Source organism: Poecile atricapillus, chromosome 4, assembly GCF_030490865.1.
Source record: "Poecile atricapillus isolate bPoeAtr1 chromosome 4, bPoeAtr1.hap1, whole genome shotgun sequence".
Taxonomy (NCBI): domain Eukaryota; kingdom Metazoa; phylum Chordata; class Aves; order Passeriformes; family Paridae; genus Poecile; species Poecile atricapillus.
This window is the reverse complement of record NC_081252.1, coordinates 75,941,801-76,065,398: the sequence shown is the minus strand read 5'-3', so window position 1 is coordinate 76,065,398 and position 123,598 is coordinate 75,941,801. Positions and strand designations below refer to the sequence as shown.

The 123,598-nt window shown below is 54.0% G+C and overlaps 3 protein-coding genes across 3 annotated transcripts in view; all 3 read right to left on the bottom strand.

Annotated features, from left to right (window-relative positions):
* Nucleotides 1–2,641, bottom strand: part of ADAM33 (ADAM metallopeptidase domain 33) — a 29,180-nt gene extending 26,539 nt beyond the window's left edge. The window contains exons 1-2 of the mRNA XM_058838865.1: nucleotides 2,524–2,641; nucleotides 1,797–2,211 (exon numbers count right to left, since the gene is read on the bottom strand). Of these exons, the coding sequence (XP_058694848.1) occupies nucleotides 1,797–2,211; nucleotides 2,524–2,641 (533 nt within the window). The remainder of the gene's footprint in view (nucleotides 1–1,796; nucleotides 2,212–2,523) is intronic.
* An 8,997-nt stretch (nucleotides 2,642–11,638) lies between these two features.
* ALMS1 (ALMS1 centrosome and basal body associated protein) lies at nucleotides 11,639–44,452 on the bottom strand. The gene is made up of 14 exons (XM_058837903.1): nucleotides 43,419–44,452; nucleotides 42,874–42,986; nucleotides 42,217–42,347; nucleotides 35,283–37,674; nucleotides 34,346–34,471; nucleotides 33,266–33,427; nucleotides 29,446–30,746; nucleotides 25,084–25,198; nucleotides 23,321–24,169; nucleotides 21,050–21,273; nucleotides 20,246–20,594; nucleotides 19,948–20,011; nucleotides 16,978–17,077; nucleotides 11,639–12,071 (listed from the first exon to the last, which is right to left on the bottom strand). The coding sequence occupies exons 1-14, from the start codon at nucleotides 44,144–44,146 to the stop codon at nucleotides 12,027–12,029; spliced, it is 6,699 nt and encodes a 2,232-aa protein (XP_058693886.1). The 5' UTR covers nucleotides 44,147–44,452; the 3' UTR covers nucleotides 11,639–12,026.
* On the bottom strand, nucleotides 44,178–87,313 carry LOC131579230 (collagen alpha-1(I) chain-like). Its single transcript, XM_058838864.1, has 8 exons — nucleotides 87,133–87,313; nucleotides 66,117–66,249; nucleotides 51,092–51,194; nucleotides 48,212–50,171; nucleotides 47,303–47,773; nucleotides 45,642–45,801; nucleotides 44,557–44,901; nucleotides 44,178–44,260 (listed from the first exon to the last, which is right to left on the bottom strand). Exons 1-8 carry the CDS (start codon nucleotides 87,184–87,186, stop codon nucleotides 44,178–44,180), a joined length of 3,309 nt encoding a protein of 1,102 aa, XP_058694847.1. The 5' UTR covers nucleotides 87,187–87,313.
* Nucleotides 87,314–123,598: the final 36,285 nt, after the last annotated feature.

Below are 123,598 nucleotides of genomic sequence, written 5' to 3'. Positions count from 1 at the left end.
GGGCTGGGCTGGGCTGGAGCAGGGACAGGAGCAGGGACAGGAGCAGGGACAGGGACAGGAGCAGGGACAGGAGCAGGGACAGGAGCAGGAGCAGGGACAGGAGCAGGAGCAGGGACAGGGACAGGAGCAGGGACAGGAGCAGGAACAGGAGCAGGAGCAGGAGCAGGAGCAGGGACAGGAGCAGGAGCAGGAGCAGGAGCAGGAACAGGAGCAGGGACAGGAACAGGAGCAGGAGCAGGGACAGGAGCAGGGACAGGAGCAGGGACAGGAACAGGGACAGGGACAGGAGCAGGGGAGCTGGGAGGGCTGTGGCTCAGCAGGGTTTGTCTGAGCCACCCCAGCCCCCCCGGGCAGAGCAGCCCAGGCCATTCCTTGGCTCCAGCCGAGGCAGACAGACTTTCTAAGATTATTTTTTTCCTAAACAATGTGGCTGGATTTGACTGCAGCACAGGGAGCAGCCACTGATGACTTAAGCCTGGATGACAACAGAACAAAAAATTAAAATCTGAAGATGCTGCAGAGAGGGGACGAGGCTGAACGAAAATGTCAAGGGTTGGGCCGCTCTGCCAAGCCAAATGCTGTCAGGGAGAGCTTGGATGGAATTATCTTCCCCAGCAAAGTTATTTACTTGGGAGTGGAAAAACAGGGCTCAGGGCTTTAGAGTTTTATAGGCTTGTTTTGGTTCCTGGTGCAGCGATCCAGGGCTTTGGCTGGAGGGAAGATGCAGTTATTGAGAAGACAAAAGGAAAGCAAAGGCTGGGAATTGCTGCTGGAGTCTGATGGGATCAGCTCACCCCGCCCGGCCCCGGGCGCTATCGCCCGAGGTATTTAATCAGCTCCATTAAATATAGCACGGAATCAGATTCCAGGAATAACTGCAGATAAGGGGGGGCACCATCCCAGCCTCCTTCTCCTCACCTCCTGCCAGGGCAGGAGCCAGGCCCTCCACCCCAGCACACGAGCTCATTTCCATGGGGAAACTGAGGCACGGACTGAGCCGTGCCGGGGAGCGGCTCCGGTGGAGTTTGGTGCCCCCATTTCAGAGCAAAGGAACAAATCCCAGAGCTTTTAATTCCCAAGGGGAGGAGGGCAGGGAGCTGCTGCCTGCCCCATCCCAGCTCTCTCCCAGGGCTCTGCTGGGGCTGGGCTTCGGCCACGGCCCAAAATTCCCCGTCAGGAGATTCAGGAGATGAGATTTAAGTTCCGATATTTTAAATTTCCCACTGTTTTGTTTATAGTTTTTGCTGGGAATCTGACAGACTCAGAGCACAGGGCCTCAAAACCCTAACTCAAATAAACCCAAATGTAGCTCAGAAAGGCTTTCCCACACCCCCCTCTCTTGATTTCCTGGAAAACGCAGATTGCCAGCCCTTTTTGGGAATGCTGTGGGGAGCGGCGCTGCTCTGGGATGTTGGCACGGGGAGCCCTGGGGCTGGGGGAGCCCCGGAGGAGCCCTGCAGAGCTCGGGGTCCTGGCGGAGCCGGCAGCTTTCCCTTCTCCTCTTTATCCAAACACAGCTTTGGCTCCCACCGCCCTCCCTGCTCCTCTCCCGGAGCCGCTGGAAAACTTCTCTCAGCAGCAAGAGAGAACCCGGCAAAGCTCGGAGGAGAAAAAATAACAACAAAAAAATGTGCTTTGGGTAGAGGAACATCAGCGCTGACTTCTTGGGGAAGGAAATGGGGATGAGGAAGAGGCTGCGGGCGGCCGAGGGGAGAGCGGCACCCCCCTGTCCTCCTCTGGCTCCCGTTAAAAAGCGACGGGAGCCCCTGGGGAAAATCAATCCTGCATTTCCTCACCCTCCGAACCAGCCACGTTCCACCCAGAGCCCGCACGGCAGCGCAAACCCCGAGCCCTGGGAGGGGGCTCTGGGGGGCTCCGGGCCGGTCCCGGGGCTCCGGGGGTGAGAACCGGGCCGGTCCCGGGGCTCCGGGGGTGAGAACCGGGCCGGTCCCGGGGCTCCGGGGGTGAGAACCGGGCCGGTCCCGGGGCTCCGGGGGTGAGAACCGGGCCGGTCCCGGGGCTCCGGGGGTGAGAACCGGGCCGGTCCCGGGGCTCCGGGGGTGAGAACCGGGCCGGTCCCGGGGCTCCGGGGGTGAGAACCGGGCCGGTCCCGGGACTCCGGGGGTGAGAACCGGGCCGGCCCCGGGGCTCTGGGGGGCTCCGGGCCGGCCCCGGGGCTCTGGGGGTGAGAACCGGGCCGGTCCCGGGGCTCTGGGGGTGAGAACCGGGCCGGTCCCGGTGCCCGATCCCAGCGGGACCCGCGGAACCGGCAGCGGAGCGGAGCGGCCGGGAGCGGGGTCTGGGGATACCGGGGGGGTTTGGGGATCCCGAGTGGGGTCCGGGGGTCTCAGGGGGTTTGGGGGGTCGCGGAAGCATTTGGAGGATCCCGGGGGGGGTCTGGGGGGTCCCGGGGGCACAGCGCAGCCCGGAGCCCCCATCCCATCCCCATCCCATCCCCATTCTCATCCCATTCCCACCCCATTCCCACCCCACCCCACGCCCGCACCGCCCCCGGCCCCTCACCTGCCGGTCCCGCCCGGCCCCGCGGGGGGAGCCCCAGCAGGACCCCCAGGAGGGCGAGGCGGAGCCCCCAGGCCTTGGGCGAGCCCCGGCGGGGCCCGGGGGGGCCCGGCCCGGCCATGCCGCCGCTCCCGGGCTGTCACCGCCCCGACTCGGCGCCTCCGGCCCGATCTCCTCCTCTTTATGCCGTCGGGTCCCTCCCCCGCCGCGGAGCCCCGAGCGCGGCCGGCCCGGCCGGGGGGCGGCGGGGAGGGGGCGCCTTTGTTCGCCCTCGGTTATTGCTGCGTTCCTTGGCCCGGCCCGGCCGCTTTAATGAGAACCAGACCCGCGGCTCGGCGGCTCCCAGGTTTCCCCCGCCCACCGCGCCGGCATCCATCATCCATCCATCCATCCGTCCGTGTGTCCGTCCATCCATCATCCCTCCGTGTGTGCATCCATCCATCTGTCCGTGTGTCTGTCCATCATCCATCCGTGTGTCCATCCATCCCTCCATGTGTCCATCCCTCCATCCATCCGTCCGTGTGTCTGTCCATCATCCCTCCATGTGTCTGTCCATCATCCATCCCTCCATCCGTCCGTGTGTCCGTCCATCCATCATCCTTCCATGTGTGCATCCATCCCTCCATCCATCCATCCATCCATCTGTCCATGTGTCCGTGTGTCCATCCATCCATCATCCCTCCGTGTGTGCATCCATCCATCCGTCCGTGTGTCTGTCCATCCGTCCGTGTGTCCGTGTGTCTGTCCATCATCCCTCCGTGTGTCCATCCATCCCTCCATGTGTCCATCCCTCCATCCATCCGTCCGTGTGTCCGTGTGTCTGTCCATCATCCATCCATCCGTCCATGTGTCCGTCCATCCATCATCCCTCCGTGTGTCCATCCCTCCATCCATCCGTGTGTCCGTCCATCCATCATCCCTCCGTGTGTGCATCCATCCATCTGTCCGTGTGTCTGTCCATCATCCATCCGTGTGTCCATCCATCCCTCCATGTGTCCATCCCTCCATCCATCTGTCCGTGTGTCTGTCCATCATCCCTCCATGTGTCTGTCCATCATCCATCCCTCCATCCGTCCGTGTGTCCGTCCATCCATCATCCTTCCATGTGTGCATCCATCCCTCCATCCATCCATCCATCCATCTGTCCATGTGTCCGTGTGTCCATCCATCCATCATCCCTCCGTGTGTGCATCCATCCATCCGTCCGTGTGTCTGTCCATCCGTCCGTGTGTCCGTGTGTCTGTCCATCATCCCTCCGTGTGTCCATCCATCCCTCCATGTGTCCATCCCTCCATCCATCCGTCCGTGTGTCCGTGTGTCTGTCCATCATCCATCCATCCGTCCATGTGTCCGTCCATCCATCATCCCTCCGTGTGTCCATCCCTCCATCCATCCGTGTGTCCGTCCATCCATCATCCCTCCGTGTGTGCATCCATCCATCTGTCCGTGTGTCTGTCCATCATCCATCCGTGTGTCCATCCATCCCTCCATGTGTCCATCCCTCCATCCATCTGTCCGTGTGTCTGTCCATCATCCCTCCATGTGTCTGTCCATCATCCATCCCTCCATCCGTCCGTGTGTCCGTCCATCCATCATCCTTCCATGTGTGCATCCATCCCTCCATCCATCCGTCCGTGTGTCCGTGTGTCCGTCCATCCATTCCTCCATGTGTTCATCCATCCATCCATCCATCATCCATCCATCCATCATCCATCCATCATCCATCATCCATCCATCCATCATCCATCCATCATCCATCCATCCATCATCCATCATCCATCCATCATCCATCATCCATCATCCATCCATCATCCATCCATCCATCCATCCATCATCCATCCATCCATCCATCATCCATCATCCATCCATCATCCATCCATCATCCATCATCCATCCATCATCCGTCATCCATCATCCATCCATCATCCATCATCCATCCATCATCCCTCATCCATCCATCCATCATCCATCCATCATCCATCATCCATCCATCCATCCATCCATCCATCATCCATCCATCCATCATCCATCCATCCATCATCCATCCATCATCCGTCATCCATCATCCATCCATCATCCATCATCCATCCATCATCCCTCATCCATCCATCCATCATCCATCCATCATCCATCATCCATCCATCCATCCATCCATCATCCATCCATCCATCATCCATCCATCCATCATCCATCATCCATCATCCATCCATCCATCATCCATCATCCATCCATCCATCATCCATCATCCATCATCCATCCATCATCCATCCATCCATCATCCATCCATCCATCCATCATCCATCCATCATCCATCATCCATCATCCATCATCCATCCATCATCCATCATCCATCCATCCATCCATCCATCATCCATCCATCATCCATCATCCATCCATCCATCATCCATCCATCATCCATCCATCCATCATCCATCCATCCATCATCCATCCATCATCCATCCATCATCCATCCATCATCCATCCATCCATCATCCATCCATCCATCATCCATCCATCATCCATCATCCATCATCCATCCATCATCCATCCATCCATCCATCATCCATCATCCATCATCCATCCATCATCCATCATCCATCCATCCATCCATCATCCATCCATCATCCATCCATCCATCCATCCATCATCCATCCATCCATCCATCCATCATCCATCATCCATCCATCATCCATCCATCATCCATCATCCATCCATCATCCATCCATCATCCATCCATCATCCATCCATCATCCATCATCCATCCATCATCCATCATCCATCCATCATCCATCATCCATCATCCATCATCCATCATCCATCCATCATCCATCCATCATCCATCCATCCCCACTGCCATTCCCCCCCTCCCGTGCCCCAGGAAAGCCTGGGAGGTTCCCATGGGCTGCCTGCACAAGGAGAGGGGCAGAAGTGATTAAAGCAGTTCTTTAACTCCACATGTCCCACCAGAGACACCTCTGTGACCCTCAGTCTGCTCCACTGTTACTATTGTTATTATTATTATTAATGATATTGATTATTGACATCAGCATTTTTATATTAATTAATAGTAGCAATGCTTTTAATTGGAAGTGCAGACTGGTTTGAGTGGAAGGGACCCTAAAGCCCACCCAGGGCCACCCCTGCCATGAGCAGGGACAGTTCCCGCTGTCCCAGGCTGCTCTGAGCTGGCCTTGGACCCTTCCAGGGATGGATTTTATTGTCATCATCCCCCCAAAGCCATCAGAGCAGCTCTGTGGGGATGGGGAATGCTCACTTCCCTTCCTGCACACCCTGCCAGCCCCTTGGGTGCTTCCCGGGGTCACCCACCTCTCCCTGCCACCTTCAGGGCAAGGATTCATCAATAGTTATTAAAATCCCAACAGCAATATTGATTGGCAGTGGTAATTAAAGCTTTGCAAATGATTTTACCCTGGAAATGGGGGCAGCTTCCCCGACCCAGAGTGCTGCAGGGACCTCTGGCCCAAGGTGACATTCGGGGCCAGGAAGGCACAGGGACTTCTCTGGGGTCTCCTGGCACAAGAGATGGGTTGGAAGAGCAGAGCCATGGCAGCAGCAGCCAGAGCCCTGCTGGCACCAAACGCTCCTGCCCTCGGCTGCACCCTGCAGATGCAAACATCTGGATGAGGTGGGGCCTTCCCCAGCGCTCCCCGGCGGGGGCAGCGGCCTTCAGCTGCTCCTCCCGCCACCACCAGCTCTCCCCAGGCACCTTTAGGAGGTTTTTAGGGAGAAATTCCTCCCTGGGATGGTGCAAGGCCCTGGCACAGGTGCCCAGAGCAGCTGGGGCTGCCCCTGGATCCCTGGCAGTGCCCAAGGCCAGGCTGGACACTGGGGCTGGAGCTCCTGGGACAGGGGGAGCTGTCCCTGCCATGGCTGGGGTGGGAATGGGTGGATTCCATGGAATTCACAGCCACGGGTGTCCCTTCACTCACCCTGCAGGAACAATGAGAGGAGAAATGCTCCAAACGCGATCCCTGTGAGGATGCCTGAGGAAGCCGAGAGCACAGCCCAGGGGAGCAGCTGGGATCTGCAGCCTGGCATCAACAGGGACAGCTTGGGGACAGCACGGGCTCGCAGCCAGCAGGAAACCATCGGGGCCAGAGGGACAGCAGAGCCTGGCAAGGGCTTTCCAGGGAATGGCAGCGGGAGCCCGGGCAGGGGACAGGCCCCAGGCGGTGTCACAGAGCAGGGTCCTGCTGCTCCTCTCCTCACAGAATGGGACATTTCTGCTCCTTCCCCTCCTCCTCAGGCAGGCAGAGGTGCCTCTGCCTCCTGCCAGGAGCTGAGGGAGCAGCAGCTGGAGCCCACAGAGGCCCTTTGTGAGGGCAGGAACAGGCGCTGTCCCAGCAGCTGAGCACAGCCGGGATCAGGGGAGAGGGGCTGGAATCACCCTGGGATCACCGGGAGTGGGGCTGGAATCACCCTGGGATCCAGAGCAGGACAGGGCTGGAATCACCCCGGGATCCAGAGCAGGATGGGGCTGGAATCACCCCGGGATCCAGAGCAGGACAGGGCTGGAATTATCCTGGGATCCAGAGCAGGACAGGGCTGGAATCACCCCAGGATCAGGGGAGGGGGGCTGGAATCACCCTGGGATCCAGAGCAGGATGGGCCTGGAATCATCCTGGGATCCAGAACAGGACAGAGCTGGAATCACCCCAGGATCCAGAGCAGGACAGGGCTGGAATCACCCTGGGATCCAGAGCAGGACAGGGCTGGGGTCACCCCCTGTGCCCAGCACACAGACAGGGCAGGGCAGTGTGACCCTGGCAGCTGCAGCTCCATCAGCCCTAACCTGGCACAGGTCCTGGAAGGATCCTCAGCTGTGACCATCACAGAACTGGGATCCGTGTGCTTGGAGATCTCCAGGATCACTGAGTCCCAGCCGTGCCCCATCCCCACCCTGTCCCCAGCCCTGAGCCCCCAGTGCCACCTCCAGTCCTTTCCTGGGCACCCCAAACCTCCCTGGGCACCCCAAACCTCCCTGGGCACCCCAAACCTCCCTGGGCACCCCTTCTCAAGCACCTTTCCCATGGGATTTTCCCTCATGTCCAACCAAACCCCCCTGAGCTGCCCTGAGGCCTTTCCCTCTCCTCCTGTCCCTGTTCCCTGCGAGCAGATCCCAAATCCCCCCCGGCTGTCCCCTCCTGCCAGGGACTTGTGCAGAGCCAGAAATTCCCCCTGAGCCTCCTTTGCTCCAGCCTGAGCCCCTTCCCAGCTCCCTCAGGAATTCTCCAGCCCCTTCCCAGCTCCCTCAGGAATTCTCCAGCCCCTTCCCAGCTCCCTCAGGAATTCTCCAGCCCCTTCCCAGCTCCCTCAGGAATTCTCCAGCCCCTTCCCAGCTCCCTCAGGAATTCTCCAGCCCTTCCCAGCCCCATTCCCTTCCCCAGCCATTCTGTGCAGCTCTATGTTGTCTGTCCCATACCCTGACAGATGAAGCCCCCTCAGGGCGATGTCCCCAGAGCCAGCCCAGGGCCAGCTCTGTCACTCTCAGGTCACAGAACTCCTGTCCCCTCCTCCCGGTGCCACCTCTCAGCCCCAGGGGCTCTTCCCTGTCCCGAGGAAGGTGAGGGCTGGCTCCTCAGTGATGGCTCAGGGACACTGGCAGGAGCCTGGAGCCAGCCAGGACAACCCATGGGATGCTCCAAACCCATCCCAGGTGGGGAGAACAACTTGGAACCTCTGGAATTGGGGAGTTCAGAGGAGCCTCTGGTGAAGCAGCAGGGCTGCAGCACATGGGTACATGAGACAGATGGGATATAAAAATCCCCTTTTTCTCTAGGAAGACTCTCCCAAGTGTCCTCATCCCCTTGGAATCTGAGCTCCTTCCAGGGGCATTAATCAGCCTGGCTTCCATTTGTCACGCTGAGGTCGCTCACCCTCCCTCAGGGTCCCATTTGGCCGGGAGAATTCACTTTATCTGCTGATGTAGGGAGAAAAATATTACTAAAAGCTTGACTTTCAAACCTTGCTCGTGTGAAAGAGTCGGGTCTCTCCCGTTTCCAGCCGGATTCCTGCCCCAGGCTGAATTCCTGCCCCGGCCCAGCGCTGACTTCGGCTGCCCCAAGCGCAGCCAGCGGCTCATAAAGGCAGCACAAAGGAAACAATATTTTAAAATCTGCTTTACTGGATTCAAGTGGGATCTGCACTAATGAACAGCCAGTCAGGAAGTCGTGTCTTCCTCAGGGAATTGTTTCAGGAAAAGTGAATTATAATCCAGGGTGCACTCAGGGAAAAAAATGAGATGGACTTTGGGGAGGGCTGATAGGAAATCCATAATCCACCTCATTTTAGGTGCCAGTTGGGACTGCACGGGCTTTAAGGTCCCTTGCAATCCAAACCATCCTGGAATTCTGGAAATGGTTTCCTTGCCTGCTTTGGCACAGGATTTGGCACAAATCCTTCATCTTCTCCTCTCCCAAGTGTCCCTGTTGTGCTCTCCATGACAAAACCAAGGGTCCAGCAGAAACCCTGGGGTCAGTCCCCAGCAGCCTCCCACGCTGGCCAGGCCCAGGAGAGGGGCAGCAGCACAGGGACTGCAGACTGAGGGACACTCCAGCCGTGTTTTCACATCACCACCACCACAATCCACCTCCATGGAAATCCTTCCAGATCCCAGCCAGGAGAGAACCTGTCCCAGACACCCAGCCAGGCCCACCAGCCCCTGCTGGAGAGGGGCTCTCCTTGGGAGGGATCCCAAAAAACCATCCAAACCTGCTGGAGAGGGGCTCAAAACCATCCAAACCTGCTGGAGAGGGGCTCAAAACCATCCAAACCTGCTGGAGAGGGGCTCAAAACCATCCAAACCTGCTGGAGAGGGGCTCAAAACCATCCAAACCTGCTGGAGAGGGGCTCAAAACCATCCAAACCTGCTGGAGAGGGGCTCAAAACCATCCAAACCTGCTGGAGAGGGATCCCAAAAACCATCCAAACCTGCTGGAGAGGGGCTCTCCCTAGGAGGGATCCCAAATCCATCCAAACCTGCTGGGGAGGGGTTCTCCCTAGGAGAGATCCCAAAAAACCATCCAAACCTGCTGGAGAGGGGCTCCCCTCCCTAGGAGGGATCCCAAATCCATCCAAACCTGCTGGAGAGGGGCTCTCCTTGGGAGGGATCCCAAAAACACCCCCAGGGCTGCCCGTGACACAGAAGGATCAGGATTGATTCCCTCAGGATGGAATTCACAGCACAAAGGAAGAAGGAGTGGAAATGGTCATAAAGGAAGGAATGGAAGGCACTTCTGAAGGGAAAAAAAAGCCTCTCATTTTAAAATGAAGCAGATGTCAAAGCAAAAGGTGAATTTTTACACCTCTTTTCCATCTCATCCAGGAGGTTTCCAGCTGTGGTCAGACTGTGGACACACATCTGTCCTACACAGCAATGATCAAAGGACAAATGTGAATAACTGAAAACACAAACCTGCTCCCACAGGGTTGAATAAACGCCCAGTCCTGCCCTAATTCCACCCCCAGAGCTCTGCAGAACTTGCCCTAAAAGTCTCTGTGTACAGTAGATTTAGAGGGGATGACTCCACACTCTGGAATCAACACAAGACAAACACAATTTCCTGAGTTTTTGGGAAGAAGTTTGGTGTGTTGGAAGCAGTGACTGCAAATGTCAACAGGCTCCTTCCCCAGGACTGGAAACACGGGATGCTGCACCCACAGCAGCTTCAGCCAGCCTTGAACAGGGCAGGGGCACCTCAGGAGCATCCCCCACCGAGAAATCAGGGAAGGAGGGATGGCAACACCTCCTCCACCCATCCTGGGGGGAAATTTCATCACCCAAAGCTTTGTCCAGCCCTGGGGTCCCCATCCCTGGGGGGATTTCACAGCCCTGTGCATGTGGCACTTGGGGACACGGCTCAGGGGTGGCCCTGGCACTGCTGGGGGAACACTGGGCTCGGTCTCAGAGGGATTTGGGGGCAGCAAGGCCCTCAGGCTCCCTTTGTGTCTCCTGGAAAGCACAAACCAGCAGCTGAGTGGCCTTGACCGTGCTCCAAGCGAGGCAGGATCTCATCAGGGCTCCAACACCCCTGGTCTCCTTCCCAGGGAACAAAGCTGCCCCTGTGTCCCAGGGAATCCAGCAGCCCCACAACTCCCAGCCCCTTTTCCTTCAGGAGCACACAAAGCTCATTGCCAGCCCCAGAACAAAACCCCCAAGGCAAGGCAGCGATTCCATCCTGCCTGATCCCAAGGACAAGGCAGTGGAAGGAGCCAATTCCAGGTGAAGGCCGGGTTGGACAGGGCAGGGGGGGCACTTGAGGAGCTCCCAGGTCCTTGCTACAGATTCTCTGATCAACAGATAAAACTGGAGTTTGGGAAGTGGGAAGGTCTGAGGAGACCAGGCACAGTCTGAGCAGATTTATCCCAGCCATGGGATGGTGTTATTTGTAATCTGCACTGAGACCAGGCCAGATCAGGGAATCCTGGAATGGTTTGGGATGGAAAGGACCTTAAATCCCATCCCATCCCTGCCTTGGCAGGGACAGCTCCCACTGTCCCAGGTGGATCCAATCCCAATGTCCAACCCAGCCTTGGGCATTCCCAGGGATCCAGGGGCAGCCCCAGCAAATCTGGGAATTGCAGAATCCCAGGCAGGAATTCCTTGCCAAGATCCCAGCCCAATCTCCCCTTTCCCTTGGGAAGCCATTCCCTGGCTCCTGTCCCTGCAGCCCTTGGCCCCACTCCCTCTCCAGCTCTCCTGGAGCCCCTTTCAGGCTCTGGAGGGTCTCTCCAGAACTTTCCATCTGCAGTGGTGCCCAGCCCTCCCAGCACTGGGTGTTCCCTCCCAGCTGTCACAAACATGGGAGGCAGAGCTCATGGGAAGCCACAGCTCACACCCACCCTGCTCTCCTCAGATGTCTCTTCCTGTTTATCCATCCTGTGACTGCTCAGTGATCAAACTGGGACATTTCACAAACCTCATCCCCCCTGTACCTTCCCAGTGATGCTGCTCCAGGGCACAGCCCTGGCAGGACAATCCACCTGGAAAAGGGGATTATCCCAGGAAAGGCCTAAAAACCCCCCTGTCACCAGAGCTGTCCCTGCTCAGCCTCTCCTGGTCCCTACACAAACACAGCTGCACCAGTTAAAACAACTCACCTGTTTTATTGAGGGGTTCTGCAGTACAAAACATAACAAGGGAATTTTCTACATTGAGACAGGAATTAAAAAAATGTAAAAATCCTCATTAAAACCCATTGAACATAAATATAGAAAACTGCTATTCCAATCAGGGAGTTATAAATATATTATGAACCAAGTTTTTCCAGACTCTGTTTCCTCTGCAAGTGCCTAACACCACTATAAAAACACAGCTATTTATCTAAAACCCTGACACTGCCCCCAAATCACTGATTATTACACAGGGCAGAATTAATTAGCACAAAAGTGACCCAAGAGCACAAACTCGAGCTGCAGAAGCATTTACTGCTTTCTCCCTGTCCCAGCAGGTGCTGCTGCAGCCCAGGCTGGCAGGAGAGCTCCCCTCAGCTCCAGGACACCTTCTTCCCCAGGACACGGTTGGTGATTTTCTGAGAGAAAAACAAAAGGACACAGATGAGTTTTAGTGATTGGAAAATGAAAACTGCTGGGCACAGGTTCTCTGCAGAGATTGTTGTGCAGCCCCAGAGGGGTTTGGGTGGGAAGGGCCCTTCAAGCCCTCCAGGGCCACCCTAACCCTAACACCCAACTCCTAACCTTAACCCCAACCCCTAACCCTAACCCTAAACTCTAACCCTAAACCCAACCCCTAACCCCAACCCTTAACCCCTAACCCTAACACTTAACCCCAACCTCAAACCCCAACCCCTAACCTTAACCCCAACCCCTAACCCTAAACCTAAACCTAACCCTAACCCCTAACCCTAAACTCTAACCCTAACCCCAACCCCTAACCCTTAACCCCAACCCCTAACCCTAAACTCTAACCCTAACCCCAACCCCAACCCCTAACCCTAACCCTAACCCTAAACCCTAACCCTAACCCTAACCCTAACCCTAACCCTAACCCTAACCCTAACCCTAACCCTAACCCTAACCCTAACCCTTAACCCCAACCCCTAACCCTAAACTCTAACCCTAACCCCAACCCCTAACCCTAACCCTAAACCCAACCCCTAACCCCAACCCTTAAAGCCAACCCTTAACCCCTAACCCAAACCCCTAACCCTAACACTTAACTCCAACCTCAAACCCCAACCCTAACCCTTAACCCCAACCCCTAACCCTTAACCCCAATCTCTAACCCTAATCCTAATCCCAAACCCTAACCTCTAACTCCTAACCCTTAAGCCCTAACCCCAACCCCTAACACTAACCCTAAACTCTAACCCTAAACCCAGCCCCTAACCCTAACCCTAAACTCTAACCCTAACCCCTAACCCCAGCCCCTAACCCTTAACCCCTAACCCTAAACTCTACCCCTAACCCTTAACCCCAACCCCTAACCCCAACCCCTAACACTAACCCCAACCCAAACCCCTAACCCTAACCCCTGACCCTTAACCCCTAACCCCAGCCCCAACCCTTAACCCTAACTCCTAACCCTTAACCCCAACCCCTAACCCAACCCCCAACCCCTACCCCTGACCTCCCAGTGTCCCAGGGGCTGCAGCCCCATCCAGCCTGGCAGCGAGGACAATGAACAGCTGAGAATGGGAATTCAGCCCTTCCAGGACAATCCCAGCAGCTCAGAGGCTGCTCAGGGAGAGCAGCAGGATGGCCCTGGCACAGGACAGTCCCAGCAGCTCAGGGAGAACAGCAGGATGTCCCTGGCACAGGACAGTCCCAGCAGCTCAGGGAGAACAGCAGGATGTCCCTGGCACAGGACAGTCCCAGCAGCTCAGGGGCTGCTCAGGGAGAACAGCAGGATGTGCCTGGCACAGGACAATCCCAGCAGCTCATGGAGAACAGCAGGATGTCCCTGAGCTGCTCATGGAGAACAGCAGGATGTCCCTGGCACAGGACAGTCCCAGCAGCTCAGAGGCTGCTCAGGGAGAACAGCAGGATGTCCCTGGCAGGAACAGCCCAGGGATTATCCCTGGAGCTGGCTGAGGCTGCTCCCTGGGGCAGGATCCCGAGCACACCGGGAGCCACGTGTGCCCCAGGGATGTCCCAGGACAAGCAGCAGTTCCAGGGAAGGTCCTGGAAGGGTTTTCCACCACCAGCAGTGGGATAAAGCAGGACTCCAGAGGCAGGGATGGGCTGGCTGAGGGGAGCAGAGGGAAACCTGCACAACCCTGGGACCCAACACGGGAAGAGTCATTTGCAAACTCCCCCCAAAAGGAGCTGAAAACACCCGGTGCTAATGAACCAAAGCAAAGCAGACCCGACAAGAGCCCCTGGTCTGTGGGCAGGGCTTGGATCCTACAGGTCCCTGGAGCAGGGAGTGTTCCAGAAGCTTCCCCCAGGCCCAGAAGCTCCCTGTGCTGTTTCCCTGGTCCCTGGCCAGCAGCAGTGCTCCTCCTCTCTGCTGGGGCTGCTGGCACAGGGACAGTGCCACCACCTGCTGCTGCCTTCAGGGCCTTCCTCCCCATCCACAGGGCTCACACTCACCCCACTAATGGAAAATCCTCAGGAATGGAACCAATCCAGATCTGACAAACTCACAAAATCCATTCCCACTTCACTGGGGTTCAAAGTTGCGATTCTGCAGATCAGAATCTGTTCCCACTACAAAGTGTGCAGAATTCCAGGGCCCTCCCCATCCCCTGATCTGACTGGGATGATTTTATGCTCCATTTGAAATTGGAAGTACAAAAGCAAAGGGCTGCTGGGACAGAACATCAGCCCAGATCCACGTGCACCCTGTGATAAAAATAACTTTGCTATCTTAATGAAGGGAAGCATTAAACAATTTCACAGATTGAGAATGTCTGGGCACTCCAGCCCAGAGATTTTTATGGCTCCAGCTCTAGGTGGGCCCATGGTGGTTCCCCTCAGGATCATCCTCACTCAGTGCCAATAAAAATTATTATTATTATTGTCTTTTCACCTCAGTGAGCTGCCCCAAACTGTCACAGAAATGCCTTGGAACCAGACCTGGCAGCCCTTCCCTCCCAAAGCCCTGCAGGGATATTCGCACTCTGCTTTACAAAACTGAAGCAAATTTTGTTCAAATAAATTCACTAATTTGGGGTCTTATTTTGAGTCAAATGAACTCAGCTGCATCTCATCCCTCAGCCTGGACACTGAGATTGTTCCTCCCTGGCACTGCCCGAGGCCAGGCTGGACCTGTGGGGGGTGTCCCTGCCATGGGATGGGATGGGATGGGATGGGATTCATTCCTTCATCACTTCCTTTCCCAAAGTTTAATCACTCCCTGTGAGCCTGGAGAATCCCTGAGGGAGCTGGGAAGGGTCTGGAGAATCCCTGAGGGAGCTGGGAAGGGGCTGGAGAATTCCTGAGGGAGCTGGGAAGGGGCTGGAGAATTCCTGAGGGAGCTGGGAAGGGGCTGGAGAATCCCTGAGGGAGCTGGGAAGGGGCTGGACAATTCCTGAGGGAGCTGGGAAGGGGCTGGAGAATTCCTGAGGGAGCTGGGAAGGGGCTGGAGAATTCCTGAGGGAGCTGGGAAGGGGCTGGAGAATTCCTGAGGGAGCTGGGAAGGGGCTCAGGCTGGAGCAAAGGAGGCTCAGGGGGAATTTCTGGCTCTGCACAAGTCCCTGGCAGGAGGGGACAGCCGGGGGGGATTTGGGATCTGCTCGCAGGGAACAGGGACAGGAGGAGAGGGAACGGCCTGAGGGGAGCTCAGGGTGGATATTTGGAATATTCCTACATGGAAAGGAATCTGGAAGTGCCCAGGGAGGTTGGGAATTCCCATCCCTGGGGATCCCAAAGCCCCTGGATGTGGCCCTTGGGGACAGGGGCAGCGCTGGCCCTGGCAGGGCTGGGGATGGCTGGGCTGGATGGGATCAGAGGGATTTTCCAACCTGAACAATTCCGTGGTTCTCTGATTTCTGGGACAGGGCTCATCCCAGGCCCTGCCCTGGGGTCAGGGAACACAGGGGCTTTGCCCAGCCCCACCCAGAGCTGACTCTGCCTCCCTTTTCCCTGTTTTCCCTGGATAACTGCTAAAGGAGCTGCTCCCTGCTGGGGTCACTGGGGCTGCTCCACACCAGCCCCTCCCAGCACGGGAACAGATCCCTGGAGCATCCTGGGGGTTCCCTCAATCCCACAGCCCCATCACACACTCCATGGAGCTCCTGGAGCAGCTCCTTCCTCCCCCCTAAGCTGTGTCTCATGTTTGGAGTCATTCCACGAAATCCATGGTTCATTTCCCAGGCACAGTGAAGCTGGTGCTCTCACCCCATCCTCACCAAACCATTCCCTGATTTACAGCTCCCCTCAGCAGGGAGGACTGCACCAGCAGGGAAAACTAAAACTTTGGAATTATTTACTGCCATGAATCATCACCTCCATCCCAATCAAACCCATATTTATGTACCAAAGTTCTGATCCCATTCCCTCCCTGCTTCCAGCTGACTCTATCCATGACTGCCAGAATCCATTAATTCCTCAAACTTTACTGAACCAGCATCTGGAATTCTCAGACCAGGGAAAAAAAAATGTCCTGAAAATACCCTGCCCAATTATAGCAACAAATTAAAGTCTTTCTAGTGGCAAACTCCCCAAATTGGAGTAGGAAGATGTTTTGGAGAATACATTACGAGTGCTGACTTCCAAAATCCAATGACTGCTGTTCCCAACAAATACCCAAGGCTATTACTCCAGCTCTGGAATACTCCAGGAAAGTTCTTCCAGCCAGGAGTTCAACACTGAGCCTGAAGTGCAAGTTTAAGGTGCAGAGTTTAAAAACCAGCCAGTTTTGTTTGTCCATGCTCAGGGACACTGGCTTATCCCACAGCTCCCCAGCCAGGGGCCAGCAGGAACTGCTGAAATCCTCAGAGCTCACTTTCCACCAGGACTGGATAAATTAAGGATGACTCCAGGCTTTGTTAGGCACAGCTGGGAAGTTGGCTGGGAATTCCCTGAGCCAAATCCCTCCACAGCCAGGGCTCAGGAGAGCAAACCCAGCATCCTCATCCACACCTGTCCTTCCTGGAATGTGCTCCAAGATCCCTCTGCTCCTCCCAAAGCCCTGCACAAGCCCTTTTTTGTATCATTCCACCAGGACCGTGTTCATTGCCATTTTTCCATGGAGTGGGAGGATTTCAGGAAAGGAACTGGTGTTGCAAAGCTTGGCTGCCTTGCCCTGGTGAAATGGAACAGCCCTGGCAGCCCAGCACCTGAATTCCCCCTTCCCAGCACCTGAATTCCCACTGCCCAGACCCCCAATTCCCACTCCCCAGCCCCCCAGTTCCCAATTCCCACTGCCCAGACCCCCAGTTCCCACTCCCCACTCCTCAGCCCCCCAATTCCCACTCCCCAGCCCCCCAATTCCCCATTCCTGTGCCTGGCCCCCTGCAGAAGGACACTCACAGTTCTGTAGAGCTGAGCCTGCAGGCGGTGGGAGCTGTACTCCAGCTTCCTCTGCTCCTCCTCCCTCTTCCTCCTCACCTCGGGGAGCTGCTCATAGAGCCTGACCGGGGAGCAAAGTGCTGTGAGCCTGCCTGGCACTAAATCCACACCCTCAGCTTCATCCCCACTGTGCCAAGGGGTGTGAGCCTGCCTGGCACTAAATCCACACCCTCAGCTTCATCCCCACTGTGCCAAGGGGTGTGAGCCTGCCTGGCACTAAATCCACACCCTCTGCTTCATCCCCACCGTGCCAGGGGCTGCTGGACAAGCACACCCCTGACAAATGTGTTTGGAGCGTGCTGCTGTCCCACTGGGAAAATGTGGAATCCACAGCAGCCTGAGCCTGGGAATTCCTGTCCCTGGAACACCTCCCCACCCCCTGGAACACCTCTCCTGCCTCTGAACACCTCTCCTGCCCCTGGAACACCTCTCCTGCCCCTGAACACCTCTCCTGTCTCTGAACACCTCTCCTGTCCCTGGAACACCTCTCCTGTTACAGGAACACCTCTCCTGCCTCTGAACACCTCTCCTGTCCCTGGAACACCTCTCCTGCCCCTGGAACACCTCTCCTGCCCCTGGAACACCTCTCCTGCCCCTGGAACACCTCTCCTGCCCCTGGAACACCTCTCCTGCCCCTGGAACACCTCTCCTGTTACAGGAACACCTCTCCTGTCCCTGGAACACCTCTCCTGTCTCTGAACACCTCTCCTGTCCCTGGAACACCTCTCCTGCCCCTGGAACACCTCTCCTGTCCCTGGAACACCTCTCCTGTCCCTGGAACACCTCCTGTGCCCCTGGAACACCTCTCCTGTGCCTGGAACACCTCTCCTGCCCCTGGAACACCTCTCCTGTGCCCCTGGAACACCTCTCCTGTCTCTGGAACACCTCTCCTGCCCCTGGAACACCTCTCCTGTGCCCCTGGAACACCTCTCCTGTCTCTGAACACCCCTCCTGTCTCTGGAACACCTCTCCTGCCCCTGGAACACCTCTCCTGTGCCCCTGGAACACCTCTCCTGTCTCTGAACACCCCTCCTGCCCCTGGAACACCTCTCCTGTCCCTGGAACACCTCTCCTGTCCCTGGAACACCTCTCCTGTCCCTGGAACACCTCTCCTGTCCCTGGAACACCTCTCCTGTCCCTGGAACACCTCTCCTGTGCCCCTGGAACACCTCTCCTGTGCCCCTGGAACACCTCTCCTGTCTCTGAACACCTCTCCTGCCCCTGGAACACCTCTCCTGCCCCTGGAACACCTCCCCTGCCCCTGGAACACCTCCCCTGCCCCTGGAACACCTCCTGTGCCCCTGGAACACCTCCTGTGCCCCTGAACACCTCTCCTGTCCCAGGAACACCTCTCCTGTCTCTGAACACCTCTCCTGTCCCTGGAACACCTCTCCTGCCCCTGGAACACCTCTCCTGTCCCTGGAACACCTCTCCTGTCTCTGAACACCTCTCCTGTCCCTGGAACACCTCTCCTGTCTCTGAACACCTCTCCTGTCCCTGGAACACCTTTCCTGCCCCTGGAACACCTCTCCTGTCCCTGGAACACCTCTCCTGTCTCTGAACACCTCTCCTGTCCCTGGAACACCTCTCCTGTCTCTGAACACCTCTCCTGTCCCTGGAACACCTCTCCACCCCCTGGAACACCTCTCCTGCCCCTGAACACCTCTCCTGTCCCTGGAACACCTCTCCTGCCCCTGGAACACCTCTCCTGCCCAGCAGCTCCTCAGAGCAGCACTGCAGCTCTGCCCTGCTGGGGTGACCCAGCTGGAGCTCAGTGTCCCCAGTGTCCCCAGCCCAGGACACCCCCAGGCATCCCGGGCCATGTTCCCCCTGCCATGGCAGGAGTTCAGCACAGCAATCACCTCACTGAGGCTTTTTAGGCATTTCCAAACTTTCAGCAGTGCTGCCCTGCTTTGTGTTCTCCTGTGCTGATGCTTCCCCAATCAATTCTCCTTCACTTGTGGCATCCTGGAATGGTTTGGGGTGGAAGGACCTCAAAGCCCATCCAGTGCCACCCCTGCCATGGGCAGGGACACCTTCCCCAGACAGCCTAACAATACTTTTAAATGCTAAAAATCATCAAAATGTATCATAAAAAACATTAAAATCATTACAAGTCACCAAGGGGTTTATTTTATATATTTCAGCAGGTATTTTGTGGGATCACAGAGAAACTGAGGTTGGCAAAACACTCTGGAGGTCACCAAGCTCCTGCTCAAAGCAGGGCTAATTCCAGGGCTGGGTCAGGCTGCTCAGGCCTCATCCCACCAAGCTGTGATTATTTCCAAGGATATTGGATATTCCCAATGGCTCTGCCACCTCTGTGGGGTCCTGGCCCAGCACTTCACATCCCGTTTATAGCAAAATTCAGCTGCAATCAACTCCCACTTTTTGTTATCCCTCCCCAGGCTCCCTCTGCAGCACTGCTGCTCCAAAGGGTAAATCCACGTGAGTGGGCACTGCAGAGATCAATTCCTGCAGTCAGAAATAAGACCAGACCTATCCTAGGGTGGTTTATCCAAGGGTAAATTGGATAAATTCACCTGTGTTCTCTTGGGGTGATTATTGCTATACAAAGCCTCTTCCTTTGGGGGAAATGCTGCCTCACTCCTGCCCCAATTAGCACTTGGTTAATTTGTGAACTCAGATGCTCCAGGGTCCCCCAGCCCCACTCCCTCTCCACTTGGGACCCTGTTTGTGGGTGGCTGACACTGCAGCAGAACCCTCAGCTTTAGCTACAGAAATCACTTCTCCAAAATGATTTTCTTTCTTGCAATTTCTAAGTAGGACATTTCTTCTCCCTCTGATGAGACATCTGCATTTTTCACTGAAAAAGCTGAATTATTTGCACACCCGGTTCTTTGGCTGCAGACAGAGCTCTTCCCTACCCAGGGCACTGATCCACCTGAAATAAAACTCCCTGAACTTTACCTTTTAGATCTTTGAAACATTTCTCTCTTGGGAATTGCTCTTCTTTTTTCTTTCATCAGGAAACCTGAGTGGAAAATTTTGAGGTAAGTGAAGGAATGAACAAGTCTGTTACTGCAACAAGGTGAGTCCTTTATCAGCTTTAGAGAAGCTTTTACAAAAAACTCTTTGTAAGATCTTGCAGACAGCAGGGTTAAATACCTGTAATGCCTTTATGAGAAACAAACAATAAATAAATACACCCTGAAGCATCATGTGGAGCCCATGAAATCCAAGAATTCAAGGCAGACCCCTGAAGTACCTCGGTTGGACACCAGGTGATTTGCAGTCCTGCAGGGCTGTCTCTTCCCTGGAGGCTGCAACAGCTGCTGGGATGGCAGCAGCTGCTCCTTCTGGGACTGCAGCAGCTGCAGCTGCTCCCTCTGGGACTGCAGCAGCCTCTGGGACTGCAGCTGCTCCCTCTGGGACTGCAGCAGCCCCTGGGACTGCAGCTGCTCCCTCTGGGACTGCAGCAGCCCCTGGGACTGCAGCTGCTCCCTCTGGGACTGCAGCAGCCTCTGGAGCCTCCTCTCCTCGCGCAGCAGCCGCAGGTGCCGCAGGCGCTGTCCCGAGCGCGAGATGAAATCGGGGCGGTGCAGGGCCAGGGCCTCCTGGGGGGACACAGACAGACAAACTGGGGCTTGAGACACAAAACATCCACCACAAACCCCAAAGCATGGAAAAAAAACCCATCCTAATACTGGGTGTAATATGAAACTCCTGTTCTTGATGCTGGTCCTTGAAACTCCTGTCCTAGGTGCTCAGAGGTTTAATAATGTGGAAATAAACTGGCCAGAAAGGAAAAAAAACAAAATAATAATAAAGAGTAGTAAAAACTCATTTTGATCTCATACTATGCACACCTGAGAATTATTTCTGTGTGGAAACAAGTGTGGTGGGATGTTCTGCCAGCTACATCCCTCTGTGTCCTGAAGCCAAGGGATTTAATCCCTGTAACACCAGACCAAGTCAAAAGTGGGGGAAATGAACTGTGGAGCTACCCTGGGGAAATTCTGCTGCTGCCAGGAGCACCCCACGGTTCCCAGGCTGGCCCTGGTGCCCTCACCTGCAGGGTCAGCTTCCCCAGGGGCTGCCCCAGCCCCCTGGCAGCCCCTGCCCGGCCCAGGCTGGGCTGCTCCTCCCAGTTCTTCTCCCGCAGGGGCTCTCTCCAGGGCTTTGTGCTGCTCCAGGGCTCAAACCAGGCAGGCCCAGGGCCAGCAATGGCACTGGACTGGTTTTCTTTCCTCCATTCACATTTCAGATCCTCTGCTGGGACGAGCCACTGAGTCCCTGTTAAAAGAGCACGGAAGGGAAAGGTTTGAGACAATTGCTGCTGTCCATCCCAATCCATGGTCCTTTATTCCTGGAGGAATCCCAGAGGCTGAGGGGACAACAAAGAGCAGGGAGGGGACACAGCCAGGAGAGGTGACCCCAGCTGACCCCAGGGTACCCCAGATCATGGTCAGGAGACAGAGCTGAGCGAAGAGGAAGGGGAACACTGGGAATGGTGGTGCCTTGACCTCCCAAGTCCCCATCAGGCACAGTGGAGCTCTCCTGGGGATGGGAAAGTGGGCAGGGGCTGAAAGGTCCCTCCAGTGCCTACAGGGGGGTTCCAAGGAGCTGCAGAGGGACCTGGGACAGGGGGAAGCTGAAGGAGGGCAGGTTTACACCAGACATTGGGCAGGAATTGTTCCTGGCAGGGTGGGCAGTGCCTGGCACAGGTGCCCAGAGCAGCTGGGGCTGCCCCTGGATCCCTGGCAGTGCCCAAGGCCAGGCTGGACACTGGGGCTGGAGCTCCTGGGACAGGGGGAGCTGTCCCTGCCATGGCTGGGGTGACCCTGGGGGGGATTTGAGGTCACTCCAACCCAAACCATTCCAGGATTCTCCAAGTGGAGAATGAATTCCTTGTCTTGCTGTGCTCCTTTCCCTATTAACCTGTCTCCATCCCAATGGTTTCCTCCTCCTCCTCCTCCCCATCCTGCCCCACATCCCTTGGGAAGGGAAGGACCAGGGGGTTAAACCTCAGCAGTGCCCAGGTCTGCAGCTAAACCCAACCACTGCCAACCCCTCACACTCCAGAGGGAATTCCTGCAGGAAACACCTTGGGCAGCTTCAAGAGAATTCCCTCCTCAGGTGTCCCAAAACCAGCAAATCTTTATCAAACACCACTTTGGAAAAGCCCAGAATTGTTCATTTTCCAGGCTTCTCTCCATGGAAAGAACAGTTATTTACCAGCAATCACACATTTTTAAGGAGCCTCTGTGTTAGGCCTAAGCCCTGTGGCTCTTTATCCACATTTTGGAAGATCAAATGCTTTCCATCTCCCAAATGTTCAGTGTGTCTCCAGGAATTCAGTTACTCACAGTTTACACACACAATGATGTGAATACATCAGCTGGGATTCTGAACAGATATTCTGAATTTTCTAAATTAAACCCTTATGAGAGAGAATGATCAGTCCCCACAACAACAGTGATGAGTAAGGGAAATATTTTTAAACATTTAATTGTGACGTTGTGAAGAGTGGCAGGAATTTAAGAGAGACAAAAAAATGAAAACTTCCTGAGACTCCACCAGCAGCCTAAAAATGCAACTCTCAAAACCAAGTTGAGCTCTTCCCAATTTCCACTCAAGTACTCTGGAAAAATCTGGGAAGCCTCAGGGCATGAGACAGTAAGGACAAGCTGGTGACCAGCAGGGAGAATTTAACAGAATGTTCTCTATCTCAGAACTTGGTATAAAGTACCTGCAAGATTCCCCCCTCTCCACCTTGTTTATTCCCCCTCCCCAGCTTGTTTATTCCCCCTTCTCCAGCTTGTTTATTCCCCCTTCTCCACCCTGTTTATTCCCCCTTCTCCACCCTGTTTATTCCCCCTCCCCAGCTTGTTTATTCCCCCTTCTCCAGCTTGTTTATTCCCCCTTCTCCACCCTGTTTATTCCCCCTTCTCCACCCTGTTTATTCCCCCTCCCCAGCTTGTTTATTCCCCCTTCTCCAGCTTGTTTATTCCCCCCTCTCCAGCTTATTTATTCCCCCTTCTCCACCCTGTTTATTCCCCCTCTCCAACTTGTTTATTCCCCCCTCTCCACCCTGTTTATTCCCCCTCTCCACCCTGTTTATTCCCCCCTCCCCAGCTCATTTATTCCCCCCTCTCCAGCTTGTTTATTCCCCTTCTCCAGCTTGTTTATTCCCCCCTCTCCCCAGCACCTCCTGCAGCCGTGTCTGCCTGCAAACACCACCAGACTCCAGCTCTGCAGCCCCTGGGCAGGGTTTGAACCCTGTGAAATTCCAGTGGCTGTGGCAGGGCTGGCTGTCCCCAGCTCCCCCCGTGGTGCTGACCTTGCTGCAAGTGCAGCCTGCTGCTCCTTGTCCGTCTGTCCGTGGGGAGCCTGTCCGTGGGTGCCCGCTGCCAGGTGCCAGGGCCAGTGTGCCTGGGTCCTGTGAGCTCCTGGCTGTGTCCTGTGGGCTCCTGGCTGGGTCCCCTGAGCTCCTGCCTGTGTCCCCTGAGCTCCTGGCTGTGTCCCCTGAGCTCCTGGCTGTGTCTGTGTCCCCTGAGCTCCTGACTGTGTCCTGTGAGCTCCTGCCTGTGTCCCCTGAGCTCCTGGCTGTGCCCTGTGAGCTCCTGGCTGTGTCCCCTGAGCTCCTGGCTGTGTCCCCTGAGCTCCTGGCTGGGTCCCCTGGGCTCCTGGCTGGGTCCCCTGAGCTCCTGGCTGGGTCCCCTGAGCTCCTGGCTGGGTCCCCTGAGCTCCTGCCTGTGTCCTGTGGGCTCCTGACTGTGTCCTGTGAGCTTCTGGCTGGGTCCTGTGGGCTCCTGCCTGTGTCCCCTGAGCTCCTGGCTGTGTCCCCTGAGCTCCTGCCTGTGTCCCCTGAGCTCCTGGCTGTGTCCCCTGAGCTCCTGGTTGTGCCCTGTGAGCTCCTGGCTGTGTCCCCTGAGCTCCTGGCTGTGTCCCACGGGCTCCTGGCTGTGTCCCCTGAGCTCCTGCCTGTGTCCTGTGAGCTCCTGGCTGTGTCCCCTGAGCTCCTGGCTGTGTCCCCTGAGCTCCTGCCTGTGTCCCCTGAGCTCCTGGCTGTGTCCCACGGGCTCCTGGCTGTGTCCCACGGGCTCCTGGCTGTGCCTGGGTGTGGGGAAGGTCACCCCCACGTCCCTGGTGTTCCTCCTGGTGCCGCTGCTGACGATCTCCAGGTCTCCTGGAACAGAAACAGAGCGGGGACCCCTCACTCCCGTGTGCAGGGAACTGCCCCGTTCCAGCTCAGAGGGAAGAACCTGTAAAAAGCTGTTTACTTTTACTTTTAAAAGCCAAGAACCTGTGCTTCACCCACCTCCAGCAGTCAAAGCCCTCTCCATCCCCACCTCCCCAAACCAAGGAGAGTTTCCAGTGGCTCGGGATTGTGGCTGTGTGATAATCTGAGTGAAATTAAAACCAAACACCCCGAGCAAAACACACATTTGTCTGGGGGTGGGAATGAAACTGGAATTAACTCTGCCCTGTGAAAATGCTTCCCTGATTCAATCCGCTTGCACACAAGCAGGAATAAATAAATAATTGCTGTATCTGATGAATAAACCAAGGCCATTACTCAATGTGATGATGGGGAGTTGGCGTGGAAATGAAAGCAATGAAGAAACTGTTAATTGCCACCAGAAAAAAACCCAACTGCAGAACTGCACCAGGCCAGGAGCAGCTCAGGACTGAAATAGAACTGAACACCCAAAATATTCCCAGGAAGAACACGGAACACTGCAGTTGCCTTCTGAAATAGCATATGCCTACAAAAGCCATTCTGGGAGGAACAGATGTCTTGGGGAAAAAAAACAATAGATAAAAAAAGGCAGCTCACCTTTGCCACTGAAATGGAGCAGGAGCTGAGGTTAATCAGTTTACAGGTGAGAATATTGGTTATTAAAGCAGCCCAAGAATGGCAATTAAAACAGCTCATGTTCACTGAACACCTCTCTGCCCCTCTCTGACAGCACTGGAAGGGAATTTGGAGAGTGCTGCCCGTGCAGGCCCATCACCAGAAACTCCCAGGCTGTGGAGAAGGGGTTCCAAAGGCAGGAAAGGCAGGAGGAGCTCAGGGAAGTCTGGAATTCAGGGCCTCACCTGCCTGGATCCCTTTGTTCAGCATCCGTGTCCGTCGCTTGTTCCTGAGGGCACAGCTCGGTCCCCAGGAGCTGCTGCTGGCACAAGTGGAATCCGAGGAAAAGGGGATGGTGCTCTACAAAAACAGGCCAGAGAACAGAAATTCCTGAAATTCCAACCACAAGGAGCAGAAAACAGGATTTAAACAGAAAAATGGCACTGCTTTTCCCTTGAACCTTTTGTAAGGTGTTGTTAGTGATGCTGAGCCCAGGCTGCTCTGTCCCACTGCTCTCACAAAAGCAGCCCTGGCAGCACAGGCTGGTAGGAAAAACACCGGATTTCTGTGGGAAGAGAAGGGTTAGGACCAGCCCCAGTGCTGTCCTGCTGCAGGGACAGCCCAGAGGGAGCAGGGACAGCAGCCAGGGAATGGTTCCAGTGCCAGAGGACAGCAATGGATGGGATCCTGGGCAGGAATTGTCCCCTGGGAATGTGGGGAGGCAAAATCCTCTCAAAGCAGGGCAAGCTCCCTCAGCCTGTGATCCTCAGCAGACTCCTCCAGCTGGGAGAAATGAAACTCCAGAAATCCCAGAAGCCATGGAAGGAGCATGGCTGAGGGACAAGGGGAGTGTCACACCAGGCCAGCTGTGGACGCTGCAGGGCTGGGCACAGCTGGGAGATCACACCTGGATCTCAATCACTAAATCCACTGAAAAGCAGGAATCCTGTCCCAAGGCTTGGCTCTGTGAAACACCAGGGCTGGGGCTTCATCAGCACCAGGACCTGGCAGTGCCCTGCAGAGCTGCCCTCCCCTGCTCACAGCAATTAGCAACCCCGAGCTAATTAATGGAGAAACCAACAGCAGCCACCGGAAAATGCAGAGGCCTCTTTATTCCCTTTCACTGGAGCTCTGTCACCCCAAACAAAACAAAACTTCTGTAATAAAAGGAGGCAATTCTGACTCTCCTGAACCAACTTCAATAAAACAAAACTTCACTTCTACACTAAAAGGAGAAAATTTTGACTGTCCTAAACCAACTTCAATAAAACTTCACTTCTGTACTAAAAGGAGGCAATTCTGACTTTCCTAAACCAACTTCAAGAAAACAAAATTCACTTCTGTACTAAAGGGAGAAAATTTTTACTCTCCTAAACCAACTTCAAGAAAACAAAACAAAACTTCTACACTAAAAGGAGGCAATTTTGACTGTCCTAAACCAACTTCAATAAAACAAAACTTCACTTCTGTACTAAAAGGAGAAAATTTTGACTCTCCTAAAGCAACTTCAACAAAACAAAACTTCTATACGAAAAGGAGGGAATTTTGACTTCCCTAACCTAACTTCAACAAAACAAAACTTCACTTCTGTACTAAAAGAAGGCAATTTCTATACTAAAAAGAGCCAATTTTGATTCTCTTGAACCAACTTCAACAAAACAAAACTTCACTTCTATACTAAAAGGAGAAAAATTTGACTCTCCTAAACCAACTTCAATAAAAGAAAACTTCACTTCTATACTTAAAGGAGAAAATTTTGACTTTCCTAAACCAACTTCAACAAAACAAAACAAAACTTCTACACTAAAAGGAGGCAATTTCTATACTAAAAGGAGGCAATTTTGACTCTTCTAACCCAACTTCAATAAAACAAAACTTCACTTCTATACTAAAAGGAGAAAATTTTGACTCTCCTAAACCAACTTCAAGAAAACAAAATTCACTTCCATACTAAAAGGAGGCAATTTTGACTTTCCTAACCCAACTTCAATAAAACAAAACTTCATTCTACACTAAAAGGAGGCAATTTCTATACTAAAAGGAGGAAATTTTGTCTCTCCTACATCAACTTCAACAAAACAAAACTTCACTTCTGTCCTAAAAGGAGAAAATTTTGACTCTCCTAAAGCAACTTCAACAAAACAAAACAAAATTTCTATATTAAAAGGAGGTAGTTTTGACTCTCCTAACCCAACTTCAACAAAACTTCATTTCTATATTAAAGGAGGCAGTTTTGAGTCTCCTAAAGCTGTTTTTGATTTCCTGTAGCTATCCCAGCTCCAGGAGAGGCACTGCACAGATGCACAGATATGGATTTTCATTCAGATAATAGAATATGTGAACATCTCAACTGTGAACGTGTGAATTGGAATTATGTGCTTGGCAGGAAATGTGTAAAAGCAGGGAGGAAAACCCCAGAATATCCCCTTCCCCTGCAGGTGCAGCACGGAGCAGCAGCAGCCAGAACATTCTGGATGGGATGGGAACATTCCCTGCCCTCCAGCCCTGCACCTGCTGCCAACAGCAGCTCCAGGAGGGCTCTGGGAGATAGAAACACAAAAAGCTGGAAGAGTTTGCTGGAAGCAGAGCTGACAATGGGCTCCAAATGCAGCATTCCCACAAGGATTGGGGCAGGAATCTCTCTGGGAGCTGGGCTCCTGCTCGGAATGAAGATCTGCCTCGGAAGCACAGACATCTGCACTAAAAATACAAATAAATCTTGACTCTTCCTCAGCTAAACAGCCCAGAAGTGACCAAAATTGGAATTTTAAATTAAATGTATCATTTTTTAAAAAATATTTAATATTTTAACTATTTTCTCCCACTTCTTATTTGAGGGGGCTGTGTTCAGATGGATTTTTTAAAAAGAGTATTTCACCAGCAGATAAAAAATGTGAATTTCTAAAGCCATGGGGGTTCAAAAAGCCTTTAAAGGGTTTATTCCCCATAGCACTAATTCCATTTAAGTGACCAAAATTGGAATTTTAAATTAAATTTGCTGTTTTGACATCTATTTTCTCCCACTTCTTATTTGAGGGGGGTCATGTGTATCTTCAGATGGATTTTTTTAAAAGAATATTTCACCAGCAGATAAAAAATGTGAGTTTCTAAAGCCATGGGGGTTCAATGAGCCTTTAAAGGGTTTATTCCCCATAGCACTAATTCCATTTGTCATCTCACAGGTGATTTAACAGGTAAAAAAATCAGATTTGGGTTTAATAGACCCAAGTAACTCAAGGTTGAATAGAACCTGAAAAATTCATCAGTTTTATTTTACCTTTAAATAAATGTTACAAATAAAAATATTAAATAAAAGATTTTTCAACCGTTCTTCACATTTAAGAAAATTCTTTCTCCCCCAGATTTATTTAGTTATTTGCATTATTTTTCATTATTCCATAATTCACTGGCTTATTTGACCAACAGACTTGGAGTTGTTTCCATAAAATCAAATAGTTAATTTCAATTAAATCTGGCAGTAATGATGCCAGTTCCACTTTCATCTAGAAATACAAAAATGTGAAAGAAGTAATTCAATATTCCTCACTTGTTCTGTACTTTTCAGCATTCCTGTGTATTACAGAACCCCCAAACTCTGTAATTCTACTAAAATCACCAAATCCAGGCTGAGTCCCTCCTTAACAACATTTCCATTTCTCCTGCAAAGGGCAACAGCCAAACTCACCTGAAGGAATTATTCCCTCCCCTTCCAAAGAGCTGCAGTTCTTACCTGCAATCCTCAGCTCTTTAAAAAGTTCACAGCCACACAAAACAATCCCACAATTTACAAGACAAGCAGTAGGAAAACTCCAGTAATTGTATGGATCCTTGCCCAGGGATATTCAGGCAGGAATTTACACCAAAGTTACAACCTCGAGTTGGGCAGTGCCAGAGGCAGAGCCTGCAGGGATCTGGGAGGAGCAGGATTTGCTTCCCAAGGGAAACTGAGGCCAGGGAAGAAAGCCCAGGGGGTGTCCAGGGGGTGCCCAGGGGGTGCCCAGGGCTGTCCAGGGGGTGTCCAGGGGGTGTCCAGGGGGTGCCCAGGTGATGTCCAGGGGTGTCCAGGGGGTGTCCAGGTGGGGCCCAGGGGGTGTCCAGGGGGTGCCCAGGTGTGTCCAGAGGGTGCCCAGGGGTGTCCAGGTGGGGCCCAGGGGTGTCCAGGGGTGTCCAGGGGGTGTCCAGGGGGTGCCCAGGGGTGTCCAGGTGGGGCCCAGGGGTGTCCAGGGGTGTCCAGGGGGTGTCCAGGGGGTGCCCAGGGGTGTCCAGGGGTGTCCAGGTGGGGCCCAGGGGTGTCCAGGGGTGTCCAGGGGGTGCCCAGGGGGTGCCCAGGGGGTGCCCAGGGGGTGCCCAGGGCTGCCCAGGGGGTGCCCAGGGGGTGCCCAGGGGGTTCCCAGGTGATGCCCAGGGCTGTCCAGGGGGTGTCCAGGGGGTGCCCAGGTGCTGCCCTGCCCTCCTGAGCTGCTGCCCCGGCTCCTGCAGGGCCAGCCTTGGTCCCACGGAACATGGAACTCCCCTAGAAACCATTCAGTGATTCCCAGCTAAGGGAGCCCGTCCAGCAGTGGGGATTCCCTGGGGAGCACTCAGAGCCGGGCTCAGGGAGCTCTTACCTGGCTCTGCTGCCCCTTCCCGAGGTTCTCAGCCCCTGCTCCTTCGCTCTCCTCATCCCAGCGCTCCGAGCGGCTCTTCTGCTGCCTGATGGCACAGTACAGCTGGGCCAGCCTCGGGGGCAGCTCTGGGGCCGGCTGTGGGGCCAGCTGTGGGGCAGGCTGTGGGGCCAGCTGTGGGGCCGGCTGTGGGGCCGGCTGTGGGGCAGGCTGTGGGGCCAGCTGTGGGACAGGCTGTGGGGCCAGCTGTGGGACAGGCTCTGGGGCCAGCTGTGGGGCCAGCTGTGGGGCCAGCTGTGGGGCCAGCTGTGAGCCCAGCTGTGGGGCCAGCTGTGAGCCCAGCCCCAGCCTGTGCTGGCCAAAGGCCCGGAGCAGCCTGGCCGTGTCGATGGTGGCCAGGGACAGGGAGCTGCTGTCCCCAGAGGCCGGGGAGGTGTCCGGCCCTGCCGGGGTCCCCGTGTCCCACCCCGAGGTGCTGCAGCTGCTGCAGCCGCCGGGCTCTGCGCTCAGCCTGGCCTCCGAGGAGCTGTCACTCGCAATTCCCAGCTGCTGCTGCTGCTGCTGCTGCTGCTCCAGAATCCTCCTCAGGTGCTGGATCACCTTCTGCCCCGGCCTGTGTGCCCCGGGCTGTTCCTGGATCACCTGTGGCCTCCGTCCCGCTGTTCCCCGGGGCTCTGTGCCGCTCCCAGACCTGCCTCCTCCTGCCAGCCGGATTTTCAGCCGCTCCCTTCCCTGTGTGCACCCCTCAGGAAGCTTCTCCGCAGCTGCTGCCGGTGCCAGGGTGTGTCTGATGGGATTCTGCAGGAGCCTGGCCAGCCGCTCCAGGCGCTCCACGAGGGACAGCTCTCCGCTCTCCCTGAAATCCCGCTGCTGCTGCTGTCTGCTCTGGCGCTCCAGGAACGTCACCCACAGCTCCTCCAGGCTGCCCCTGGGGCGGCTCCTGTGCCGTGCTGCCTTCCCTGGGCTCCCAGCGGGGCGAGCTGCTGGGCCAGGCTGTGCAGGATCCCCTCCAGCAGCGTCCTGCTGCGGCTCCATCCCGTTCCCAAAGGCTGCCCCGGCTCCGGGCTCCTCGCTCCCGCTGTCATCGGCCTCTGCAGGGAGAGCTGAGAGCTGCCAGCCCGTCCCGGGGGGCACACGGGGACCCTGCCGCTGTGACCCGGCCAGGACAGCCCCAGAGGAGGGGACAGAGTGTCCTGCTCCAGCAGAGACCCCGCTGAAGTGCCGGGGAGCCGGGCAGCAGCTGCCGCTCGCGGGGTCAGGGGCACAACCGGAGGGTTTTACACGCCCGGAGCCATCTGGGAGCTCTGCAAGAGAACAAAACACTTGAATGTTTCATTTCTCAGCTTCAAGTGGAGGATTTTCATCCTAAAACTTCCAAAACACGTCAAAGGATTAAAAGCGGGATCACTGAGCTCATTCCCAAATGCAGTGAACTTGGAAATGCACTTTGAGCATTATTAAAATCACATAAACAGCATTTTCTACCATTTGCAACATGGAATTCAAGAGAATGTTATATCCAAGTGAATCTGGGGAGGAATTTGATTCCACCCCAGGGAACTGCCCTGACCAACACTGAACTGAGCCTTTCTTGAGAGTGATGGAAGAGACCCCAAAGCCCCTCCAGGTCCCCTGGCCCAGGCTGCTTCTGACAATAAAAGGTCTTAAAATCTTAGAAAATTTGGGGACTTAGGAAGAAAGTTGGGTTTGGAAAGCCCTGGGAAAAGCAGGCCCTGGGAAATGTTAGGCCTTGTGCTTGCTAAAGATCAAGTCAAACTGCACCTGTGTAGTCAGTATATGATAAATGATACAATTGTTAGATGTGATTAGATATAATTATTGTTTAGAGAACATGGGGAACAGTGTTAGGGGTTTGGGGGGAATAATGAGAAATCCAAGCTTGGGTAAAATCAATGCATACAATAGAACAATGTAAGTTTAATAATTAATATGCAAGTTGCATAATGATAGAGTATAAAGTATGTTCAACTCAAAACCAAATGGGGTCAGATTTGGGTCTGTGCACCCCTGACACCCAGAGCTCTTCAATAAAGCACCTTCATGTAATAATTTGTGATTATGTGTGTTCCTGAATGCTAACACTTCAATTCCCACCCAGGAATGGGGATGCTCTGGCCATCCCTGAAGCACACACAGCACGTGCCAGCACCACTCTCCAAAACAGCTTTAAAGGAGTTGTTAATATCATGTAAAACTGAGTTTTAAAGTGTGCTCTGTGCTGTTTTTTCATACAGGGCTGGGCCATTGGATCTCCTCCCTCCCCAGCACAGGGGCTCTGCTGGACACAGAGCTCCAGCCCCAGCCTCACCAACTCTGCAAGAGCAGGAATTTTTCTTCCCATACAAGGGCAATGTTTATAAACTTGTGTAAGAGGCTTCCTCCACATCCTCCTGACAAATGAGATCAGGCTTGGGAATGCCAGGCAGAACTTTGCTATTCCTGGCTTTTTAGAAAGTTACCAAGAAATGGAAGGAATGTAAACAGGCAAAAAATAAAAATAAGTTTGTACAGAGAAACTTTTTTTTTAAAAAATACATAACTTGCATAATTTTAAGCTCTAGACAAGCTCTGTGGGTAGAGGTAATCTTTTATTAGATCATCTAAAAATATGGCTGAAGAAGTCAGGGAAGATTTAAGACAAGTCTTTCTTCTGAAAGCATCTTTAAAGTTCCAGCTGCACTGGCTGCCTTCACAAAAGAATCTTTCTCCTTACAGTTCTTTTCTTACCTGGGCCTTTAGACCATCACAGCTATAAAAAACTGTTAGAAGATAATTTTATATTAACACTTTTGTTCCCCTCTCATTTTTATCCCTGTTACTGATGTTGCAGCCTTACATAATAACCATTGAAATTTTCCTCTGCAAATAAAAATTGTCTTCTGGCAACACCAAAATCTCTCCATTCTGAGAGGAAAAACTCCAAAGATAAAACCCTACCTGAAGAGAAAAATGAAAATAATCAGATGGAACCTCTGTCAACACACCAGGACAATTTCCTGACAGGAAACATCAGGAGAGCAGCTGCTGCAGGAGAGATGGCAGCCACCCAGGAATTGTCACTGTGTCCAGGGATGAAAACCCAGCAATCAGCCACTCACAGTCAGTATTTGTGCTGAGCAAACCTGTCCATGAGGATTCGTGTCAGCTGCTGTCACCAGAGCCAGAGTCAAACCCCAAAATCAGCTGGACTTTGGCAGCATCCTCAGCAAATGGAGCTCAGGGTGGCCCCTGGAGGAGCAAACCCTGACCCCCCTGCCAGGGCAGGCTCCTCCAGCAAGGCCAGCTTGGCAGGGACAGGGACAGGGACAGCAAAACCACAGCCAGAGGTTGGGGACAGCCAGGGGACAGAGGAACCTGATGTGACATCACAGGGCCGTGGGCAGGGACAGCCCCAGGGAATTCCTGACAATCCCACACAGCCCTGGAGACACAGGAGCGCCAGCAAATACTGATGGCCAAGTATTCCATGGAATCATGGAATAATTTGTGTTGGAGACACCTTAAATCCCATCCAGTGGCACCCCTGGCACTGCCCCAGGCTGCTCCCAGCCCTGTGCAGCCCGGCCTGGGACACTGCCAGGGCTGTAGAGTCCACAGCCTCCCAGGGAAAGCTGCATTTTATCTCTCAGGGAGAAGCAGAAAGACCAGGAAGAGAAAAATGAGTCAAATTTAGCATTTTCTGGCAGACTGTCAGCAATGTCACTGAACCACAGATCCTGAAATGTCAATCTTCTCCTCTGTCTTCTTTCACGTGTACGAACGCACACAAACAATTACAGAATTAAAGCCACATTCCAATTACCTGCAGACTGTTCCAGTGGCATCCTCTGCTCCTCAGCCCAGGCCAGCTTCACCCTGTGGCCATGGCTTGTCCCTCTGTGCTGGGCAGCTGTCCTGGCTGCAGGGGAATCGTCCCCCAGGGCCAGCACTCGGGCCAGGAGCACTGCAGCCGCATCCTCGGACCCTGCAAGAGAGCAGCACCAGTGCAGTGGGAAACAGGGAAAGCACAGAAATGCCACCCTCAGCCAGCAGCCAGGAGCCCTGGCAGTGTCCCAGGCCAGGCTGGGAGGTGTTCCTGGGCTGGGATGGGATTTAAGGTCCTTCCAAGCAAAGCATTCCATCACTCCATCATCCTGTCTCACCATCACAACTGTCCCCACCAATTTCTCACCCCTGCCAGCCCCACCTGGTTACATCCCATGGATTTCCTGCTCTCAGCTCCCCCAGCTGCTCCCCCTGAGCTCAGCCCCGAGTGCAGCAGGGACTGGGAAAAACAAAATGTATTTTTTCATCCTGCTGTACGCTTTCCTAGAACTTTGTGCTGCTTCATTTGCATAGTGAATTTTTATATATGGCATCATCATTTCTGCAAAACAACAGATTTGTATCACATTTGTTCCTCTCATTTTGGACATGTTTCCTCAGATAAACTTGAAAAAGGTCAAGAGCAGGGACATCTGAAGCATGCCCAGCACAGTTTGTGGCTGTAGGGACTGATCTGGACACTTCTGGCAGTGTTGGATCCCTTGGTCACCACTGCTGGAATTCAGAACTGGGCATCTCTAATGTGAGTTTTGTCTATAGATAACTTTGGATATTAAAAAGCTCCGAGTGAGATTAAAACCTGCAAATAAAACCTGCAATGCCCAGTGATCCATTCTTCCCAGGGCAAGTGGCAGAGATCTGAAAGGGTGAGCAGTAATTCCCAGAGGAAAGTAAGGGATTGTCAGGTTGTAGTGCTCCTTTCCAGTGCCAGAATGGAGCAGGAAGCCCCTTTCCAGCCCACAGATGGAGGACAGAGCTGCAGAGGAATTGTGTTTGTGGGGTGACAGCCGATTCAGAGCACCCTGTTCAGCCCTGGAGGAGGAGGAGGATGCAGTACCTGAGTGGGAGCTGTTTCCGCTGGCCTCGCTGATGTCTGGGGACACACTGGCTCCTGATCTCTGGCAGGGCACATAATACATGCCAGCACTTCCCAAGGGCTTGTAGGGCAGCAGCAAGGGCTGGGCTGGGGGTGGAAGGGAAACAGTGAGCAGGAACCGGGCTGGAAACATCCAGTGCAACAAGGCAGGGCCTGGGGGGACTGCTCAGGGTGTTCCTGCTGCTAAAGCCTGAGAAATTCCCCCTTCTTTAGCAAATTGCAACTACTATTTCATTAATTAGGTCACATAACTGAGTTTTTTAATACCCACCCGAAGGTAGAAGGTTTCCATCACTTACCTGGGAAAACAGCTTCACCTATTGAATATTAAAATTGTGATCAGGGTGGCAAACACTGACTTACAGAAACATCCCCTGGATCCACAGAGCTCCCAGTTTGAGGGAATCATTTTAAAGGAGTGGGGATATGTCCCTCAAGTCAATAAAAGCAGCAAGAGAGCCCCAGTTCAGAACACCACTGGGGTGGGAACCCCCCGTGAACATCCACAGCCCTCTGCTGACAGATACCCCAAACCCTGCTCAGTTTTCTGTTTAATTCTATTAAAAGCAGGAATGTGCAGATTTCCCTCTGATTTTTTTGGTGCTATCTTGATTAGAGAGTAATCAGTAATCAGATCCACCTCTCACTGAACTCCAAGTGAATCAAATCCAATCATCTACACACAAACACCAGAAAATATTCTCCAACCACGCTTGGACACAATGAATTCAGTTCTAGAGAAACCTGAAGTGAACCCAAACTGTATCCACACAAATCCCTCCCAACAAGGCTGAAAAACCCAAGTTTAAGGGTTGGGTTTGGGTTTTAACATTTATCAACATCTTAACCTTGTACAGACTCCAGTCCACAGACACAGGTAAGACAGGAATTTGCTCACCAGGCTGCCTGGGGAAGGGAGGAATCTCCCTGTGGGATGAAGCTGTAACGCCGGGAGCTTCAGGGGCTCTGGGGAGCGACGAGTGCTGGGCAGCATTTCCCCCCTGCCAGGCATCGAGGCAGATTTCTGCTGAGAAGCTGGTTTTTGTAGGGCTTTCTGTGGTGATCTGAGTGGCAGCATCAGAAGTCCTTCTCGCAGGTTTTGCAGGAGGGGCAGAGCTGGGGATCCCCTGTGCACCCTGAGCCCCTGAGCCCCGGAGCCCGGCTCTGGCCCTGCCCTGCAGCAGCAGCTCCTGCCTGGGGGAAAACGCCTGGCTGGGATCTGCCGCTGGCACAGCGGGGCTGGGATCCTCTGGAACACCCTCAGCAGGAGGGAATTTAGGAACACCTTCCACTGAAGCTTCTGGAGCTGCTTTTAAAGTCACTGCCTGAGCCTTCACTTGGGGTTTGTCCCACAGCTCCATCCCAGCTCCAGCAGCCCCGGCGCCGCGCAGCTCGGAGAGATCGGCTCTGGAGGAGAGGGTGATGTGCACACAACTCAGGAACCTCCTCACTGCTGGTGAGGGAGCCTCAGATGTGCTGGATGAAGCCTCCTCTGCAGGTAAAGGGTGAGAAGGAGCCATGTGCTCCCTCACAGCCTCTTCTGGAACGAGAGCTGCCTCACTGGGGCTTTTCCTGCCCTCTGCCAATGCCTCACTGGAGATCTGTGCAGCTGAACCTGCACCCTTCAGCAAACCCTCCTGTGCAGCTGAACCTGCACCCTTCAGCAAACCCTCCAGTGCAGCTGGACCTGAGCCCTTCCCCAAACCCCCCTGTGCAGCTGGATCTGCCCCCTTCAGCAAACCCTCCTGTGCAGCTGGACCTGCACCCTTCAGCAAACCCTCCTGTGCAGCTGAACCTGGGCCCTTCAGCAAACCCCCCAGTGCAGCTGGACCTGAGCCCTTCCCCAAACCCTCCTGTGCAGCTGGACCTGCCCCCTTCAGCAAACCCTCCTGTGCAGCTGAACCTGCACCCTTCAGCAAACCCTCCTGTGCAGCTGGATCTGCACCCTTCCCCAAACCCTCCTGTGCAGCTGGACCTGCACCCTTGGAGCTGTCACAGAGCTGGGTGTGCCCAGCTGGGCTCTCCTGCTGCTGGGGTGAGCTGGCAGAGCGGGGTTCAAGCAGTGCAGTTATTTCCTGTGCCGTGCTGCAGCGCAGCCCCGCAGCCCCGGTGCTCTGTCCGTGCCCCCCAGCCACACCTGCAGCCGGGATTTGGGGCTGCTGTGCAGCCAGGCTCTGTGTTTGCCCAGCCTGGATGCTCCCAGGCCCCCGGGCTGTTCCCTGAGGAGCTCCAGCTCCAGCACTGGCAGAGGGGACAGGAGGAAGCTCTGCAGCATCCCAGGACCTGGCCAGCGTGGGGCTGGGGGGACAGCTCTGGATCCTCTCCCAGGGCTCTGTGCCCGGCCTCTCCTCCCCAGGGCGAGCACAGGGAGGTTCCCCCAGCAGGATCCCATCCCTGGCCAGGCTGGGGCTGCGTGCCCGGGATCCCAGCGGGGCCGGTGCCCGCCTCCAGGAGCTGAGGGTGATGGAAGAGCTCGGCTTGCCCGGCTGCCCCAGGGCACGGGGGGCAGCTGCACCGCTCCCTGCACAGGGATCCCCTGCCAGAGGAGCACAGAGCTCTGCCATGGCACTGCTGTGCCCCACGGCTGCCTGCTGCTCACACACTCGCAGCTCAGTGCTGCTCTGGGGCTCCAGCTGCATGTCCTGCAGCTCAGTGCTGCTCCGGGGCTGCAGCTGCATGTCCTGCATGTCCTGCAGCCCAGCGGTGCTCTGGGGCTCCAGCTGCACGTCCTGCATGTCCTGCAGCTCAGTGCTGCTCCGGGGCTTCAGCTGCATGTCCTGCATGTCCTGCAGCCCAGCGGTGCTCTGGGGCTTCAGCTGCATGTCCTGCAGCCCAGCAGTGCTCTGGGGCTTCAGCTGCATGTCCTGCAGCCCAACAGTGCTCTGGGGCTTCAGCTGCATGTCCTGCAGCCCAACAGTGCTCTGGGGCTTCAGCTGCATGTCCTGCAGCCCATCTGTTCTCCGAGGCTCCAGCTGCATGTCCTGCAGCCCAGCAGTGCTCTGGGGCTTCAGCTGCATGTCCTGCAGCTCAGAAGAATTCCAGGGCTCCAGCTGCATGTCCTGCAGCCCAGCAGCACCCCACAGTTTGAGCTGCACGTCCTGCAGCAGGGAGCAATCCCAGGGATCAGCTCTAGGGACTGGCACTGCTGCTGGGGAGCTGGACTGGAAGAGCCGTCTGTCTGTCTGTCTGTGCCTGTCCCTGGGAAACCTGGGAGCCTGGAAACGCTCCTGGTCCTGTTCCTGCTTCCTCAGATACTCAGAACCTGCTCCCAAGCCACAGAGCCACGGATCCTGAAAAACAGAGCACAGTTCCCAGAGGTCATTCCTGGCCAAAAGCTGGATGAGAGCTGTCACTAACCAGGAGTTTATCATCAGGAAGGGAGGGAACTCAGCTCTTAATGACCTAATTAGAACTTTATCCTTTCTAAGTGCCAAGTGACCATTCCCAGCTGTGCTGACCCCAATCCACGGGAGGTGCTGCCCTGGAGGACACCAAGAGCTGAGATCTCACCTGAGCTTTATAGTAAAAGGTTCTAAAATCTTAGAAAATTCGGAGACTTAGAAAGAAAGTTGGGTTTGGAAAGCCCTGGGAAAAGCAGGCCCTGGGAAATGTTAGGCCTTGTGCTTGCTAAAGATCAGGTCAAACTGTACCTGTGTAGTCAGTATATGATAAATGATACAATTGTTAGATGTGGTTAGATATAATTATTGTTTAAAGAACATGAGGAACAGTGTTAGGGGGCTAAGGGGGGATCATGAGGAATCCATGCTTGGGTAAAAAGGTAAAAACAATGTATACAATAGAACAATGTAAGTTTAATAATTAATATGTAAGTTATATAAGGATAGAGTATAAAATATGTTCAACTCAAAACCAAATGGGGTCAGATTTGGGTCTGTGCACCCCTGACACCCAGAGCTCTTTAAATAAAGCACCTTCATATAATCATTTGTGGTTATGTGTGTTCCTGAATGCTAACAAGCTGAGATCTCACCTGGGTCTGCACTGATGGAACAGAATCATCCCAGAGCTGTTCCCACCCTGACAGAACCCCACAGCACCTGCACAGCCCGTGCCAGGGAGCAGCACCTCTGCCATCACTGCCATGGGACACTGGGAAGGGACAGGACAGGGACAATTCCATGGGGAGCCAGCCCTCCCAGCCCATGTCTGGGCTTCAGGCAGCACCCTCCAGGGCACAGAACCTCTGGAATGGCCTCGAGTTGAACCAGAGGACGGTTAGATGGGATCCTGGGAACAATTTCTCCCTGGAAAGGGTTACCAGGCATTGGAACAGGGAGCTGGTGATGTCACCATCCCTGGAATTGCTAAAAAAATGTGTGGATGAGGCATTTGAGGATACTTCAGTGCTGAACATGGTGGTGCTGGTTGGTGGCTGGACTTGATGATCTCAGAGGTCTTTTCCATCCTGAATGATTCTGTGATTCCAACCGTCAACATAAATTTATAAATTCAAGTGTAATCCAAAATTCCACCACTTCCACTGAAGACAGCAAATCTGAGATAAATGTGCTGCCATGGAGATGGGCCAGATAAGCTTAATCAGGGAAAAGAGACACAAAAATCTGGGTTATATTTACTTTTTCCTACTGATTGGGACAACTGTGGAAGCAGCAGAGTGTGTTCCAGTAATGAAGCAACACGGGTCCCTGGGTGATTACATCCCCATCAACCACTGGGAATTTGGTGAGAAACAGCAGTGGGAAACATTTTTGGTGTAAACCAAACACACAAACAAGTATTTCACAACAGCTTTCCCAGCCTTTCTCCATCCCAGATGTCATGACAGCAGCAAGTAGGGCCTGGATCATTATCCCACCTCTCTAAGGGGAAGTTTTATGCATTTAAGGCAACAAATCAGTTTCTTTGGCATTTCCTCCAGGCAGGAGGGACAGCGAGGGCCTGTGGAAGAGCACAGGGACACGGAGCAGAGCTGTGCCAGCACAGGGATGATCCCAAGACTTCTCCTCCCTGCACCACGTGCCAGTTCAACGGCCTGAGGTAATCCAGAGCAACTCCCACCAGCGAGAGCAGGCACAGAAGTTGTGATAAACTCATCTTCCCAAGCCTTTCACATGTTTTATTGTGCCTGTTATGTGTCATCCTTCCAAAAAAGCTCCCTGTGCCATATGATCCACAGGAGCCTGCAGAGCAAATTTAGAGCTACAACTCCGTGAACTTCCTGGAGAAGTGAGAAAGCTCAAGGAGTGGAAAAGTACAGCAGGGAGGGGAGGAAAACACTGCACCAGGGGGGAAGGAGCTCACAGGAAAGGGAAGAGGGAGCATCTGGCAGCCTAAAATACAGGTGGGGGGATCAGGTTTTCAATTTAGGAGGAGAATCCTGAGGCTGAAGATGCTGGAATTGTATTTACATCCAACAGCAGCTCCAAACGTACCATGGCAGGGACAGCTCCCACTGTCCCAGGTGGATCCAATCCCAGTGTCCAACCTGGCCTGGGACACTGCCAGGGATCCAGGGGCAGCCCCAGCAAATCTGGGAATTGCAGAATCCCAGGCAGGAATTCCTTGCCAAGATCCCAGCCCAATCTCCCCTTTCCCTTGGGAAGCCATTCCCTGGCTCCTGTCCCTGCAGCCCTTGGCCCCAGTCCCTCTCCAGCTCTCCTGCAAGGGGCTGAAGTTCTCCCCAGACCCTTCCCCTCTCTGGGTGAGCCCCCCCAGCTCTCCCAGCCTGTTCAGGTTGAATATTCCAGGGGTTCTGAGCCTCTCCAGAGCCCTGGAGGCCACGTCTGCAGCCCCTCCTGGACCCTCTGCCAGCCCAACGTGGGACACCCCCAGGATTTCTCCTGCTGTGACAAACAGCTCTCAGAGACCCTCAACTACCTCCAAAGATGGAAAATCTTCCCAAGAAAGACATCCCAGAGAATTTCCCCAAAGTGTCCTGCTCCTTTCTCTGCCCACAGACTTCACACACTTCCCGTGGCACACAGGAAAACGCCCCAGTGGCACCTGAACTCCTGGAGCTGTCACCTCTGGGAAGGAGAGGCAGAGACTGAGCATTCCCAGAGCACACCCACCCCAACAGCCCCACACAGAGATCCCACTGGAGCAATTGCTGGAGCTGTAGGAACAGTTTGTCCTTCTCAACCTGAAAAGCTTAGTAGAAGAAAAATATATTTTCCTAATCTTTGTTGTGTTCTTTTTAAATCCATGCATGGCACTTAGGCTCTAAACTTCCACACTTATTGTACACAATAAATTTACATTAAATTTACAGATTATTTTGCCTGGCTGTGTTTTTTTCAGTGCAGCAGTTTTGAACAATCTGTATTTTTCAGTGACAGTGTTTGGCTTGGAGGGAAAAATACATTTATCTTAAGTACAATTTAAAAAACCCAGTCACCTTCACTCTGCAAACTCAAACCATTTTTTATCTCAAATTAAAAACATTGCAGTGCAAAAATATTTTCGAGATCAAAGCAGGAGGTGCTGTGGTTGAACGAAAGCAATTTCTTGGCAGCTTGGTTTGCAAAATTAAGGTGAATTTCTTCTTACTCTAAATGTGGATAAAACAATCCCCAGCTGACACTGAGTCACAGAAAGGTAAAATCCTTGGCTCCACACTGCACACAGTTCATTTCAGGGACAAAGCTGTGACCAAGCAAGATCTAAAAGCTGGGGGAAAAAAGATTTGATGCCTCTGGTTTTGTATTTGTGTTTTGTTTCTCTCTTTTAAGAAATCTGAATTTTAAGAAATGTGAATTTCTAAAATATTCAATAATATTTAAATAATTCATTTAAAAATAATTATTAATAAAACAGTCCCTTTCTTTTTCCCCAGCTTCCCAGATTCCAGCAGTCCAGGAATACCTGGGAAGTGTGGCCTGATGGGTTTTGGGAGCTGCTCCCAGCACTGCTTCCAGAGAAGCTCTAAACACAGAGTACTCCTAAAGCACTGACTGTCACTCCTGCTAATTTTTAATTAAAACAAACAAACCAACCCCTGCTGCTTTTCCTGGGAGGCAGGCAGGCTGCATGAGCAACCAGGAAAAGAAAACAAAGGGAAAAATAAAAAGCTCTTCCTAAAGCTCAGGGCACTTCTCTGAAACACCAGTCCCTAAAAATCCTACCATAACCACCCTGGGCAGCAGAGCAGGGCCAAAAATGGACATTAAAATGAAAACAAAGGTACCACACTCCTGCTCAGACAAATTCCAGCATTTTATACATGAGCTGGACACACTCCAAAGAGATGCACAAACCATGGCAATTCCAGGGCAAGCTCTCCCAGACAATCAGAGCTGCAGAGCCCGAACCTCCTCAGCCCTGAGCCCTGATCCTGCCCCAGCACCGACACTTCCACACCCCCAGACCCTTCCCAGGCTCTTGTGGAGAATATCCTGTGCCCACCACTCTGATTTCCCCCGGCATCCTCACCTGCAGGAATCCTGGAGCAGCCCCTTCCCTCTGAGCCAGCACAGGGACAATTCCCTCCCTCCTGCCCCAGGAGCCTCTCAAGGCCAGCTCCACGTGGGCAGCACCCAGCACACACTCCCAGTGCCTGAGGATGTTCCAGGGACACCCAACTCCTGCCACAGGAACAATCTGCACCTCCACAAATACCCTGTGGAAAGAATTCCTCCAGACAATCCAGATCCAGGAGCTCTGGGCACTTTCTCACAGCAACTCTCCCCTCACATCTCTTCCTTCACACCTTCCTCTGGGACATCTGCAGCTGAGTGTCACCCACACAGCCAAATCACCCCAAAATTCCTGGGAAAACCACAAAAAGAGCCATAAACACCCCAAGAGCAGGTGCAGCAGCATTTCCCCCAGCCTGAGCTGGTTTGTACCTTGGCTTGTGCAGGTTGCCTGGTCTTTGGGAGCAGCTCTGCCTTCATTCCCTCCATCCTGTGCTGGGTCTCTTCATCCCTGTCTGGCCCAGACTCCTGGGACTGGCTGGCCAGTTTCAGCTTCACCCAGGCTGCCAAAAACACAAACCACGAGAGGTTTCCTTTCCCATTTAGTGTATGAGAACAGTTTTTAACTTAAATCAAAGCTGTGCATTTCCAGTTACCCCAGTTGAGAGAACAAGGACCACATCAAATTCCAGAGCTCCTGGAATGACCAGGAATAATACAGTGTAAAATGGCTCCTTGAATCCAAGACTCTTTCCTTGTCCTGTCATCTTCATAGTTACAGACACAAGTCAGAGCTCACTCACACAATCCTTTCCCACATTCCTGACTTAATAATTATGTGGACAAAGTAATTCTTTACAGTGATGTCAGGAACATAAGGTTTTCAAACTGGAGAAGCCCAGTACTACCACAGCACAGATTACAGGAGAGCGTCCCTCACCGGAGCCCTGTCCCATTAAGGCACAAATTAAATTAAAACACAAACAATCCCCTCGGAGGCAGGGAGCAGCCTCAGCTCTGCTCACAGCCACCTCCCATCACACCCTGATACAATCCCACAATTTGGATGTGCCAAACCCACGTTCTCACCTCGGATTTTCCTCTCCTGCTCCTCGGCGTCCCTGAGGATCTGGCGGGCGGCGGTGCCCGGGGCTGCCGGCCCCAGAAGGCTCCGGACGCGGGCGGCCAGGGAGTCACCGCTGTCCTGGAGAGCTCCATGGAACGTGCCCGGCTGTGCCCGGGAGCCGCCCAGGAGGCTCCTGACACGGGCACTGAGCGAATCCCCACTGCTGCTGTTCTCCAGACCCCCATGGAACATGCCTGGCTGTGCCCCAGTGCTGCCCAGGAGGCTCCTGACACGGGCACCGAGTGAATCCCCACTGCTGCTGTTCTCCAGACCCCCATGGAACGTGCCCAGCTGTCCCTGGGTGCTGCCTGGCTGTCCCTGGGTGCTGCCCAGGAGGCTCCTGACACGGGCACCGAGTGAATCCTCACTGCTGCTGTTCTCCAGAGCTCCATGGAACGTGCCCGGCTGTCCCTGGGTGCTGCCTGGCTGTCCCTGGGTGCTGCCCGGCTGTGCCCGGGAGCTGCCCAGGAGGTTTCGGACGCGGGCACCGAGCGAATCCCCACTGCTGCTGTCCTGGAGAGCCCCCCGGAACGTGCCTGGCTGTCCCTGGGTGCTGCCCAGGAGGTTCCAGACACGGGCACCGAGTGAATCCCCACTGCTGCTGTCCTCGCTGCTGCTGCCCCGTGTCCCCTCCGCCCCTCCGGCCCAGCCCACAGAGCCCCGGGAGCCGCCCGGGAGAGCGGGGCCAGTGCCCGGGAGAGCGGGGCCGGTGCCCGGGAGAGCGGGGCCGGTGCCCGGGAGAGCAGGGCCGGTGCCCGGGAGAGCGGGGCCGGTGCCCGGGGGCTGCAGGGGAGGAGGGCCCGGCTGTGGGGCCGAGCTCAGGCCGCTGCTGGCCCCGCTCTGTGCCAGCCCCACACGGACAGCCGGGCTCCCGGGCACAGCGCTGCACCCCTCCGGCTCTGCCCTGCCCGGCCTGGGCTGCGGGGCCGCTCCCCTCAGCCCTTCCCGGCGCTGCAGGCTGGAGGGATCTCCCCATCCCCGGTGGCAGCTGCCAGGACCCGCAGGATGGAACCCCAGCCCCTCTCCCCACACACCCCTCTGGGTCACGGGCTCAGGGATCCGCTCCTTCCCCACCCTGGGGTCCCTGGGATGGGGCTCCTTCCCAGGCAGGGCCGGGGGAGCCTCCCCGGTTTCCGTGAGGGAAGCTGAGGGGAAGGCAGGCCGGCCCCAGCCGGCAGCCAGACCCTCGGCCCGTGCCAGCAGCTCCCGCAGCTCCCGCAGGGCCCCGGAGCCCATCGGGGAATCTCCTTCCCAGCCCTGGCTGCTCTCACTTCCCCCGCTGCACCTCTGGGACCCTCTGTCCAATTCCACTCCATTCCCAGCTCCAGACAAAGCCCCGGCAGCCCATCCCTGCAGGCTCCCGGGCTCACGGTCAGCAAAGGGAACCCGAGCGCTTGTCCCCCCATCCCGGGCACCTGTCCCACCATCCCAGGCACCTGTCCCCCCATCCCGGGCACCTGTCCCCCCATCCCGGGTACCTGTCCCACCATCCCGGGTACCTGTCCCACCATCCCGGGTACCTGTCCCACCATCCCAAGCACTTGTCCCCCCATCCCAAGCACTTGTCCCACCATCCCAAGCACTTGTCCCCCCATCCCGGGCACCTGTCCCCCCATCCCAGGCACCTGTCCGCCCATCCCGGGTACCTGTCCCACCATCCCAAGCACTTGTCCCCCCATCCCAAGCACTTGTCCCCCCATCCTGGGCACTTGTCCCCCCATTCCGAGCACTGTCCCTGCCCGAGGAGCAGCTGGGCACGTCCTGCTCTTCTCCAGCAGATCCTGGAGAACCCTCCACACCCTGGGCTGGGGACATGGGGACAGCCAGCCCTGGCTGGGGACACAGCACACTGCCCTGGCTCTCTGGGTGCTCCCTGGACAGCTCCTGGGGGGACAGCACTGCCTGGGAGCCCCCGGGAAGGGACACGCTCCCCGGGGATGCCGCCCTGCCACAGCCGGCCTCGGACATCTCGAAGGCTGGCAGCAGAGTACCTGCAAAGGAACACAACACTCAGTCACCTGCAGGCTCCAGAAACATCCCTGCTGTGCTCCAGGGCACAGAAACGGAGGGAACAATTCAAATACTGGAAAATATTTAAGATAATAATATTTATCCTGTTCTTAGGATGAGACTTGGGCTAAGATTTCTGTGAGAATTGTCTCCTGAAAGAAATCTCAGGAGTATTTCACATAAATATCAAAGAAAATACTAAACTTATTGAGGAATTATGGAATATCCTGAGTGGGATGGGGTCATCCATCTGACCTCTGGCCCTGCAGAGTCCCACCCTGTGCAGCCCTGGGAGCAGTGGCCAGGCTCCTGAAGCTCTGGCACAGTCGGGTGTTACGAAGCCACACCAGCTTGGGTGAGGATGATGATGGGTGGATGGATTTAGGAACAGATCTGGTCAGTTATAAAAGTACACTGAACAAATCCCAGAATGCAAAAGGAACCAAGAATTATTCCTCTCCCAGGAAGGAGAAGTCCTGTCCCATTCCCTCAATCTCAAGACACCATTTCCATCTGAGCCGTTTCCTTCTGAAGGACTCTTGGGCAAAGAGAAACGCAGGGAACAAAGCCAGCGTGCCCTGCAGTGCCCTGCAGTGCCCCACAGCCCCGATCCCTCAGGTCTGAACACTCCCAATGCCCACATCTCCTGCTGAGGATGAGGAAGGTGGATCCCAGGACAGCCCCGAGGCACAGGAGGGTGAGCTCTGTGCCCTGCCCCTACCCTGTGCCTGCGGGGGGAGCCTGGCCAGGCAGCCCAGAGGATCCTGCAGGCTCCTGAGCTCCGAGGGGGAGAACTCCAGCTCCCACAGGGGCCTGCGGGGCACGAAGGGCGCCAGGATGCTGCCAGGGGACTGCTCGATGCCCAGGTTCCGCAGGTAGATCTGGAAAACACGGAATAACCGACGCTTAGGCAATGGATGGACCCTGGGCTGGCAGAGCTTTCACCCCGAGCCTGGGCACTGCAGGAGTGACAACTCTCTCAGCTTCAGCCTCACCTGCTGAAAATTCCATTTCCCAGCTGGAAGGAGAACACAAAGGTTTGGTTTAAAACCTCCCCAAACTGCCCAGAAAACACTGCCAGGCTCGGGAATTCAAGGCAGCAGCTGGGAATCTCCTCATTTTTTAGGACAGGTTTGTTCAAGACTGACAGGCAAACAGTCGGGAGGACTTTTGTCAGAGCTGGTTTACACACAGATATTATAGGCAGGAAAAAAAAGAGCCATAATTTTCCTTGACTTCATCACCTGTAGAGCAAATTAATTTCAACTCATCCACACTATGTCCTAAACTAGCCAGGAAAATTAAATAAATTACCTTACACATCCCAGCCAACTCCATCTCCCATGATTTTGTTATAAACCTCCACATTAACAGCCCAATAAGTGACCTGATCTCCTTCACCTTCCAGTGATTTATGGGAGCAGAATTCCTCAGAACTAGGCTGGAGAATGTGTAATTATAGCCAGGAACAGAAGTCATCTCTCTGTCTCATGAATTTCATTTCAAACACCCTCCCTCCAATATTTATATTTGTTTCACCACGGGTTTGCAAAGACAACAGAGTGAAAAGAGCTTCCAGAGCACATTCCCAAAGACCTGATGATTATGGAGTCATCCTGTGAGAGGAGCAGCCTCTTACTCAGAGGATAATTTGTTTGTCACACCATAAATCTGCATCTCATTTGCTATTAATGCACAGTGCTCTCCATGGCCTGCAGCCCTTTCCAGGCACCAGGAAATTGGGAATAGCCACACAGGATGGGAAGGGGGGAATGAAGAGGCTCTGAAGGTCCTTTATGAGGAACACATCAAGAATTCACAACTGAGGCCTCAGAAACTGGAACAGTGTGAAAGAGCAGAATGAGGAAATCACAGAAAAGGAGAAATTTCATTTCCAAGGAGCTGAGTTTGCAGAGCTGGGGGTGGAGTTCAGCTCTCTTCACTCGGCACCTGAGCCTCAGCCTCACCTTTGGATAATGATCTGAGAGAGCCCCCAACCCTCCCTTCCCTTTCCTGCTGCTCCCCTGACACCCCTGGGAAAAACAAGACACCTTTCCCACTCCCAGCCCTTTCTTGTCCATGTTAAATATTACCAGAAGTTATTTTTCCAGCTCTGTTTAAGATAAGCTGAACCAATACCATGAATGAAATTCACTGTAGCAGAACCCTGTGTAAAACCATTTGTTTTGCCTTGTAGTGATTAGATCCTCCCTTAAAAGGGCAGTGGGGGAAATGGAAAAGTGAAAATGGAAGAACTGGAATGGAAAAGTGAAAAACAATGGAAAACTCTGGAAAAAAAAAAGTATAGCTGAAAAAAAATAGGTTAACTCTGGGGAAAAGTGGATAACTCTGGAAGCAGAGTTAAATTAGAACAGAACTTACCGGAATCCTTTCTTCAATATTCAACTCTTCTTTCTCAGGAGTCTGCAGTGCTGCTCCAGGGGGGATGGAGCTGTTCTCTCCTGCACTGGGGCAGGGCCTGGGCACCACCAGGGAGCCCAAACCAGAGCCTGGGACCCCCTGAGGCTCCCCAGAACCGACAGCAAAATCCAAACTCTCCAAGGAAACGGCTCCAAAGTTTTCCACGATATCGTGTCCAGTGGGAATATTCAGGTTGAGGGACTGATTTTCCTTTTCCTCACAATCCTCGTGCTCATCATCCTTTGTAAGGAGCTGAGCAAGGCCGCACACAAACACATCTGGGGCTGAGCTTCTCCTGGTGCCACCGTGCCCAGCTCCAGCCCTCCGTGCCAGGGAGCCCATGGAGGAGCTCTGGGAGCGTCCCAGTGTGGGGCTGGGGTGTCCTGGGGGCTCCTCACTGCAGCCTGGGCTGGTTCTGAACGAGGCTGTGCTCTCACTGCAGCCTGGGCTGGTTCTGAACGAGGCTGTGCTCTCACTGCAGGCTAGGCTGGTTCTGACTGAGGTTCTGACCAAGGCTGTGCTCTCCCTGCAGGCTGGGCTGGTTCTGAACGAGGTTCTGACCAAGGCTGTGCTCTCACTGCAGGCTGGGCTGGTTCTGACCGAGGTTCTGACTGAGGTTCTGCTCTCACTGCAGCCTGGGCTGGTTCTGACCGAGGTTCTGCTCTCCCTGCAGGCTGGGCTGGTTCTGAACGAGGTTCTGCTCTCACTGCAGGCTGGGCTGGTTCTGACTGAGGTTCTGACCAAGGCTGTGCTCTCACTGCAGGCTGGGCTGGTTCTGACTGAGGTTCTGACCAAGGCTGTGCTCTCACTGCAGGCTGGGCTGGTTCTGACTGAGGTTCTGCTCTCACTGCAGGCTGGGCTGGCTCTGACTGAGGTTCTGCTCTCCCTGCAGGCTGGGCTGGCTCTGGCCAAGGCTCTGCTCCTGCTGCAGGAGCTCAGGGAGGCGTCAGAGCGGGATCTGCCCCGAGCTGGACCGAGCAGGAGGCTTTCGAGAGGGAAATGCGAGCTGTCCAGAGAACCTGCCCCACTGGAGGAGGGAGCAGCGCAGTCCTTGGGATCCCCAAGGCTCTTCTGTCCTGCTAAAATACAGCTTGCAGCCCTGGGAAGTGAGCTGGAGGCTTTCCTTGCAGGGGGAAGCGCTCCTGGGACACCTGAGCTGTCAGGAACCTGCTCCGGCTGGCTCACGTGCCAGGCTCCCACCTTCTCCAGGAAACCCAGCGAGGGGCAGGACTGGATCCTGCCACAGCCTGGGGATTCCAAATGTCCACAGCCTTCTTCCACTGCACCCTGGGGAGGATCTTCCCTCCCTGGTCCAGGAGCAGGGGACTCCCCCGAGGCTTCCTCATCGGAACGGGAAAGAGAGGCCCGAAGATCCGCAGGGATGGCCGGGACTCCACGTCCTTCTGCCCTCCCGCTTTTCTCCAGGAACACCCCAGGGGTGGACTGGAAGTTGGGACGAGCCAGGTGAAGGGAGAAGGAGCCCTCAGCTCCCAGGCTGAAGGAAGGGGAGATCTCTGTGACTTTGTGTCCCCTCTCTATGGAGAGCTCGGAGCCGGTCAGCTCATGGCTGCCTGCGGCGGGCTCTGCTCCCCCCGGCCAGTGCCCAGGGCACCCCGAGGTGCCCCCAGCCGTGTCCTGGGGCTGGCTGGGGGGCACAGCCGGCTCCTCTGTGCCCAGCCTCGCTGCTGGCTGCCTCAGCATTGCTGGGAGCAGCTCCTCGGGAGCAGCTGTGAGCCCCCAGCCCCTGGGGCCAGCGGGCAGCTGCAGCCCCCCCTCCTGCCCCGGCCCCTGGCCTGGCTCAGGGGCTGCTGCACAAGGAGCACCCTCAGCTCCCCACCTTCCAGAAGGGTCTTTCCTCGAGCCATCACAGAAATTATTCCACAAACCAAGCTCAGGCACCTTCTTTCCTTTTTCCTGCTTCTCCAGGACTCCACTCCCAAGCACTTTTACCTTTTCCTGCCACGCCCCCCTTTCACTTTTCTCTGAGAATTTGGTCAGTGCGGTTTTATAGGAGGAGTTTCCTGAGGATGAGGATTCCTCCTCCTGCCCTGGGGACTCCCTGTCCCTCTCTGACAGCTCAGAGGCAGCAGCTGGGCCATCACTGCCCTGGGAGGAGCGTCCAGAGGAGTGTCCAGAGTGTCCAGAGTGTCCAGAGGGGTGTCCAGAGTGTCCAGAGTGTCCAGAGGGGTGTCCAGAGGGGTGTCCAGAGGGGTGTCCAGAGGGGTGTCCAGAGTGTCCAGAGGGGTGTCCAGAGGGGTGTCCAGAGTGTCCAGAGGGGTGTCCAGAGTGTCCAGAGGGGTGTCCAGAGCAGTGTCCAGAGGGGTGTCCAGAGGGGTGTCCAGAGGGGTGTCCAGAGTGTCCAGAGGAGTGTCCAGAGGGGTGTCCAGAGTGTCCAGAGGGGTGTCCAGAGTGTCCAGAGTGTCCAGAGGGGTGTCCAGAGCAGTGTCCAGAGGGGTGTCCAGAGGGGTGTCCAGAGGGGTGTCCAGAGTGTCCAGAGCAGTGTCCAGAGGAGTGTCCATCATTCCCAGCCGTGCTCCAGGGCTGCTCCAGTCCCTTTCCCAGTCCCTTTCCCAGTCCCTCCTCTGGAGCTGCCTGTGCTGGCTGTCCCCTGCTCTGGGGCCCTGGTCCCTCCTGCTCGGTGTCACTGTCCCCCCTGCCCAGCGGCTCCCCAGACTGGGAGCTCTGGGAATCAGCTCCAGGATCTGCGTGTCCCACGGACTGGGAGTGCTGGGATGGACTGGGAAGGGCTGGGCCCCTCAGGGCTGCGCTGCCAGGGATGTGGGAAGGCTCTGAATGATCCAGGGATGCTCCAGAAACATCCGGGATTCCTCTGGAAAGGACAAGAAAAGTGAATTTCTGATCATTTCTTTTATTTCAACATCTCTGGCTTAAATCAGAGGCAAAAGAACTGCAGGTGACAGCTGGGGGTCAGCAATATTCACACAAATACCCATAAATGCATCCCCTAAAGGGGCAAAAGGAACACAAAGAAATATCAAAACTCTCCTATAAAATAAAAGCTGAAAAATGATGTCACAATAATATCAATCTCTACTTACTATAGCAATATTTTTCCATCTCTTTAGGACTGAAACATTTTTCACTGACACGCTGTTATTAGTTAAATAAATTAAATATGCAGTATGTACTTACACATATCTCAGCTTGTCTATGAGCTTTTCATATAAATCACCTGCTCATTATATCATTATATCATTATATATATCATTATCTCAATTATTCTTTTAAAGGGTATAAAAGCAGCCAGATCTCAGATAAGCAACAAATTCCTATAAAGCTCTAATACTCACATTGGGGATTGCTTAATTAATAGTTCCTTTATATTAAACATACCATAAATGTTATTTCATGCAAGCAGAGCACCTCGAAATGCAGCTGACAAAGCCTTTTAGTGGAACAGCTCTTTTTTTATGCATTTTAACCCCAAATTTGTATTGTAAATTCCACATATTGTTCCAGCATACAGAAACCACAACACTGTCCGTGTACATTTTACTCCTGCAAATACAGAAACCTGATTTGTGTCCCCAAAATTTCATTTTTGAAAGCTCCAGAGATGTTGAAGAGGGTGGAGCTCCTCATTTTCCTGGGGTACCTCAGCATGACAAGCTCAGAAGAGCCTGGTCCTGATTTTCCCTTGCTCAGACTCTTCCAAAGGCAAAATCCCGAGGTTTTGTCCCTCCACACACACCCAAATCCCAATTTCTGGGCCCAGAAGCCCCATCCCACCTCAAGGGAAGGAAATCCATCTGGGATCCCTGCAGGAAGGTCTCAGCCCGCGCTGGGCTCAGCAGCAGGGGCAGGCACGGGGAGAAGCGGCTCTCCTGGAGATCTGGGACAGGGAAAAACACCAGCAGGACAGTGAGAGCAGGCAGCACAGCCCTGCATTCCCAGTGATCCCAGTCCTGCATTCCCAGTGATCCCAGCCCTGCATCCCCAGTGATCCCAGCCCTGCATTCCCAGTGATCCCAGCTCTGCATTCCCAGGGATCCCAGCCCTGCATTCCCAGAGATTCCAGCTCTGCATTCCCAGTGATCCCATCCCCAGTGATCTCAGCCCTGCATTCCCACTGATCCCAGCTCTGCATTCCCAGTGATCCCAGCCCTGCATTCCCAGTGATCTCAGCCCTGCATTCCCAGAGATTCCAGCCCTGCATTCCCAAAGATTCCAGCTCTGCATTCCCAGAGATCCCAGCCCTGCATTCCCAGAGATTCCAGCCCTGCATTCCCAAAGATTCCAGCCCTGCATTCCCAAAGATTCCAGCCCTGCATTCCCAGTGATCCCAGCCCTGCATCCCCAGAGATTCCAGCCCTGCATTCCCAAAGATCCCATTCCCAATGATCCCAGACCTGCATTCCCAGTGATCCCAGCTCTGCATTCCCAAAGATTCCAGCCCTGCATTCCCAGTGATCCCAGCTCTGCATTCCCAGTGATCCCAGCCCTGCATTCCCAGAGATCCCAGCTCTGCATTCCCAGTGATCCCAGCCCCAAATTCCCAGAGATCCCAGCCCTGCATTCCCAGAGATTCCAGCCCTGCACTCCCAGTGATCCCAGCCCTGCATTCCCAGTGATCCCATTCCCAGTGATCCCAGCCCCACATTCCCAGTGATCCCATTCCCAGTGATCCCAGCCCCACATTCCCAGTGATCCCAGCCCCACATTCCCAGTGATCCCATCCCCAGAGATCCCAGCCCTGCATTCCCAAAGATCCCAGCCCTGCATTCCCAGAGATTCCAGCCCTGCATTCCCAGTGATCCCAGCTCTGCATTCCCAGAGATTCCAGCCCTGCATTCCCAGTGATCCCAGCCCTGCATTCCCAAAGATCCCAGCCCTGCATTCCCAGAGATTCCAGCCCTGCATTCCCAGTGATCCCAGCTCTGCATCCCCAGTGATTCCAGCTCTGCACTCCCAGAGATTCCAGCCCTGTATTCCCAGAGATTCCAGCCCTGCATTCCCAGTGATCCCAGCTCTGCATTCCCAAAGATTCCAGCTCTGCATTCCCAGTGATCCCATCCCTGCATTCCCAGTGATCCCATTCCCACATTCCCAGTGATCCCAGCCCTACATTCCCAGTGATCCAAGCCCCACATTCCCAAAGATCCCAGCCCCACATTCCCAGTGATCCCAGCCCTGCACTCCCAGTGATCCCAGCCCCACATTCCCAGTGATCCCAGCTCCACATTCCCAGTGATCCCATTCCCAGTGATCCCAGCCCCACATTCCCAGTGATCCCAGCTCCACATTCCCAGTGATCCCATTCCCAGTGATCCCAGCCCCACATTCCCAGTGATCCCAGCCCCACATTCCCAGTGATCCCATTCCCAGTGATCCCAGCTGCAGGGAAGGGAAGGGAAGGGAATCCCATCCTTTATCCCTGAGCCTCCTCCCTCTCGGGTTGAACTGAGCTTTCTCATCCTGTACCAAATCCAGGTCTCAGCCACTGGCACTGCCATCCCAAACAATCCTGAAATTCCTGCTGGGCCATGGCCACCCTGTCCCACCCCACCTGCACCTCCCTCCCATTCCCAGGTGGGATCACACAGGATTTTATCATGGGATCACACAGGATTCCCTATGGGATCCACAGGGATTTTATCATGGGATCACACAGGATTCCCTATGGGATCTACAGGGATTTTATCATGGGATCACACAGGATTCCCTATGGGATCTGCAGGGATTTTATCATGGGATCACACAGGATTCCCTGTGGGATCCACAGGGATTTTATCATGGGATCACACAGGATTCCCTGTGGGATCTACAGGGATTTTATCATGGGATCACACAGGATTCCCTGTGGGATCCACAGGGATTTTATCCCAAAACCTTGTACTTTACAAGGCCAGGATCCCTCTCACTTCCAGGTGGGATCACACAGGATTTTATCTCAAAACCTTGTACTTTACAAAGCCAGGATCCCTCTCATTTCCAGGTGGGATCACACAGGATTCCCTATGGGATCCACAGGGATTTTATCATGGGATCACACAGGATTCCTGGTGGGATCACACAGGATTTTATCATGGGATCACACAGGATTCCCTGTGGGATCCACAGGGATTTTATCATGGGATCACACAGGATTCCCTATGGGATCTACAGGGATTTTATCCCAAAACCTTGTACTTTACAAAGCCCCACCAGCACCTCCCTCCCATTTCCAGGTGGGATCACACAGGATTCCCTATGGGATCTACGGGGATTTTATCTCAAATCCTTGTACTTTACAAAGCCAGGATCCCTCTCACTTCCAGGTGGGATCACACAGGATTTTATCCCAAATCCTTGTACTTTACAGAGCCAGGATCCCTCTCATTTCCAGGTGGGATCACACAGGATTCCCTGTGGGATCTACAGGGATTTTATCCCAAAACCCTGTACTTTACAGAGCCAGGATCTCTCCCATTCCCAGGTGGGATCACACAGGATTCCCTGTGGGATCTACAGGGATTTTATCCCAAAACCCTGTACTTTACAGAGCCAGGATCTCTCCCATTCCCAGGTGGGATCACACAGGATTCCCTGTGGGATCCACAGGGATTTTATCCCAAAACCTTGTACTTTACAGAGCCAGGATCCCTCTCATTTCCCGGTGGGATCACACAGGATTCCCTGTGGGATCTACAGGGATTTTATCCCAAAACCTTGTACTTTACAGAGCCAGGATCCCACTGGTGCTTTCCCTACTCTGTTTTTCCAGCAGCTCTGATTCCAGCAAAGGCTGTTTGGAGTTTTTTCCTTCAGGGATCCAAGTTAAAGCAATAACCAAAGCCAGCAGCCAGGGATGAATTCCAGTTTCTATCCTGCATTTCTTTGCTCTTTGGGATATTTGGTGGATTTTTTCCAGTTCATTGCTTATAAAAGCAGATGGAAATGGTTCATGCCACGAGAATAAAAGCAGCTCTAATATAGATGTAATTATCTGTGGGGTTTAGACACAACTGTATCTTTGGGAGGGTTCTCCTTTCTTTAAGCTGGTTATCTGAGAAGTGTAAATAACTACAGACATATCTGAGGGCTGCAAAAAATACTCCCAATATTCTAAACAAGCTTTTATTTCAAAGGGAAAGAGCTATTTGTGGTCAAGGGAGTGACTTCCTAAGCCAGAAATGCCATTTATTGAATTTAGGCTCGTTAGTTTCCAATCCCTCAGACAAGGCACAGTCTGCACCACCGAGAGGAGAAGAAGCAAACCAGAAAAATGATCAGCACACACAAAGAAATGCAGTTTTCATCCCATCAGCTCCACCCCGAGCATCACCTGAGCAGGGGCAGCCAACCACAAGGAAACCTTGCTCATTAATTTTCAATTTCATCCTTCTAATTAACTTTTTTAAAATTACTTTAGAACTCTAGGTAGTGAGAGAATAATTACCCAGATAGAAATAACTGAATTTACAACACCAAATATGATTAAAATGCTTTTTTTGGAATCTTAGAGAGAGGAAATGAGATGTAGGTTAAATAAATAGGTGTAAATAGTTATTGCTGAGCAATGTGGCAGCAGCAGGAACTGCAGAGGGTGCAATCCTGACTGGAAAACAGAGCTGGAGGAGAAAATAAATTCTGATACACGTGGAAGTGGAAAAAAGGAGATGAGAGAAGGAAGGAAAGCAAGGGAAAGGGGAAGAAGGAAGGGAGGGAGGAAGGAAGGGAAAGGAGGGAAGGAGGGAAGGAGGGAAGGAGGGAGGGAGGGAAGGAAGGAAGGAAGGAAGGAAGGAAGGAAGGAAGGAAGGAAGGAAGGAAGGAAGGAAGGAAGGAAGGAAGGAAGGAAGGAAGGAAGGAAGGAAGGAAGGAAGGAAGGAAGGAAGGAAGGAAGGAAGGAAGGAAGGAAGGAAGGAAGGAAGGAAGGAAGGAAGGAAGGAAGGAAGGAAGGAAGGAAGGAAGGAAGGGGAGGAAGGGGAGGAAGGAAGGAAGGAAGGAAGGAAGGAAGGAAGGAAGGAAGGAAGGAAGGAAGGAAGGAAGGAAGGAAGGAAGGAAGGAAGGAAGGAAGGAAGGAAGGAAGGAAGGAAGGAAGGAAGGAAGGAAGGAAGGAAGGAAGGAAGGAAGGAAGGAAGGAAGGAAGGAAGGAAGGAAGGAAGGAAGGAAGGAAGGAAGGAAGGAAGGAAGGAAGGAAGGAAGGAAGGAAGGAAGGAAGGAAGGAAGGAAGGAAGGAAGGAAGGAAGGAAGGAAGGAAGGAAGGAAGGAAGGAAGGAAGGAAGGAAGGAAGGAAGGAAGGAAGATAAAGAGGATAAATCACTCAGGATATATTCAGGATAACTCACTGGGACACAGCAGCTCCTCAGAGCTCTTCCACCAAAGGGCACAACCAATCCTGGGATTGGGGCAGGGATGGGATTGGAGCAGGGATGGGATTGGGGGATTGGAGCAGGGATGAGACCGGGGCAGGGATGGGATTGGGGAATTGGGGCAGGGATGGGATTGGAGCAGGGATGGGATTGGAGCAGGGATGGGATTGGGGCAGGGATGGGCTTGGGACAGGGATGGGATTGGAGCAGGGATGGGATTGGGGCAGGGATGGGATTGGAGCAGGGATGGGATTGGGGAATTGGGGCAGGGATGGGATTGGAGCAGGGATGGGATTGGGGAATTGGGGCAGGGATGGGATTGGAGCAGGGATGGGATTGGGGAATTGGGGCAGGGATGAGACCAGGGCAGGGATGGGATTGGGGAATTGGGGCAGGGATGGGATTGGGGAATTGGGGCAGGGATGGGATTGGGGAATTGGGGCAGGGATGGGATTGGGGGATTGGGGCAGGGATGAGACCGGGGCAAGGATGGGATTTATTCAGACTCTGAATCCTGATTTTAAATCAGGAGGAGGCTGGGCTGATTCCCTGTGTCTCCCTCCCTTTTCTCAAACACTCAGAACAGAGAGGTTTGCTCAGGGCTGGGACTGACAGAGCCTGGACTCCACATTCCCAGTTCCTGCCCATTAACTGGGAGCACACAGGATTTCCAGTGCATTTGGTCTGCTCAGTGCACATTCACTCCGAATTTTTCACTGTTCCACTTGGCAATACTGAGCTGGTTAATTTGGATACAGAATTGCATTAAAGATGTGTTTTTTAAGAAACATTAAACCAGCTGGAATCTGAACTCTATCAGCTCTGTTAGATGGACATTCCCCCCTCCCAAATCTTGTTTTCTATTTAAAATGGCATTAGTGAACAAATAATATTAATTTCAGTTATCAAATCAGACTTGTCAGCTGCCATCAGGACACACTTCATGTGGCAGAACTGGCACCTTCCTTTTAGTCATGCAAGAGAAGAGGAAAACAAGCTTTTCTGATTTCAGATTAACTTCTCCACTTGGAGTGAAAATGTATTTTCAAGCTAAATTGAAAAGCAGGAGTGATTAAAGAAAAGGTTTTTCCACACCAAAAAAAAAAAAAAAAAAAACAAACCCTGGGTGTGCTTTGGAAATGAAGAAACAAAGAGGACTAAGGGAGGGAACAGAAAATAATTGGGAAAAAAAAGCTGTCAAAAACAGATGTTGCCAATCTTTTGTGTACACAGATGAATAAAGTAAATGTGCATATCCAGACACACACACCCCCCACAAATCACAACATTTGATGATAAATCAGCGCTTTCAGGCTCTATTATAGCAACAAAAACCTGAGTGCCACTACATTTGTATTAAGAAACTCAAAGAGATGAAAAAGTGACTGAACATTGTGCAAGCAGAGGCAGAACAGGGAAATCTGCACTGAACCATTCATTCCCTGCCCCACGTGGAACTCCAGAAATCCAGAAGTTTCCAGAAATCCCAAAGCTCCTCCACAGAAGCTCAAGGATGAGGCAGGAATTTCCCAAACAATCAAACCCTCAGAGCAGACCCTCAACAGAGGCCAGGGAAGGGAGGGAGGTGCCCCAGGCCAGGCTGGAGCAGCCCAGGACAGCGCGAGGTGGCCCTGCCATGGATGGGTGGGAATGGATGGGCTTGGAGCTCCTGCAGCCCAAACCTTTCCCAGTTCAACATTCCTGACCCAAACCATTCCCAGTTCAACATTCCTGACCCAAACCATTCCCAGTTCAACATTCCTGACCCAAACCATTCCCAGTTCAACATTCCTGACCCAAACCATTCCTGACCCAAACCATTCCCAGTTCAACATTCCTGACCCAAACCATTCCTGACCCAAACCATTCCTGACCCAAACCATTCCCAGCTCAACATCCCAAATCCAAACCTTTCCCAGTTCAACATTCCTGACCCAAACCATTCCCAGTTCAACATTCCTGACCCAAACCTTTCCCAGTTCAACATTCCTGACCCAAACCATTCCCAGTTCAACATTCCTGACCCAAACCATTCCCAGTTCAACATTCCTGACCCAAACCATTCCTGACCCAAACCATTCCTGACCCAAACCATTCCCAGTTCAACATTCCCAAACCATTCCCAGTTCAACATTCCTGACCCAAACCATTCCCAGTTCAACATTCCTGACCCAAACCATTCCCAGTTCAACATTCCCAAACCATTCCCAGTTCAACATTCCTGACCCAAACCATTCCCAGTTCAACATTCCTGACCCAAACCTTTCCCAGTTCAACATTCCTGACCCAAACCATTCCCAGTTCAACATTCCTGACCCAAACCATTCCCAGTTCAACATTCCCAACCCAAACCATTCCCAGCTCAACATTCCTGACCCAAACCATTCCTGACCCAAACCATTCCCAGCTCAACATTCCTGACCCAAACCATTCCCAGTTCAACATTCCTGACCCAAATCTTTCCCAGTTCAACATTCCCAAACCATTCCCAGTTCAACATTCCTGACCCAAACCATTCCCAGCTCAACATCCCAAATCCAAACCATTCCCAGTTCAACATCCCTGACCCAAACCATTCCCAGCTGAACATTCCCAATCCAAACTATTCCTGACCCAAACCATTCCTGACCCAAACCATTCCCAGTTCAACATTCCTGACCCAAACCATTCCCAGCTCAACATTCCCAATCCAAACCATTCCCAGTTCAACATCCCAAATCCAAACCATTCCCAGTTCAACATTCCCAATCCAAACCATTCCTGACCCAAACCATTCCTGACCCAAACCATTCCTGACCCAAACCATCCCTGACCCAAACCATTCCCAGTTCAACATTCCTGACCCAAACCATTCCCAGTTCAACATTCCTGACCCAAACCATTCCCAGCTCAACATTCCCAATCCAAACCATCCCTGACCCAAACCATTCCTGACCCAAACCATTCCTGACCCAAACCATTCCTGACCCAAACCATTCCTGACCCAAACCATCCCTGACCCAAACCATTCCCAGTTCAACATTCCTGACCCAAACCATTCCCAGTTCAACATTCCTGACCCAAACCATTCCCAGCTCAACATTCCCAATCCAAACCATTCCTGACCCAAACCATTCCCAGCTCAACATTCCCAATCCAAACCATCCCTGACCCAAACCATTCTCAGCTCAACATCCCAAATCCAAACCATTCCCAGTTCAACATTCCCAATCCAAACCATTCCTGACCCAAACCATTCCCAGTTCAACATTCCTGACCCAAACCTTTCCCAGTTCAACATTCCTGACCCAAACCATTCCCAGTTCAACATTCCTGACCCAAACCATTCCCAGTTCAACATTCCTGACCCAAACCATTCCCAGCTCAACATCCCAAATCCAAACCATTCCCAGTTCAACATTCCTGACCCAAACCATTCCCAGCTGAACATTCCCAATCCAAACTATTCCTGACCCAAACCATTCCTGACCCAAACCATTCCCAGTTCAACATTCCTGACCCAAACCATTCCCAGCTCAACATTCCCAATCCAAACCATTCCCAGTTCAACATCCCAAATCCAAACCATTCCCAGTTCAACATTCCCAATCCAAACCATTCCTGACCCAAACCATTCCTGACCCAAACCATTCCTGACCCAAACCATCCCTGACCCAAACCATTCCCAGTTCAACATTCCTGACCCAAACCATTCCCAGTTCAACATTCCTGACCCAAACCATTCCCAGCTCAACATTCCCAATCCAAACCATCCCTGACCCAAACCATTCCTGACCCAAACCATTCCTGACCCAAACCATTCCTGACCCAAACCATTCCTGACCCAAACCATCCCTGACCCAAACCATTCCCAGTTCAACATTCCTGACCCAAACCATTCCCAGTTCAACATTCCTGACCCAAACCATTCCCAGCTCAACATTCCCAATCCAAACCATTCCTGACCCAAACCATTCCCAGCTCAACATTCCCAATCCAAACCATCCCTGACCCAAACCATTCTCAGCTCAACATCCCAAATCCAAACCATTCCCAGTTCAACATTCCCAATCCAAACCATTCCTGACCCAAACCATTCCCAGTTCAACATTCCTGACCCAAACCTTTCCCAGTTCAACATTCCTGACCCAAACCATTCCCAGTTCAACATTCCTGACCCAAACCATTCCCAGTTCAACATTCCTGACCCAAACCATTCCCAGTTCAACATTCCTGACCCAAACCATTCCCAGTTCAACATTCCTGACCCAAACCATTCCCAGCTCAACATTCCCAATCCAAACCATCCCTGACCCAAACCATTCCTGACCCAAACCATTCCTGACCCAAACCATTCCTGACCCAAACCATTCCTGACCCAAACCATCCCTGACCCAAACCATTCCCAGTTCAACATTCCTGACCCAAACCATTCCCAGTTCAACATTCCTGACCCAAACCATTCCCAGCTCAACATTCCCAATCCAAACCATTCCTGACCCAAACCATTCCCAGCTCAACATTCCCAATCCAAACCATCCCTGACCCAAACCATTCTCAGCTCAACATCCCAAATCCAAACCATTCCCAGTTCAACATTCCCAATCCAAACCATTCCTGACCCAAACCATTCCCAGTTCAACATTCCTGACCCAAACCTTTCCCAGTTCAACATTCCTGACCCAAACCATTCCCAGTTCAACATTCCTGACCCAAACCATTCCCAGCTCCACATTCCTGACCCAAACCATTCCCAGCTCAACATTCCTGACCCAAAGCACCACCCCTGAGGTGGGATCCAAAGCATCCCACACTGGGATCCATTCCCTGATCCCACACTGGGATCCATCCCCTGTTCCCACACTGGGATCCATCCCCTGCCCCAGCTGGGATCCATCCCCTGATCCCACACTGGGATCCATCCCCTGTTCCCACACTGGGATCCATTCCCTGATCCCACACTGGGATCCATCCCCTGTTCCCACACTGGGATCCATCCCCTGTTCCCACACTGGGATCCATCCCCTGTTCCCACACTGGGATCCATCCCCTGATCCCTGGCTTCACCCAGGAGTGCTCCAGTTTTGGCAGGGATCTGCCTGGGCTCACAGCTCCCAAATTCCCCAGGGATTCCAGGGATCTGCCTGGGGCTCACAGCTCCCACATTCCCCAGGGATTCCAGGGATCTGCCTGGGCTGACAGCTCCCACATTCCCCAGGGATTCCAGGGATTCCAGGGATCTGCCTGGGCTCACAGCTCCCAAATTCCCCAGGGATTCCAGGGATCTGCCTGAGCTCACAGCTCCCAAATTCCCCAGGGATTCCAGGGATTCCAGGGATCTGCCTGGGCTCACAGCTCCCACATTCCCCAGGGATTCCAGGGATCTGCCTGGGCTGACAGCTCCCACATTCCCCAGGGATTCCAGGGATCTGCCTGGGGCTCACAGCTCCCACATTCCCCAGGGATTCCAGGGATCTGCCTGGGCTGACAGCTCCCACATTCCCCAGGGATTCCAGGGATCTGCCTGGGCTCACAGCTCCCACATTCCCCAGGGATTCCCGTCAGGACTGGGGGTGAGCAGTGCCTGGAAGCAGCAGATGAACAGGGCCAGGAGAGGAGAGTGAGGGGAAGAAGGGACAGGAGAAGGAAGGGAAGAGGCAGAAAAGCTGGGATTTGTTGCAGCCATGGAAATGCAGCCATGGAAATGCAGCATGGAAATGCACAGAAATGCATGGAAATGCATGGAAATGCAGCATGGAAATGCACGGAAATGCACAGAAATGCACGGAAATGCAGCATGGAAATGCAGCATGGAAATGCACAGAAATGCACAGAAATGCAGCATGGAAATGCAGCATGGAAATGCATGGAAATGCATGGAAATGCATCATGGAAATGCATGGAAATGCATGGAAATGCACGGAAATGCAGCATGGAAATGCAGCATGGAAATGCAGCATGGAAATGCATGGAAATGCATGGAAATGTACAGAAATGCACAGAAATGCATGGAAATGCTCACTCCCTGCAGTGGAGAGGCACCACAAGGAGCCCAATAAAGGACATTTTCCCAGGGCTGGAAACCTCATTCAGCAATTATATAAATATATAACAATTATTAGACATTATTAATAATAATTAGTTCTTGTATGAGCCCAAAGGCAGCCCCGTCCCAGGCTCTGCCTCCTGTGGCTTCACAACTTCCAAAAGCACACAAAGCTCTCCCTGCTCTCCCCTGGGGCAGAAATCAGGGAAATTTGGGAGGCTCAGGATGCATCTGGGGCACATTTGGGAGGTTCAGACAGGATCTGGGGCACATTTGGGATGTTCAGGATGGATCTGGGGCACATTTGGGATGTTCAGGATGGATCTGAGGCACATTTGGGAGGCTCAGAATGGATCTGGGGCACATTTGGGATGTTCAGGATGGATCCAGAGGCACATTTGGGAGGCTCAGGATGGATCTGGGGCACATTTGGGACACTCAGGATGGATCTGAGGCACATTTGGGAGGCTCAGGAAGGATCTGGGGCACATTTGGGATGCTCAGGAAGGATCTGCGGCACATTTGGGAGGCTCAGGATGGATCTGGGGCACATTTGGGATGTCCAGGATGGATCTGGGGCACACTGGGGAGGCTCAGGAAGGATTTGGGGCACATTTTGGAGGTTCAGGAAGGATCCAGAGGCACATTTGGGAGGTTCAGGATGGATCTGGGGCACATTTGGGATGTTCAGGATGGATCTGGGGCACACTGGGGAGGCTCAGGATGGATCTGGGGCACATTTTGGAGGTTCAGGAAGGATCCAGAGGCACATTTGTGACACTCAGGAGGGCTCAGGCCTGGAGCAGGTGTCTGGGCTGGAAGCTGCAGTGATTTCAGCACCGCTCTCTGCAGCTCCTCGTGTCAGAGCTGGGATTTTTCCTGCTGTCACTCTGAAGGTCAGAAGCCTCCTCAGTGCAGCTCTCTGAGCAGGCAGAGCTGGGCCTGTTCCTTTTTCTCCCAGCCTGCTGACAAGTCTGAATGCCACAGTCAAGCTGCCATTTGGGGGGGATAAAAAAGGAAAGCAAAACAAAAACAAAGCCTCGGCTCTGTCAAGCTGTTCCACAGAGCACTTCAGTACAACTGTCATTGTCATTCCTCCCCTCCTGACATGAAATCCAAGACACTTTTTGAGGAGGAGGAGAAGAAATAAATGAATATTGCAGCTATGGCTTCCTTCCCTCTCAGCTCTCCTGCTGTATCTGGGGATTCAGTGCACACACCAAGCTCATCTCCAGAGAGCAGCAGAGAAAACTGCACAGGAGAGGCCTCTCCCAGCTTTTATCTCATCACTCAGCCTTCTGCCTGCTCCTTAATTCCAGCTGCACTGCCAACATAAAGCTTGACAAATATCAAGAAGTTTTTCTTGATTTAACGGCTTCCAGTTCTGCAAATAACAGTGATGGGGAGAAGGGCTGGAAAATGCAGGGAACACAGGAATCCTGCCCAGAGGGTGTGGGACAAGGCATGGCCAACCTTCCACGTCCTGAGATCTGTCCTGAACCTCACCTCCCTACAAAAATGGGGATTTATTCCCTATCCACCAGCTCCCTGTGATGCACACACAGCTTTCTGAGACACCCAAGAATGGATTTCATTTCCTGCAGGGGAAGAGCTGCTCAAGACCATCTCAGAAGCAGTTCTGGAGCCAGCAGGCAGCAGCTCCTGGTGCTGTGATTGAGCCCAGGCTGTCAGTGCTGGGGCACTGAGCAGGAACTCCTCCAGCATCCGTCCTCTCTCCTCTCCTGAGTGCCACACCACAGGCAAGAGGTGCACAAAACACAAACCCTCTGAGCCACACAAATCTGCCCAAAGCCAATTGAATCCCTGCAGTGAATGGGACAGGAGACACCAGGGACAGCTGCAGCCATCGGGGTGACCCCCACCCTGCCAGGGACTGAGCCTCGGGGGCTTGGGATGAACCACAGCCCACCCAAGAGGCTCCTTCACCAAGGATGCAGCAAAGCATCATCAAAACCATCTCAAAAAATGATGAAAATGAGCAGGAGCTTCACATTTTAAAAAAGGATCAAATTCCTAAACCCCTCAGGAGCTGCTATGAGATGGATCTGGGGCAGTCCCAAGGCAATTCCCGAGGCAAGTTCAACTCCATGCCCTTAAGGGGTGTTTGAAATTCCAAACAAACCCCAAAAATCAGCTACACACAGGCAAGCTGACACAGGGAATGGCAAATTGCACAGCAGTTAACTCCAAGCACAGAGGGTTTATTTTAAAATATCACAGTTATGATATTGGCCTCTCCATTTTGTTTGTTTGAGAATAAACAGCACTGCTGGAGTGCCAGCAGCTTTAGAGGCACCTTCATCCACCAGCCTCATCCTCACCCTGGGAAACTGAGTCACAAAAGGAATGTCCTCATGGGCAGGGAACTCCTGGCTCTGCAGGGGCAGCGGGGCAAGAAGAAGCCCCTGGGCTGGGGAGCAGGGTGGAGCTTTACCAGGTGGGGCTTTACCAGGTGCAGCTTTACCAGGTGGGGCTTTACCAGGTGGAGCTTTACCAGGTGGGGCTTTACCAGGTGGGGCTTTACCAGGTGGGGCTTTACCAGGTGGAGCTTTACCAGGTGCAGCTTTACCAGGTGCAGCTTTACCAAGCTTTGGGTGCAGCTTTACCAAGCTTTGGGTGCAGCTTTACCAGGATACTCTGACTCCACGGGAAATGAATGGAAGCGAGGAAGCACCAAGGTGAAATATTAAAGCCTGGAATTTCTCACACCCATCTGTGAGTGCTGGATGTGAAAAGGAGCAGCAGAGGCACTGAGCTGGCTCAAGTCCAGTGTCAGAACTGGAAAGTCTCAGCCAAAGCCAAGGGCAGCAGTGAGGAATAAAAGCACTGGAATGGTTTGGGTGGGAGGGATTTTCAGGATAGTTCATCCCATCCCATCCCATCCCATCCCATGGATCCCATCCCATCCCATCTCATCCCATCCCATCCCATCCCATCCCATCCCATCCCATCCCCATCCCACCCCAGGGACTCCTTTCCCTGCCCCAGGGTGCTCCAGCCTGGCCTTGGGCACTGCCAGGGGTGCAAGCTGCACTCAGGGCTGTCCTTCACTGCACAGGAAAACAAGAACAAAGCTTTCCCTGGGACAAAGGGAACCCCTTCACTCTCAGGAGATCCAGGGAACCACACAAACCCCTCAGCTCATCTCCAGGGGGGCTCTGACAACAAAATCACACCAAATCCACTCTGTAAACCTCATTTCTCACCCAAGCAAGGTCCAGCCCAGGTCAGGGGAACAGTAAAATATCCATTGTGTAGCAATGGCTTTGTGCTGTCATTTCTGATGTCCCTCCACCCCTGTCAGCCCTGCAGCAGCCAGGGACACAGGGGAGACAGATTAAACTGCCAAAGAAAACCCTAAAAACGAGCTGCTCTTTCCCTTGCTGAGATGGCAGCCACAGCTTTACTCCTTGGGATCCTTCGGGGTGAGGTGGCAGGAGGGAAGGAGGAAGAGGATGGATAAACACTCCTTTTTGAGGAGAGGGGAAAAGGGTGGGGGGAATTCACACAACCAACAAGGGGAACTGGGGAGAACAAGATAAGGAAAGAAACTCCCAGTTCTATGTTGGAGTCTGAGATACAGACTGTGTGCCCTTGTTTTTAATATTTAGTTCCAAGATTCAAGGAAACACTGAATTTCATATAATATGAAATTCATGAGCATGTTTTCATGGTGATACATGAAAATAAATGTTAAAGTTAAATAGAAAAAGCTAAAAGTGTAAGTGTGTAAATTAGAAAGTTTTTTTAAATCACTGGGTGAAAAAGTTAGTTTAGAGAACAGGAGACAAGTTGGAGGATTTAAGGTGTTGTCCCTTGTCCCTTTTTCTTTCTTCTTCATGTTCTTCTCCTGGAGGTTTTTGGGTAATAGTGAGTGATTGGGTAAAAAATGCAGCAGTGCATCACAGAGGTGATGGGTCATTGGGTCATTAAGAAAAATAATATACGTGTCTATTGTTAATTGGGTAAAAATAGGTATAAAGATAAAAGAACTGTGTATTTCGAGGCCATTTTGTGCATCAGACACGAAGTGAGCCACAAAGCCTTGTTTGTACCATCAGAAGAAAGAAATGAACCAGATTGCAAAGATTAACCTTGTGTAGCCAGCCTGGAGAGAGCTGTTCAGTTTTGTGATCACCTGTTAATAAAAAAATTCTAACCTGTTAAGGAACAAAATTCTAATGAGCTCGGGAGTTTTCTTCTAATCAGAAGAACTGAGATAAGTGGGACTCCCCACAAGGGAGGATCCCAGAGGAATTCAGCCCAAAGGAGGCTGAGAGACTATGGAAAAGTTATATCCACAGAGTATTGAGCCCAAAAGAAGCAAGGAGAGAGAAATTACAGTTCTACATTTTTGGGGTACATTTTTTGGGTCACACCATTTTTCCTAACTGCATTCCAACATCTTTGGACTCACCCAGTGGCGAGGCAGGGGCTGGAGCTCCAGGAGAAGCCTGAGCTGGGGACAGCAGCCCTTCCTCCAGCGTGGGGAACTCAGCCAGGTCCGTGCAGCCGCTCTCCACCTGGGCTGCCAGGCACAACCACGAGCCCTGCAGGAATAAAAGCAGCCCTGAGAGATGGAACAAAGCAATTCTGCCTCCCAACACACACCCTGGAACGGGAAAGGATCACAGACTGATAACAAACACAGAAAAATCCCACTGAACTGACCCTGCCAGGGCTCTCCTGCCCCTGGAGACGCTCCCAAGGTGCTGAAGTTCCCTCCCTTCCTCAGCAGAGCTTTGCTGCATGAGCCAGGAGTTTTGCACCACTCAAATCCAGTGTTTTTTTAATTTAGACCAGGCTGATAACGCTCAGCCTTTGACACCTGCCAGCTGAGGGAATTCTCAGAGCAATTCAATATTTGGCAGCACATCCAGCAGATCCCTGCACCACGGTGCAAGCTCTGGATTGCACATAAAACACCTCCTTTTAATTGCAGTCACTAATTAACCCTCACCCCAAGCCACACCAGCTCAGTGTACACACTGCAGGATATCCCAGGAATATCCCAGGAGTACCCCAGGAATATCCCACTGCTCCCAGGGACATCCCAGGGAAATCCCACTGCTCCCAGGGATATCCCAGGAATATCCCACTGCTCCCAGGGACATCCCAGGAATATCCCACTGCTCCCAGGGACATCCCAGGAATATCCCACTGCTCCCAGAGACATCCCAGGGATATCCCAGGAATATCCCACTGCTCCCAGGGACATCCCAGGGATATCCCAGGAATATCCCAGGAATATCCCACTGCTCCCAGAGACATCCCAGGGATATCCCAGGAATATCCCTCTGCTCCCAGGAACATCCCAGGAATATCCCAGGAATATCCCACTGCTCCCAGGAATATCCCACTGCTCCCAGAGACATCCCAGGGACATCCCAGGAATATCCCACTGCTCCCAGAGACATCCCAGGGATATCCAGGGACATCCCACTGCTCCCAGGGAAATCCCACTGCTCCCAGGAACATCCCAGGGACATCCCACTGCTCCCAGAGACATCCCAGGAATATCCCAGGAATATCCCACTGCTCCCAGGAACATCCCACTGCTCCCAGGGACATCCCAGGGATATCCCAGGAATATCCCACTGCTCCCAGAGACATCCCAGGGACATCCCAGGAATATCCAGAGACATCCCACTGCTCCCAGGGAAATCCCACTGCTCCCAGGAACATCCCAGGGACATCCCACTGCTCCCAGGGACATTCCAGGAATATCCCAGGAATATCCCACTGCTCCCAGGAACATCCCAGAGACATCCCACTGCTCCCAGGGATATCCCAGGGATATCCCAGGGACATCCCACTGCTCCCAGAGACATCCCAGGGATATCCCAGGGAAATCCCACTGCTCCCAGGGACATCCCAGGGATATCCCAGGGAAATCCCACTGCTCCCAGGGATATCCCAGGGATATCCCAGGGAAATCCCAGGGATATCCCAGGGACATCCCAGGGACATCCCACTGCTCCCAGGAATATCCAGGGACATCCCACTGCTCCTGGACTCCTGGGTTGTGCTGCTGCAGCTCAGGAAGTGCTGGCACTGGGCTACAAGGGATCATTTGCTGGTTAAAAACACAGATTATTGCTCTGTATTTCAGAGTGTTCATTTGCTTCATGGACAGAGAAATCCATGGAATACTCAGGCCATTCCCAACAGGAGAAGCTGGGACCTAAACCCCACCCAGAGCCCCAAACTGCACTGCAAGGGGCAGGCTCCTTTCCCACCTCAGCTCCCAAAATCTGGGAGCATCACCCTGTGCACAGCATCCCATCCCTCCTGAGGGACAGAGCTGCCCATTCCCAAATCCATGAAAATCAGTTCTGGAATAAACTCTAAATTCAGCACCTCAATCACAATCTGCATTCACCCTGCCTGCTTTACAACCAGCACCTCTTGGGGTTTCCATCTTTTACATTTATTTCTCATGTTTATCTATTATTTCATTAAAACAGGATTTTACTTCTATTAATGATTTAAAATGTATTATTTGAAAGGCATCTTATGCAAATATCTTCAAAGAAGCCCAGGTTGATTTGTCTGTTATAATGGAGCAGTATCTGCCATGCTTGAGGGCAGGAATTGAAGTGGGATTGAATTCCTGCCTGGAATTGAAGTGGGATTGAATTCCTGCCTGGAATTGAAGTGGGAATTCCTGCCTGGAATTGAAGAGGGAATTCCTGCCTGGAATTGAAGTGGGAATTCCTGCCTGGAATTGAGGGAATTCCTGCCTGGAATTGAAGAGGGAATTCCTGCCTGGTATTGAATTCCTGACTGGAATTGAATTGAATTCCTGCCTGGAGATGAAGTGGGAATTCCTGCCTGGAATTGAAGAGGGAATTCCTGCCTGGAATTGAAGAGGGAATTCCTGCCTGGAATTGAATTCCTGCCTGGAACTGAAGAGGGAATTCCTGCCTGGAATTGAATTCCTGCCTGGAATTGAGGGAATTCCTGCCTGGAATTGAAATGGGAATTCCTGCCTGGAATTGAAGAGGGAATTCCTGCCTGGTATTGAATTCCTGCCTGGAGTTGAAGAGGGAATTCCTGCCTGGAGCTGAAGAGGGAATTCCTGCCTGGAATTGAATTCCTGCCTGGAATTGAAGTGGGAATTCCTGCCTGGAATTGAATTCCTGCCTGGAACTGAAGTGGGAATTCCTGCCTGGAACTGAAGTGGGAATTCCTGCCTGGAGTTGAAGAGGGAATTCCTGCCTGGAACTGAAGAGGGAATTCCTGCCTGGAATTGAATTCCTGCCTGGAATTGAAGAGGGAATTCCTGCCTGGAACTGAAGAGGGAATTCCTGCCTGGTATTGAATTCCTGCCTGGAATTGAAGTGGGAATTCCTGCCTGGAATTGAAATGGGAATTCCTGCCTGGTATTGAATTCCTGCCTGGAACTGAAGTGGGAATTCCTGCCTGGAACTGAAGAGGGAATTCCTGCCTGGAAAAGCAGCTGGATCACCTTCTCCTGGAGCAGGGGAGCTGCTGCTGAGCTCAGGGAATTGCTCCCCTCCATCAGCCCAAGCCTGAGGACACAGAGCAGCTCTTCCCACCCAGGGCTCATCCTGGGGACACAAACCCAGCAGGAATGGAGCTGTCAGCCCAAAAAAACCTGGAGACAGGCACTGGGGAATATCAGGGAGGATGAAGTGGGAAGAGACGTGGGAACAGCACAAGCAAAGGGTCACAGACTGAAGAGGATTTCCCAGAATGATTGAGAGAAGTGCAGAACACAGAGCTGCTCCAATGGCAATGGAATTTAAATTCAGCATTTCAGGCTGCTCTCCTGCAAGGTGAATATTCCCTCCCACAGGAGCTAACCTCTTCATCCTGACACCCCACAAAGCCAGGCCATGCAAATAAAAGCTGAAGATGCTTCAAAATCCATTTTAAAACTGCTCCTCCACACTGGAACTTCAGCATGGTCGGCTCACTCTTGACCATTTACTCGTGCAATTTTCTTTTTAATACATAACATCTAAAAAAAGCACCTACAGCCATCACAAATGAATCTCCACCCATCTCCCTTGCTCCTTTTTCTGTGTGTTTCAATGCACCTGGTGCTGAAAAATGTCACAAACCCCAGGTTTATCTGAACAGGTTTCTTCTGCCCATAGAATCCTATTTCAACCTTTTTACCAAAGCATTTCATTATAGAATGAAAAAATAACAGTGATAATTCATTATCGACTGCAAGAATATTCCTGGGAGAGGGAATTTCATCTGAGCCAGTCTTGGGCAAATGGGGATGGAATTACAGAAGATGAAGAGCTGAGCTTCTACTTTAAGGAAATTTCTTCCCTAGAAATTCTCCCTCCTCCCAAACTCTCCCTCCTCCTGAACATCCCCTCCTCCTAAACATCCCCTCCTCCTAAACATCCCCTCCTAAACATCCCCCCCTCCTAAACATCCCCTCCTAAACATCCCCTCCTAAACATCCCCTCCTCCTAAACATCCCCTCCTCCTAAACATCCCCTCCTCCTAAACATCCCCTCCTGAACATCCCCTGCTCCTAAACATCCCCTCCTCCTAAACATCCCCTCCTCCTAAACATCCCCTCCTCCTAAACATCCCCTCCTAAACATCCCCTCCTCCTAAACATCCCCTCCTCCTAAACATCCCCTCCTCCTGAACATCCCCTCCTCCTAAACATCCCCTCCTAAACATCCCCTCCTCCTAAACATCCCCTCCTCCTAAACATCCCCTCCTCCTAAACATCCCCTCCTCCTAAACATCCCCTGCTCCTAAACATCCCCTCCTAAACATCCCCTCCTCCTAAACATCCCCTCCTCCTAAACATCCCCTCCTAAACATCCCCTCCTAAACATCCCCTCCTAAACATCCCCCCCTCCTAAACATCCCCCCCTCCTAAACATCCCCCCCTCCTAAACATCCCCTCCTCCTGAACATCCCCTCCTAAACATCCCCTCCTAAACATCCCCTGCTCCTAAACATCCCCTCCTCCTAAACATCCCCTCCTAAACATCCCCTCCTCCTAAACATCCCCTCCTCCTAAACATCCCCTCCTAAACATCCCCCCCTCCTAAACATCCCCTCCTAAACATCCCCTCCTAAACATCCCCTCCTCCTAAACATCCCCACCTAAACATCCCCTCCTAAACATTCCCTCCTAAACATCCCCTCCTCCTAAACATCCCCTCCTAAACATCCCCTGCTCCTAAACATCCCCTCCTCCTAAACATCCCCTGCTCCTAAACATCCCCTCCTCCTAAACATCCCCTCCTCCTAAACATCCCCTCCTAAACATCCCCTCCTCCTAAACATCTCCTCCTCCTAAACATCCCCTCCTCCTAAACATCCCCTCCTCCTAAACATCCCCTCCTAAACATCCCCTCCTCCTAAACATCCCCTCCTAAACATCCCCTCCTCCTAAACATCCCCCCCTCCTAAACATCCCCTCCTAAACATCCCCTGCTCCTAAACATCCCCTCCTCCTAAACATCCCCTCCTCCTAAACATCCCCTGCTCCTAAACATCCCCTCCTCCTAAACATCCCCTCCTCCTAAACATCCCCTCCTCCTAAACATCCCCTCCTAAACATCCCCTCCTCCTAAACATCTCCTCCTCCTAAACATCCCCTCCTCCTGAACATCCCCCCCTCCTAAACATCCCCTCCTAAACATCCCCTGCTCCTAAACATCCCCTCCTCCTAAACATCCCCTCCTCCTAAACATCCCCTCCTAAACATCCCCTCCTAAACATCCCCTGCTCCTAAACATCCCCTCCTAAACATCCCCTCCTCCTAAACATCCCCTCCTCCTAAACATCCCCTCCTAAACATCCCCTCCTCCTAAACATCCCCTCCTAAACATCCCCTGCTCCTAAACATCCCCTCCTAAACATCCCCTCCTAAACATCCCCTCCTAAACATCCCCTCCTAAACATCCCCTCCTCCTAAACATCCCCTGCTCCTAAACATCCCCTCCTCCTAAACATCCCCTCCTCCTAAACATCCCCCCCTCCTAAACATCCCCTCCTAAACATCCCCTGCTCCTAAACATCCCCTCCTAAACATCCCCTCCTAAACATCCCCTCCTAAACATCCCCTCCTCCTAAACATCCCCTCCTAAACATCCCCTCCTCCTAAACATCCCCTCCTAAACATCCCCTCCTCCTAAACATCCCCTCCTCCTAAACATCCCCTCCTCCTAAACATCCCCTCCTCCTAAACATCCCCTCCTCCTAAACATCCCCACCTAAACATCCCCTCCTCCTAAACATCCCCTCCTCCTAAACATCCCCTCCTCCTCCCAAACACTCCCTGGGCATTTCCAGCTTCCCAAACCCGTTCAGTTCCCAGAGAATCCAGAGCAGGTTGGACCAGCCTTGTTTTGGGAAGGCAGAGCCAACCCTGTGCAGGTTTCTCGAGAAGGAAGAGGTGAGGAAACGCTAATTAATGAGTTATTATTAATGAGTTATCATTAATGAGTTATTATTAATGAGTTATCATTAATGAGTTATCATTAATGAGTTATTATTAATGAGTTATTATTAATGAGTTATTATTAATGAGTTATTATTAATGAGTTATTATTAATGAGTTATTATTAATGAGTTATTATTAATGAGTCATGATGCCACCTCTCCACCCAGCAAGCTCCCAGCAGCTCCAGAGCCCAGCTCCATCCCAAAGAGCTCCCCAGGGCTGGAGCATCCCAGCAGCAGCAGGAGGGGATGCAGGCAGCAGCAGTGCAGCAGCAGTGCAGCAGGGATGCAGCAGCAGTGCAGCAGGGATGCAGCAGCAGTGCAGCAGGGATGCAGCACAGGGCTGAGCGGCTGCTCAGAGGCACAGAGAGCAGCAGAGCTGTCCCCAAACCCACCAGGACACACATTTCTCATGTCCCCAAATGTCCCCAAGCCCACCAGGACACACATTTCTCATGTCCCCAAATGTCTGTCCCCAGTCCCACCAGGACACACATTTCTCATGTCCCTGATCCCACCAGGACACACATTTCTCATGTCAAACCCACCAGGACACACATTTCTCATGTCCCCAAATGTCCCCAGTCCCACCAGGACACACATTTCTCATGTCCCCAGGCCCACCAGGACACACATTTCTCATGTCCCCAAACCCAGCAGGACACACATTTCTCATGTCCCCAAATGTCCCCAATCCCACCAGGACACACATTTCTCATGTCAAACCCACCAGGACACACATTTCTCATGTCCCCAAACCCACCAGGACACACATTTCTCATGTCCCCAAACCCACCAGGACACACATTTCTCATGTCCCCAATCCCACCAGGACACACATTTCTCATGTCAAACCCACCAGGACACACATTTCTCATGTCCCCAAACCCACCAGGACACACATTTCTCATGTCCCCAATCCCACCAGGACACACATTTCTCATGTCCCCAATCCCACCAGGACACACATTTCTCATGTCAAACCCACCAGGACACACATTTCTCATGTCCCCAAACCCACCAGGACACACATTTCTCATGTCCCCAAACCCACCAGGATGTCCCCAATCCCACCAGGACACACATCTCTCATGTCCCCAGTCCCACCAGGACACACATCTCTCATGTCCCCAATCCCACCAGGACACACATTTCTCATGTCCCCAATCCCACCAGGACACACATTTCTCATGTCCCCAATCCCACCAGGACACACATTCATTTCATGTCCCCAATCCCACCAGGACACACATTTCTCACACATTTCTCACACATTTCTCACACATTTCTCACACATTTCTCACACATTTCCCATGGAACACCCCACACTCCCATTTCTCTCTGCTCACACACCATGAGAGGTGGAACAGCCACGAGCCAGGGGCTCCCCAGTTTGGAGGAGCAGCTGAAATGAGGTGTGGAGCAGAGGTTTGTACCCCAGCAGGGAACTCTGCCTGCTGCAGGAGCTGATCTGAGCTGATCTGTCACTGCCACCGCCGGGCTGGAGCCCCAGGAACCTGCAGGGCTCTGCACACACCAGGGATTCATGGAGTTCATTCCTGCTCACACAGAATTCAGAGGGGCCTGCAGCATGCAGCTCACAGATCTGAGCAGGAAAATCCCTTCTGATTGTTTAAGGAAGGAGAAAACACACAGGATAACTGAGAACACTCCAACTCCATCCAGGTTTGTTCATTCCCATTCCCACCTCAGTCTGTCACCATTTCTTATCCAAACAGCCCTAAACTCCAGAGCTGTTCCTGGGGCAGAGGAACAGGGTTTGCTTTGGGGCTGGGTGCTGGAAGGGAGATGAAAAGAAATAGAGAGAGAAAGGAATATATTTATAATTAGTCAGGAATTCTCCACTGCACCACAGAAAACTCCTGTGGAGTTACAGCCAGAAACTGCACGTGAAAGAAAATGCCATCAATGACTGATTCTCCCAGGAAGGCACCAATCCTGAAAAACCAGCCAGGGAAAGGGGAGATTGGGCTGGGATCTTGGCAAGGAATTCCTGCCTGGGATTCTGCAATTCCCAGATTTCCTGTGTCTGCCCCTGGATCCCTGGGAATGCCCAAGGTCAGGCTGGGATGGATTTGGATCCACCTGGGATGGTGGGAGGTGTCCCTGCCCATGGATGGGGTTGGAATTGGTGGGGTTTAAGGTCCTTTCCAACAAAAAAAGGTCTGGGATTTGGGAGCCCCTCTGCTCTGGGAGAGCTGGGAATGTTCCCCTGGAAAAGGGAAAAATCCAGGGAATGCTCAGAGTCCCTAAAGGAGCTCCAGGAGAGCTGGAATTTGGGAAAGGGCTGCAGGGACAGGAGCCAGGGAATGGCTTCCCAAGGGAAAGGGGAGATTGGGCTGGGATCTTGGCAAGGAATTCCTGCCTGGGATTCTGCAATTCCCAGATTTCCTGTGGATCCCTGGATCCCTGGCACTGCCCAAGGCCAGGCTGGGACATTGGGATTGGATCTGGGGCAGTGGGAGCTGTCCCTGCCATGGCAAGGGGGGCACTGGAGGGGCTCTGAGGTCCCTTCCACCCAAACCATGCTGGGATTCACCAGATTCACCAATATATTCCATAAAGTTATCCCAGGAAAAAGCCAAGACTCCTTTGGAGTTTACTCTTGCAAAGTTTCCTCCAAGGGAAGCGAAATGTGGAGTTTTACACAAAGGAATTCATCCAAATGATCCAAAAGGGATGCTCTGAAGAGGATCAGGAGCCAGCCACGCTTGAGACACTGCAGTAGGAGAATTGTGGAATCCTGGAATCCCTGAGGCTGGAAAATCCCTCCCAGCCCATGGAGTCCCAGCCCAGAGCCCTGAGTGCCACATCCAGGCGTTCTCTGGATGGGGATTCCAGCACAACCCTCAGAAATGTCATCCCCTTTCTCCTGCCATGCCCAGCCTGAGCTGTGCCCTCCCTCAGCAGCAGCCCAGGCTCACAGGGGCAGCTCCCAAGGGATAAAACACACAGGATCAATCCCTCCTTCCCAGGGATGCTGCTGCCTTCCTCCAGCTCTGATCCTCCTTCCACAGGAGAGGGAAAGGAACTGCCCCAGGACAGCACTGGCTGTACCAGGGCACAGAAGGAGGCAGAAGGAAAGATTTACTAAATGAGTGTAATCATCTCTGAGGGCTCCCTCATCATTTAAATCAAATGAAGAAAACTTAACAATGTTTTTCTTCCTGAAATCCAATACATGGGTTCTGCTGCTAAATACATAAAGGGGTAAAGACAAAAATAAAGCTGAACAACTCCAGCCACCCCCACACCACACAGTGCCATGAATTAAAGAGCTGGAAAAGCAGCTCTGAACTCATGCTGCAGTTCATGGATAGAAATATGAATGTTACTGGGTTTTGAAGTACTTTCAACATCCAGGTGAGCTCTCCTCGTGATATTGTGCCCCACAGAGCACTGGAAATCTCCCACAATAGAACAAAGGAGAAATCCAGGGAGACAAGAGACCCAGATAACCAGTGCCAGCTAGCTGATCTTCCCAGGACACCAGAAACCCACTCTGACTTCTCCCCACACCTCGAGCCCAAGCACAGGGCAGCAGTGGCAGAGCCAGCCCTGGAGCACAGACCCAGCCAGGCTGTGAACACTGCCAGGGCTGAGCTGTGTGCACTCCCCATCCCATCCTATGGATCCCATCCCATCCCATCCCATGGATCCCATCCCATCCCATGGATCCCATCCCATGGATCCCATCCCATCCCATGGATCCCATCCCAGCCCATCCCATCCCATCCCATGGATCCCATCCCATCCCAGCCCATCCCATCCCATCCCAGGCTGTGAACACTGCCAGGGCTGAGCTGTGTGCACTCCCCATCCCATCCCATGGATCCCATCCCATCCTATGGATCCCATCCCATCCCATCCCATCCCAGGCTGTGAACACTGCCAGGGCTGAGCTGTGTGCACTCCCCATCCCATCCCATGGATCCCATCCCATCCTATGGATCCCATCCCATCCCATCCCATCCCAGGCTGTGAACACTGCCAGGGCTGAGCTGCAGCATTCCCTGGACAGATCATCCCATCCCATCCCATGGATCCCATCCCATGGATCCCATCCCATCCCATGGATCCCATCCCATGGATCCCATCCCATGGATCCCATCCCATGGATCCCATCCCATCCCATCCCATCCCATCCCATGGATCCCATCCCATCCCATGGATCCCATCCCATCCCATCCCATCCCAGGCTGTGAACACTGCCAGGGCTGAGCTGTGTGCACTCCCCATCCCATCCCATGGATCCCATCCCATCCCATGGATCCCATCCCATGGATCCCATCCCATGGATCCCATCCTATGGATCCCATCCCATCCCATGGATCCCATCCCATGGATCCCATCCTATGGATCCCATCCCATCCTATGGATCCCATCCCATCCCATCCCAAGTTTTTGGCACAATCTCTGCTGTCAGCCAGGCTGAGCTGCCCTGGCCCAGGGAGCTGCTCCCTGCTGTGTGTGGTGTGGGACACTCTGGCAGAGTTCAGAGCTGGACATGACTCAGTGGCCAGAGGGAACGTGGCAGGAATTCCAGCTCTGGAAGCTGCTGGCACAAGGAAGAGCTCAGGGAAGATCTCCAGCCTGTCCTGGCACAAGGAAGAGCTCAGGGAAGATCTCCAGCCTGTCCTGGCACAAGGAAGAGCTCAGGGAAGATCTCCAGCCTGTCCTGCCTTTCTCCCTGGCCCGGGCTGCAGTGAGAGCCCGGTGCCACTGGGAGTCAGCAGCTGCTGCTGCTGCTGGGCAGGGACAAACGGGAATGCACCTGGAATGGCAGGGATCCAGCTGGAATGCACCTGGAATGGCAGGGATCCAGCTGGAATATCAGGAATGCACCTGGAATGGCAGGGATCCAGCTGGAATATCAGGAATGCACCTGGAATGGCAGGGACAAACGGGAATGCACCTGGAATGGCAGGGATCCAGCTGGAATGGCAGGGATCCACCTGGAATGGCAAGGATTCCCCTGGAATGGCAGGGATCCACCTGGAGCAGGCAGGGATTCACCTGGAGCCACAGGGATCCACCTGGATCCACCTGGAATAGCAGAGATTCACCTGGAGCAGCAGGGATCCCCTTGGATCCCCCTGGAATAGCAGGGATCCACCTGGATCCCCCTGGAATAGCAGGGATCCACCTGGATCCCCCTGGATCCCCCTGGAATGGCAGGGATTCACCTGGATCCACCTGGAATAGCAGGGATCCACCTGGATCCCCCTGGAATAGCAGGGATTCCCCTGGATCCCCCTGGAATAGCAGGGATCCACCTGGATCCCCCTGGAATAGCAGGGATTCCCCTGGATCCCCCTGGAATAGCAGGGATTCACCTGGATCCACCTGGAATGGCAGGGATTCACCTGGATCCACCTGGAATGGCAGGGATTCACCTGGAGAAGCAGGGATCCCCCTGGATCCCCCTGGAATGGCAGGGATCCACCTGGATCCCCCTGGAGCAGCAGGGATCCACCTGGATCCCCCTGGAGCAGCAGGGATCTGCTGCTCTGCCCCCAGGGACTGCAGGAATCCCTCTGGCAGCCCCAGGGCTGTGTCCTGATCCCTCCTGGAGCAGCTTCCAGCTGGGAATGTGCAGGGAGGAAGAGCAGGGAGGAAGAGCAGGGAGGAAGAGCAGGGAGGAAGAGCAGGGAGGAAGAGCAGGGAGGGAGAGCAGGGAGGAAGAGCAGGGAGGAAGAGCAGGGAGGAAGAGCAGGGAGGAAGCCCTTCAGGGGTCACACACAGACACAATTCCCCTCATGCCAAGAGATGTGACTGGAACCCAACCATCTCCCATCAGAGACCTCCCTGTCAGCCCTGACACATCTGCAAAAAGCTGTTCAGAAAGACATCAAAGTCTCATTAAACTGCACAATCCAGTTTTACATCTTTTTTTTTTATTATTTTTTTTTTTTGGCCAGAAGCCTGGTGGCACAAATTAGATAAAAATCATCAGCATTTCAGACCAGCTAGTGAAATGAATGCAAAGTCCCACTGTCTGCACACAGCTCAGCACTAGAGCTGGGAACATCCCTCATCTGTGAACGTGCCAACAAGTACCACACATTTCAAAGAGTCACAGAAATGGAACAAGGATTTGGAGCTGGCAGGTGTGAGAAACACAGAGCTGGACCTTGTTTCTCCAGCCAGGACTGGTGTGAGAGCAGAGCTCTGCAAACCCAAACCATTCCTGCCATGAGGGCACCAGCAGAGCTCTGCAAACCCAAACCACTCCTGCCCCAAAGGCACCAGCAGAGCTCTGCAAACCCAAACCATTCCTGCCCCAAAGGCACCAGCAGAGCTTTCCAAACCCAAACCATTCCTGCCCCAAAGGCACCAGCAGAGCTCTGCAAACCCAAACCATTCCTGCCCCAAAGGCACCAGCAGAGCTCTGCAAACCCAAACCATTCCTGCCCCAAAGGCACCAGCAGAGCTCTGCACACCCAAACCATTCCTGCCCCAAAGGCACCAGCAGAGCTCTGCAAACCCAAACCATTCCTGCCATGAAGGCACCAGCAGAGCTCTGCAAACCCAAACCATTCCTGCCCCAAAGGCACCAGCAGAGCTCTGCAAACCCAAACCATTCCTGCCATGAGGGCACCAGCAGAGCTCTGCAAACCCAAACCATTCCTGCCATGAGGGCACCAGCAGAGCTCTCCACACCCAAACCATTCCTGCCCCAAAGGCACCAGCAGAGCTCTGCAAACCCAAACCATTCCTGCCACAAAGGCACCAGCAGAGCTCTGCAAACCCAAACCATTCCTGCCACAAAGGCACCAGCAGAGCTTTCCACACCCAAACCATTCCTGCCATGAGGGCACCAGCAGAGCTCTGCAAACCCAAACCATTCCCTCCTGCTACCAAGGCACCAGCAGAGCTGCTAAACCCTGAACTGATTCAATTTGTGCAACGATCCTGGGGCTGCCCAAGGCCCACAGGAGATGAGACCCAGCAGAGCAACCACTGGTCCTGACACAACAAACAAACAACCAGGGATGGGCTGCAGAAACGGGGAGCTGGGTGCTCACAGGGCTGGGTGCTCACGGGGCTGGGTGCTCACAGACACATCTCCTGTCCTGCAGGACCCACAGACACATCTCCTGTCCTGCAGGACCCACAGACACATCTCCTGTCCTGCAGGACCCACAGACACATCTCCTGTCCTGCAGGGCTCACAGACACATCTCCTGTCCTGCAGGACCCACAGACACATCTCCTGTCCTGCAGGACCCACAGACACATCTCCTGTCCTCCTGCAGGGCTCACAGACACATCTCCTGTCCTCCTGCAGGACCCACAGACACATCTCCTGTCCTGCAGGACCCACAGACACATCTCCTGTCCTCCTGCAGGACCCACAGACACATCTCCTGTCCTGCAGGACCCACAGACACATCTCCTGTCCTGCAGGACCCACAGACACATCTCCTGTCCTCCTGCAGGACCCACAGACACATCTCCTGTCCTCCTGCAGGACCCACAGACACATCTCCTGTCCTGCAGGACCCACAGACACATCTCCTGTCCTGCAGGACCCACAGACACATCTCCTGTCCTCCTGCAGGACCCACAGACACATCTCCTGTCCTCCTGCAGGACCCACAGACACATCTCCTGTCCTGCAGGACCCACAGACACATCTCCTGTCCTGCAGGACCCACAGACACATCTCCTGTCCTCCTGCAGGACCCACAGACACATCTCCTGTCCTCCTGCAGGACCCACAGACACATCTCCTGTCCTGCAGGACCCACAGACACATCTCCTGTCCTGCAGGACCCACAGACACATCTCCTGTCCTGCAGGACCCACAGACACATCTCCTGTCCTGCAGGACCCACAGACACATCTCCTGTCCTCCTGCAGGACCCACAGACACATCTCCTGTCCTGCAGGACCCACAGACACATCTCCTGTCCTCCTGCAGGACCCACAGACACATCTCCTGTCCTGCAGGGCTCACAGACACATCTCCTGTCCTGCAGGACCCACAGACACATCTCCTGTCCTGCAGGGCTCACAGACACATCTCCTGTCCTGCAGGACCCACAGACACATCTCCTGTCCTCCTGCAGGACCCACAGACACATCTCCTGTCCTCCTGCAGGACCCACAGACACATCTCCTGTCCTGCAGGACCCACAGACACATCTCCTGTCCTGCAGGACCCACAGACACATCTCCTGTCCTCCTGCAGGGCTCACAGACACATCTCCTGTCCTCCTGCAGGACCCACAGACACATCTCCTGTCCTGCAGGACCCACAGACACATCTCCTGTCCTGCAGGACCCACAGACACATCTCCTGTCCTCCTGCAGGACCCACAGACACATCTCCTGTCCTGCAGGACCCACAGACACATCTCCTGTCCTGCAGGGCTCACAGACACATCTCCTGTCCTGCAGGACCCACAGACACATCTCCTGTCCTGCAGGACCCACAGACACATCTCCTGTCCTGCAGGACCCACAGACACATCTCCTGTCCTGCAGGACCCACAGACACATCTCCTGTCCTCCTGCAGGGCTCACAGACACATCTCCTGTCCTCCTGCAGGACCCACAGACACATCTCCTGTCCTGCAGGACCCACAGACACATCTCCTGTCCTGCAGGACCCACAGACACATCTCCTGTCCTCCTGCAGGACCCACAGACACATCTCCTGTCCTGCAGGACCCACAGACACATCTCCTGTCCTGCAGGACCCACAGACACATCTCCTGTCCTCCTGCAGGACCCACAGACACATCTCCTGTCCTGCAGGACCCACAGACACATCTCCTGTCCTGCAGGACGCACAGACACATCTCCTGTCCTGCAGGACCCACAGACACATCTCCTGTCCTGCAGGACGCACAGACACATCTCCTGTCCTGCAGGACCCACAGACACATCTCCTGTCCTGCAGGACCCACAGACACATCTCCTGTCCTGCAGGACCCACAGACACATCTCCTGTCCTCCTGCAGGACCCACAGACACATCTCCTGTCCTGCAGGACCCACAGACACATCTCCTGTCCTGCAGGACCCACAGACACATCTCCTGCTCATCTCCACCTTCCAAAGAGCTTTGAGGTTCCTTTTGTGGGACCATCCCAGCCCCCCCAGACTGCCCAGCTCTGCACTGGGCTCTGCCCAGTTTATCCCAGTAGCTCCTGTCCTGAGCCTCCATCCTCACCCCAAACTCCTCCCCAGGCACACAGGAACATCTCAGAGCACCTGGGGTTACCCCACTGCTGTCCACAATTCCTCTTTCTGTTCATCCTGAACTGATTCCTTTGTGTTTCCTGGAGCAGCTCTCTCAGAAAGGACCATGAGAGATCAGCTGGTGAGAGCTTTTGTGGGAAATAAATCCCAATTTCCAAATGAAAGCACTCCGAGTTCACAGCCCTGCAGCAGCCCTGGCTGAACACCAAACCCAGCACCTTCCCTCCAGCATCAGCCTCCTCCTGAGCACTGCAAATCAAATTTAGAGTCACCCAGGGCAGCTCTGCCATCAGATCTTCATTCCTGTGCAAAGCCCCCTCACCTGCCTGCTGCCCAAATCCCAGCTCCAACACCAACATTTAACAGCATTTCTGAGTTATTGTCTGCAACCAGGAGCTACCACTCCTTCACACTCAGCCTTGCACCACTGAAAAAGCACTGAGTGTCCCCTGCTTTTTCATTTATTCTTTGTTTAAATCACACAACAGCTGCACTTTGCATCCCACTGCCCCCAGGTCTTAAGAAAATGCTCATTCCTGAATCTTTTCCACCACTGAAATAAAAGGTACCTCTGTCAGCAGGTACCTTAGCTTGCTATTCCTACTTAACTTTAACCAAAAAAAAGCAGAATTTCAAGGAATTATGGACACTCTGGAACATAACCATCAATCTGCAGCATTTAAGAATGAAAACCATAAACCTGATCCTTCTGGGACTCAACTATCACACCAGTTAAATGTAAAATCAAAAACCTGGTAGGGCAGGGCTTAAATCATCCTCAGCATCAAAAATCAGTTGAAAGAGGAAATGGACAAAGCTGATAAAGCTGATATTAAAAGTGGAATAAACAGTAAGAAGCTCTGTGGGCTGTGGAATTCCTCCCCACTGTCACACTCTGATACCCAGAACACCTTTAAATTACCAGAGCTCAGCTGGGACATCATTCCCAGCCTCTCCTCACTCAGCAAAACCTCGAGGGAAGAGTTGAGCAGATTTTGAAGGTTTTGAAGCCCATTTGAAGGCCAATCCAGCAGAAATGTGTGCTGGTTTCTGTGCCAGGGTGTGAGACAGAGACAGGACAGGTGAGCAGGGCACAGCAGCTCAGGGGGCTCCTGTTCCCTGCTGGCCTCCAGCCCTGGATCCCATGGGATGCTCCAGCCCCTCAGAATTCCAGAGGGGATTCTGTGGAATGAGCTGGAATCAGCTCAGAATGGAACAGGACAGGGCAGAGGTGCCAGGGCAGGGCTCCTGGGGCAGCAGAAACTGCTCCTGCCTGCTGGGGCTGCACCTGCAGCTCCAGGGAGCAGAGCTCAGCTCCAGGGAGCAGCTCCAGGGAGCAGAGCTCAGCTCCAGGGATATTCCCAGAGCCATTCCAGAGCCATTCCCAGTGCTCAGCTCCAGGGATATTCCCAGAGCCATTCCCAGAGCCATTCCCAGAACTCAGCTCCAGGGATATTCCCAGAGCCATTCCAGAGCCATTCCAGAGCCATTCCCAGAGCCATTCCCAGAGCCCCAGAGCCATTCCAGAGCCATTCCCAGAGCCATTCCCAGAGCCATTCCCAGGTCCATTCCCAGAGCTCCAGGGCCATTCCCAGAGCCATTCCCAGAGCCATTCCCAGGGATATTCCCAGAGCCATTCCAGAGCCATTCCAGAGCCATTCCCAGAGCCATTCCCAGAGCCATTCCCAGAGCCATTCCCAGGTCCATTCCCAGAGCCATTCCCAGGTCCATTCCCAGAGCCATTCCCAGAGCTCAGCTCCAGGGATATTCCCAGGGATATTCCCAGGTCCATTCCCAGAGCTCAGCTCCAGGGATATTCCCAGGGATATTCCCAGAGCCATTCCCAGGGATATCCCCAGGTCCATTCCCAGAGCCATTCCCAGGGATATTCCCAGAGCCATTCCCAGGGATATTCCCAGGTCCATTCCCAGAGCTCAGCTCCAGGGATATTCCCAGTGATATTCCCAGGTCCATTCCCAGAGCCATTCCCAGGTCCATTCCAGGTCCATTCCCAGGTCCATTCCCAGGGATATTCCCAGGTCCATTCCCAGAGCTCAGCTCGGTTGTCAGAGCAGCGCTCACACCCTGGGGCAAAACAAACACAGAGGGAAGCAACGGCCACCAGGAACCAGCAGAGGACACAAAAAGGAGCCAAATAAACTGAGCTGGGCTGGGCAGAATGAAGGGGACACAAGAAACCGGAGGAAAATTCACTGCTTTACATCACAGCTTGGGATCAGCGTGCCTGGGGAACTCACCTGGAAATCAGCACTCGAAGGAAAATCCTTTCTGTTTAAATATGTCTGGGAAATAAATCCCAATTTCCAAATAAAAAGCACTCAGAGTTCACAGCACTGCAGCAGCCATGGCTGAACACCAAACCCAGCAATTTCCCTCCAATAAGGGAGGGATAAGACAAGCAGCAGTGCAGGATCCAGCCCTGCTGTCCTGTGCAAGTTCTCCTTCCTGAAAACACACAGGGCAGGTCTATGGAAACTGCATTAGGATTACACTGAGCTCCCACAGCCACCAGTCAGAAACGCCTTTAAGGTGTCCTGGTTATTCCCAAGGCTGTTTCCACCCTTTGTTGTTGGGAAGGTAGAATTAGAAAGGAATTATAAATATGACTCTGTATCCAGAAAGGCTAAGGAGGAAATACAAATGAAAGCAGGGTTTGAATAATTCAAAGAAAGCGGGCTGGTGTGCCAGAACACATTCTGTCCCCCAGTAAAACTGAGACCCCTCCCCAGCCTCATGAGGAAAGCTCTGAAGGAGCCTGAGATAACTAAAAATATGAAAATCAGAGATTTCTATAGGTCACACACAAATGTTACTGTATTAGTGTACTGATGAAGATTGGTTAGTGAAGGAATAGAATATTCAATGTATAGGGTATATAAGGAATTGTAAAAGAGAGTTCTCTCTCTTGGTTCTCTTGTCTCTCTTGGTCTCTCTTGGCCCTCTTGCCTCACACTCTCTACATACTCTTTTTTCCCCAGCTCTCTCACTTCTGTTCTGTTCCTCTCTTTTTCAGCAATCTTAAGTCTTGAGCTCCTGTATTCGTATTTTACCCCCTTTTGTATTGTTCTCTCTGAGCCTGCTTTGAGCTCTATCTGCTGGCTCATAGCAGAGCTCTCTCTATCCCACACCCTGGAATAAACTCCTAACACCCAACTCGATTATAGAGGTCTCTGCCGTGTCTCTGACCGTCCCCAGAAAGGGTCTCCTGCACTTTGTGCCAGTTTTTATCATTTGTCCTGGTAGGACTGAGCCTCTCCCAGCCTGTCCTTCCTCCCAGGGAATGTTTCTAGAAGTTGGTGAGGTTTCTACCCCTGCTTTCCAGGTGGCTGCTGCAGCTCTGGGCTCCTTCCTGGCTCTGGAGCTGCCACCCTGGAGCTTTTCACTCTGAGAGCAGAGGGACAGTGACCCCCAGAACTGCCCCAGCACAGGCAGGATGTCCCCAACGCTGTCACAGGAGCCCAGCCCAGCAGGACAGTGATTCCTGCACCTCCAGGATCTCATCCCTGTTCCCAGCACAGGCAGGATGTCCCCAGTGCTGTCACAGGAGCCCAGCCCAGCAGGACACGGATTCCTGCATGTCCAGGATCTCATCCCTGTTCCCAGCACAGGCAGGATGTCCCCAATGCTGTCACAGGAGCCCAGCCCAGCAGGACACGGATTCCTGCACCTCCAGGATCTCATCCCTGTCTCCAGCACAGGCAGGATGTCCCCAGTGCTGTCACAGGAGCCCAGCCCAGCAGGACAGTGATTCCTGCATGTCCAGGATCTCATCCCTGTCTCCAGCACAGGCAGGATGTCCCCAACACTGTCACAGGAGCCCAGCCCAGCAGGACAGTGATTCCTGCACCTCCAGGATCTCATCCCTGTTCCCAGCACAGGCAGGATGTCCCCAATGCTGTCACAGGAGCCCAGCCCAGCAGGACAGTGATTCCTGCACCTCCAGGATCTCATCCCTGTTCCCAGCACAGGCAGGATGTCCCCAGCTCTGTCACAGGGGCCCAGCCCAGCAGGACAGTGATTCCTGCACCTCCAGGATCTCATCCCTGTTCCCAGCACAGGCAGGATGTGCCCAATGCTGTCACAGGGGCCCAGCCCAGCAGGACAGTGATTCCTGCACCTCCAGGATCTCATCCCTGTTCCCAGCATGTCCAGGATGTCCCCAGTGCTGTCACAGGAGCCCAGCCCAGCAGGACAGTGATTCCTGCACCTCCAGGATCTCATCCCTGTCTCCAGCACAGACAGGAGTGCACAGAGCTGGGTGTGATCCCTCCCCAGAGCCACTGCAGAAAGAAGAGCTCAGGGACACCTCCAGCACCTCCCAGAACTTAAAGGTGACTTTAAAAAAGAAGAACAACTTTTTACACTGCCAGATACCGAAAGGACAAGGGGGAACTGCTTTAAATGAAAAGCTGGAAGATTTAGGTTAGAAATTGTGAATAAATTGTTCCCTGGCAGGGTGGGCAGGCCCTGGCACAGCTGCCCCTGGATCCTGGCAGTGCCCAAGGCCAGCCTGGACAGGAGGAGCTGTCCCTGCCATGGCTGGGTGGCACTGGGTGACTCTGAATGTCCCTTCCAAGCAGAGCATGCTGTGACTCCATGACTGCAGCCCCTCTGTCCCTGACCTCCCTGCAGGGTCAGTGCCAGCTGCACTCACCTGTCTGCAGGGCAACAGGGAACTGATTAATCCATAATTATTAAACTAGAATTAGCACAATAACAGAACTCGTGGCCTTTTCCCAGGAGAGGAGGAGGAATCCAGAGCCACTGGCTCCTTTCTCCCGGGGGGAGAGGGGCATGGAGGGACCTGGCCAGCCTGGGGCCTGCTGGGGAGCACAGGGGACAGGAGGGGACAGGAGGGGACACCACTGAGAGACTGCAGGGGACAGGTGACAGCACTGAGAGACTGCAGGGACACGAGGGGACACCACTGAGAGCCTCTGCAGGGGACAGGAGGGGACAGCACTGAGAGACTGCAGGGACAGGAGGGGACACCACTGAGAGACTGCAGGGGACAGGAGGGGACAGGAGGTGACACCACTGAGAGACTACAGGGACAGGAGGGGACAGCACTGAGAGCCTCTGCAGGGGACAGGAGGGGACACCACTGAGAGACTGCAGGGGACAGGAGGGGACACCACTGGGGACACCACTGAGAGACTGCAGGGGACAGGAGGGGACAGCACTGAGAGACTGCAGGGGACAGGAGGGGACAGCACTGGGGACACCACTGAGAGACTCTGTAGGGACAGGAGGTGACACCGGGCCTGCTGTGCCAGTCCCAGCACGATAAGGAGCAGCGGAGTGATGGCGTGGGACACACGGACACAGGGACATAGGGACACACGGACAGGGATATACACACACACAGGGACACACACAGGGACACAGACAGGGATACACACACACACAGGGACACACACACACAGGGACATACACAGGGACACACAGACACACACAGGGACACACAGACACACACAGGGAGCAACAGACAGGGATATACACACACACAGGGACACACGGACACAGGGACACACAGACACACACAGGGACACACAGACACACACAGGGACACACACAGGGACACACAGACACAGACACACACAGGGACACACAGACACACACGGACAGGGACACACACACACACAGGGACACACACAACCGCTCCGGACGGTGAGCGGCTGCTCCCACCCGCCCCACCCCGAGCTCCCCCCACCCCGTGCTCACCTCAGTCCGCTCCTCTGCCTCCTCCTCCTCCTCCTGCTGCCGGCTGTGCTCCATGGCGGCGGGACGGGGCCGCAGTGTCCGTGTGTCCCGGTGTGTGTCCCGGTGTCCCCGTGTGTGTCCCGGTGTCCCCGTGTGTGTCCCGGTGTCCCCGTTCCGGTCCCGCTCTCCGCCGGGGCCGCGCCGTCGCCAGGGACTCGCACTCGGACTCGCGCTCGCCCCGCGCGCGCATGCGCGGGGACCGCCCCCTCCCCGTTCCGTGATTGGTCAGCGAGGGGGCGTGACCGCTGCGCGAGCTCCTCCTTCCGTGCGGTGATTGGCGGGCTGGGAGCTGAGGGGCGGGGCTCCGGGAGCGCGCGCGGGGGTTTTGGCGGGCAAGGGAAGTACCCGGATGGAGGAGGGGGCGGGGCCGAGCCGGGGGCGGGGCCGAGCCAGGGGCGGGGCTGAGCCAGGGGCGGGGCCGCGAGGCGTGCGGTGAGACCGAGCCGAGGGGAGCCGAGCCGAGCCGAGGGGAGCCGAACGGAGCCGAGCGGAGCCGAGCGGAGCCGAGCCGAGGGGAGCCGAGCGGAGCCGAACCGAGGGGAGCCGAGCGGAGCCTAGCCGAGCGGAGCCGGGCCGAGCCGAGCCGAGCGGAGCCGAGCGGAGCCGAGCGGAGCCGGGCCGAGCCGAGCCGAGCGGAGCCGGGCTGTGCCGAGAGGAGCCGAGCGGAGCCGAACCGAGCCGAACGGAGCCGAGCCGAGCGGAGCCGGGCCGAGCCGAGCCGAGCCGGGCTGTGCCGAGAGGAGCCGAGCCGAGCCGAGCGGAGCCGGGCCGTGCCGTGCCGAGAGGAGTCGAGCGGAGCCGAACCGAGCGGAGCCGAGCCGAGCGGAGCCGAGCGGAGCCGAGCCGAGCCGAGCGGAGCCCGGCCCGGCCCAGCCCAGCCCAGCCCAGCCCAGCCCAGCCCAGCCCAGTTCAACCCAGCCCAGCCCAGCCCAGCTCAGCCCAGCCCAGCCCAGCCCAGCCCAGCCCAGCCCAGCTCAGCCCAACCCAGCCCAGCCTGGCCCGGGACACTGCCCGGATCCAGGGACAGCCACAGCCGGTAACCTGTGCCACGAAAAGTTTCCCCTTAATATCCGATCCAGCAGGATCGAGGAATCACTGGTGCTGGAAAAGCCCTCCCAGCCCATGGAGTCCCAGCTGTGCCCAATTCCCACCCTGTCCCCAGCCCAGAGCCCTGAGTGCCACCTCCAGCCCTTCCTCTGGGATGGGCACTGCAATATCCCGTCACCCCTGCTGTGAACAGAACCTCCCTGATGTTTGTCCCCTTGTCCTAACCCTGCCCCTGGCAGTGGGAAACCATTTCCCCTTGTCCTGTGACCCCATCCCTTGTCCCAAGCCCCTCTCCGGCTCTCCTGGAGCCCCTTGGTGATGATGGACACTGAGATCCCACATCAGGCATTTGAGATTGATGATGGACACTGAGATCCCACATCAGGCATTTGAGATTGGTGATGGACACTGAGATCCCACGATGGACACTGAGATCCCACATCAGGCATTTGAGATTGGTGATGGACACTGAGATCCCACATCAGGCATTTGAGATTGGATGGACACTGAGATCCCACATCAGGCATTTTGAGTTGATGATGGACACTGAGATCCCACATCAGGCATTTTGAGATTGATGATGGACACTGAGATCCCACATCAGGCATTTTGAGATTGATGATGGACACTGAGATCCCACATCAGGCATTTGAGATTGGTGATGGACACTGAGATCCCACGATGGACACTGAGATCCCACATCAGGCATTTTGAGTTGATGATGGACACTGAGATCCCACATCAGGCATTTTGAGTTGATGATGGACACTGAGATCCCACATCAGGCATTTTGAGTTGATGATGGACACTGAGATCCCACATCAGGCATTTTGAGGTAGTCCTGGTGTCAGCAGGAAATGGGATGGGATTTTCCTGCTGGGAATTGCCTTCAGCTCACTCCCAGGTTTTCCAGTGGGTGCAGGGTCTCTGCTGCTCTGCCAGGATCCATCCTCCCAGCTGGCTTGGGAGGACACACTCAGGGTTTGGGGAGATGCTCCACAGTCTGGGCAGGTGGAGAAGATGAGGTGAAGCTCTCCATGGACACCTTTAGATCTGGGTGTGGGTCCTGCATCGCTTCCTGATCCATGAACTGCTGCAGCCTTGCTGATCCCTGCAATCCCTGCAGTGCCACGAGGGAAGGGGCAGCTCTGCTCTCCCTGACACAGCCATGCCCTGTGTCCCTGTCCCTGAAAAGGGATCTGGATGGTTTTGAAGGTCCCTCCCAACCCAAGCCATTCCATCATTCCATGATAACGCTCTCCCTGAGGCATTCGGTCCAAGCACGGATCAACATTCCCTATTTCAGCTGCTGGCAGCAAGGGCAAAGGAGGAATTTCCCGTTAAAACCAGGATTTGCCTTATTTTCCTACGGCATCTGGCTCCCCTGAAGCTGCAGAGCAGGCGGCAGCTGAGGCAGCAGCTCTGTGACCCGACACTGCCAGTGATGCCCAAACAGGGACAGGGACATGGGCTGTGACACTGCCATGGGCTGTGACACTGCCAGTGCTGTGACACTGCCAGACAGGGGACATGGGCTGTGACACTGCCAGTGCTGTGACACTGCCATGGGCTGTGACACTGCCAGTGCTGTGACACTGCCAGACAGGGGACATGGGCTGTGACACTGCCAGTCATGCCCAAACAGGGACAGGGACATGGGCTGTGACACTGCCAGTGCTGTGACACTGTCCCCCAGACAGGGACAGGGGACATGGGCTGTGACACTGCCAGTGCTGTGACACTGCCAGTGATACCCAAACAGGGACAGGGACATGGGCTGTGACACTGCCAGACAGGGGACATGGGCTGTGACACTGCCATGGGCTGTGACACTGCCAGTGCTGTGACACTGCCATGAGCTGTGACACTGCCAGTGCTGTGACACTGCCATGGGCTGTGACACTGCCAGTGATGCCCAAACAGGGACAGGGACATGAGCTGTGACACTGCCAGTGCTGTGACACTGCCATGGGCTGTGACACTGCCAGACAGAGGACATGGGCTGTGACACTGCCAGTGCTGTGACACTGTCCCCCAAACAGGGACAGGGACATGAGCTGTGACACTGCCAGTGCTGTGACACTGCCATGGGCTGTGACACTGCCAGTGCTGTGACACTGCCATGGGCTGTGACACTGCCAGTGCTGTGACACTGCCAGACAGGGGACATGGGCTGTGACACTGCCAGTCATGCCCAAACAGGGACAGGGACATGGGCTGTGACACTGCCAGTGCTGTGACACTGTCCCCCAGACAGGGACAGGGGACATGGGCTGTGACACTGCCAGTGCTGTGACACTGCCAGTGATACCCAAACAGGGACAGGGACATGGGCTGTGACACTGCCAGACAGGGGACATGGGCTGTGACACTGCCATGGGCTGTGACACTGCCAGTGCTGTGACACTGCCATGAGCTGTGACACTGCCAGTGCTGTGACACTGCCATGGGCTGTGACACTGCCAGTGATGCCCAAACAGGGACAGGGACATGAGCTGTGACACTGCCAGTGCTGTGACACTGCCATGGGCTGTGACACTGCCAGACAGAGGACATGGGCTGTGACACTGCCAGTGCTGTGACACTGTCCCCCAAACAGGGACAGGGACATGAGCTGTGACACTGCCAGTGCTGTGACACTGCCATGGGCTGTGACACTGCCAGTGATGCCCAAACAGGGACAGGGACATGGGCTGTGACACTGCCATGGGCTGTGACACTGCCAGACAGGGGACATGGGCTGTGACACTGCCATGGGCTGTGACACTGCCATGGGCTGTGACACTGTCCCCCAGACAGGGACAGGGGACATGGGCTGTGACACTGCCAGTGTCTGTGACACTGCCAGTGCTGCCAGACAGGGACAGGGACAGGGACATGGGCTGTGACACTGCCAGTGCTGTCCCTGCCATGGGCTGTGACACTGTCCCCCAAACAGGGACAGCAGTCCCAGAGCCATGGGCTGTGACACTGCCAGTGCTGTGACACTGTCCCCCAGGCAGGGACAGGGGACATGGGCTGTGACACTGCCAGTGTCTGTGACACTGTCCCCCAGGCAGGGACAGGGGACATGGGCTGTGACACTGTCAGTGCTGTCCCTGCCATGGGCTGTGACACTGTCCCCCAAACAGGGACAGCAGTCCCAGAGCCATGGGCTGTGACACTGCCAGTGCTGTGACACTGTCCCCCAGGCAGGGACAGGGGACATGGGCTGTGACACTGCCAGTGTCTGTGACACTGTCCCCCAGGCAGGGACAGGGGACATGGGCTGTGACACTGCCAGTGTCTGTGACACTGTCCCCCAGGCAGGGACAGGGACATGGGCTGTGACACTGCCAGTGTCTGTGACACTGTCCCCCAGGCAGGGACAGGGACATGGGCTGTGACACTGCCAGTGCTGTGACACTGCCATGAGCTGTGACACTGTCCCCCAGGCAGGGACAGGGGACATGAGCTGTGACACTGTCCCCCAGGCAGGGACAGCAGCCCCAGAGCCGTGGGCTCCCTGAGCCAGGTTCCAGTGGCAGAACCCCAGTTCATCTGTCCCGGTCCCTGAGCTCCATCTCAGCAGCAATTAAACTTTCCTGGTGAGGCATTAGAGAAGTGTCCAGCTGTCCACATGGATTAGCTCCAGACTGCCCCGCTCTCTGCAGCCCAGACAATAAATAACTGCAGCAATCTCCATCCTCTGCGAGCAGGGAAGCTGAAGTAACTGGAAAATAAAGGTATTTCCACAACATTTCCTGTCTCCTGGGTTATTTACTGTGCTTGGAGCAGTTATCTGCTGTGTATCCAGTAGAACCTCTCCCAACAGGCAGAGTCTGCCCTGGCTCTGCAGAGATTTGGGTGGGATTTTTCAGCACTAGAGAAATGTGAACGCTCAAGTACAGCAAGGCAAACATTCCTTAAAATAATTAAAATGCTGACAAGAAAATGCAGCTCGATATTGGAACCCATCTCCTGTTACAAATCCAATTAAATGTGTCCAGCTCAGCCTGTCCCGGTGCTTATCCACATCCTGAAAACTCATCACCTCATCATTTAGAGGAGACAGCTCCCATGGGGTGCAGGGTGTGGGGACAGGTTGAGGGACACGAGAGGCAGCAGCCAAAAAGCAAATCCCTCTGGAAGAAGCAGCAATCCCATGTTTTGTTTCCCTGCAAGTCCGAGGAAGAACCTGATGATTTCCATGAGGTTTCCCCCTGGTTGCAGCGGCTGCAGTGCTGAGAACAGCTCCAAATGTCAGCTGTGAGGAAGCTGCCAGCTGCTGCTCCCCTCTGCAAGTCACTGCAGGGCTCCTCTCCTCACCCAAGCCCCAAATTCTGTCATCCCCTTTATTTTTAGCAGCGCAATTCACAGGCAGGGAGGGGAGGAGGAAGGGTTTGCTGAATGTTTATCGCTCACACATCACTCAGGAAGCTGTTCACATTTTTATTAATTGACTAACAATATCCAGAGACTTACTCAGGCTGAGATGGAATATGCTCAGATCCTTTCCAGTAAAATGTCACTCGAAATGAAAATGGCAGAGGAATTTTTGGAAAGGCCATCGCTGGGGGAGATTCTTGGAGAGAGAAGAATCTGCCTTCCCCTCAAAACTCTGGCAGCCTCAGGGGCTTTTAAAGGTGACATGTAATATATTAAAATCCAGGGGCTGATTAATGTGCTAATTGCAGGGGAAGAATATAAAATACAATCGTGACTACAAATACCTGGAAAAAGGAATGTTTGAAGATCAGGCCGTGGCTGGTGCCAGTGACATGTTAATTGCCAAGTTTTCCACGTGAGGATTTCTGTGCTCCAGGGTAGCTGGAGACTCATCATTATTGGGATCTGATCACCAGGATTCCTCAGCTGCTCTGGAAAATAAACCTCAGCTGCTTTGGTGTCTGTGTGTTCCAGCATCAGGTAACTTAAGAACACTGACAGCTGCCTTTGTTCCCTGGTTTGTGATTGAAGAGAGGATTGTGGTTCCATGGGAGAGAGCTGGGCAGTCTCCACAGCCAGCTGCAGTCAGGAGATGAAGAGGAAGCAGCGAGTGAGGATAAAGTGTGTCAGAAGGGTGGGCAGCCAGGAGACGGCAGCAGCTGACACACCAGCACAGGGATGAGGCAGGTGATTCCATCAGGGAAGGGCAGTGGGAGTTCTCAGCTAAAAGAGGAGCTGGAATGTGTATTATTAGTGCCAGGGAAGGAGTTCAGTCTGAGGCTGCAGGACATGAAACCAGGAATTAGGAGAAGGATGATGATGACGAGGCAGAGCTCCTGAGCAGAGCGCAGGCTCCAGGAGGATGAAGGCACAGCATGAATGGGGAGGGAGCAGCCTGGGCTGGGACAGGACTCCCAGCAGGGCTGGGGACAGATCTGTGCCCTGGCTGCCTGCAGAGCAGCAGCAAAGTGCCTGCTGAAATCCCAGGGGAAAGGCTCCAGGCTTTATTGGCTGGTTCTGGCTAAATCAGATTGAGGGATAAACAGAATCTGGGCTTAGCTGTGGTTTCTGAGCCAAAAAGAGCAGCTCAGGATTAGAGCAGGAAAACAGTTTAATGGGATAGAATGATCTGAGGGGCTCAGCATCCCTCACCAAAGCTCACACTGGGATGTTTGAGTGGTGATGGTGGCTGCCTCACAGTCCATAGCAAGAGATGGGATCATGGAATGGTTTGGGGTGGAAAAGACCTTAAAAACCACCCAGTGCCATGGCAGGGACACCTCCACTGTCCCAGGAGCTCCCAGCCCTGTCCAGCCTGGCCTGGGGCAGTGCCAGGGGACAGGGGCAGCCCCAGCTGTGTCCCTGTGCCGTGGGGAAGGTGACTTTGGAAGGTGCAGCCTGAGGGGACACAGCTCCTCCAGTGAGCCCAGAGAGCACCCAGGGGAATCACACTCCTGCTTTAGGAACCCAAAACTGGGGTGAACACACCCAGGAGCTGGGAACCTGCACCTAGAGAGAGCTTGGGGTCCTTCCTGTGAGTGCTGTGGGATTGTTAAATATTTCATTCCATGTGCAGCCATGAAAGGGCTGCACTGGAAGGGTCTGGAGCTGGGGTAAAACAGCCCCCAGGAGGGGACTGGGGATAACCAGGGAGCCCCAGACAGGGAGCAAGAGGAGATGACCCCAGATGGAGCTGTGCCCTGAGGGACAGCAAGCTCTGGGTGCAGCTGGGGGTGTAAAAGGCTCAGGATGGGAGAAGGAGCTCCAGCTCCAGCCTGGGGAATGCTGAGCCCCGGGCTCAGACAAAAGGGGAACACTGGAGCTCCTGCAGTGACCCTGCAGAGGACTGGGAGCTGCTCCAGTGGGCTGGGAGCTGCTCCAGTGACCCTGCAGAGGGCTGGGAGCTGCTCCAGTGACCCTGCAGAGGGCTGGAAATTCCTCCAGTGACCCTGCAGTGGGCTGGAAATTCCTGCAGTGACCCTGCAGAGGGCTGGAAATTCCTCCAGTGACCCTGCAGAGGGCTGGAAATTCCTCCAGTGACCCTGCAGAGGGCTGGGAGCTCCTGCAGTGACCCTGCAGAGGACTGGGAGCTGCTCCAGTGACCCTGCAGAGGGCTGGAAATTCCTGCAGTGACCCTGCAGAGGGCTGGGAGCTGCTCCAGTGGGCTGTGAGCTCCTGCAGTGACCCTGCAGAGGGCTAGAAATTCCTCCAGTGACCCTGCAGTGGATTGGGAGCTGCTCCAGTGACCCTGCAGAGGGCTGGGAGCTCCTGCAGTAACCCTGCAGAGGGCTGGAAATTCCTGCAGTGACCCTGCAGAGGGCTGGGAGCTCCTCCAGTGACCCTGCAGTGGATTGGGAGCTCCTGCAGTGACCCTGCAGAGGGCTGGGAGCTCCTCCAGTGACCCTGCAGAGGGCTGGAAATTCCTCCAGTGACCCTGCAGTGGACTGGGAGCTCCTCCAGTGACCCTGCAGAGGGCTGGGAGCTCCTCCAGTGACCCTGCAGAGGGCTGGGAGCTCCTCCAGTGACCCTGCAGTGGATTGGGAGCTCCTGCAGTGACCCTGCAGAGGGATAGAAATTCCTGCAGTGACCCTGCAGAGGGCTGGGAGCTGCTCTGAGATGTTCCCTGGCCTGACACCCTGCACAGCTCCTGCCACCAGCACAGCTTCGGGACCCGTGGCTTGACTCACGTCTTATGCAACCCCTCTCCTCCCCAGGAAGTGAGAAGGAACCGATTAAATCTGCCCACACAGCGTCTCTAATGCCTCAGCTGAAAGTGGTGGGGAATTATGATGGATATATGAAGCCCTTCCTCAGGTTCTCAGGCAAATCAGGGGAAAGTTCCTTCAAAAAATGTAGAGCTAATTATGGATTTTCCAGCTGCGATAATGTTTGAAGGTCTAAGTCTTTAATTAAATCAGAGGTTTACAAGTGAACATTTCTGGTAGGAGTCTGTAGGGAGTAGCCTTTGAATTGGTAAATCAGCTCCTGAATAAACCACTTGTCAAGCTGAAACGCTGCGTTCCCTGAGTTCTGTGCTAAGTTTAAACAAGAAAATAACTGAATTTCATGGAGATGAAAAATGGCAGCGCTGGGAACTGGAGATTTTCTCTCACCCTCAGGTGCAGTGCAGCTCCTGCAGAACATTTTCTGTCTGTGCCACGCCATCAGCTGCTGCTCCATCACACACTCAGCCCTGCCCTCTGTGCTGCCCCAGCTGCCCCAGGCACACCCACGGCCCCCAGTGCCCTGGGAGGGTGGGCAGGGCTGGCACAGGAGCCCAGAGCAGCCCCTGGATCCCTGGCAGTGCCCCAGGCCAGGCTGGACACTGGGGCTGGAGCTCCTGGGACAGGGGGAGCTGTCCCTGCCATGGCTGGGGTGGGATGGGATGATCCCTAAGGCCCCTTCCAACCCAAACCATTCCATGGTTCTTTATCTGTACTGGTTCCATGGTTCTTTATTTGTACTGGTTCCATGGTTCTTTATTGGTACTGGTTCCATGGTTCTTTCTTTATCTGTACTGGTTCCATGGTTATTTATCTGTACTGGTTCCATGGTTATTTATCTGTACTGGTTCCATGGTTATTTATCTGTACTGGTTCCATGGTTCTTTCTTTATTGGTACTGGTTCCATGGTTCTTTATCTGTGCTGGTTCCATGGTTCTTTATCTGTACTGGTTCCATGGTTCTTTATCTGTACTGGTTCCATGGTTCTTTCTTTATCTGTACTGGTTCCATGGTTCTTTATCTGTACTGGTTCCATGGCTCTTTATCTGTACTGGTTCCATGGTTTTTTATTTATACTGGTGCATTTTAGGTGCCTCAGAGCCAGATGTGCCAGGACTGCCCACATCTGCTCTCCCTGACCCAACCTGCTCTGGGGCTGGGGAGGCCACAGAATCTGCTTTATATCTGCTTTACATCTGCTTTATATCTGCTTTATATCTGCTTTATATCTGCTTTATATCTGCTTTACATCTGCTTTATACCTCCTTTATATCTCTTTTCTATCTCTTTTCTATCTGCTTTAGATCTGTTTTACATCTCTTCTGTCTGTTTAACACCCAGAACATTGAGAAGTGTCACATTTCCAAGGTCTCCTTCCCTCCATCCCCCCTGTGTCCTGGTGGCACTCTGGGATCAGGGCTCCAGGCCACACTTTGTGCCCTTTTCCCCTGAACTCTGGGCCAGCTGCTCCCTTTGCTCGGTGGCCAGCAGCCCACAGTGTCACAGTGTCACAGTGTCACAGTGTCACAGTGTCACAGTGTCACAATATCACAGTGTCACAATGTCACAATGTCACAATGTCACAATGTCACAGTGTCACAGTGTCACAGTGTCACAGTGTCACAATGTCACAATGTCACAGTGTCACAATGTCACAGTGTCACAATGTCACAATGTCACAATGTCACAGTGTCACAGTGTCACAATGTCACAGTGTCACAGTGTCACAGTGTCACAATGTCACAATGTCACAATGTCACAGTGTCACAGTGTCACAGTGTCACAATGTCACAATGTCACAGTGTCACAATGTCACAATGTCACAGTGTCACAGTGTCACAGTGTCACAGTGTCACAGTGTCACAGTGTCACAATGTCACAATATCACAGTGTCACAGTGTCACAGTGTCACAATGTCACAGTGTCACAATGTCACAATGTCACAATGTCACAGTGTCACAGTGTCACAATGTCACAGTGTCACAGTGTCACAATGTCACAGTGTCACAGTGTCACAGTGTCACAGTGTCACAATGTCACAGTGTCACAGTGTCACAGTGTCACAATGTCACAGTGTCACAATGCCACAGTGCCACAATGTCACAATGTCACAATGTCACAGTGTCACAGTGTCACAGTGTCACAATATCACAATGTCACAGTGTCACAGTGTCACAGTGTCACAATGTCACAATGTCACAGTGTCACAATGTCACAGTGTCACAGTGTCACAATGTCACAATGTCACAATGTCACAATGTCACAATGTCACAGTGTCACAGTGTCACAATGTCACAGTGTCACAGTGTCACAGTGTCACAATGTCACAGTGTCACAGTGTTACAGTGTCACAATGTCACAATGTCACAGTGTCACAATGTCACAGTGTCACAGTGTCACAGTGTCACAATGTCACAATGTCACAGTGTCACAATGTCACAGTGTCACAGTGCCACAGTGTCACAATGTCACAATGTCACAGTGTAACAATGTCACAATGTCACAATGTCACAGTGTCACAATGTCACAGTGTCACAGTGTCACAGTGTAACAATGTCACAATGTCACAATGTCACAGTGTCACAATGCCACAATGTCACAGTGTCACAGTGTCACAGTGTCACAGTGTCACAATGTCACAGTGTCACAGTGTCACAATGTCACAGTGTCACAGTGTCACAATGTCACAATGTCACAATGTCACAGTGTCACAGTGTCACAATGTCACAGTGTCACAGTGTCACAGTGTCACAGTGTCACAATGTCACAATGTCACAATGTCACAGTGTCACAGTGTCACAGTGTCACAGTGTCACAATGTCACAGTGTCACAATGTCACAATGTCACAGTGTCACAGTGTCACAATGTCACAGTGTCACAGTGTCACAATGTCACAATGTCACAATGTCACAGTGTCACAGTGTCACAGTGTCACAGTGTCACAATGTCACAGTGTCACAATGTCACAGTGTCACAGTGTCACAATGTCACAGTGTCACAGTGTCACAGTGTCACAGTGTCACAATGTCACAATGTCACAATGTCACAATGTCACAATGTCACAGTGTCACAGTGTCACAGTGTCACAGTGTCACAGTGTCACAATGTCACAGTGTCACAGTGTCACAGTGTCACAATGTCACAATGTCACAATGTCACAGTGTCACAGTGTCACAATATCACAGTGTCACAGTGTCACAATGTCACAGTGTCACAGTGTCACAATGTCACAGTGTCACAATGTCACAGTGTCACAGTGTCACAATGTCACAATGTCACAATGTCACATTGTCACAGTGTCACAGTGTCACAATGTCACAGTGTCACAGTGTCACAGTGTCACAATGTCACAGTGTCACAGTGTCACAGTGTCACAGTGTCACAATGTCACAATGTCACAGTGTCACAGTGTCACAGTGTCACAATGTCACAGTGTCACAGTGTCACAATGTCACAATGTCACAATGTCACAGTGTCACAGTGTAACAATGTCACAATGTCACAATGTCACAGTGTCACAGTGTCACAGTGTCACAGTGTCACAGTGTCACAATGTCACAATGTCACAATGTCACAATGTCACAATGTCACAGTGTCACAATGTCACAATGTCACAGTGTCACAGTGTCACAATGTCACAGTGTCACAGTGTCACAGTGTCACAATGTCACAGTGTCACAATGTCACAATGTCACAGTGTCACAGTGTCACAATGTCACAGTGTCACAATGTCACAGTGTCACAGTGTCACAGTGTCACAATGTCACAGTGTCACAATGTCACAATGTCACAGTGTCACAGTGTCACAATGTCACAATGTCACAGCAGCAGGGCTTCTGTGCTCAGCCATCCCCTCTGCCCAGTGTCCTCCCTTTGGTGTCTCCTCCTTCTGACTGCCCTGTCCTTCAGCAGTGTCCCAGTGCCACCCCTGTCCTTCAGCAGTGTCCCAGTGCCAGCTGAGTGTCCCAGTGCCACCCCTGTCCCTCAGCAGTGTCCCAGTGCCACCTCAGCAGTGTCCCAGTGCCAGCCCAGCCCAGTGTCCCAGTGCCAGCCCAGCCCAGTGTCCCAGTGCCATCCCAGCTGAGTGTCCCAGTGCCAGCCCTGTCCTTCAGCAGTGTCCCAGTGTCACCCCAGCCCAGTGTCCCAGTGTCACCCCAGCCCAGTGTCCCAGTGCCAGCCCAGCCCAGTGTCCCAGTGCCATCTCTGTCACCCCAGCTGAGTGTCCCAGTGCCAGCCCAGCCCAGTGTCCCAGTGTCACCCCAGCCCAGTGTCCCAGTGCCAGCCCAGCGCAGTGTCCCAATGCCATCTCTGTCACCTCAGCGGTGTTCCAGTGCCACCCTAGCCCAGTGTCCCAGTGCCACCCCAGCCCAGTGTCCCAGTGCCATCTCTGTCACCCCAGCCCAGTGTCCCAGTGCCACCCCAGCCCAGTGTCTGTGTCACCCCAGCCCAGTGTCCCAGTGCCACCCCAGCTGAGTGTCCCAGTGCCACCCCAGCCCAGTGTCCCAGTGCCATCTCTGTCACCTCAGCCCAGTGTCCCAGTGTCACCCCAGCCCAGTGTCCCAGTGCCAGCCCAGCCCAGTGTCCCAGTGCCACCCCAGCAGTGTCCCCGTGCCACCCCAGCCCAGTGTCCCAGTGCCAGCCCAGTGTCCCAGTGCCACCTCAGCAGTGTTCCAGTGCCATCCCAGCCCAGTGTCCCAGTGTCACCCCAGCCCAGTGTCCCAGTGTCACCCCAGCCCAGTGTCCCAGTGCCATCTCTGTCATCCCAGCCCAGTGTCCCTGTGTCACCCCAGCCCAGTGTCCCCGTGTCACCCCAGCAGTGTCCCCGTGTCCCCCCAGCCCCAGCTCCAGCCCCTCTCCACAGCCCTGCCCAGAGCTCGGGCAGCACTGGCTGCAGGAGTTATGGAAAGTTCAATTCCCTCAGCACAGATTAATCCAAAGCCAGGTGTGTGAGCTCTCTCTGTAATCTGTGGGGGAAATCAGAGTCTTTAGGGCATGAGTCAGCTAATCTGTTCCAGTCTCTATTTTAGGAGGAGATGAAGCATGTCCTCAAACTTGCTGTTCTTCTCTGTTGACTTCAAAGGGAACCCAGCGTGACTTGCTGGGATGGAGGTGTCTGTGCAAGGAAAGTCTATCTTTGGGCAGATGAATCTCAACAATGAAGGGGAAGGGTGACTTCATCCATTATCTGTTCATTCTTTTGAGGGATCCACTCCATTCCAAGCTCTGCTGCCTGGCCCATGCACTGCTGGCTCCTCCAGGTTCCTTTCCTTGCTCTGCCTCTTGCTGAGGATGGGATCCTGCCTGCAGCTCCCAGGAACTGATGGACAGCGTGTGTGGTGGCCCCTCCCTGTCCTCCTCCTCACTCTCCTGCTGATGTGAGAGTTTCCTGCTGTTCCCCACTCTCTCCTCACGTTCCTCACACTCTCCTTCGCTCTCCCTTTCATCCCCTCCCTGCTCTGCCCCACACCCCGTCCATGACTGAGATTTCTCCTCACAGTCACACCTGAGGTTCTCTCATGGCCAAACCCCTCCACTGTGACCCCCCCTGACACCTCCATCCCCTCCCCAGCCTCCCCTGTCTCCCCTCCAAGGTTCCTGCCCACACTGAGGACTTCCAGGACCTGGCAAATCCACCTGGATCAGATTGCTCAGGGCTTTGTCCAGGGAGGTTCTGAATACCTCCAAGGATGGACGTACCAAACCTGTCCAGGATTCTTCCAGTGCCCATCCCTTCCAAGACCTAGGAAATGCTCATTGCAGAGTCCCTGGTGAAAGTTAAATGAATAAAATGTTAAAAAGTTAAACTCAGAACCAGTGCTTCATCCTCACCTTCCCTGACCTGTGAGTCAATTCCAGAGGTGACACCGACCTCCAAGTCCTGTCCTTCTCTGGAGTTTTCCTGTTTCTCAGGTGGCTCCTGCAGGGCAGACCCCTCCAGTGTGGACTTCAGAGGATTTTCTGTCCCCTTTCTGAGCTGGAAGAGAGCTGGAGCTGCCCTGGCCACGTGTGCTGGGACCCAGAACCCCCAGACCTGGGCTGATCCCAAAGGAAAGGTGGGAATTGTGTCCCGGAGCCCCTCAGGTCAGGCCCCACCTGCAGAGCTGCCCCAGGCTGGGCTGATCCCAAAGGAAAGGTGGGAATTGTGTCCCGGAGCCCCTCAGGTCAGGCCCCACCTGCAGAGCTGCCCCAGCCCCGGGGCCAAGAGCAGGAGGACGTGGAGCTGCTGGAGAGAGTCCAGAGGAGGCCCCGGAGCTGCTCCAGGGCTGGAGCCCCTCTGCTCTGGAGCCAGGCTGGGAGAGCTGGGAATGTTCCCCTGGAGAAGGGCAAAATGCAGGGAATGCTGAGAGTCCCTGCAGGGGCTCCAGGAGAGCTGGAGAGGGACTGGGGCCAAGGGCTGCAGGGACAGGAGCCAGGGAATGGCTTCCCAAGGGAAAGGGGAGATTGGGCTGGGATCTTGGCAAGGAATTCCTGCCTGGGATTCTGCAATTCCCAGATTTCCTGTGGATCCCTGGATCCCTGGCAGTGTCCCAGGGATCACTCTGGGAGCAGCTGGCACGCTGGAGGGTTGGCAGAGGTTGGCAGAACCTGCTCCTTGAGCTCCTCTCCAGCTCCTGCATTCCCCAGCAGCTCCAGCTCCCTCCATTCCCTCCAGTGCTGCTCCCAGCCCCTTCCTGCCCTTCCCTTCCCGAGTTTTGCTGCCATTCCCGCAGGGATCCCGGCGAGAGGAGCTGCTCCCCTCGCTGTCCCCTCCCTGCTCCATCTGTCCTGTCCCATCTGCTCCGAGACACCAACTGCGCTTTTCTGCTCTGCGCAGCCTGGCCAGGCTGGGAGCGGGGCTGCAGGGCCCTCCCTTCAGCACCATCACCACAAAAACCATCCTTTGTATCATTTCTACATCAATAACTTCAATAAATCCCTCTCGTGGCACTGGCACCGCTGGGGGATTGAACAAGAGCTCCCCAAATCCTGCCCAGGCTAACGAGTGCCTGCCTCTGTTCCAGCCCTCTGATCATCCTGAAATTGCTGAAGTTATAATTAAAAACCTCCAAAGTAAGAGCAATAACGTGCAACTGGAGCTCATTTTCAGACTTGGCTGAGAAAAGGCTGGAAGCAGACGGAGAAATTTTAATTTAGGTAAATTAAGGGTTTAAATTTAGCCTGGTAACTAAAATCCCACAAATCACAAACCATCGCCCCGTGTTAATTGCACGAGCATCCTCTTATTATTTCTTGGTGTCTGACCAGTCAGAGAATCCTCATGCCAGTATTAGTCATGCCCTGGGTGTCTGGGAACTTGTAATATTTTACATTGTGTTTCTTTCTCACTTCATGGAAAGGTTTTTTTATTGCTTTACTATTAAAGTACAGTACAGGGCTATTTTGGGACAGGAACCTTTAAAATTAACTGAGTTTTTATACCTTGTAAAAATGAAACCTACCCTTTCTTTCAATGCTCATTCTTCAATTTAGCCCTGAGTACCTGAAGCAGTAAAAGATTTCGCTCTTAATCATATTAATGAACTTGATTATTTTAGGAAGCCAGGCTGCCAAGCAGGTTATCTATTTCAGTCTGTAGCTGCATCATGAATTAACAGAGCAATTAAAAGCAAAGGTGGAGCCAATAATGAAGGTAGGAAGGGATTCACAGGGGTCTGGAAGGAAAGCAGCAGAAACCAGGGACGGGTTTTAGAGGAACCTCTTGTCCCAGCTGGACATTCCCAGTGCAGGGGAGAAGGAAATGGGATTTCCTTGCACAGAAGTTGGAACTGTGTTATCCCTGGATGTTTTCTACATGGATTGTTTATTTTATTCTCTCTCTCTCTAGAACTGTGTTATCCCTGGATGTTTTCTACATGGATTGTTTATTTGATTCTCTCTCTCTCTCTAGAACTGTGTTATCCCTGGATGTTTTTTACATGGATTATTTATTTGATTCCCTCTTGAAGGGATAATGACTTTAAACTGAAAGAGGGAAGGTTTGGACAGGATATTGGGAAGGAATTCCAGCTGGGGCTGCCCCTGGATCCCTGCAGTGCCCAAGGCCAGGCTGGACAGGGGGAGCTGGGATTTGAGGTCCCTTCCATCCCAAACCATTCCATTATTCTGTATTTATAGGATACATATCCCAGAAATGTTTCCCATTTTGGATACAGATTAACTCCAGAGAAATCCAAGAATAAAAAGCAATATTTGTGTCTTGTGGCTGTGAAGGTCCCAGGCAGGAGCAGAGTGCTGAGCTCAGTCCGAGGGGAGGAGGAGGAGGAGGGGTTTGTTCTTCAGAGTTATCCACCAAAGACTGGGAGCAGCTCCAGCCTGGGATGGGGACAGGCTCCTCTCCAGGGGCTCTGGCTCCTGGAAAGTCCTGGGAGGTTTTGCATCACCACCAAACCAACTTTTTGGGAGCAGCTTCCTCTGCAATTCCCACGGTGAGAGAATCCACGGCTCCACTGGGAGCTCTTCCTAATTATTGCAGCAGGGAATGGGCTGGCTTGGGAGGGACCCCAAATCCCCCCAGTGCCACCCCAGTGTCACCCCAGTGTCACCCCAGTGTCACCCCAGGGTCACCCCAGCCATGGCAGGGCCAGCTCCCCCTGTCCCAGGAGCTCCAGCCCCAGTGTCCAGCCTGGCCTTGGGCACTGCCAGGGATCCAGGGGCAGCCCCAGCTGCTCTGGGCACCTGTGCCAGCCCCTGCCCACCCTGCCAGGGACAATTCCTGCCCAAATCCCATCCAGCCCTGCCCTCTGGCCGTTCACCCTCCCAAATTCCAGCCCCAGCTCCTCTCTGCAGTCCCTGGGCATTGCAGGGTTGGGTTCTCCTGGAGCCCAGAGCCAGGACTGGGAGCCTGAGCTGGGCTTTTCCTGCCCATCCCTCAGGTAACATTTCCAGGGTGGCTCCATTAACTCTCTGGTGTCTCCAGAAGATAAGAGAGGAAATCATCCTTCTCCAGCACAGCAGCTCCCAGTGCTCCTGAAGGGAATTCCCTCTGGGAACGGGGGATGTTTCCCATGGCAGCTTTCCTCCTCACATCCCCAGCTCCCCGTGTTGCTCTGAGCCCAGAGCCAGCAGAGGATCTGCAGTGATTTCCAGAGGTCCTGCAGTGATCTCCAGGGCTCTGCAGTGATCTCCAGGGGTTCTGCAGTGATCTCCAGATCATCCTGCAGTGATCTCCAGGGGTTCTGCAGTGATCTCCAGAGGCTCTGCAGTGATCTCCAGAGGTTCTGCAGTGATCTCCAGGGGCTCTGCAGTGATCTCCAGAGGTTCTGAGTGATCTCCAGAGGTTCTGCAGTGATCTCCAGGGGTTCTGCGGTGATCTCCAGGGGTTCTGCAGTGATCTCCAGATCATCCTGCAGTGATCTCCAGATCATCCTGCAGTGATCTCCAGAGGTTCTGCAGTGATCTCCAGATCATCCTGCAGTGATCTCCAGAGGTTCTGCAGTGATCTCCAGGGGCTCTGCAGTGATCTCCAGGGGTTCTGCAGTGATCTCCAGGGGTTCTGCAGTGATCTCCAGAGGTTCTGCAGTGATCTCCAGGGGTTCTGCAGTGATCTCCAGGGGTTCTGCGGTGATCTCCAGGGGTTCTGCAGTGATCTCCAGATCATCCTGCAGTGATCTCCAGGGGTTCTGCAGTGATCTCCAGATCATCCTGCAGTGATCTCCAGATCATCCTGCAGTGATCTCCAGATCATCCTGCAGTGATCTCCAGAGGTTCTGAGTGATCTCCAGAGGTTCTGCAGTGATCTCCAGATCATCCTGCAGTGATCTCCAGATCATCCTGCAGTGATCTCCAGGGGTTCTGCAGTGATCTCCAGAGGTTCTGCAGTGATCTCCAGAGGTTCTGCAGTGATCTCCAGGGGTTCTGCAGTGATCTCCAGAGGTTCTGCAGTGATCTCCAGAGGTTCTGCAGTGATCTCCAGAGGTTCTGCAGTGATCTCCAGAGGTTCTGCAGTGATCTCCAGGGGTTCTGCAGTGATCTCCAGAGGTTCTGCAGTGATCTCCAGAGGTTCTGCGGTGATCTCCAGGGGTTCTGCAGTGATCTCCAGATCATCCTGCAGTGATCTCCAGAGGTTCTGCAGTGATCTCCAGAGGTTCTGCAGTGATCTCCAGGGGTTCTGCAGTGATCTCCAGAGGTTCTGCAGTGATCTCCAGAGGTTCTGCAGTGATCTCCAGGGGCTCTGCAGTGATCTCCAGAGGTTCTGCAGTGATCTCCAGGGGTTCTGCAGTGATCTCCAGATCATCCTGCAGTGATCTCCAGAGGTTCTGCAGTGATCTCCAGAGGTTCTGCAGTGATCTCCAGGGGTTCTGCAGTGATCTCCAGGGGTTCTGCGGTGATCTCCAGGGGTTCTGCAGTGATCTCCAGATCATCCTGCAGTGATCTCCAGGGGTTCTGCAGTGATCTCCAGATCATCCTGCAGTGATCTCCAGATCATCCTGCAGTGATCTCCAGATCATCCTGCAGTGATCTCCAGAGGTTCTGAGTGATCTCCAGAGGTTCTGCAGTGATCTCCAGATCATCCTGCAGTGATCTCCAGATCATCCTGCAGTGATCTCCAGGGGTTCTGCAGTGATCTCCAGAGGTTCTGCAGTGATCTCCAGAGGTTCTGCAGTGATCTCCAGAGGTTCTGCAGTGATCTCCAGGGGTTCTGCAGTGATCTCCAGAGGTTCTGCAGTGATCTCCAGAGGTTCTGCAGTGATCTCCAGGGGCTCTGCAGTGATCTCCAGGGGTTCTGCAGTGATCTCCAGGGCTCTCCCATCCTCCTTCCCAACCATTCCTGCCCTTTCCTGCCCCAGCTGGATCCCAGAGTTTCCCATCCCGGGCTCTGCCCTGCCTGGGAAGAGCCCCCAGCCTTGAGGGCTCCAAAGACTCCGTGCTGGGCTGCCAGCCTCGAGCTGAAGGGTGGTAAAAGAGAGATGAGAGGAAAGGAAACGGGAGCTGATTGATAAAAATATAATTCCACTGATAATTCCATCTGTCAGACTGATAACTCGCTCGGAATGGTTTTTTAATAATAATAACTCCTGCTTACATAACAGCTCCTATATGTGGCTTTTTAAGGGGTTTGTAAGTATTGATTAAAGCCCAAAAGAGCCATGTGAGGCATGGGATGGGAATTCACATCCAGTCTCCTGTCATTGCTGCACATTCCACAGGCAGGGAAGCTGGCAGGGCTGGCTCCAGGGAATTCAGATCGCTGGGAACAGAGTGCAGGGAGCAGCCCTGAGCAGTGTGGGGTGAGCAGGAGGGGGATTGGGAGCCCTGAGCCAGAACTGCTCCCTGCACAGCTCAGGAATCACATCCAGGGCTGGGGGAGAGCCAGGGTGGTCTGGGCACAGCGATCTGAATTCCCTGACACTGTCCCAGGCTGCTCCAACCTGGCCTTGGGCATTCCCAGGGATCCAGGATCAGCCCCAGCAAATCTGGGAATTTTTCCCACAGGGAGCTGCTGAGTGCTGCTCTGTCCCTGGAGGATTTGCTCATCCAGGGATTGGGAATGCTCTGACTGCTCTGGAAGGATTTGGGGATGAAGAATTAAAAATAAATGATATTAAGGATAATTTAGGGCATTTTTAGAGCCTGGGATGGGCTTGGTTGGTTGGAGGGTTCCGTCCCAGGTTGAGTTATTTAAGAGCAGGAACTGATCCCTGAGGTCCCTCCCAAGTCAGAATATCCCAGGATCTGGGAATAAATAGGAAATATCCCCCAGTATCCACAGGCAGGGAATGCTGGATTCAAACAGGGAGGTGTTTACGTGACTTAAATCATTGATGGAATCCTGAACTGGATCCATGGAATCATGGAATGGGTTGGGAGGGACCTTAAATCCCACCCAGAGCCCCCCAGCCATGGCAGGGACAGCTCCCACCATCCCAGCTGGATCCAAACCCAATGTCCAGGATATTCCCATGGATCCAGGGATCAGCCCCAGCACATCTGGGAATTGCAGAATCCCAGGCAGGAATTCCTTGCCAAGATCCCAGCCCAATCTCCCCTTTCCCTTGGGAAGCCATTCCCTGGCTCCTGTCCCTGCAGCCCTTGGCCCCAGTCCCTCTCCAGCTCTCCTGGAGCCCCTGCAGGGACTCTCAGCATTCCCTGCATTTTGCCCTTCTCCAGGGGAACATTCCCAGCTCTCCCAGCCTGGCTCCAGAGCAGAGGGGCTCCAGAATCCTGGAATGGGTTGGGTTGGAAGTGACTTAAATCCCATCCCATTCCCACCCCATCCATGGGCAGGGAAAACCTTTCCCTATTCCAGATTTTTCCAAATCCCAATGTCCAACCTGACCCTGGGCATTCCCAGGGATCCAGGGGCAGCCCCAGCAAATCTGGGAATTGCAGAATCCCAGGCAGGAATTCCTTGCCAAGATCCCAGCCCAATCTCCCCTTTCCCAGTGGAGCCATTCCCTGTCCCCGGTCCCTCTCCAGCTCTCCTGGAGCCCCTCAGGCCCTGCAAAGCCCCAGTTCTGGTACAGAAGGGAAGCTTTTCCAGAGATGTTCCTGGATTTGAAGCTGTTTTCCTGTGCCCCTCCTGCTCCAGCTGCTCCTTGAGGCATCCTGGCTTTTCCCTTCCCCAGCACCTCCTCTCAGCTGCTCAGAACTTTTGCCAAACTGGAATTGTTTGGACAAGAATTTTCTGGGACAAATGTTCCTCTGCACCTGAGCTCTTGTGTGAAGTTTCTGATCAAACAGCTCCGTGGTTTTCCAGGAATCAGGGGAGGAGAAAATAAATAAAGGTTGTTTTGCCAAATTAGAAAACGCTTTGGAGTGAGACACCTATCCCAGGGAAATCCACCTGGAGAGCTCTGGAATGTTCCAGTGGAAGGTGGCCCTGGCAGGGTGAGGCTGGGATGGGTTTGAGGTCCCTTCTGAGCCATCTCTGCCAGTCCTGGCAGTGCCCAGCAGCAAAGCCAGGCTGGCACCGAGCTCAGGAACTCTCTGAGCCTCCCTGGGAGCCACAGCCTGGGCTCTGCTCCCCCGGCTGTTACAGATACATTTTATATTTTATATTGTTGGCTTTTTGCAAATATTAAAATGAATGTTATGTGTATAAGAATGAGAAATTTTGTTGTATTAATATAGTTTTCTTTATTTCTGTTACTGATGAAATTTAGAAATAGTGGTATAATACATATATGTTAGGCTATGACATAACATTAAAACAAAAACTGCTTTTGTTTGTATAACCCAAAGACTGAGAAATAAAAATAGCTGGAGAACTCCTGCATCTGTAAACTCTCTTATCCAGATGAAGACAGCAGTGACCAGAACTCTGGGGGAGGAATTTATTGCATTTCTGGTATCAGGGAATGTAAATCTCGATGGCACCAAGAGGATTGATCTATTGGGAAGGGGGCAAGAGAAAACTGAACAGAAGAACCCCAAAGATCCTAAGAAGAATGTCTGAATATGTGTGAGAATTTATGGATATGTGTGAGAATTTCTGGGTATGGATGAGAATTTATGGGTATGGATGAGAATTTCTGAATATGTGTGAGAATTTCTGGATATGAATGAGAATTTCTGGATTTGTGTGAGAATTTCTGGATCTGTAGCAGGGTTCTGTTTTTAAGGGACAATCCTTTGTCAGTGAGGTGAATGCAGAGACACCCGGCCCTGTCTGGATACTTTATTTTTTTCTCCTAATTGTCTTTTTTTTTAAATTAAACTTTTAAATTCTATACAAATGATGTGAAGCTGGTTTTTCACCCAGGGAAGGACAATTCCCAGCAGCCAGCCCTGGGAGTTGGCTCCTCAGTGGCAGATGGCTCCAGGGACTGCCTTGGTTCCCTGGAATTGGGAATTTGGTCCCTGTTTTCCATGACCTCGACAAAGGGGAGGTGAAACCTGGCAGTCCTTAAACATTCCAGGATCATTTTCTGGGACACACAAACAGCAAACATCATCCCTCAGCTCCTTCCTGAGGGCAGGGAGAGGCTGGAACCTGGAGGAGAGAATGAAATCAGCAGCTCTGATGTCAGCCTGGCTCCCAGGGGTCACAGCAGCTCTCACCTCATCTCATCCCCTGCAAAACAGGAGCATCTTCCTCGGAAATCCTCCAGCCCCCAGCGCTTCCTGGGTGCTGGGAAGGTAGAATTAGAAAGGAATTATAAATATGACTCTGTAGCCAGAAAGGCTAAGGAGGAAATACAAATGAAAGCAGGGTTTGAATAACTCAAAGAAAGCGGGCTGCTGTGCCAGAACACATTCTGTCCCCAAATAAAACTGAGACCCCTCTCCAGCCTCATAAGGAAAGCTCTGAAGGACTCTGAGATAACTAAAAATATGAAAATCAGAGATTTCTATAGGTCACACACAAATGTTACTGTATTAGTGTACTGATGAAGATTGGTTAGTGAAGGAATAGAATATTCAATGTATAGGGTATATAAGGAATTGTAAAAGAGAGTTCTCTGTCTTGGTTCTCTTGTCTCTCTTGGTCTCTCTTGGCCCTCTTGCCTCACACTTTCTACACTCTTACTGCTCTTTTTCCCCACCTCTCTCACTTCTGTTCTGTTCCTCTCTTTTTTAGCAATCTTAAGTCTTGAGCTCCTGTATTCATATTTTACCCCCTTTTGTATTGTTCCCTCTGAGCCTGCTTTGAGCTTTGTTGGCTCATAGCAGAGCTCTCTCTGTCTCTATCCCACACCCTGAAATAAACTCCTGACACCCAACTCGATTATAGAGGTCATTGCTGTGTCCCAAACCGTCCCCAGAAAGCGTCTCCTGCACCTGGGCTTTACAGCTTTTACTGCCAGTGTTTGAAGGTGAAGTCTAAAAAAGGGGGGGGAAAAAAAGAAAATGCCATGTGGAGGTTAAAATAGAAAATATTTAAATGTTCTGTAGCAGAACTGGTTGTTTCAGAGCTGAGGGTAAATAGTCATGAGCATATTCAGGCCCTGAGGACACAGGGATTATGCCTTGGACAAATCAGGAAATCCAGGAAATTCAGGGTATTTCCTGAGAAGTCAACTTTATGTGTTCCACTGGGAAAAGAGGGAAGGAGAATTTCCCCAGCCAGTCACTGAGGAAGCAGAACTGTGCACAGGCTGTGTGTGTGTGAAATCACCCAGGGCTGGGAGGGATGCTCAGCATCACCCAGCCCAGTCCCAGCCAAGCCCCCCATCCCCCTGGCTGGGGATTCTCCCCCCCCAGTCCCCTCTGAGACACTTCTCCAGGGTTATAAATGATATTGTGATTTTGGCTTTCCCAGGTATTAAGATGAATATTATATATTAAATACTTTTTAGCTATGTATGTACTTTTTTTCTTGCTAACAAGTTTTTGGCTTAAAAGAATTTCCTAGGTACAAAGCAAAGAAACCCCAGAGGACAAAGACAGTGGAGCCCAAACTGTTATCAGAGAACAACAGACCCCAAACTGTTATCAGAGAACAACAGAGCCCAAACTGTTATCAGCAGAAGAACAATAGAGCCCAAACTGTTATCAGCAGAATATTTGAAGCCCACCTGCCCTCTGAGGAAGATGAGGGGCCCAGACTGTTTTCAACACTGACCATTTGCAGAAGAAAGGAAACCAGACTCAAAATAATGGTGGTCAGCAAAAATAATGATGACCAGCAGAAATAATGATTGTCAGCAAAAATAAAATCTATAGATATCATGTTCTAAATAGGTGGAACCAGGGAGGGGACACGCTTTGAATATGCATTATACCCTCACAGCAGGAGGGGATAAAAAGGGTGTTCCTGAGATACCAGGTGTGTTCCTGGCAACCCACCAGGGCACCAGGCCTTTTTAACCCTTTGCTTTATTTCCTTTGTCTCCTAATTGTCTTTTTTGTTTATATTAAACTTTTTATAATTTATTAAGTGAATCTCGTTTTTAATATCCAGTTCATGAATTAACTCTCACTGAGCTCCTCTGCATCAGAAAACCTTGCTGGCTTTGGCCCAGAGCAGCTGGGGCTGTCCCTGCACCCCTGGAGTGTCCAGGGCTGGACATGGAGCCCGGAGCCCCCTGGGTCCCTGCAGGGCTGGGATGGGATTCAGGTCCCTCCCCATGTGGCAGCCTCCTCAGGGATGACAAAGGGTGACCTTGTCCCACCCCAAACCCCTTGTGAAGGGTGGCCCAGGGGTTCTGATCAGGTTTGAGTCCCTGGGGGTTTCTCCCTTGCTGTGTTTCCAGTGCTCCCTGACCCTGAACTCCACCCTCAAAGGTGGAAACCCTCGGGGGTTCTGTCCCTCAAAAACCCCTGCCCTGCCTCTGTTTGGGGCTCTCTGTTCTGGATCTGAGTTTGTTCCCAAGCTGAATAAATGGTTTCATGAACAGGAACCCGTCTCATTGGTGTTCCATGCTGGTTCCCAGAACCCTGCAGCTTCCCTGGACATGATCCTGAGGTTGTGGACTACAACAATCCCACCCAAAGCATTCCCTGATCCCCCCAGGCTGTGCCACCCGCCTGATTCCCTCTCCAGGGGTGATCAGTGTGGGGTGAGGATGCTGAACCAGGTCCTTTCACCCCAGAGCATTCCCTGATCCCCCCAGGCTGTTCCACCCCCCGGGTTCCCTCTCCAGAGTGACCAGTGTGAGGTGAGGATGCTGAACCAGGTCCTTCCGCCCCAAATCATTCCCTGATCCCCCCCAAATCATTCCCTGATGCCCCCAGGCTGCTCCACCCCCCTGATTCCCTCTCCAGGGTGACCAGTGTGGGGTGAGGATGCTGAACCAGGTCCCTTCTGCCCCAAATCATTCCCTGATCCCCCCAGGCTGTTCCATCCCCTGATTCCCTCTCCAGGGTGACCAGTGTGGGGTGAGGATGCTGAACCTGGTCCTTTCACCCCAGATCATTCCCTGATCCCCCCAGGCTGTTCCATCCCCTGATTCCCTCTCCAGGGTGACCAGTGTGGGGTGAGGATGCTGAACCAGGTCCTTCCCCTGGGGCATGGCCAGGGCAGGAGACAATCCCGGTCCATTCCCAGGGTCCTGCCCTGCTGGGAGGGTGATCCCAGAGCTGAAATCCCTGCAGGAGAAGCTGCTGGTCCCGGTGCCATTGCGGGGATCAGGAGCAGCAGAAGGATGGGGCAGTGCCTGGCCACAATTCCCTGGAAAAGGAGCTGGGATGGAGCCAGAGCGTGGGAGAGACACGACCCAGCACTTCCAGAGGATTTCCCAGTTAAAATATAGCTCCTGTTTGGCACAGAGGGACTGCCTAACCCAGATTCTGGGAATCACAGCAGCCAGGGCTGAGGGTGAGCACTGCTCTGACACCTGAAAGCAGAAAACATTTCATAAAAAATAGGAAATAAAATCCTTTTCTTTATGTGCAGACTCAGAAATCTTGGGAGTCACCTTTGTGTTACCTGAGCACTTTGGCTCCACAGCTCTGACTGAATCCTCATTTCTGGGTATTTTTCCTGTCTGTAAAGGAAGGAAATGTTTATTTTTCACAGAGAATCATTGATTTGGTGGTTTTTTTTCCTGGGCAGGGGTTTAAAGGCCCAGCACTGAAAAAGATGATCAAGCTTTGGAAGTGCCTCCCCTCAGGAACACCTTTTTTATTTTTATTTATCTATTGCCCCAGAATCCCTTGAAGCAGACTCAGCTCCTTCTGCTGTTTATTTTTAGTGGTGAACTGGAGCAGGGAAGGAGGAATCAGTGTGAGCTGAGCCTGTCATGCCTGGCTGTCACATCAGCACAGGCACCGTGCCCTGCCTCGCTTCCCGCAGCATCTCCAGCCCTCACATCCCTCTCTCCTGGGGAAAAAGAGCTCACAGAGGAACCTCACAGCACAACTGCCCTTAAATCAGCACCAAATCCCTCTCCAGGGTTTTCTGTGGAGACTCTGCCCTGGTCTGGCAGCACTTTGTGCTCCTGCTAATTCAGTTTATTTCTGTTTGTCAGAGGGGCCAACCCTGCTCTATCCCTGTGGGGCTGCCCAGGATTCCCTGGGGATCCATCCAGGAGAGCTCTGGGCACTGAGAAAGGGACCAGGACAATTCCTTCTGACTCCTGCAGGGTTTGGTCAGGGCTGGTCACTCCAGCTGTGCCCAGAGAGTCCTGGAGGGCACCTGGGAGCAAACCTTGTTCTGAGCCCTGGAGCTGGGATGGGCTGGAGAATTCCTGAGGGAGCTGGGAAGGGGCTGGAGAACTCCTGAGGGAGCTGGGATGGGCTGGAGAATTCCTGAGGGAGCTGGGAAGGGGCTGGAGAATTCCTGAGGGAGCTGGGAAGGGGCTGGAGAACTCCTGAGGGAGCTGGGATGGGCTGGAGAATTCCTGAGGGAGCTGGGAAGGGGCTGGAGAATTCCTGAGGGAGCTGGGAAGGGGCTGGAGAACTCCTGAGGGAGCTGGGATGGGCTGGAGAATTCCTGAGGGAGCTGGGAAGGGGCTGGAGAATTCCTGAGGGAGCTGGGAAGGGGCTGGAGAATTCCTGAGGGAGCTGGGAAGGGTCTGGAGAATTCCTGAGGGAGCTGGGAAGGGGCTGGAGAATTCCTGAGGGAGCTGGGAAGGGGCTCAGGCTGGAGCAAAGGAGGCTCAGGGGGAATTTCTGGCTCTGCACAAGTCCCTGGCAGGAGGGGACAGCCGGGGGGGATTTGGGATCTGCTCCAGGGAACAGGGACAGGAGGAGAGGGAACGGCCTCAGGGGAGCTCAGGGTGGACAGCAGCAGGAATTTCCCCATGGAAAGGTTTGTCCAGCCCTGGCTCAGCTGCCCAGGACAGGGACTCCCCACCCTGGGGGGTTCCAAAGCCCTTGGCTGTGGCACCTGGGGACGAGGGGCAGGGCTGGAAGGGCTGGAAGGGCTGGAAGGGATGGAAGGGATGGAAGGGATGGAGGGATGGAAGGGCTGGAGGGGATGGAAGGGATGGAAGGGCTGGAAGGGCTGGCAGGGCTGGAAGGGCTGGCAGGGCTGGAAGGGCTCACAGGGCTGGAAGGGCTCACAGGGCTGGAAGGTTCCAGCAGGTTCCAGCAGATTCCCTTCCCTGGCTGCAGCCCCAAGGGGCAGGGGGTGTGTGAGTGCAGCAGGAGCTGCTGGAGCAGTCAGGGACAGCGATGGGGTCGTGTCCTGCTCCAGGTCCCTCACCCCAGTCCAGCTGAACACAGATCCAGCCACATCCTTCAGCTGTGGTGCTTTGGGGTAAGAAAAGCCCTGTGGCATTTCCAGCTGGGGCTGAAGCTGCTCCCCTGTCCCCCAGGACAGCCCAGCTGAGCGAGGGGGGACGTTCTGCTGCTCAGAACAGATTCCATTTGTGCTCATTTACATCCCACACCACAGCTCAGGGTTTTCCCAGTCACATCCCAACGCTCCACAGCTCATCTGAAGAGTTCCATGGATCTCCCTGCGCTCCCAACCTTTGGCATGAGCATCGTTGGGTTTCATTAAGGTAATTAATGCTGAAAAAAGGGACTGCTCTCATTTCACTCCTGGATTCTGGAGCTGGGTCAGGATCACAACTCTGCAGCCACCAGCAATAAATCAGGGCTGGCTGCTTGGAGCTGCCTTCCTTAGCAGCCTTTAAATTTGGAGGAGGAATTGATGGCACAGAGCTGCCTTTGGAGCCTGATGGGTTTATTGCATGGAGAGCAGAGTTAATAAATCTCCCTGCTGCTCTGATTAACCATTCTGGAGAGTCTCTCCACATTCTTGGAAGCTTTCCTGAAAAGGAGCAATGAGCTGGTCAAGGAAGCAAATAACCCTCAGAGATGAGAAGCTTTGGGATAATTCATTTCAGAGGGGGCTGGGCCAGGTGTGAGTTCCCTGCTTGTGACCAGAGGGAGCTGAGGGGGTCACAGACACTGCAGGCGGTGCTTGGAAAAGCACCAAGGGCTGCAGGGAGCATGGAATTACCTGCAACACCCTGAGCCAGCTCTCTGTGTGCACAAACACAGAATCCCAGGATTTAACTGAATCCCAGAATCCCGGCCTGAGGCCGTTCCCTCTCCTCCTGTCCCTGTTCCCTGGAGCAGATCCCAAATCCCCCCCGGCTGTCCCCTCCTGCCAGGGACTTGTGCAGAGCCAGAAATTCCCCCTGAGCCTCCTTTGCTCCAGCCTGAGCCCCTTCCCAGCTCCCTCAGGAATTCTCCAGCCCCTTCCCAGCTCCCTCAGGAATTCTCCAGCCCCTTCCCAGCTCCCTCAGGAATTCTCCAGCCCCTTCCCAGCTCCCTCAGCAATTCTCCAGCCCCTTCCCAGCTCCCTCAGGAATTCTCCAGCCCCTTCCCAGCTCCCTCAGGAATTCTCCAGCCCCTTCCCAGCTCCCTCAGGAATTCTCCAGCCCCTTCCCAGCTCCCTCAGCAATTCTCCAGCCCCATCCCAGCCCCTTTCCCTTCCCTGGCCACGCTCCAGCCCCTCCAGGGCTCTCCAGAGCTGTCCCAGCACTGGAGGTGCCCCAGCACAGGGGACGGGCACTGCCCTGGTCCTGCTGCCACCCCAGAGCTGGCACAGCCCAGGGACCAGCGGCCTCCAGTGGCCCCTTGCCCACCTGGGTTCATTGTCCAGAAGCTGTCAGAGCACCCCCAGGGCCTTCCCAGCCCCTCTGCCCCAGCCCCGAGTGCTGCATGGGGATGTTCTGAGCACCCTGCAGGACCTGGGGATGTTCTCAGCACCCTGCAGGACCTGGGGATGTTCTCAGCACCCTGCAGGACCTGGGGATGTTCTGAGCTCCCTGCAGGACCTGGGGATGTTCTCAGCACCCTGCAGGACCTGGGGATGTTCTGAGCACCCTGCAGGACCTGGGGATGTTCTGAACACCCTGCAGGACCTGGGGAGGTTCTCACCACCCTGCAGGACCTGGGGATGTCCTGAGCTCCCTGCAGGACCTGGGGATGTCCTGAACACCCTGCAGGACCTGGGGATGTTCTGAACACCCTGCAGGACCTGGGGATGTTCTGAGCACCCTGCAGGACCTGGGGATGTTCTGAACACCCTGCAGGACCTGGGGATGTTCTGAGCACCCTGCAGGACCTGGGGAGGTTCTCAGCACCCTGCAGGACCTGGGGATGTCCTGAACACCCTGCAGGACCTGGGGATGTTCTCAGCACCCTGCAGGACCTGGGGATGTCCTGAGCACCCTGCAGGACCTGGGGATGTTCTGAGCTCCCTGCAGGACCTGGGGATGTTCTGAGCACCCTGCAGGATCTGGGGATGTTCTGAGCACCCTGCAGGATCTGGGGATGTTCTGAGCACCCTGCAGGACCTGGGGATGTTCTGAGCACCCTGCAGGACCTGGGGATGTTCTGAGCACCCTGCAGGACCTGGGGATGTTCTCAGCGCCCTGCAGGACCTGGGGATGTCCTGAGCTCCCTGCAGGACCTGGGGATGTTCTCAGCACCCTGCAGGACCTGGCCCAAGCTCCTCAGTCTCTGCAGGAGCTCCCTGCTCGTTCCCAGTAATCCCCGTGGGCGCTGGAATATCGGGTGTGGGAATGGGATGGGTGCCCGGGCAGGGGGGTGGGGACACATCAAATCCACCTGGAGCCTTTTTCCATCCCAGGTGAGGGAGCGGCTCCTGTGCCCTGTCCCCAGCCCGGCTCCTCCTGTCCCCAGCCCGGCTCCTCCTGTCCCCAGCCCGGCTTCTCCTGTCCCCACAGCCCGGCTCCTCCTGTCCCCAGCCCGGCTCCTCCTGTCCCCAGCCCGGCTCCTCCTGTCCCCACAGCCCGGCTCCTCCTGTCCCCAGCCCGGCTCCTCCTGTCCCCAACCCGGCTCCTCCTGTCCCCAGCCCGGCTCCTGTGCCCTGTCCCCAGCCCGGCTCCTCCTGTCCCCAGCCCGGCTCCTGTGCCCTGTCCCCAGCCCGGCTCCTGTCCCCAGCCCGGCTTCTCCTGTCCCCAGCCCGGCTCCTGTCCCCAGCCCGGCTTCTCCTGTCCCCACAGCCCGGCTCCTCCTGTCCCCAGCCCGGCTCCTCCTGTCCCCAGCCCGGCTCCTGTGCCCTGTCCCAGTCCAGGGGTGTCCATTCCGAGGGGTCTTGGATGAGCCATCGGTGTCCCCACACCCCAGAGTGTCCCCACACATCCCAGTGTCCTCCTTAATGAGCAATCAGTGTCCCCACACACCCTCCAGTGTCCCCACACCCCCCAGAGTGTCCCCCACACCCCCCAGTGTCCCCCACACCCTCCTGACACCCAGCCCCTCCTGAGTGACACCCAGCCCTGAGTGACACCCAGCCCTGAGTGACACCCAGCCCCTCCTGAGTGACACCCAGCCCTGAGTGACACCCAGCCCTGAGTGACACCCAGCCCCTCCTGAGTGACACCCAGCCCCCCTGAGTGACACCCATCCCCTCCTGAGTGACACCCATCCCCTCCTGAGTGACACCCATCCCCTCCTGAGTGACACCCATCCCCTCCTGACCGACACCCAGCCCCTCCTGACCGACACCCAGCCCCTCCTGACCGACACCCAGCCCCTCCTGACCGACACCCAGCCCCTCCCCAGTGACACCCAGCCCCTCCTGAGTGACACCCAGCCCTGAGTGACACCCAGCCCCCCTGAGTGACACCCATCCCCTCCTGAGTGACACCCATCCCCTCCTGAGTGACACCCAGCCCTGAGTGACACCCAGCCCTGAGTGACACCCAGCCCCTCCTGACCGACACCCAGCCCAGCACTGGGTTACCCTGCAGATAATTAACAACCTAACGATGCTCAGGGCTCATTGTGGAGCTTCATCTGAAAACTAAAAAAATTAAAAAATTTAAAAAAATAAAAAAATTTAAAAATTAAAGTTCAGTGTTTTGCTCCAGGCTTTTTCTAAATAAAGCGGTCCAGTAATTTGGTCTAAAACATGTTTTATTTAGAAATATGCACAATTTGTTTAGAGGTGATTAAAAGCAGCGTGAGATAAATGAAGAAAGACCTATTTGGGGCTGAATGAATCATTTCATTCAAACCGAAAGCCATGGGAATGTTTGCAGCTTCCCAGTCATTATATCAAGGCACACAAACTCCTAGCATAAAAAGGAGATTTTTAAATATGGCATCAATTTTAGGAAGAAGTTAAGAAAATGCTCCTCTTCTGCTTTTCTGGCTTTGTCAGAGCCAAATCCTGGCGTTCCTGGGAGCCCTGGCCTCAGCCCCGAGCTCAGCCCTGTTCATCCTCCTGCCCTGACTGCTGTGTGCAAAACCACACTAAAAATACCGGGTTTAGGGGGTGTGGGGAAGGAGAGAATAGAAACCCCACTCCTGCTCCCTCTGGCTGCTGCCAGAGCTGCCGGAATTAGCGCCTCGCCTTTAGGCTGGGCTGGGATTTGCTTGTTTGGGGGGCAGCAGAGATTATTTCTGACTCTCTCCTATTTTCGGGAGCGGTGCTTTGCCACTGCTGCCCTGGGTGTCAGCCCAGAGCTGCGGCAGCTTTTCGGGGCTCTCACCCCAAACCTGGGGGAAAAAAGGGATGCAGGAGAAGGATGGAAGGGCAGGGAGAGCTGTGCTGGCCAGCGGAGCAGCCGGGGAATGTGGAGATGCAGGATGGAGATAACCATCGAGCCTGAGCCGCACCTGGCACGGGCTCTGAAATTCCAGCCTCGTGGCCGGTAATTAAAACCGAGGAACCCCTTTGGGCAGGCATTTCACAGAGCCACACGTGCTGCTTCAATCTGCTGAGCAAAATCCTCCCTGGGGAAGATCCCTGGAGCGTCCCTTCCCCTCCCGGGGCTGGTGGGCACCGGGAGCCCCTGGCCCAGCTCCCCAGGGTGTCTCCTGTGCCCTGGAGCATCCTCTGAGGCACCAGGAATTGGTACCCGGGGAGACGGCACCGCTGGGCCGGGGCCGGTTTCCATGGAAATGCGGAGCTCTGCCTCTCCTGGAAGTTCTGGAAGGGGAGATGGATGGAGAGATCGGAGTGGGAGAGGGAGGGCGAGGAGATGAGATCCACAGTGCCAGAGGGCAGGGATGGATGGGATCTTGGCAAGGAATTCCTGCCTGGGCTGCAATTCCCAGATTTGCTGGGGCTGCCCCTGGATCCCTGCAGTGTCCCAGGCCAGGCTGGACACTGGGATTGGATCCACCCGGGACAGTGGGAGCTGTCCCTGCCATGGCTGGGGTGCCACTGGGGGGGTTTGGGGTCCCTTCCCAGCCCAATCCATTCAGGGATTCTCGGATCCAGTGTCCCATCCCTGCTCCCCGTGGCCATCCCAGCAGGAATCGCTGCTGAGACACCCAGACCCTGGGAGATCCATGGGCAGCTCCAAGAGCTGGGGCTGCTGCTCTCTCCTCCATCCCAGGAGCTGCTGTTCTCTCCTCCATCCCGGGGAGCTGGCAGAGAGAACTCGGGGTGCTGCTGCTCCCTCCTCCATCCCAGGGAGGGCACAGGGAACTCCAGAAGCTGCTGCTCTCTCCTCCATCCCAGGGAGGGCACAGGGATCTCCAGGAGCTGCTGACGGGTGCGGGCTCTGGGCTCGGCTTTGGTTCATGGGCCCGGGGGTGGGAGGGGAGCTGGAGCTGCTGCAGCAGCGCCTGGGGAGCCGTGGGTGCTGCAGGGCCCCTCGGGCACCCCAACTCCAACAGGACTTCCAGGGGGGCTCCTCTAAAATCCCCAATTCCATCGGCTGCTCCGGCCCTGGGCAGAGCCAGCCTGAGCCTCGGGAGGGACGCCAGGGCTGGAAGGGCTGGGGAGGTGGGAAGTGCTGCGGATCGCTCTCCTTCCCTCGGCTCCAGGGTCAAAAACCACTCTGGAATTCCAGGAGCATCTTCTGGAATACTGAGGAGCCAGCAGAGCTTTCTCACCCGCGGGAGAAGCCTCGGGAGGGCTCGGTGTTCCCAGCAGGGAATTTTCTGGCTCTGCCCCGGAGCAGGGTCCCCAGGAGGGGACACAGCCCCAGGACCCAGCACTCACCCGTGCCTGGAGCGCTTCTGGAACGCTCCAAAGGCACAGGAACAGGGATTTCTTCACCTCAAACATCATCTCCCTGCCCAGGAAAGGGAGAGGGCTCCCAGAGGAAGGCGTGGGCAGATCCCCTGAGGAGCTCCAAACGTGGGGCAGCGGGAGCTGCAAGGTGCCCGAGCCACGAGCGCTCGGAGCTGGGGGAGCACATCTGGAATTTCCATTTCCCCAGCTGGAAATCTGGAATTTCCACTTCCCCAGCTGGAAATCTGGAATTTCCACTTCCCCAGCTGCCCCTGGGCTGCCCAGGCAGCGCTGCCACCAACCAACCTCAGCCCATCCCTCCGGAAAATGAATTCCAATCTCACACCAGCCCATCTCTGCCCTTGCCCTCCTGTTCCAGAGGGAAAAGCTGTTCCCAGACCTTGCCCAGCTCCTGCCTGGCTCGTGGAGAGGCAGGGGGGGAGAGGATCATTCTCCTCTTTTCCATGGCAGATTCTCCCTTAAACACGGCCGGGAGTCCCGGGAGCGTCCAGCCCCTGCCAAAAACTGCGGAATTTACAGGGCAGAGGCAAAGGCAGACTGCAGAGGGGAAATCCAGGACAGAAAACAGACAAAGACAGGAGCTGGGGCTGGATCTCCGTGGGGAAACCCCAGCGGGGAAAGGGGAAAGGGGAAAGGGAAGGAAGGAAGGAAGGAAGGAAGGAAGGAAGGAAGGAAGGAAGGAAGGAAGGAAGGAAGGAAGGAAGGAAGGAAGGAAGGAAGGAAGGAAGGAAGGAAGGAAGGAAGGAAGGAAGGAAGGAAGGAAGGAAGGAAGGAAGGAAGGAAGGAAGGAAGGAAGGAAGGAAGGAAGGAAGGAAGGAAGGAAGGAAGGAAGGAAGGAAGGAAGGAAGGAAGGAAGGAAGGAAGGAAGGAAGGAAGGAAGGAAGGAAGGAAGGAAGGAAGGAAGGAAGGAAGGAAGGAAGGAAGGAAGGAAGGAAGGAAGGAAGGAAGGAAGGAAGGAAGGAAGGAAGGAAGGAAGGAAGGAAGGAAGGAAGGAAGGAAGGAAGGAAGGAAGGAAGGAAGGAAGGAAGGAAGGAAGGAAGGAAGGAAGGAAGGAAGGAAGGAAGGAAGGAAGGAAGGAAGGAAGGAAGGAAGGAAGGAAGGAAGGAAGGAAGGAAGGAAGGAAATGGTCCCCGGGAGCTGCCCCAGCCCTTTCCAGCCCCCTGAGGCTCCAAAGGCTCCTGCAGCACCCTGGGGAGGGGGCAGAGAGAGCCCAAAGCCGGGCAGAGCCTGAGCCCGGTGCCCCTGGACACGGCACGGATTTCCTCCCTGCTCCTGGTGACGCCACAGTTCCCCCCAGGAAGGCAATCCTCGGCAGCCAGGAGCCCTTCTGGCTCGGGAAATGCGGTGCCAGCACCTGATCCAGGGCTTGGCTCCAGCCCTGGTCACGTTTTCCCATTACCTCATGCGTGGTGTCACCTCCACAGCCGCTCTCCTCCCCGTCCTGGAGGGTCACTTCAAACTGCTTCGGGTTTTATCATAGAAAAACACAACATAAAAAGCTTTTCCAGGGAAGCCTCTATTTATATCAGGCTTACAGGATGAAAGCTTTCATCCAGGGGAGGAGGGGACTTTAGGCAGGACCTTTGCAGCTGAAGGTTCGTGAGCCACACAACGATGGTTGGTTTCCCTCTGGGGAGCTGAAGCAGTGCCAGTGTGTCAGGAGCAGCTGTGAGGATGAGGAGGGTTTGTGGCAGGGAGCTCCTCGTGCTGCTGATCCAGCACACCCCTCACAGCAGCCCGGGCTGTGCTCAGTGGCCACAGGGGAACATCGCTCTGGACATCCTGGTCCCCGTGATGTCCCCAGGCTCCAAATTCCAGGCTCACCGAGCACTGCAGGGTGAAGTTTTGATTTGATTTACTGAAACCCACGGTCTGCCCACTGCTCTGGGCCACCCCACCTCCCCTGAGGAGACAAATGGGGAGTAAAGGGGTGGAAATGTGAACATTTCCACACTCTGATCATTGCCTGGGCTCTCCATCCCCTCTTTTATTTCCAGCCTGGCCCTCAGGGCTCATTCCCTGACTCTCCCTGAGTGGCCAGGGGGCTTTGTTGCCTCCTGGCCTCTGTGCCAGGGCTCTGCTGTGTGCAGAGGCAGCAGCTGCCCCCAGTGAGGGGAGGTGCTGCGACACAAATCCCAGGGATCTGCCCAAGGTGACGCCGTGACTCATCCTGGTGCCAGGAATAGCTCAGGAGCAGGGCCCTTCACCTGCTGCTGCCAGCTGGGGCCTCGGCTGGCACGGCCCTGGGCATGGGGACACAGCCCAGCACAGCTGGGACACAGCTCAGCACATCTGGGACACAGCCCTGGGCACGGGGACACAGCCCAGCACAGCTGGGGCACAGCTCAGCACATCTGGGGCACAGCTCAGCACAGCTGGGACACAGCCCTGGGCACAGCCCAGCACAGCTGGGACACAGCTCAGCACATCTGGGGCACAGCTCAGCACAGCTGGGACACAGCCCAGCACATCTGGGGCACAGCCCTGGGCACAGCCCAGCACAGCTGGGACACAGCTCAGCACATCTGGGGCACAGCCCTGGGCACGGGGGCACAGCCCAGCACATCTGGGACACAACTCAGCACATCTGGGGCACAGCCCTGGGCACAGCCCAGCACAGCTAGAACACAGCCCTGCACATCTGGGACACAGCTCAGCACAGCTGGGACACAGCCCAGCACAGCTGGAACACAGCCCTGGGCACGGGGACACAGCCCAGCACAGCTGGAACACAGCTCAGCACATCTGGGACACAGCCCAGCACAGCTGGGACACAGCTCAGCACATCTGGGACACAGCCCTGGGCACGGGGACACAGCCCAGCACAGCTGGAACACAGCTCAGCACATCTGGGACACAACTCAGCACATCTGGGACACAGCTCAGCACATCTGGGGTACAGCCCTGGGCACAGCCCAGCACAGCTGGAACACAGCCCTGCACATCTGGGGCACAGCCCTGGGCACGGGGGCACAGCCCAGCACATCTGGGACACAACCCAGCACATCTGGGGCACAACCCAGCACATCTGGGGCACAACCCAGCACATCTGGCCTTCCAGCCGGAGCTGTGAGCACCTGGAGACATTTAGGGAGGCCAGGGAGAGGCCCCCTCCTCTTTCCAGCTCCTCTGCATGCAGAGCCTCCCTCCTGCACACCGAGGTCACCTGAGCTGCTCTGAGCTGACAGCAGCAGGTTTGTACCCCAAAGATTGGTGTGAACATCCTTCACAGGGGGGTTTGAGCAGCCAAAACGCCCAGAGCATTCCCCTCCCCAGCCAAACCGAGCCGGAGAGCAGGGACAATCCTCACCCAGAGCATCCCTGCCTGTCCAGGAGCGGCTCCAAAGCAGCGCTGGGATCCCGACACCTCCGGCAGGGCCCAGCGCGGCTCCCGGGGATGCTCGGGCTGGAAGCTCAGGATCCCC

Bases quoted from the DNA above. Each gene is read 5' to 3' on its own strand.
- ALMS1 (XM_058837903.1), bottom strand. From the start codon at position 44,146: ATGGGCTCCGGGGCCCTGCGGGAGCTGCGGGAGCTGCTGGCACGGGCC. The intron at 42,348-42,873 runs GTGAGAACGTGG...TGTTTTTGGCAG, and splicing joins GCAGGAGAGGAAAATCCGAG to CCTGGGTGAAGCTGAAACTG. The intron at 30,747-33,265 runs GTAATTGGAATG...GTTCTCTTGCAG, and splicing joins GCCACTGGAACAGTCTGCAG to AGCTCCCAGATGGCTCCGGG.
- LOC131579230 (XM_058838864.1), bottom strand. From the start codon at position 87,186: ATGGAGCACAGCCGGCAGCAGGAGGAGGAGGAGGAGGCAGAGGAGCGG. The intron at 45,802-47,302 runs GTAAGTTCTGTT...CGTGTTTTCCAG, and splicing joins ATATTGAAGAAAGGATTCCG to ATCTACCTGCGGAACCTGGG. The intron at 44,261-44,556 runs GTACCCGGGATG...GGGAGCCTGCAG, and splicing joins TGCTTGGGATGGTGGGACAG to GGATGGGCTGCCGGGGCTTT.